The 144,179-nt window shown below is 31.6% G+C and overlaps 4 protein-coding genes across 9 annotated transcripts in view; 2 read left to right on the top strand and 2 right to left on the bottom strand.

Moving 5' to 3' along the window:
• Cbp20 (cap binding protein 20) overlaps window positions 1–25,458 on the top strand; it is a 28,760-nt gene extending 3,302 nt beyond the window's left edge. Inside the window, exons 2-5 of the mRNA XM_035359284.2 lie at window positions 1,381–1,473; window positions 14,807–14,988; window positions 19,459–19,597; window positions 23,628–25,458. Of these exons, the coding sequence (XP_035215175.1) occupies window positions 1,417–1,473; window positions 14,807–14,988; window positions 19,459–19,597; window positions 23,628–23,726 (477 nt within the window). The 5' untranslated portion in view covers window positions 1,381–1,416 and the 3' untranslated portion in view covers window positions 23,727–25,458. The remainder of the gene's footprint in view (window positions 1–1,380; window positions 1,474–14,806; window positions 14,989–19,458; window positions 19,598–23,627) is intronic.
• A 4,771-nt stretch (window positions 25,459–30,229) lies between these two features.
• MED11 (mediator complex subunit 11) lies at window positions 30,230–45,828 on the bottom strand. Its single transcript, XM_035359282.2, has 3 exons — window positions 45,611–45,828; window positions 37,754–37,894; window positions 30,230–30,537 (listed from the first exon to the last, which is right to left on the bottom strand). Exons 1-3 carry the CDS (start codon window positions 45,684–45,686, stop codon window positions 30,371–30,373), a joined length of 384 nt encoding a protein of 127 aa, XP_035215173.1. The 5' UTR covers window positions 45,687–45,828; the 3' UTR covers window positions 30,230–30,370.
• Window positions 45,829–51,100: 5,272 nt separating this feature from the next.
• MagR (Iron-sulfur cluster assembly 1 homolog MagR) lies at window positions 51,101–52,672 on the bottom strand. The gene has a single exon (XM_035359281.2). The coding sequence runs from the start codon at window positions 52,485–52,487 to the stop codon at window positions 52,098–52,100; it is 390 nt and encodes a 129-aa protein (XP_035215172.2). The 5' UTR covers window positions 52,488–52,672; the 3' UTR covers window positions 51,101–52,097.
• A 3,203-nt stretch (window positions 52,673–55,875) lies between these two features.
• LOC118188776 (AMP deaminase 2-like) lies at window positions 55,876–143,713 on the top strand. 6 transcript variants are annotated; one of them, XM_085812200.1, is made up of 19 exons: window positions 55,876–55,970; window positions 75,035–75,245; window positions 78,037–78,060; window positions 85,485–85,629; window positions 95,006–95,183; window positions 96,958–96,987; window positions 99,653–99,691; window positions 100,874–101,093; window positions 104,564–104,693; window positions 104,890–105,021; window positions 107,631–107,693; window positions 112,640–112,771; window positions 116,172–116,335; window positions 116,855–116,981; window positions 117,614–117,777; window positions 119,407–119,527; window positions 127,032–127,205; window positions 130,250–130,360; window positions 135,144–143,713. In XM_085812200.1, exons 1-19 carry the CDS (start codon window positions 55,955–55,957, stop codon window positions 135,333–135,335), a joined length of 2,373 nt encoding a protein of 790 aa, XP_085668326.1. In that variant the 5' UTR covers window positions 55,876–55,954; the 3' UTR covers window positions 135,336–143,713. The 6 variants fall into 6 exon arrangements, with proteins under 6 accessions (XP_085668326.1, XP_085668323.1, XP_085668324.1 ...); XM_085812197.1 differs by lacking the exon at window positions 55,876–55,970 and adding an exon at window positions 62,090–62,433; XM_085812198.1 differs by lacking the exons at window positions 55,876–55,970; window positions 78,037–78,060 and adding an exon at window positions 62,090–62,433.
• The last annotated feature ends 466 nt before the right edge of the window (window positions 143,714–144,179 follow it).

The raw sequence follows: 144,179 nt of genomic DNA, 5'->3' as shown, positions 1-144,179 counted from the left end.
TTTCTTTTGCTTTCTTTTTTTTTAAATATAGCATTTCACCTAGTTACAGAGAGGGTAGGAATGGACATTCCCTGAAGTTAATTTGTGCAATTTTCTGGTTTTTTGTAAAGTTAAAACAGAAGCAAAGCAGTGCCAAGTTGTTTTGCAATGTTAATTTTTTAAGTTAAAAAACATATTGCTGTACATATGGCAAAATTAATGTTATTATAGATATCTGTTGTGTTTTTAATTTAGTTAATTTATTTCTGTTTTATGTAATTTACAGTGTTTTATTATGGGCGTTTCTTGCAGAAACCATCGTACAGTTGCCAACACCTCGACAACAGGTGCTGTCTCCAAAAAACATGTGTCTTTACGTGAGCACCCTGGTCTTTTGATGAAAGTTCCCATATTCATGGTGTAAATTAAATTTCAATAAAAGTTATCTTTATATCTTGATGAGCAGTGGAAAACTTGAAAAAAGGTTCGAGCATATCCGTTCAAGTTGGCATTAAAGTTGATTTCTTTATTTTATAAACTCAACTGCATAATAATATTGCAGGCACTCCTTATGTCTTGATGAATAAGGATTAACTTGCAGGTTGCATTCTTCTTTACTGATCTTTATATGGGTGTTGCACACCTTTGTGATTAGTGTGCATTATCCATCAGAGCATCCTTGAACCTTGACAAGTAGTGGTCAGCTTTCATTGAGTTACTGGTACATCTATGTAAATCAAAATCACAATAACAACCTTGTATTTAGCGTACATATATTAAAACACTCAATCGATTTCGAGGGCAGCTAAAAGTCCCTCCTCATCAGGAGAACAAAATTACTAGAAAGGGGAAAAAGGAAGAAAAATAAAGCATCGACTGGCAAGGCTGATTTACATCTATGTAAGGCAGCCTTGCCAGTCTGACCATACCTATCTGCTCTTGTGTGTCGCGACTTCGTGGAAGGGTTGGGTGGGTTAAGTGCCATCTTGTAAAACTTCTAAAATCTGCATTTAGTACATTATACGTATTTTACCATTTTGAAAGTTTCCATTACGTTTTATTAAAATAAAGGAGGGTACAGGAGAATTGTTTTCAGTATTTTGTGAAGGTTGCATTTCATATGGTTAATGTGAATTTAGTGATTTTGTTGAAATTATGCAAACTTTTTTTAAAATTTAGTTTTCTAACATAATCATAAGATTAATAAATATTTTATTGTTTTATAAATATGTATGTAGTTTGTTCATAGTTTTTTTTATTTTATTTTATTTTATTTTATTTATTTATTTATTTATTTTATTTAAGTTGAAGGACTATTAAAAGTATATATTATGTAAAAAAATTAAAGACATTGTAGCTTCGAATTTATTTCATTCATGTATTTTTTTATGTTATTTTCAGTAAGCAGAGTGATAAAAATTCCAAAGAAATACAAACATGAGTTACAGATCCAGAGGTGCTGAACAGGGTTCTTACAGAGATCAACAATTTAAGGTATAATTTATTCAGCATAGTATCTTGAGGTATAACTATTCGTAATAAAAAATTAGAGCTTTATTTGGCATTAATATAACATTGAAAAGTTTAGACTTTGAGTTTTTTCAATTTATTTCATTTTCAAAATATGTCACTTCCAAATAAATGGTATAATCATCACAAAATATAGTTATTTATTAAAGCTGTAAAGTGGTAAACATTTTACATCCAGCATGCAATATTATTGATCGATCCTCTGTTACCAAAAACACTGATGAAAAATTCTTTATAAGTAGAAATAAAATTCCTTTTTTTTTTTTTTTTTTTTTTTTTTGTACTTACCAGTAGCTGGATACATAATGCTATAGAACAATAGTTTTTATATATCCTGATTTTGATTACCAGTGGCAGACTAGTACTTACACTATAAATATTATTGTTTTTTATTCCTTCGTATCTTATGTAAACATGAGCCAGTTAGCTATAAAATGTCTTCCACAAAATCATCATTTTCTATCTTCTAGGAAATAACACCTGGAGGTATGTGTCTAAGCTGATCAACAAAGTGTATATATATATATATATATATTTTTTTTTTTTAGCCCAAAGGTGTGTTAACCCAGAAGAACTATTACTCTCGAAATAACATTTTGATATGAATCACTAAAAGTGTTGTATCACTTTTCAGATTGTTACCAGCAAATATTATCCCCCTGTATTATATTTAAAGAAATTAAAAAATGAAGAATCTGCATGAATGTATGTATGTTTCTTGCATTGTTAAAAAACAACGATACCTAGAGCCATCACATTCTGAATAATGTAGTCCTCCACTCGAATATGAGCATTTGGAAGTCCGAATTTGGAGTTTGGAATTTGTTTTATTGTCTGTTTCATATTTTGATATTTTGTAAAACTTTAACGGATTTTTTATTAACAAATTCAATGATTTCAAAGTGAGCAATGGAAACACTGTATGGGGGGTGGAACATTTATTGCTTCAGTGTGGGAGACTATTTATTGGAAATTCTAAAGATGAGCTATTTTAAAATATTTTTAGTCTAAAGGGACATTAACCCGAATGTTTTCGGATACTGAAGAACCTTAAGTTATTCAATATATATGTAATAAATTCAGGAGCAGGAATTTTGATGACATAGAAGTGTTGATCCATAATGACTAGAAAATTTGAGGCGGAGGCAGATTAAATTTTCAGTTTTATTTTTAGCAACATGTTGCGACTACACACGAGTTGGAACATTGAATGTGACTGTTCCAAAAGGCTTACATTTTTGATAACTTTGTAGCAAGAAAGCAGCAGTCCGGCCAAGGCAAAGAGTAGAAAGAAGTGTGTAATGTTCAGGATGAAATCTTAAGTCAAACTGAGTTAGTTTTGGTTCTCGTAGCATTTTGATTGGTTAGTTAATATTTTTGTAAAATTATTATTGGATGCTTGAGTTTTAGTTCAATTTACATCACCAGAATTATGTAAGAGTCATATGACATAGATTTTTCTCGAAATAACGCAGTGCAAATAGATACTGCTCTTTTTAGAGTAGAGAAGGGAAGTTAAGTTACGCTGCTAATTTAATCTTTTACATATTCTTTGTTTTTCTTACATATATATGTCAGAATATAAAAAAAAAGCTAAAAAGTGGTCTACACTGAAAATGTTAAAAGTTTATTGTGGAAACGAAATTCCGAGAATTACTCTGTAATTTATATTTGGCACTAAAGACTTTTTGGATAGCCTGATTCTAGGAAAAAAACACTAAACTTGGCTAATTGGCTTTATCATTTATTTGTTGTAATATTGCTGAAATCTGCTAAGATTATTGTAATAAATTAAAGAACTTTTTTAAAGTATTATTATCTTAAGTGATTTAATAGGTTTATGTTTAGTGATTTTAAACAAATAAGTTAACTAATGCTCATGCAGAATCCGCCTGCTTTTTATCTAAAGAATAATGCTAATAGGCATGCACTGTAATGCAAATGATGTTTCACATTTTCAATATGTGCAAAATACCATTTGTGTTATAGCACCACCTATTAGGGAATTGGTATACTAAATTTTTTTATTTAATGAATTGTATTTTTATACTTTAATGCATAAATAGCACTTTGAACTTGGCGGGGTCAGTCCCGCATCTATAGCGTATCCGTGACAGGATTCATTATCCCCCCTTCAATAATGGAGCTATTTTTGTGAGCAGTGTCCTTTCGTTCTGCCTTTCAAAAATTTTGGTCATCCCTCTTTAAATTTATAGTGTATTATAAGTGTTCTATGGAAAAATATAAAGTTTGTTATTCCCTTCACCCAAGGCCTAGAAAAGTCTCGCACACTTACCCTGAATTAAAAATGAATTCACGTCAAATAATGGCACAATTCCTTTTGTAGGATAAATCTGAAAGGGAGAAAATAGAAAATCATGCATATTCCTCTCTGTTGTAGATATTGACAAATTCTAGTGTTTGTTATAACTTTCTAAAATATTCTTAATCAAGCATGATTTTACTTCAGAATTGGAATTTCAATTTTTTAACTACGAGGGATGTTTTTTAAGTAAGGGCTGTTTGAAAATAAAAACCAAATGAAAGAAAATTTTCAGAAACCAAATTTGTTTTCAGATTCTGCATATGTTTCTCTATTTTTTAACATAGTTGCCAAGTTTGTTTAAACACTTATCATACCTTAGAACAAGATTTTGAATACCCTCTTCTTAGAAACTTGCTGCTTGCTCCGATAACCAAGAGGTCACAGTCGTTTTCACATCCTAGTCAAGATACTTTAGGAAATTTGTTTGAAAGAGTGCTTATGGTGAAGAATCTGTTCTCAAGAATTTTCACTTCATCTGAACCCACCATATCGTCTGTGATCACAGATGGGCGACCAGAGCGGCTACTCATCATGGACTTTGTTGTGGCCAGCTTACACACTTTTTAAGTCTCCGACCCACTTACGCACTTTGCCTTCACTCATGCCAGTAGCTTTGTAAACTTCACAAATCTACCAGTGAATGTCTGCAGTAAACAAGTTTCTTGCCGACAAAATATGTATCATTGACCGTACCTCGCACGGGGCAGGTGATTCGATAATCTTGATCAATTTAAGGACACAGAACAGACCGTATAATTTACCTACACAGCTGCAACTGAGTATAGTTGTTTCCAAGGAATGCCGGGACACGATGCAAGCACTTGTTGCCAGCAGCGTGACACGTATTAATGTATACAACAAAACAGCCCGCCCTTAAAAAACATGCTACGTATTTGCATGCAGAAAAAGGTTATGTTTATAAAATTTCTTCCGCTACAATGTTATGCATAAAACTAATGTTTATTTAAGTTATAATAATATTCATTGATGAACAAAAATTATTTCATTTTCTCAGATATTAATATTTATGCGGACATGCAATTTTATTTTTGTAACTGCTGGCTGTTAAGAAAATGCGGAAGTTTAATTTGCTAACTTTGTATAGACTATTACTGTACAGTGTCCCCCTTCATTTGAGCCATATTTTTATTGGAGTTCTTTAAATTTTACTATACTTTAGTATAATGTTTGGTATGTGAAACTTTGAAATTAATATAAATAACAACCAAAAAATTTAATGTTGCTGGTTTATAATCCTTAAATTTTTAATTCTTGCATGTATAGTGAAAACTGTCTTTTGTGTTAAATGCTACTTATAGCATTTGGTGAGGTGTTAGCAGTATTTTACTTCTTTGATTGATTGAAATATTATTAAGAATTTGGTGCTTCTAATTTTTTCCAACTGTACTGTGAATTTAGATGTTTCATTTGACTCTGTGTTAAAGACAGGAAAGGAATTAGAAGATTTAACTATGTGAGTGAATGAACTTAACTGGATTTCTGTTTTAGTCTGTTGCTGATTATATCATGACAAGATTAAGCTAATGGATGGGGGAGGATTACAAATGATGTTATATGCCAAAGCATGTAACTCCTGTGAATTACCGTGTCTCCAAATATGTACCGTATATTCATGACGTGCAGGTTTTTTTTTTGATAATTTTACTCTGAAAAATCGAGGTGTGTGCCTTACGAGAAACAAAGCAATGTAGACCAGGTAAATACACGTTGGTTGGCATAAATTATTTCTTTTTGAAGCTATGGTATCTCCAGAAAATATAACATTATGTGATGCTGCTGTATCCTCTCAAATAATAAACCCTGGCCAGGGATTTGTAGAGGATATATTGGTACTTTAAATCAAACTGTTATTCTCTGAATGGTTTTTGCCAAACTTGGCTTCTTAGTTATAACATTGGCAGCTTTATCTGCCTTTGTTAGATTACCGGTAGATTTTAAAGGGTCACTCGGGACTTTTAAATCCATATTTAGTGCACTGATTGTTACCGATTGAAGCTATTGTTTAACAAGTAAAATTTTATATAACATACTTAGATTAGCAGTTTTTTTTCTTTCAGCCATAGAATTAAATTCTGCTAACGGATTTATTCTTTCCCATTAAAATGTTCTGGGCATGTGTTGCTACATACTTAGGTAGGAGCTGCAAAAGCTGCTGGTGGTAGCTCGGATTTTTTTCCTGGTAACCGTCGATCAGTATATTTCTTTATGCTCATAATTCAGAAAAAAAGATTTTTTCTGTTAATTAGTGGGCTTGATGAAAATATGCGCAGCATATTTGTTGACATTTTTTTCTTTATTAGGTGCGCATCTTATTTGGTGGTGCCATGGTATTTGTGAACATATGGTATGTAATGAAGCACACTTAGAAGTAGTAATGTTAAGATGTTGTTCCATGAAAACAGCAAACTTGGTGGCCAAGGTAGATTAAATATTCATCTTTAATTTCAGTTAAAATTGAGGCAGGGTCTTAGTGAGAACTAAGGTAGAAGCAAAGTAACTGCTATCTAGTATGAAACCTCATCAAGAGAAAAGTGTCAGTTCTCAAAATTTTGAGTTCAAAGTCCGAATTAGTTACCTCTTCAGCATTATGCAAGTCATATGGTATGGATTGATCTAGAAATGATGCAATGTAGGAATAGTTATTATTATTTTTAGAACAGAGAGGGAAAATAACCAAATTAATAATTAGGAATTAAGGGACTATTACTAATTTAAATTATAATTTTGATTTACATGTATATATTTGTGGCTGTTTTTGGCTAACTGAAAATGAAAGTGTCAAAAATATAGCTTTTTTCCCAAAGTAGGGCTGTACAATATAGAACTCCTGATTATCTGGGTTTTATTATTTGTGCCCTTTGGTGCTCCCTGAACTGAGTTCTATGTGTTAGTGTAAGTAAAAAACAGAGGTTTATATTACATGTAAAATATGTTTATATAAAAATCAGAGATTGATCTAATTGGGAAGAATTCAAAGCAATAACTGAAGCTGTGTGGCAAAAAGTTGAATATAATTTTGAATGTCACAAGAACAAAAGAGACAGAAAGTAATAAATACTGTAAATACAAGCAAAGAAGATAAGACAAAATTACATTAGTTCCAAGATAATGATTTGTGTTGAAATTCTATTGGACTTTGTCTGCCAAAGGGGATTCAAATACAATGATAAAATGCCCAATGATATGTGACATACATTTAAACTTAATGACTTATTTAAACTTAAAAACTTTAATTTATGTAAAATTAGTGATTTCTTTAAGGAATAAATGCTTACAGTATGCATGAAAACTGATAGAATGGATTACTCGTGTTTTTCAATTATCCACGACCTGCTTCTTCTGCAGTAGCCTAGTAATTTAAGAGTACACAGTACTAATTTTCATTATCAAAGAATCATTCTTGCAGCTATCATTTCCATGTAATGGAAACTGTGTGAGCAGCACATTTTTTTTTTTTTTTCCAATCTTTAATGTTCCAAATGGCATGTTGTTATGGCTTTATGTAGCCTTTCTCAAGTAGTGAGTACAAAGGATTTATCTGCTATATAGCTCCATATGCATGGAGCATATGCAGTGTCTGCTATCTTAATTCTCATTCACTGATACTTCAGATGGGCTTTACAGGCCAACTTATTTTACTTTCATCTCATTCCGAGACCTTGCATTATTGTCTGCGGTTCCGTCGACAGATACAGTTTGATAGCCATTACACCACTGTGTGAACAATAAGTACATTTGACATCCTGCAGTTAACAAAATGCTATTAGGTCCTTATTTTGACTCCAGTAATCTAATCACAGATTTGGAAGGGTAATAAATCTTTACAAGTGCTGTGTTGTTAATCTTTGCTTATTCTAAGCCCAATAATCATGGCTGCATTACTCACTAGCAGATTTTTTTAGCCCTAAGACAGGCCTCGCATCATTGATGCTCAAATTGATGTTTAAATCACTTTGTCTTTATTTCTTTAACTTGAGTAACAAAATGAAATGAAACATGTTGATAATTTTTCTAATTAAAAAAATGCTCCTACTTGCCCAAATTTCTTATTAAAATCTAGAAATGAATTTTGGTATTTAAATTCTTGTGCCGCTTGCATAGGTTACTGAAGTGCATTTAATTTTTTTTCAGACTAAAAATGCAGTGGTTATATTTCCGTAGGGTACTTTCTTGTTATTACAGCCTCTGTTATTAAAAAACACCAAGACTATTAATAATTTGCCAATGTATATCACAAACCATTATAAAGTAGCCTGAAGTCCTAACTATGATCATGTATAGTTTGCTTGTCACACGAAGAGCTCCATGTATTATTGTATTTTCTTTTTTCATATAAATTTTAACAATTCATGATCACTTTAAGTTCACTTTTCATGAGAACAACTTTGAGTATTCCATGTGTTAATTATTCTTGTTTTGCCCCCCCCTTCCGAAAAAAAGATTTACCAAGAATAAAGGAAGTTTTTATTTCTTTCTTCTGTGAAGGAGGTATTTGGCATTTTACCCTGTGTATAAATATACAAACATAGCCCCAAAATTAAAATTTATACAGTCAAAAATCTTTAATCCGTACGTCCATTATCCAGAATGATCTGTAATCCGGACCTCAAAGCTACAAACATTCTGCGCATGCGTAAACGCATTATGCGTTTAAGCATGTGCATAATATGTTTACGCATGCGTGTTTAACGTATAACGGACGGTATAAGCTTAGCTAAAATTATCTGTTTCAGGTACTGTTGCAGACTGCGTTGTTCCTTAATCTTCTAATTGGATCCGGCTTATTATTTTTTGCAGATTGTTAGGGCAATTTTATAAAAGTAAGCTTGAACTTTCGATTATGTCAAAAAGAATTTCTGCTTCTGGAGCTGCCAAAGGATCTACAAAGCAAAAGCATGTTTCGATGTCCATCAAACAAAAAGTGAAATTGCTGCAAAAAAATGGTTAAAGGCATATCCTTTGTATCTCTAACCATTCCGAAATCTGTTTATCAATTTCATGCTGCTCTGGGGGGGGGACGTCGCAGCGCGCAATGAACTGGAAGTTTATCTGTCAGCACTATCCTTATCTTCAGGGCAGATGTTTTTATTTTATTCGGCTTATAATTCCTTACTAAATGTAGTATTTCATTTCGATGTACTCCGTCTTTGATATGATTTAAATCAAATTCCTCGTCATTATAAATATCACGTATACACATCAAATAGTTTTCTGGTTGCAATTTTCTAATTCCGAGTATACGTAATGTATGCTTTACGTATGCGCGTGTTGAAAGAAATGTTTAATAAGGTAAACAAATAAATATTAAGCTCTTTTTTTTTTTTTTTTTGTTTTGTTTTGTAAATTTTGATACCCTTTAGATATCATAATAGCTCTTTATTTCATAAATTACGGTTTCATATTTTTAATTTTATAATTTCTGCATGCCATCTTACCAGATTTAAATTAATGATCTATAATCCAGAATTGCCGAAGTCCCGAAGAGTCCAGATTAAAGACTTTTGACTGTATATATAAATAAAAGCATTTGGAAGTGAAATGTGAAAAGCTGCAAATGAATGTAAAGGATGTTTTCTGACAGCTGGTTAAGTTGTATGCAGAATATGGCCTTGTAGAGAACAATTTTTTTTTAACTGTGGGACAAAACAATGATATTGATTAAAAGTGGTTTTGAGAAGCAGCTGCTTTTTTGTGGAAATTACAGTAAAAGCTGAGTTGGTAACCAGCTAACCAAGAAACCCAAGTAACCAGAATAATTTGGATTTTTAGAAATTCCTCCCCCAAAAAAGTAAGGACAGGAAAGATTAGTAAATCCATGGGTAAAGCACTGTCGCCAGACAGTGTGATATAGTATCAGTATCGGATAAGAAACTATATATAATGTGATTTAGTATGAGTAAGTAAGCCTAACTTCATTACACAAGTATAAGATCCCTGCCTTGGTTTTAATTAGGCCTTTATTGGAAATAACTGGCACATTCCACTGTTTTTAAGCTAACAATAACTAACTCCTGCTCATCTTCATTGAAGTCTTAGAAACAGATACACCTTTCTTTGACTTTTTTATTGACCATGTCTCTCGCTTAAAATATTACACGGGAAGTTCAGAGAATTAAAATTTTATATAATATGAATTTAGTACAAAAAATTATTATTATTATTATTATTAAGAACATAGCTTAATTTTTGGAAAAACTAAATTTGCAATTTCAAAATGACTAAAACATTAGATTCTAACTACACTTTCTTTAATTTCCAAACATATTTCACCTGCCAACATGCACTTCCTTTTTTGCTAGCAGAAACAGGCGGAAAAAATTTTTCTCCTTCTATAGTAATATCCGTAACACAACATAATATTCATTGCTATTTCTGTATGGCTTATAAGCTTTAAAATGGTGGCATGCACTATTATCCCCTTCTTATAAGAGGCTCAGAGTGTAATATAAATCCATTGAGTTCTTAGTAAGCAGGTTTCCTTTGCATTTAAAAAAAATTACGAAAATGTGGAATATGGAACAGCATGCAGTGGAATATTTTCAAAGTTATGGGATACTGGCATAAAGAAATGTGCATTAAATGGGCATGCTATAATTTTATTTGAAAACAGATAAACAATGTGAAAAATTATAATAAATGTTTTAAGATTTATTTTTATACATACTGTATCATTAACTTGTACCTGACGACTAATTAACTAACTAAAGAATTATTTGTTCCTTTAGACTTTTGTCTGAAGGTTTGTGGCAAGTTTGGTGGCATTTCTGAAACTCTTGTGGTTTTACTGGATTCATAGTCAGATAATATGTTTTAACCCTCATATTTTTCAAAACCCATGAAATAATCAGTTTTTATGACTGCAATGCACCTTTGTCTGAAATTTATAGAATTTTAAACATAGGCTTTTTATTTTCAAGTTGATAACAAATAAGTGTCTTTCTGTTATATTTTAGGCCAAAAATTTCTTCTTCCAGTCATTTGGCTTTTCTACCATGAATTGCACTTTTTATATGTTCAACCATCTGGAATTTTCACTTTTCTGACGTTCAGAATTTCTTTGTAGATAGCCAATCTTTTGCTGTACTATTATTGACTGAGCGCCACTTGGGATGACCACTGATTTGACTTTGTTGTAAAAGTATTACAGTGTAAAAAGTCATCCTGACAGAAGGGATTATTTCTTCCGTATAAAAATATAAATATTACATGGGCATACAAGGCCTGTGTATAAGCATAGATAGATATGTTAATTACAGGCATTGTCTTGTACAAGTTACATGTGATAATTAGATATAATCATGACAGTTATATGCACATCTAAACATTATCTGGTTTCATATTTACAATATTTTTACTGAGGTAATCTAAATAAATTTGTAATTCAGTTATACATTGATTGAATTTTCTATGCCATTTTTAACTGCTTTACAATATTTTTAATAAGTACACGCGAGGTGGGTAGTAATAAGCTTACATTAAAATAATTTTTTCTCTTACAGTCCAGTTACTATTCTACGGGGTGAGCTATTTTTCTAATGTTGATTTTCAGTTGTTGTTGTACTATCTGGCTCAAATTGAGTAGGGAGTTATGGGACTCAATTTTCTGGTACCTTAGGTGTTTGGCTTGGAATAGTTGCAACTGCTATTATAGTTGTAGTACCTATCTTTGTTATTCTATCAAGAGAATATTTTTGTTGCTCTTCAATTACTTGGGTATTACTATTGTTAGAGATAACTACACTAATCCACTAATCTGCTGCTCTGTTATCTGTGAGTCGTCAGTTCAATGTACTCTACTTGTGTAAGGCCTATCTTTACTATTTGTTTGTAGTATGAATTATCTTTAATTTTATGAGAGTGTCTAGTTAACAGTAGCATATTACTTAAAATTTTAGAAAATCATATTAAAATATATAATAATCATATTATATATAAATTTTGTTTCCTTAAGAATAATAACATGTCTTTTGAACAAAGTAAAATATAATTTTTCTAATTTTGATAGAAAAACAAAGTATATCATTTAAATAAGTTTAGACATAATTGTAGAGAAAAAAATAGAAAATTTACCAATTACATACTAGTTTTACAGATTTTAAAAAATCCAATTTATTGTACACAAAATTTAGTAATATGTTTTGTACATTTACCTTAAATGAGCACTTTGCATTTTGAACAAATATCTTGGATTTTATTTTTACATTTTGAACTGTGGCATTGGACTCGTTTAGGCTTAACTCCGTCGTTTTCAATGGTTGCTATATACCCGTATGTCACCTTTTTTTCCAAGAGAGAACAAACTTTTCTCTCAGTTCTTCAACTAATTCTTGAGGGAATTGCCGTCTATTAATAGATTTTCCAGATACAGCTTTGTGTGAAATTCAGGCACTGATAACAGCAAGGTCCAAAATATTATTAAAAAAACCTGCACCGGCCACCTATGTGAAACAGACTTGGCAGTATTTTTCCTTGCCATTTGATCAGTCACATCTACACCATATTTAGTTGCATTGTGGTAAGCAGTTGTATTAGGTAATTTTTTGGGACTGTTTATAATTTCTACAGTTAGATGCAGACTACTTAGCATCAGAACTTTTTATCTTTTTTCCCTTGATATATAGTTAGACTGATGTCTTTATGTGTTAGTACTGTAGTTGCATGCAATGCGGATTTTGCCATTTTTACAGAGACTGGCATTTCTGTTCTAGAGCATTTTACAGTTCCTCCAAGTGTGGTGTTTTGGGATTTAAGTGCCTCTGCAAGCTTCAGTGTTGTGATAATGTTATCTGTAATGACATTTCAGTATTTGTTTTCATGTGGACTTGATAGTCGCAGTACTACGTGTTCAGAAAGTGAAACATTGGATGGACTTCAGAAAGTGAAACGTTCGATTCCCATATCTTCATTTATTAGATATTTTGAGTCAACATCTGCAGCTAACCATAACTTGATTCCAAATTTATCTGGTTTGTTTGGTATGTATTGAGTAAATCTACACCTAGTTTTTGTAGGAAATAACTGTTTATCTACATTTATATTGGGACCTGGTGTATGTAGTTAGTCTGGCAATTTTCAGTGAAATTATTCCAAATATCAGAGATAAGAGCAAATTTTTGTGTCTCTAGAAGATTTGATATCATTGATTTTATATCAGAGCATAAGAATCTCAATATTTTGAAAGTTTTATCCTAAGTTTTTAACAGTTAATTTTGAGTTAAAGCTACTTTCGTATCCTTCTTAATTTCAGCTTACTATTTCCTGCCAGAGCGTGCTTACGGAATTGCGGTTAAATGTTGAAGGAAGAGCAAGTATTTAAAGTTGAAGTTCCTTTACAGAGCCAGAGATTCAGACCAGCGTGCATTCGCCTTTTAGGCTACTCTCTCTTTAAAGCTATTTCTACGCTTGGGCGTACTTTAGGCCCTCGATAGCTTCGTCATTTAGTTAGCGTTAAGGGGCCAACCCCTGTAAAGTTGTGATAGCTTCAGCTATATCTCTTTAGTTAAGTTTTATTTCGTAGCATTCTTGAGTTCAAGTCCAAGTAGAGGCTTTTTCGTACATCCTGAGAGAGGACCGACTGTGAACTTGATTTGAGCAATAAAAGATAATTGACCCTTCGTACGTTTACGTTTCTAGCTTTCTCAACTAAGCGATTATTCACTTACCAGTTCACAAGGTTCCACACATTTAGCTGTAAATTCTAGGTTGGAACATTATAATTTCATGAAATTTGTCTCTGAACATTGTATTTCGGAAAAATGGTGATCCCTAGTTTATTGACCACAAGTTATCCAGTTCAAGACGTTTTACACAATATATACCACGTGCATATAAATTTTCTGTAAAAGCATCCATTTCTTCTATTTTTATATTCCATTTATTTTCATGAATCTGTTGATAAGCTTCGTCTTCAGTGCATTTTTTTATATGCTTCAATATCCATTCCATCTATGAAGGTCTCCAGGCACTTGACAGACTGTTGTCTATAAATTGTGTTTAGCATGTGGTGTTGGACCTCCAACTTCCTTCAAAATATTTCCCTTTTATTTATTTATTTATTTTTCCTTTATCATTTGTTCCTACTTATACGCCATTCCAAACTGTCCCATCTTTGCCAGCTTCATTTTTTCCAACTTTGAATGTTACTGGTGATTTTCTTTTCAAATTTCCTTGAGTGCAAGCGTCTGTTCTTAGAATTTTTGATTTTTTTCTTTTTTATCTGATAAATTATCATTATCATTGCAATGAGAAGGTCCAGTGATTGTTAAGGCACTGCCAGAGTCATCATCACTTTCATTTTCTTCATCTGAATTGGAATGTCCATCATTAGCAAGCAGGTATTCATCCTCGCTACTCAAAATCCAAACACTGTCATCATTATCATCATCATCATCATCTGATTATTTTTCATATTATTGTTGTAAAACTTCCTGAATAGTGTTGAACAGTCCTGAACAACATCTTGACATCTTACCTATCCCTATACTAAATATAGAATAAAAACAACTTCAAAAAATCTTTCGAAGTATTCGTTGTAATTTTATTGTAATTAGTGAGGGAATGGTTCCTACTTCCATTTGAGGAATTTGAAGGTGAGGCAGATATACTCTAGATTAGTTACTTCTGAGAAAATGCATCTGTTTTTTGTCATTTAGGCATAAACATTTCTTATGCGTCAAATTCTTCTTACGCTTCGCGGTTATAGGTATAAGTATTAATAATCAGAAATTTATTTATGTTATGCATTTTCAAACTCTGCAAGTTACTGTTTACCTTAAATTATTAAAAATCATAAAATGATTTTTTTTTAGCTCTGAGGTTCTAGTGTTAATGTTTTAAATAATTGGTTGTTCTGAGCCTGTATATTTAACAAATTAATTCATTATATGTGATTTAATTTATGTTCTGTTATCGACATACGACTTTTTTTTTTTTTTTTTTTTTCCTTTAAAGGGTTCCAGAGCAGAATTAGAGAGATTGCTTCAAAAAAGCTGTACTTTATATGTTGGTAACCTTAGTTTTTATACAACAGACTTGCAAATATATGAGCTATTTTCAAAGTGTGGTGATGTTAAGAGGGTTATTGTTGGTTTAGACAGATTCAAGAAGACTCCATGTGGATTTTGTTTTGTTGAGTATCCTTTTTATTTTATGTCAGCACAGATGTTCAAGAGCTAAATAAGGTTATAGGTTTTACACCTTTAATTTTTATCTATATAAATTCTTAGTTGTCATTTGAAAAAGTCATATCAAACTAACCTAATTCTTAAAAATTTGTAATGAATAAATTTTTATTATAAAGTGTCTGAGATGTCATTAATTTAAAATGTATGCGATGGTTTCTTTTTCATATCATAAAAAAGTAATATATTGAAATATTAAAAAAGGAAATATATATTGTTTTAAACATTTGTAAATATTTGAATTCTTTTTTTTTATTATATTTTTATTTTTCTGTATCATTGTGGTGTTTTGTAATGTTTTTAAATTGATAATTTGGGAGTTTATTTTGTGTTTAATCTAATTTGCAGACATATGATTTAAGGGCTTATTTGTTATTTATAATTATAGATCTTTTAATTCTAAGTGCAGCAGCAGTAAAATTTTAAAGATAGCTCAATTAACAGGTGAGGTATAGGTAATTTTGTTCCTGATACACCTCGGCGAAAATTTTTGTTACCAAGTTGATGACTTGGTAACAAAGAAAGTGGCATGACATTTGACGATTTCGTGCCAACTTGGGGCTTTGTGGATGATTCTCAAAAACACATTTCTGAAACCATAAGACTGATTTTTCTAGAAGTTGCCAGAGTCATTGCTATAGAAAATAAATACGTGTCAGAGAGCTAAAGAGTTCAGTAGTGACATTTACCTGTAAGCTGAATCAGTGTGAGTTAGAGGTTTGAGAGTGATTTGAGGAACTTAACGTTTTATTTTCTTTTTTTGTGCTAAGGTGGAATTGTTTCATATCCAAATTCTCCTTGTGTTACTTCCAACTAGTTATTGTGCTTATTTTCGTAATAAATTGTTAACCTGCTATCTGGACATACTATTTAAAGAAATATCAATGATTGCTTTACTTGCAAAAATATATATGAATATTTTGTATCTTTTAATATATATTTTTTTACCAGGCTAATAAATTAGTTACTATAAATTGCAAAATTTCCTTAGAATAGGGTTTTAACAGTGCTTTCCTAATGAATATGTTTAAAATGGATATGACTATTATAAGTGTAAAATAGAAATGTATCAAAAGATTATTCTTGTAACTTAATGTTTCAATTCTTGAAAATTCTTAGAAGCTAGTTTAATTTTTCAAACCTTTTTTTTACACTTATCCTAAATGTTAAATTTTAATAATAATGTATCTTCTATATTATTCTCAGCATGAGCAGTCATTTGCATATGTAGTTATTTTAATGGTGCTTACATATTATCCCATAGACCCTGAAAGTTGGCAGAGATTCTGCCAAAATTGTTCCAGTTGTTCCTGCAGAATTCTGAAGCAACTGATGCTTTTTTATATAATAAACTGTCAGTAATCAATTTTTTAAAGCTTTGTTAAAAGGCTTTCATGAAATTGCACTGTTTTGTTAGGCTCTACGGTTTCATTGAAAGCTTTGTTTAGAGGCAACACGGTGAACATATGTTTCAGTCTATTACTGTTTTGTTAGCCATATTGTGTCCATTAATGGAAACTTTTTTTAATGTTAGGATTCCATAACTTTGAAAATAATCCATTATTTGCTGTTCTGTAGAAAGCAGGTACCAAAATTTAATCATCTTTTTCAAAATGGTAAGAAAAAATACAGCAATGACAGTTAATTTATACCCTTATTTATAAAAATAAAATGTACTTTACCGAGAATCAGTTATTGAGTTACATCAGATGAAAATGCAGATGTTATGAGTGTGTTCGTATGTCACACTTATTCATAACTGGCCCTAAATCATACTGCTTGCCAACAATTTTATGGTCAGTGAAATAATCTGAAAGTATTATTTTAATTATTTTATTCTGTTTGCTGATGAGTCCTCATTTTTTTTATTGGTAGTCTTAAAAGTCCTTACATACCCATTTCTTTAAATGGAAATTATCTTGTTACAGTCAGACACACTTCTATTTATTCATGGTCTAATTCAGTTTTACTGTGTGTGCATTTATGTTGATGATTATAATGGAGTCTGCAAATCTCATATATTTTTTGGTGGTTTCTGATTATCTGTGCCCAGCTAAAACATATTCACTGGCGCTGTGCTACCAAAGTAGGCAACCCATGATGTTGTCAATATGCAATTATGTGGCAACTAGGCATGCACAGCAATTTTTATTTTCAAATCTGACAGTCTTTAGCGTTTGTTTTAGTTGCATTGAGTGCATTTTTATTTTTCTTGTACTATGGCAGGGGTGCACAATATGTGGTCTAGAGGCCATATGCAGCCTACCGAGTGATTTTCTGCAGCCCGTCACTGATCTTTGATAATTTAGCTTGCACTCAGAAAAAGGAATTGATTGAAACTATAAAACATGTTTTGTTGAGTACACTTTGTTTGTTTTAAGCAGGATTTAATTTTGAAACATTGAATAGTATATTTTTTTTTACATATAAAGTTAGAAAATATTTTTTTTTTCTTTCAAAATTTTTTATGGTTTATTTATACTTATATTTCCAACTTTAATATTAAAATACTTTGTTCTCTGTTTATTTAATTAACTGTATCTTGTGTTAAATAGGAAAGCTTGAAAACTTTTTTGAAATATTTAAATTCAAATATGTAGGTGGTAGAACCTATACTTACACTTACACTCCTGCAGATTTCAGCTTATTATTTGCAAAGTTCGGCCCTCACCAATTTCAATATTTCTTATATGGACCTTTACACATTTCAGTTGTGTACTCCTGGGCTATGGAGTCATTGCTTTTTTTTACGGAACTCTTAGTGCCACATGATTTTCAAAATAGCTATTTTAGCTTAATGATTTGCCAGCTTTTCAGAGAAGAATGCAAATAATTGGATATTACCTTTCTTTCTCTTTTTTCTTAAAACTAAGTGTTTCTGGAAGAACTTCTGTTTTTGAACAATGTGATAAATGTCTATCATGGAGCAAAGGGATTCAGTAGTTCAGTTAAAAATTTGTCTGCATACTTTGTACAGAATTTCAAAAAATCAAAAATAGTTTAGTGCTGCAAAGCGGAATGAAAATTAGGTTTATAAATATATATATATATATATATATATGAAGTTTATAGAGAGATTTGTAGCATGTATAATAATGCTACAAATCTAATAATGTATTTCCTTAAGAGCGTTTAATACCCCTTTCTCATGTTGATTTTTAATAACAGATGGCGCTACGAACGTTGAGCGATAAAGACTCAAATCTGTAAGACTACCTACAGCTTGGTTACTATGGCAACGACGCTTCCCTTCCTCTGTACTCGTTTGGCGGGAAAGTGAGTAAGCCATAAAACACTTAAACACATCCCCTCAGTTGAACAAAAGACCTGCTGTCATTTCTTCCAACTGTGACTCAGACTGCAGGGTATGTTTTGAACAGGAATAGAACTTTTCCACTTTTGTGTTGAATGAAAGACATCTGTGAGATACGTGCAGCAGTCGCTATTTCTTTTCGCAAAATTTGTTCATCACGCTTTTCAATGTTGCGTAATGTTTCATAATTTGCCGTTATTCTGTGGAAGAAAACAGTTTTTAAAAATACTAGATTTTTAAGCATTTCGGTAATTTCATCGCGACATAAAAATTATATATAAATGATTTTATACTTGATGATATGTGTATACATATATAGCATGCACATAATATTCCATTTACTCATCCAATCCATAATATTATAGCATATTTATTGTAATAGCATATTTATTGTAGATAAACAACTCATTTGTTTGGAAAAACCAGGAAATGATATTTCTAACTTAAGGTGAGAAAAGGGTATAGAATTATGAAATTTGAATTATGAAAGAACAATTTTAAACTGCAAAATTTTTTATCTGAAAATTCCTATATCACCACCAAATACAGCAGCTAGAACACTGATGGTTAAATCTTCGATTCAGTTCTTGGTATGTAAATGCCTGGTAAAAATAGATGTTTTTATAATTTTCTTGTTTGCAGTGTATATGCAAAACAGTTTTGTTTAAGAAGTTTTTCATAAACTAACCACTATCTAAGCAAAAAACCCTAATTTCCTTTATCATAATTAATCAAATCATTTTTTGCTGTCTACTTGTTGGGAAAGCTACATTCCTTTTTCAGTAATTTGTGCATTTCTGTTCAGAAACTAAATTATGCAGAAATATTATAAATTGATCATGTATTTCCATATAATAGTTTCTTGCTGATGATTCTAGTTAGTCAGTGATAATTATAAATTGATTACAAGAAATTATTATGTACTGATTGTAAATACAAATATGATTGATTTGTGAATGCAAATAATTTAAGTATAGATCTCTGGTTGAAGCTCTAGATGTTTCAGTAACAGCACAAAGGTCTGTAGCTATTGTGGTTGTATATTATGTAATTGCATGTATTGCATTTTGTTAATTACTTTTTGTAGTATTCTTCCTTAAATTTTAAAGATACTATGTTCGTGAAGATGCTGAAGATGCAATGAGGTATGTAAATGGGACTAAACTTGATGATCGAATCATTAGGACTGACTGGGATGCAGGTTTTGTAGAGGGAAGACAGTATGGAAGAGGAAGAACTGGTGGACAGGTACACATTAATATACTTTAAATTTGAATTTTTTAGTTGTCAATAATTAATATATTAGTTTAATGAAAATAAATAATTCTACTCTGATTGTAAAAAATAAAATTTTTGTTTAATTTTATTTATTTTACTGTTGCAAAATTGTTCATGTGCCTCCATTTAAATTTGCTTTGAATTTAAATGAGAGAAAAACTGCAAATGATAACAAACTCACCTTATTTTTGCGATAAATATATGCTCATACTCAGCTATTACATATTATTTAGTGTAAAATTATCAGTGTTACTTAGTATTAGTGTATATTATTTAGTGTAAAATGCTCAGTAATAGTCAATGCCTTTGTGATATTTTATAAAAAAAATAACAGAGAAAAGTACTTTTATGTGAAAATGATTTAGTTATATCTTGAAATAAAATTTCAAGAAAAATATTAGATAATTGTTTAAATATTTATATTTGATATGATATATCTTGATGTAGTTTTTGCTGATTTACTGGAAAATTCTGATGGTTTACAACCAAAAGAAAGCTGGAGGTCCATCTAGCAGACCTAAATAATCTATTCCCAAATGATACTGATGGAAGCATTGAATACATGAATCTGATACTTGCATATATCTCTTAACTGCTTCCCTTACAAATTTTTTTGAAAAAAATTGCAAAAAATCATCACATTTTTTTTTATTTTATTATTAAATACAACAAAACGAATCAAATCAAAATATGTAAGTTTTAAGTTGAATTTTTAATTTTTTGAAGGTGTAAAAGCATTTATTTTTAATATTAGTTTACTATCTCGAGTTATCTCGGGCAAAAGGAAAAAAGTTAAATGTTAATCTTTGTATGATAGTTTTTGAAACAAGGGACAACACAGAGTGATGCCCGACATTCTACACTGGTATCTGGTCTCTTTTCTTACTGGCTTACCGCTGGAATCTCTTTCATGGGAGCACAGAGTACACTGTCTCGTTGGATTTGATTTTTTCCCCCCACCTCTTTCATAATTATTATCTGAAAAATCATCGCTTTCGCTATCTTGCATCATCTCCATCATTTTATTTTTTTTTCAACGCCTGCATTTTTCTTTTATACATTACTAATCCACAAGCCAACGTATACAATACAATAGGGAAACACGTGACCAATTCCTCCAAAAGAATCGTGCAACCAACAAAATTTGGCAAATTGCCAATCAAAGCTGAATATTTCCTTTCATTTCCTCCAGACCGAATAAAACTGTGATAAAAGAAACAGTACTTACAAATTCTGCTTCGCCCGAGTTTTCTCAGGATAATAATTAACTGCAATACAGTGAAACCTCCTTACAACAATATTTTAGGGACCAAATAAATATATTGTTGTAGAGAGGCATATTGTTATATCAAGGGCCCACATATTTTGAGCATTTAATAAGAGTTTTTTTTTATTATTATTAGTTTAAGGTGCATAACATACTACTTTTAAGTCTATATTTAGAAAAAATTAATTTGTAAAATACTAATAATAGTGGTTTAAATACTAAAAAAATAAATAAATAAGATAAATTCAGAAAATAAGCACAGAAATATTCACATACCTGAAAACACTTTTTATTGAAAATAATCCAATATTTTTGTTTGTTTATTGATTTTTTTAACTGTTAAGTTCACCAATACTGTATGCATTGAGTCTAGTGCACGAAAATGTTCTTCATTTGTCGACGGAAGGCTTGAAAAAAATGTCCGTAGAGAATTCACAGATTGAAGAGCTTCCTGAGATGACAATAAGGACTGCGATGGACCTGTATTATCATCATCATCTTCATCATTGTTTCCTATCTCATCAGTAATTTCAGAGAGAATATCTTCATCAGTAACTCCTGCGAAAACCATAAGATCATCATCTGCTGTTAAATGGTCTTCTATACTAATTCCAAACTTTTTACCGCTTGTTTCCTCAAGTTGGGATACGGATTTTTTTATGTGCAAAACACATTCTTGATCATCTGAGAGATCATTCATTGTCTATGGAATTTTCATCATTATCAGATTTCTTATCTTCCATAACACAAAGACCGGCCTTTTTCCAGCAATTCCGAATGGTTTTTTTATGTTACTTCCCACCAATTTCCAGCAATATTATCACACGCTTCCTTGACATTTACAGCTTTGAAAGGGTCTTCTACTTTATTTTCAAAGTTTACAAGTATGGAGTCCACCAACCGTTTTCTGTAATATTCTTTGAAGCACTTAATTATGCCCATATGAAGAGGCTGTAAAAATTGAAGTGCAATTGGCAGGGAAAAAAGCGATTTCGATATTTTGTAGCTTTGGAAATGACGTGTGAGCACCGCAGTTATCTATCAACAAAACAATTTTTTTCTTTCTCTTCTTCATTTCATTGTCTAACTTCTGTAACCATTCGGAAAAAAATTTAGACGTCATCCAAGCCTTCTTATTTGCTTTATACTCCACGGGAAGACTTTTCACTTTCTTAAAGCACCTTGGCTTCAATGATTTACCAATGACGAGAGGTTGTATTCTATGCGTTCCTGTGCTATTTGTACACAGAAGAACAGTCAGTCTCTGCTTTGATTTCTTCCCTCCATAACACTTTTCACCCTTGAATGCCAATGTTTGATCGGGTAGGAGTTGGAAAAACAGCCCAGCTTCATCTGCATTATAAATGTCTTCTGGAGCATACTTTTCTCAGATTTCTTTCATCTTGTTTTGCCGCCATTCATTTGCGTCGTTTATCGGAGCTGACTTTTTCTCTCCGTGAACTTCTTGGAAAGTTATTCCATGACGATCTCGAAAACGCATTAACCAACCATTCCTAGCTTTGAAAGTTTCGTTCCCTAGCATTGCTGCAAATTTCCATGCTTTTGCACATAATAAAGGTCCATTTATTGGGACATTTGTTGCTCTCATCTCTTGAAACCATTTTAAAACAGCAGCATCAATGTTTTCATTTGTCGCAACTTTCAGTCGTTTTCGCTCTGGGTTAATTTCATTTGAAGTTACAGCATCTTCGATTTGCTTTCTCTTCTTTAGGAACGTTGCAACTGTAGATTGCGATAATCCATGTTTCTTAGACGCATCAATCTGCTTTATTCCCTCATCAATATCATTGATAACATTCAGTTTATCTCGAAAAGATAGTTGCTTTCGCCCTGCCATCTTAGGGAACAATATCGCGTGAAAGAAAGAAAAGTTTAAACCAAATGTTTCGTGTAGAACTCAAAATCGTTAAAGGCTATAAAACAACCTTTGAACTCACTTTTCAGTACGTCACTTAACAACACCCCACCTCCATCTCCCCCTGTTCCTCTAACAAAGGGCACTTGTTCTGTGACAAGGTGACCAGACAGGTCTAGATGTCCGTAAACCTTATCAGAATTCCAAAGCTTACTGGGAAATGAGACTAGGCATACATTTACACTTCACCCCCCTCACCCACTCCAATTCCCAAAAGGGTGGTCTTCATCTGTTTTGAAATCTGAACAATAGCTATTTATTCAGGGATAAGTTGAATATCCACAATGAGTCTTAATAGACGGAAAAAATAACAAAAGAAAACGAAAAAAAAGCATTTGAAAATCAAAATATTATTCTAAAGGGAGCAAATAATACTGAAATTTAGATTGAAAAAATCGTTTTACAGAGGTTTATTGTTCTAGAGAATATAGCAATATTGAGGGGAGATTAACATTAGTTTATATGCAAAATCACCGGGACCACAAAACATTATTGTAGTAGAGGGAGTTATTGTTGTATCGGGTATCGTTGTAGCGAGAGTTTACTGTATATACGAACCCGAGATAACTCGGGATAATCAGGCAAGCGGTTAAGAATTAGATTTATCATAAATAACCCTGCCATATTTTCCTATATTAAATACATACCTAACTTAATAAACAAGCTGAATTGATTGTAATTTTTATTGTTGATACTGACTAATTTTGTTAATTATTTTGTGATTTTTCACAATTCTGTTTAAGTTACATGAAAATTTAATTTATCTAAATAATGTGCATTATTTAAAATGTTCTTAGGTCCGAGATGAATACAGAACAGATTACGATGTGGGTCGAGGAGGATACGGAAAAATAGTTCAACAAAAAATTGGTACTGTTGAACCTGTTGATATTTAATTCTGATGAAGCATATTTTTCATCTGCTGTGATATCATGAAAAAAGTCAAGTTTCATTCACATTTCACCTGAAGGAGACTGTAGAAAATATACTTCTACTGAACTTTTGAATGTAAAATGTTGCCATTTTCTATTGCATTTTAAACATGTTCTTTGTAAACTACAAGAAACTTTTTCCTTAGTTTCTCCAAGGAGTTTTAGAAATTGTAGTTTAAAAATTTTCAAAATTTAAGTATCACCACATTACTTGTTGCTAATAATAATACTTAACGTGAAAGATTTATAATTTATTGTTATAACATCCCTCCACTCCAGAAGATTAGGGACATTAAATATATATGATACTATTCTTATTCATATATATTTAATGTCCCTACATGAAACTTTGTTTATTTATCATTATTGTTCTTTGTGGTTATTGAAATAATATAAAATTGCTTAATGTGTCACCCTGGTACAGATCCAAGGCCAGAAACAGCCTAAGAATTAAAAAAAAAAAAAAAAAAAATCATTCTGCACCTACTTATGCAAAATATGAGAATGTGTAAATATTCTATTTTATTACCTCGGACATTAACAACTAAAATTAGATCATTTAATATTTAAAGATACATTACTAATGAAAAATAAATTAGGATAATTAGCAGCAACAAAAAGTAATGAGTTTAAAATAAAACATAAATTTTTACATTAATCATACTGTAATAATTAACCCTTTCGCCGTCCTCTCCTGTCCACGAAAATTTCCCCCCAGCAGCCATCTGTTTTTCGTAGCGTGTGATGTTGTTTTCTCTGTACATCATAACTTTCCATACATAACTTTCATAGTGGATGAATGTCAATGAATATTAAGGAAATAAAGCATAATGGAAAAATAATATCTCTGCTTATTTCTAACAGCAGGATAATTTGATAACATCTAATCCAGGTGGTCCACTCCTCCCATTTTGGTGTTAATTACATTAATCTTTTACAATTATTGGTTTTTTCCCCAGTTCTTTTCCGTGTTCCAACATCAATCATCAAGTTATTATGGACGGTACTCATCAAACGTATATCCTTCTTGTCTTTCCAATTCACAACCTCATTTTTTCTCTTTTTCTGCTGAGTAGACGTTGAAGCCATCTCTCACTGTCTTGTATCTTTATGTAAAATGGCACGAATATTCATAAAACCCGGGGCAAATTCAATTAGAAATAGAATGCCTGATTAGGGCTGCCCTCTGAGAGATATTAGAACAAACAAAAATAAAAACTCAAACAAGTAAACATTTAGAAAGCATTTTAAATGTTTAAAAGTTTTAAAATGTAGAAGAATGCTTGTAGCGCGTTACGGCCGCCCTGCGGAAGTTTCACTTAAACACGCTAGACGCGTCATGGACGACGAAGAGGTTAATAATAATTTTTCAATTGATGAATGTTAATTTTACTGAGGAATTGCAAATGAAAGCAAGCCGCTATAAATGTTGAAGAAATAGTTTAATGTTCACTTTGAGTATTTAGTTTATGTAAGCAAAAATTTAAAAGATATTTATTATAAATCTGGAAATGTAAGATTAAGTATGAAATTTTTAAACATTGAATTCTTTTGTCATTTTTTCAGTCATATTTTGAGATTTGTATTTTCATTCATATAAGTAATTATTTGGAATTGATTAATTAGAACTCCAACATAATAGCTGTAATACATCGTTCTCTTAATAAATAAGAATATTCTCTTTATTATAACCAAATTTGTCTAATATTTAATCACTGGTTGCATTCAATCTTGATATTGGATGTAGAGGTTTTATTTTATGAATTAGTGATTATGTGGGATGTAGAGAGATTCAATATTGGCAATTTTTTACTGATATGATATATGTAATGGCAGATTTACAGGCCATTTTCATATAAAAAAACTTCAATAATTCAATAATAATATTAAATCTAGGAACAAAAATTTGAAAATCTACTTAACACTGGACTTACACTTGTGAGGGGAATTAAATCAGTCAGAAACAGCATTTGATTTTAACTGTTGCAAAGAAACAAATATTTGATAAGAGCATTGAGTATCTGGAAGATTTCTAGCTTCATTTCTAAATTATATTTGTAGAAATTTCATTTAATATTATTAATTGCATTATTATACTATTCTTGCTCAACACATTCATAAATCATTGGTATTACAATCTAGTGTAGGGTTATTTGATGAAAATAGAAGGTCTCATCAACATGCATTATAAATGCCCAAGTTGAAGACAAATTGATTGGTGGATTCATTCACCGTGCTTTCAAGTGTGCTTGATAAGACTGTTTTCATAACTAAAGAGAGCAACTTATGTAGTAACATATTCTAATACTAATTCTTTGCTTGTATCCACCCAGGAAATGGAAATAAAAATCTAAATACCCTGCAGAAATAGCCCCTCCCTTTTATATATATATATATATATATATATTCAAAATAAAGTAATTAAAAAGCCTATGACTTGCACTAAAGCTGCAATAAACCAATAATTTATAGTAAGAAAACTTTCCATATACCATTTCAAAAAAAAAAAAAAAAAAAAAAAAAAAAATTCAATTTAAAACCATGAATGAAAAAAAAATTATGATTTTTGAATTAACTTTTAATGTTCACTTCTGTTTTTGAGTTTGAAAATGAGACTGCAAGGGAAATGTCTTCTAAAGTAAGCATCTTGTTCAGATTAATTATGTTCTTAATGAAAAACATTGATTATAAGATTATTTGCTGTTTTGTTTAACCTTCCAGCACGTGCATATGCGCAAAATTTACGACAAATAAAGTTTTTAATGCACATTTTTCGCATATCGAAGCTGAGACATCTGAATGTCATTTCTATTCCTCCTTTCTACCCTTCCCCACATCATGGAATGTGCCAACAGGAAGTCATTTGACTTTTTTTTTACTGAGCTATGTGGCAGCTTTTTCGTAAAAGTTACGACACGCACATGGCATGTTCGTGGGTGAAAATTCGGAAAATATTTTTTTCCTCAAATATTTTGTGTTATTAATTGCCGTGTATTATTTGAATTTGAATACATTTGGCTCTGTAAATTTTATATCAGTTTTCATGGCAAAAAAAAATATGTGCAACCAGCTGATTTTGCCCACATTCTTCAAGAATTATCTGATGAAGAATAGGAAGACAAAGAAACCTTTGTATGGGAGAACAATAGCAATTTCCATTCCTTATTTTCTTTTATGTCTATTTTTTATAAATAAATAAAAATATTAAAGTTAGTTTAAAGTGCGTTTTTGTAACCAGCAAGAAGTAAATTTCCTTGCAGAAGTAAGTAATGTTAAACTTATTTTTTCCTACCAAGGTGTTTTCCTTTTTTATTTGTCTATACTTGCCTTTAATGAATGTTAAAATTAGCTTCAATTTTAAAATATAATTATTAAATAATAAATTTAAAATGTTTTATAATGAAATACATCATTGCATTTCCATCTCACTAACATAAGAACTTAAAAATAATTTACTTATATTTGAATGTGATATCATTTGTATTTTAGAATAATAAGATTAATATTTTATTTCTTAACAGATTTATTATCGATATTCACCCATTTCTGTTGTTTTTCGTGCCGAAAACGGTAAAATAATGGATGTTGTGCAAAATACGACGCACGTGCGCTCATGTAAAATTGCTAAATCCAGCACGCATGCTGGAAGGTTAACAGGATTCTTTGGGCTTAAATGGACTAATGTCTTTATTTGGATTGTTTATTAATTGTGACTTATGGTTTGGATCTAGAATTTGATGCTTACTTGGAAGTAAAATGAAACACTCTTTTAATTTAGTTGTTGTTAATTGATGGTAGATTGTTTTATCCCCTTGTTAAGTCAATTAATCTGCAATCAGTGATAATAGCTACTTTTTCAATACTTAAAATTTACTTTTGGTTTTGGTATTTTTGAGATTAAAGATTTTTCTGAGTAGATTTTTTTTAAACAAGATTGAAATTACTATTTAAGATATAATTTAAATTCTGTCTAATTTTTTTTTTTCATTTATTGTTTCAAATTGAATTTGTGTTCCTTGGAGATGGTACATGGAAAGTTTTCTTATTATATGGAGACGAGGAACATAATCTTGAAACATTTCATTCCTTATTAGGAACTTAATCTGAGACCTTCCACTTTACTAGCAGGATATTGTGACCATTACACAAACCCTCAGAAGGAATCCCTATTCTCCTTGAGTAAAGGGAAAATAGAGATAAGAAGCAATACCCAGCCACGCTCATGACATACATCATATCTTAATTTAAGCACCACTGAAGATTTTCTATCCCTCCCCATATCTGGAAATCTTGCAAAATCAACAGTCATCTTGAATAGAAGCTATCTCCAATCTCCTTGCTGTACATGGTGACCACTATATGACAAAAAACAAAGGAGATTTCTTAAGTCTATTATAAATTTACAAGGGCAATGGAAATATGATAGTGATGAGAAGAGGGTTAGCTTGAAGTATAAAATCCCATACTTTTTTATTTATAGATAAAAATACAAATTACTTTGATCTGGATTATAATGCATGTATTAATGCTAATTCTGCATTTATGTTAGATGAAATCTTGATCTGATAAGAGATTTAACTTAAAAATGATAGCACTTTAGAAATGTGTATTTGAATCAATCAGATACTCTGCAAGTTCCCATTTTACTTTCTGTTGGGGTAAAACTGACCTTGGACAACTTAGTTTATTGAAAACATTTTTACTTTTAACTTCAAGATCAAAAGCAGATGTCTGCAGTGAAGCAGAAGCAATAAATTAAAACATCTTGCACATTATTTCAGTTAGTATAAAAACATACAGATGGCTTTGAGTTCGATAATGTGATAATATAATATATACATAAAGCTCGTTCTGCAGTGATACACTCTTCTGCCAAAAGTACGAAATACTCTTAAAAAATAATCCAATTATGTATGCGAATAATTAAATTTTCGAGGCCAATTAGGGTTAACTTTGGTCATAACACATGTCTCTACTTTGCAACTAGCATCATATGAAACAGTTAACAATTGCAGAATTTTATCTTTTCCTATTGTTGGTGTTACAGTTCCCTGGAGACAAAACCAATTATGACATTGTAAAAGACTTTATAGACAATTGAATGATTTCAAACATGGTCACATAGTAGGGATGCATGATGCAGGCTGGTCATACCAAGCAACAGTCTGACATCTTATGGCACTTGGCTGAGGTCGGGTTGTGCTTGCCAGCAGCCTTTAAGACATTTGACTTTAACCCCACAACATCGACTTAGTCATCTGAAGTGGTGGTGTAGCTCATCATTATAGCTACTTGTTGATTGCCATCACTCATCAAGTAAAACAGAAATTTTAAAAATGTATCCATTTTTCTATCAAATGGTATAACAGCTGAGAATTTGTATTATAGTATATCATAAAATCCATTTATGTATTTTAATTGCCATTAGCATTTTTGAAGCTTTCCTAATGCTACATGGTGCTTCCAAATTAGCACTTATGCAAGTTTTGTTATTACCTTGTATAGCTGCAAATGTAATTTCCTTGATAGAACATAGAAAAGACTATTGTAAATCTCAATAATATGGATATTGATGTTCCAGAGCTAGCAACTGAAATTTCTTCATAAAGTGCTTTTTTATATTGAAGACACAGACTATAAATTTCCTTTAATTATCTAGCCACTAACTTATAATTCAACAGCAATGGCATCTGTAAGTTTTATTTTCTTAACAGTTAATCCTAGATAAGCAATTGTGATTACAGTTATTAAAAAAATTCTGTTTGACATGCCAAAAAGAATTTTCACTGAAGTAATTTGTTTCCAAATGCTAAAAATAAATAAATGTTCTCGTGCAATTTTATTCATTGGAATAGAACTATTTTTAAATTTTGCAAATAATGCTATGAGTTACTCTGCCACTCTAGGGCAATTCTATAAAAGCCCATGAACAAGACCTTCTTTTATCTACTTGATGCTCTTCTAAATACTTGAATTTTTGCTCTTCGTAAATCCAGACACTTGGCTGCAGTGACACCATTTGTACCAGCTCTGGTCCCTGTGGGGATGGGAGTGAGTTGTTTTTCTATCTGACCTAAACAATAAGTCCCAATGTTGCCATGTTTACATTCCAATGTATTAAGTTTAAAGTCATGATCTAAAATCCTGAATTGCCGGAATTCCGACGATTCTGTATCTCAGACTTTATGCTGTATTCTAAAGTACGACTACAAGTAAAATTTTTGTTTTTTTAATTTAATTTACTAGACAGATTTAGAAGTATAGAAATAAGAGGAATGTATGTAATGTCATAAGTAAAAAGGTACTCAAAATCTTTAATGAAAGTAACTATCTCTTAAAAGAATTTAGGTTTTAAAAAATAAGTACACCTAATGCTTGATAGTCAAAATGCATTTTTAAAATATTCAAATTAATGACTTTTTTACAAAAATATTATTTAAATGTGATACATAATGAAGAATCTGCCATAAATATTGTAAGAGTTTAATCCACTTTTATACAAACTTCCTCTGAAAAATACGTTTTAATCCAATTTATTAAAAATATATCACATTAAAACTATCCAAAATGCAATACAAATATTTATTGAATGTGGCCAATATCAAAAGTTATGTTGGTGGTGACTGCTTCATATGGCTTTGCCTATTTCCTTGCTGCGAATGCTGGTTTTTTAATCTCTCCAGTTCATTTAATCTTGATTGTGAATGCTTTAGTCTATGCCATGCCATCTGCATCATTTTCTGACTTGCATAGCTAGATCCTTCATGGGCTTGCCCTTTTGGAAAGAGAATTGCATAACTTTTAATGTAACGTTTTTATAGTGCACAGTGAAATAATAAAATAAGAGTACAGTTATTTTTTCAATTTTAACATGAAATTTTCCTTAAAAACTAAATTTTAATTATTTTTATAAATATATTTTGTCAATATCCACTGTATAAAAATAAAAAAAGAAGAGCGAAAGATAAAAATACTAAAAGAAAGTGAACATTTAACATACTAATGCTGATTTTGCAATCAACCCATAATACAGAATAATCATATTGATAAATATAAGGCCTTTTTCTGAAATCATTAATTAAATGTTCTTTTGCTTAATTTTGATCTTCTGATTAAAATCATTCATTAGAACTTATCATAATCACATATAAATTTGAAAATTATAGTTATTTTGTGCCGTAAGTGATGACAAAAAGTACTAATTACGTAAAGCACTTTTTGTCATTACCTATGCATGCTGAATATTAATAAAGATTTTACTTCATAACATCATTCTTCTTAGTACAGTGCACAATACAGAGTAATAATCATATTAAAAATTTATACTTTTTCTGAAATCAGCATTTTCTCTCAGTGATTTGATCTTCTGATTAAAATCATTTATTCTTCTTCCCATAAAATCCCATAATCACATACAAATTCGAAAAATATAAAAATTAATCATTTTGCATCTTAAGTAATGGTAAAAAGTGCTTTAAATAATGATTGCAGGCTGAATATTAATACAGATGATACTTCAAGAAGTAATTCTCGGTACAGTACTTTTTGCTGAACATATTTCTGATTTAATATATATATATATAACACTGTTTTAAAAATTTATCATTTTATACATTTATGTATTGACTATGTTAACCATAAAAGTGAAGCAACAACCTCAGTTATTCGTAGATTTTTAGCAAAGAAACTGTATCGATATCGAGGACGCACCAAGCAAAGTCCCTCTTCATTAGAAGCAAAGAAATCTGCCACCAATCTGCTAACCACCATACATTGCAAATTCAAGAAATACAATTTGTTTTAGTGCTTACTCACTTTTCGATTGTCCTTTGTACACACTCTGCAAAAAAAGGTTGCTACAGGTTTTGGTTCCTTAAATATTGATCTTAAAAACGTATACAAAAGATTTCAATTTATATATTATATCACTCACCTAATTCATCAGAACACTCTTCAAGCTATAAGTAACAAAAGTACACTGCCTTCGAAAAGTTAAGAAACAACATGTTTTCAAAGCTCACCATTACAAAAATATCAGTAATGCTTAAATTCAGAGTTTATAATCGTAATGACGTTTACGAAAATATAAGCAAAAACAATAGCTACCACTTTTATTTTATAGAAATGAATACTCATATAGAGAAATAAAATGTAAAAATTGCGAGTTTTGCTCACAAGTGTTGATCTTCAATTGTTATTAGCAGTTCTGTTGACAATATCCAGGAGAGTTAATCAATGTCCAGGAAAAGTTGTTTGCCCGATTTGTTGAAGTGACAGACGATCAGATGGATAGAAATGGGGATGTCACAAGCTGATGCTACTAGACATTTCAATGTCTCACATAGTGTGGTCCACCGATTATGGAATCAGTTTGAATCCTAGGATTCTGTATCTAGAAGGCACGCTCCAAGCAGAAGAGTTATGACACCTACGGAAGACCATTATTTGCCTATTCTGGCCTGAAGGAGAAGCAACATTACAGTGCCTCAAGCTCATGGCAGATCATTTAGTGACAAAAGAAACAAAAATCTCAACTACTACAGTGAGCAGAAGCCAGCAAAATACAGGTCTGTAAGCAAGACGACCAACTTTTTGTGTCTCTTTGACCCGAGGACATACGTTGTGCGAACTGTTTAGTGAACACATCCTCTAAATTTCTTGTTTTTTTATCTTGCTTTGTTCTCAAATTAGAGGGAAAAAAAACATGCTGTTTCTTAACTTTTAAACTGCTGAACACTAGCTTCTTAAGCATCTGCTGCAAAAGGCCAAATTTATTGCTCATTTACATAATCAATGAAGGGATTGCTCAGGACGAACTACAAGGGACAGTAAATATTATACCTACGAAGGGGGAAAGGCAATTTACATACAGTCAAATCTTATACAAGAGACATACCCACATACTTCAAGAAATTTTAGCTAAAAATATCATCAGTATTACAGTTCGCCTGCTCTACTACAGCAATATGTGGAATAGCCCCCTCCCCCAAAACAGGCAGATACTTGGTTAAGCATTCACTGGAAATTATGGCTGAACTCATCAGCCATTTGGCTATCTCTTCATTAAGAATGTTGTTCATAATCACTGGGGGGGGGGTTCCTTAAGTGGCCCCCATTTTACAAAGACACGAAACATTTACAAACACCCATGTCTTCTTTAGAACTCAAACCAGGATCCAGCAGGATGAATGGTATAAAAGGTATAAAAAATGACTTCCCAAAGGAGTTTCTCTCTTGAGACTCGTGTTGAATGATTATTTCCTACACTTTGTCCACATCGCGTCTAAATAAATCAATATAATGAAAGCTTGACTATCTAGAAAATGTGAGACACCAGATAAGTGAAAATTCTGGATAGTTGAGTATATAAAAAAAAAACAATTCATATTAGAAAAGGTAAATAAATGAAAGAAAAAATTTGCACTTAAAAGTTATGAAAATGGTCATCTTATTTGTTAGCTTAAATTTAATATAATGTTAAGATTTCAAAAATATAAATGTATTTCAGATACAAAAGTACACATATTTTTTCATAGGCCTTAAACCATTGAAAGTAAAACATCTAATCCAACATGAAATCAGGTTAACCATGAAAGTTGAAGAATATCCCGCCAATCATTCCAACAGACGTTTGAAAGAAGCAATCGCTCTTTATTTAGTTAGATAATCAAGAAAGAGAAAGAAATAATGGATATAGCATATAAAAAAAATCTAGTGATAATTTTTAATATTGCATCACCATTATTTATCTGATTTCATAGCTTATCTTGCACATTTTTCTTGACCTACAATTTTGCAAATACTCCGCTGCACGCTATTCTGTTTAGGAAAGGCCCCAAATTTAAAAAAAAATTTTTAAAATGTGGGAAAAATAGATTAATGGCACTTAACCTACATCCTTCTTCACAAAAACTAAAGCAGCTTATCAAGAATTTCAATTTTACATAAAACGAAAGCAAAGACCTTACAAATACAGTGTGATATGTTTAAACTTTACTGCCTTACTTCACTAAATCACACTAGCTAAAGAAAATCTTTGTTCCTACCCCTAAGTTGCAGCCTTATATGCACTTCATTATGCCTTTATCAGCCTCTTGTCTTTATTTTTTTTTTTTTTTTTCTTTTTTTTACTATGTCAGATAATTGGGCTTTTACTCTACTTTAAATTTTCCCTTTTCGAGTTCATACATCCTTACCTCCGTAAAAATTTACAATTGGTTGCCCCTTGTTTTTTTCATAATTCTTTTTTGATGCCAAGATCCGCGCCAGAAAGACACAGTTTCAAGATGGCCACTATACAAAACCAAAATACGAAGTCTAAGAACTGCACAAACTCGCCGTCCATGTACACACCGATCGATTTTCACTTACAAAAAATATCAGAGATTTGCACAATCTCGGCATTGCGCACTGCCTTGACTTTGTCCCTGTACACATCGATCTACTTTCACTAAAAAAAATCAGGACGCTAATAAAACCAGTTAAAACTATCATGGTAACCAGAAATCGGGTTTCTTACCAAAACTGAATGAAATTTGTCACCAATCAAAGTGGCACACAATTCTACATTAGAACCCTTTCCTCTCCCATGTATATACTATATCAATTTTTATTGAGGTAAGGCTAAAGGGACCACACGTCCCGATTTTGGCATGACAGTCCCGCTTTTTGGAGGACTGTCTGTCCTCTGTACCGCCATTTTTAGAAAACATCTGCATTTCTTTTTTTTAATGTACTGTAAAAATATATTACCTATTATTTATTAAAGTGAATGCAAAGAAATAAAAAATAAATTAGGCGATGTAATGAGTTAGATTTACTCGGTGGTGTTCGATCATTGTTGCTACGTCTCGTTTAGGATTATGTATTGTTAACAGAGGAACAGCTAGCATTAGCTGAAGGGCTATTTGCTTTCCACACCATAAACCACAATCAAAGTTTCAGATCAGTTGATTGTACATCGAAAATGATCAAAACATTGTACGACAAAAAATTGCAAGTGCAAGGACAAAAACCGAAGCAATTATTTGTAATGTTTTTCACCATATTCGTTTTCACAATTGCAGAAAGAATTAGATAAATGCACATTTATATCCATATATTATGATGCTCCCAACCACAAAGATTTAAAATTATTTCCAACAATTGTTAGGCCTTTTGATCCAGAAACAGAAATTAAAATCAGAATATTAGACTTTGTTTCATTGCCAGGTGAAACATTTTTTTCCAATGGCAGATTGTGAACAGTTTCAGTTTTGTAACAGAGTCCATTAATCTATACTAAGGCCAGACGTGGTGGTCTCTTTATTATGGAGACACCTAATAGGTGGGCCACCATTGCCTCCTATGATAGTTACCACCATGCCTTCTCCGGGATTTGAACCCAGGCCTTTCGGTATCACAGAATTCCCTAACCACTATACCATCTCGGCGGCTGCTGGGTGAAGCTTCATAAATAATTTTTTATTCAATTAAGTACTATTTTAGAATTACTGAACAATAAATAACACTAACGCAAATTTTGGTGGAAAAGCTAGAAGAGGCATCAATAACACTTTTACGAAACTTAACGAACATTTGAACCAAAAAATTATTCGAGTAGGTTGTGCAGCGCACATTCTACACAATAATATTCAAACAGCATCTGACTTACTTCCACTGGATGTTGAAAATATTATTGCAAAAATTTATTCGTATTTATATATATATATTCTGCATATCGAAAGGTTGAAGGATTTTTGTGAAAGCAGAGAAATTGAATATAAAAGAATTATTGGTTACAACAAAACACGATGGCTAGCTCTTTTACCAGCTGTAGAAAATATTTTTAAAATATACGAACCATTAAAATAATACTTTTTATCACAAGATAAATGTCCAAAAATATTGCAGCTGTTTTTTGAAAATGAAACATCACAAATTTATCTTCAGTTCATCCACAACAAAGCTATATTATTTCACAATGCTGTGAAAATTATCGAAGGGGACAAAATTTCAATAATGGAAGTGTTAAATGAAATCAATAACTTAAAAACAAAATTGCGAGAAAGAATTGATAATTATATTCCTTTAGTTATCCGAAAGGACATCACAGGTTGGAAGAACAAGATGCCATATTAAACCACATGATTTTCTGAAAGAAGTCAAATTTTTATAATAACTGCTTGGAATATCTTGAAGAATGGAGAGTTCAATTTGAGGATATTAAAATCTTTCATTGGGTGACATTAAAAAAGGAGATTTTATGGAAATATGTGGAAAAATCTTTTTAATATATTAGTAACCATTTTCCGAAAAATAATATTTGCGAAAATGATCTTTTTGATGAGGTGTGATTGGTAAAAAGATACGTTACTGATAAAAAAATTAAATGCTGGTTGTCTGCAAATGTGGAAACAGACAAAAAATGGATGGAGTTATTGCTTCATTTTAAACAGAATATTCCTTATGAAAATATTTTGAAAAGTGTAGAACACACGCTCTCCCTTCTAGGAACAAATGCAGCAACAGAACGTGTTTTTTCTAGTATCAATAAAATATGTACAATTGAAAAAAACACAGTTGAGCATTAAAACTTTAAAATTTGTATTAAGCCTAAAATATAATTTGACCAATTCATATGGAGAAATTTTACAACATTTTAATAAATGATTTGAATCTATTGCAAAGTATTCACTTGGATAAAAAATATAACCATGAAAGAAGATATTTTTTTAAATAAAATATTAAATTAAATAAAAACATAATATTCGAATTATTGTTTTTTTACAAATATTTTTATAGTTGCCAATAATTAATAATAAATATATTTTTGTATAATTATAGACAAGTATATGAATGCATATAATAAATTTTTTTTGAATTATTGGTCTGCTTTCATTACTAAATTATAATTCTCATTTCATTCCATTTGTCCCACTTTGTCTCAATGAAAATGTGGTCACTTTAGGTAAGGCTAATCTAAGCACTCAAGGCCATGTACCCTAGGAAATTTAAATAAATAAAGATACCACAAAGTAGTATCTATGTTCAGTGCATTTAATTTTGTGCCTTATTATCAATAAAAAATAGTTTTGTTCAAATTTCTTGTTACAACTTATTTCAGAATAAATTTCATTAAACATAATAGTAAAACATGAAATCAATTAAAAATAAAACAGAACTAATAAACATAATACAAGATTAATTCAAAAATTTCAGACGGTTGTATTCATTTTCAGATGCTTAAAGTATATTATGAAAACATTACGTACTTTGGTATTATCGCAAACTCCTCGGTAGAAGTCACCAAACTGAGGCAACCATGTGCATAACAATTCTTCTGGTAACTGCATTGATTAATGTAAATTTGAATAAGCAATGTCACCATTTTTGTACACACTATTTTGGTTGTATTACAAGCTGTAAAGGCAAATTGCAATATTTTTTGTCTTCAGCTGAATTTTGAAATAAGTGCTTGTGAGATTCGCCTGCAAACAAAGAAATTCCTGTGAAATTTTTGCATAAATGTGCCATTTTGCCACAAAGGCAAAATAAATGTTGAAATTCGCATTTGATGATGCTGTATTTTGGAAATGCAACATGAAAAAGTGTAAAGAACATACTGGCATGCGAAGTAGTGATTGGTTTGCGAATAGCCATCTGCCATTTAGTACAGTAATCAGATGTATATACTGCTGCAGTAGGGAATTAATGAGTGTTAAATTTGCTTCAAAGAGTTAGAAATGGCTAGTAAGACTGCGGGAGATAAGCAGAACAAAAACTGAAGAAGAAACAAAAACCGATTTGTAAGTAGTTTTATAAATTGTTTTCCAGTATAAATTTCAAAATACATTTAAAATATGTACCTAATAACGTGTATGACGTAAAATAAATAACTTTCTCTGATTTGAAATTACCATTCTTTTTCTTTTTAAAAAAACATTGTCACTTTGCACAAAGGTGGTTGCGATAATAACCAAGTACCAAAATTTAATAACTAAAAGTTGTACCAGTGGATACTTGAGTAAGATAAGTTATATGCTTTGATAATCCACTTTCAACATTTTCTAATGTTTTTAGAAAAGTAGAACTGAATGTTTCAGCTTGCTTTACACTTGGTTTCTCCTTGCTTAGTTCAAGAATTGCTTGACCTAAAAAAAATTAGAATACAACACAAAATAAGAAATATATAAAAAAATGATGCATTTTCATAATGAATTTTCTGTTTTATAATTAATATTTTTAACAATACAGTAAAAGACTGAAAATTTGCAATCATGGAAATCTGTACAGTCTCTCAAATGTTAATACAGTCAAAAGTCGTTAATCCGGACTCGTCGGGACTTCGGCGATTCCGGATTATCGATTTTTCCGGATTATAGATCATCAGTTTAAATCTCGTAAGATGGCATGCAGAAATTCTAAAATTAAAAATATGAAACCGTAATTTATGAAATAAAGAACAATTACGATCTAAAGGGTATCAAAATTTGCAAAAAAAAAAAAAAGCTTAATACTTATTTGTTTACTTAAATAAACATTTCTTTCAATGTAAGTTGTTTAAGTTTTGCTTCGTTTCATGTGATAATACTTTCTCTTTAATTCTATTAAACAGACATAATTTCTTGTTCAGTTACAAAGTTCCGCTGTTCAAGTCGTATAATTGCTGTGTCGAGAACACCGACTAATTTGTCAATCGAAATTTTTTTCGTTTTCAATAACCTCTGTTACTTTTCTTCGCTATCGGAAGCGAATTATAATGACGAGGAACTTGTTTTAAGTCATATCAAAGACGGAGCACATCGAGATGAAATACTACATTTGGTAAGGAATTATAAGCCAAATAAAATAAAAACATCTGCCCTGAAGATAAGGATAGTGCTGACAGATCAACTTCCAATTCATTACGCGGTGTTCCCCCCGCCGAGCAGCGTGAAATTAATAAACAGATTTCGGATTTCAAAACATACTTTCGCTTTAGATCCTTTACATATTAACAAATATATATCGGAAATTCTTTTTGACATAATCGAAAGTTTAAGCTTACTTTTATAAAATTGCTCTTACAGTCTGCAAAAAATAATAAGCCGGATCCAATTCGAAAATTAAGGAACAACACAATCATCAACATTAACTGAAATAGATAATTAGATAATTTTAGCTTATACGTCCATTATACATAAAATGCGCACTCAAAAATGTATTCTGCACTTGCGCACACTCATATGCGCAGTTGTAAAAGGTCTTACGCGCTCGCGTAAATGCCTATGCGCATATGTCAACGCGGCGCATGTGCAGAAAGTTTTCAGTTTTGAGGTCCGGATTATAGATCATTCCGAATTATGGGTGTCCGAATTAACGACTTTTGACTGTAGTAAAATGTGTTCATCTTTGGTGCTATTTGGGAATTACAGACAACAGGTTCCTTTACAAATTCCCATATCCTACCGATATTTGTATAATTGTCGCTAAATAAATATCTTACTTAATGGTGGTAAATTTGTACCTATAACTGAAGATTGAAACAATCTGGTAAGACTGCAATAAATAGAATTTTGGTAATTTTCTGTAAATGCTGCCACAGCTAAAATGTGTGCAAACAAGATAAAGATAGCAACTTATACTGTAAACTGCACCAAACAAACATTTGAACATGTTTTAACCTAAAGGCATTTTGGTTAATCTTCAGATTCTGGTAACTTGGCGATTTTTTGGCGACCAACCCTGCTACAGCAACCTGCTAGTTTTTTTTTTCAACGCCATTTTGTTTTCATGAAGTAAACTTTTTTTTTTGTTTTTTACTCAACATTTTTTTCCAACAATCTGCTAGCCGAATTACGCTTATGCTAGAACTTTTATGGAACAAATGTGCTTAATCATGACGAATATTAGGTGCGAAATTGGCAGAAAGTGCAGAATTGCCCACTGCTTGCCACGTTTTTAAGATTTGCACATACAACACCGTATCCATGTACACATCGACCTATTTTCACTTAAAAAAACATCCCAGAACTTCACAAAAATGGCATTGCGCACACTCTTGACTTCATCCATGTACACTGGTAAAGTCCCAGCTAGTAATCTTTATCGCCTTACCAAAATGTCGCCAAACTACTTGTTACCATATTCTAAAGATTAGGCGACATTTTTCATGCTAAAACAAGAGACTTTATGATTTGATATTTACCAAACGAAGAATTTGTAACAGCTCTCTCTATATATATTATCATCTTGATTGTGGTGAAGTTTAGTTTCTCTCGATTGGCAACAAGAAATGTAAACAGAAAAGAATCCGATTTGATACTTTTTTGTTTATTATTGTGAATTAAATTATGCTCAATTCATTCCGGAATCATCATTTAAGTTACTAAATTATTCCATGCAATGACTCAGCACAGCATATGCAACATCTGGTAACCCTCTTTATTGTTATGAAATTTAGTTTCTCTAGATTGGCAACAAATCTATCATTTAGTTCTAAAAAAAAAAGTCCTGACATAATAAAATAATCCCAATTACATTTCTGAGCAGCGATGTTTCTTCAATGTATTTTTAGAGTTGCAATAATATTATTTTGATTTTAATATATTATATAAAATTATACATTTCTTGCTAACATTAACACTTAATGAGCACTACTGCTCCTTAAATAGAAAATAGAATTTTTAACTTTTATTATGACTAGCACTAAAAATATTTCATCATACTATAAAAAAGTTCTAAATAAGATTATAAACAATTTTACTGAAAATAATACTGGAAAAATTAATTGCAAACAAAATTGCTTGCTTAGGAAATAGCAACTGCATATAATTTTGAGATGTGTGGACTCATATTAGGACATCCTATAAGGTACTTTCCTGTTAAAGTAGCCACTGCATAAACCTTTGACAACACTTGAGGTTTTTTACATTATAAACAGGGTGATTTCGTCAGCCATCTTTTGTGATTATGTGCAGTGGCCATTTAAAAAAAAAGAAGGGTTGATCTTTACAATATGGTAACTGGTAGTTTGGCGACATTTTGGAGGCGATAAAGGTTACTACCTGGCACTTTGGTAATAATGTGAGCAGTACTCAGTTCCGATTACGCATTATTTTGTGTTAGGGAAATGAGAGATCATGGGATATGTCATGTGATATTAATGGACGAATTACGGTTCTTTAATCGGAAAAGGGGGGAAATCAAGAAAAAATCTGGAAATTTTGTATTTGGCTTTATTCTGTCTTGTGTGAAACAGTGTTTGTGAATTTTTGGATCCCATGGCCGTAACTAAAGTGAATTCGAAATGGGTATTTATGTATGTATTAATTTAATGTATGTGCTCATTTATATTTTAAGTAGTGTTTTTGAATTTAATTATATTTTAATTAAATGATAGTTATTTTGTGAATTTTATGTTTGTAGGAATTTGGTATACGTTTTAGTTGAAGTAAACGTGCATGGAAATAATTTAAATATCTGACACTAAGTATTTGTAATGGTTGCGGTATGAATTCGTTGGTGACGTGTATAATGTAATAGATGATTTAGAGGTTAAAAGTTTTTGGATATTTTATTTATTTTATACGTGGAAATGTTCATTACTTTTTCACGATCAGGTAATTTCATATATGTTCTTTTTACCGGGTTTAAAGATTGAGAAAATTGTCATGTATTTTCGTGAATTTTTTCTAATATATGAGAAAAAAGCAGTGTACATGGATATAGTGAAGAGTGTGCGCAATGCCATTTTTGTGCAATTCTGAGATGTTTTTTTAAGTAAAAATAAGTCGGCATGTACATGGTTTAGTGATATTTTAATTAAATGATAGTTATTTTGTGAATTTTATGTTTGTAGGAATTTGGTACACGTTTAAGTTGAAGTAAACGTGCATGGAAATAATTTAAATATTTGATACTAAGTATTTGTAATGCTTGCGGTATGAATTCGTTGGTGACGTGTATAATGTAATAGATGATTTAGAGGTAAAAGTTTTTGGATATTTTATTTATTTTATATGTGGAAATGTTCATATTTGGAAAGGGTAAATACTTTTTCGCGATCACGTAATTTCATATATGTTATTTTTACCGGGTTTAAAGATTGAGAAAATTGTCATGTATTTTCGTGAAATTTTTCTAATTTATGAGAAAAAAGCAGTGTACATGGATATAGTGAAGAGTGTGCGCAATGCCATTTTTGTGCAATTCTGAGATGTTTTTTTAAGTAAAAATAAGTCGGCGTGTACATGGTTTATGTTTATGTGTATGTGTTATTTTGAAAAACGCGTAAGGAGTATGGTATTGTGCACTTTTTCCCAATTTTGCAGTGAATATTTGTCATGATTAAGCAGTTTTGTTAGATAAAATTTCTAGCATAAGTGTAATTCGGCTAGTAGATTGTTGGAAGAAGTGTTCAGTAGATAAAAAGAAAAGAAACATGTCTTTACTTCGTGAAGACAAAATGGCGGCGGGAAAAAAAAATAGAGGGTTGCTGTAGGAGAGTTGGTTGCCAAATTTTCGCCAAAAAGACGCCAAGTTACCATAATGTAAAGATCAACCAAAAGAAGTTTTAAAACAATAGAGATTTGAAGTAATATAATTATAAATAAACATTTGAAAAATGTAAAACTCTGCCTATTGTCACCACAATAGAGATTTGAAGTAATATAATTATAAATAAACATTTGAAAAATGTAAAACTCTGCCTATTGTCACCATGCAGAAAAGTAGACTTCTTAAATCACAGAACTGTACATTATTCTAATCTGGATAGTGCACTGTTTTCTGCTTCTTTATGTATGTATGACCTTGTCATAAATAAAAAAATCTTTGGCATTTACTCTGATCATAAAACATACCTCTGAAATCATGATTACTGGAAAAAATTATTAGTCACGTTATAATAAATAACTTATAATATCATAACAATAGCTACCACTGCATATTTCATGTGGCATGGGTAGTTGTGCTCCCTCGAGGTTGGGAAGGATTGGATTTCTGAAACCGACCGTTTTATGGGAGGAGACCAGGGGTCTGATCTGGACATTTTGTGAGTGGGTATAGCTACAGGATAGCCTCTGCTATCCTAATCCGACATAAGCCTCCTCACAGCCCCGCTGATAACCAGGTTTGCCTGGGCTAACTATGTTCGAATGACCATTTCTGAGGATCAACTGGAACTGACCATTTCTAGCATACTGACTAGATCAATATCTAGACAGCCTCGACTACTGGGATAAATAAAGTGTCTTCACAGAGCTAGAGCCATTGTTTATTCGATGGTAGGTTCAGGCTAGGCAGGGACAGCACTGGTACTGTCATGCCTGCCCCTTGGTTGTGGGGGCGTTACATAGTTTGATATCGAAGGTTGTCCTTAGGGGGGTTTGGCTGCCCTTTATCAACACTAGGGAACAGTCAATGTCAAACTTAATGCTTTTTTGGAGGATGTGTAGCCGTCCACCACTGTCTTGCGATTCAAACCTAGACTTTGTGAAACAAAAATTGTTCCCCTAGGTCAGTGGTGGCGGCGAACCTATGGGACGTGAGCCCTAGTCAAAACACAGAGCCTTATCAGCTGGCATGAGACTAAAATATTACTTCTTTAATCAATAATCACAATAAAATGATACTATGTAATTTAAATAAATGATTTAGTCTGTTCTTGAATGTTTCACTTATCGTATAATGCTACTGGCATAGAGTTTAAGACTAGGGCTAATCTTTGGAATATGGTAACAGGTAGCTTGGCGACATTTTGGTAAGGTGATAAAGGTTACTAGCTAGGACTTTAGCAGTGTACATGGATAAAGTCAAGAGTGTGCGCAATGCCATTTTTGTGCCATTCTGGGATTTTTTTAAGTGAAACGACGTGTACATGGATACCATGTATCTGCAATTCTTAAAAATGCAGAAAGCAGTGGGCAATTCTGCACTTTCTCCCAATTTCGCACCTAATCTTCATTATGATTAAGCACTTTTGTTCCATAAAAGTTCTAGCATAAGCGTAATTCGGCTAGCAGATTGTTGGAAAAAATGTTGAGTAAAAGAAAAAACATGCCTTTACTTCGTGAAAACAAAATGACATCCAAACAAAAACTAGCAGGTTGCTGTAGCAGGGTTGGTCGCCAAATTTTCGCCAAAAAATCGCCAAGTTACCATAATCCGAAGATTAACCAAGCCTAGATATAAGATTTTCATATATCACCATAGAAATGATATACATATTTATTGACCCAACTTATGATGCTTCAATTATTTGAGGCAATATATTACTTGTTACATGGCAAAGAAGCTGTTTGCTAAACAAATTCAAATTTATTGCTGACTACCAGTGAGTTTCAATCCTTTCATTGTTACATAGATTCCAGTTGTTAAGATCTAAGCATTTTGCGGGTAATGTATGAATAATTCTAATTTAATATCTTAAACGGAATGACACGTGGCCATTCCATTTTGGGCATACGGTCACAAAAAGGTTCGTCACCACTGCCCTAGGTTGATCAGCAGGGTTTTCGTCTCCTCGGACAGCCTCTAGGTATTAGGGTAATTAACAGTGTAAGGCTGCCTTCAGCAAGCCAGGTCTGGGTGCTCTTTCCTCCTAGTCCACTGCATATTTCATGTATACATAAGTGATAATTAAATTACCTTCCAGAGTTCCATTACAGTATTTAAATATAGCTTATCAATGAATATTCTGTCACAGGAATTTTATAACAAACCATACTGGTGCCCTTTAACAATCAACTGAAAACCAAGCAATCCCCACATAATTTTTTTAAATAAATAATTTTCCAGCATATTATTGTACAGTACATATTACGGTTTAATCCTAGTATCCGGTGCACATGGGATTTGGCTACTTTTAATGACTTTTATGATGAGCAGTAAAAACGGGACATATATGACGAGAAGTAAATGGGTCATTCAAAGAATATATATAGTTATACATAGTATATACTATGTATATAATGATAGTATATAGTATATAGTGTATAATATATACATAGACATTCTTTAGGTCATTTTTGGTGTTGGCGATAATTTTCAAAATCGTGCCAAGGTTGCACCGTATACTAGGATTTTACCCATATTACTCTTTATAATTATATCTGATTTAGACCATATGCCAGCTTATTATATCTGTGAATGCTATTAATAATATACTGAAAATTCATCAGTATTATATGAAATTAAATTTTAATAATTACTCAATAATGTGTATTATTATTAAAAGAACTTTTATTAGGTAGAGAATACACAAAATTAAAACTATGACAGTATTCAGGAAGACTAAAAAGAATAGATCATTAATTTCTAATTTTGAAAATACAACACTATGTCTTTTCTGCTGAATATGAACAATAACATACTTCTTTATGGTATACTGAAGTTTTATATTTAACAGTCTACATTAACTTTTATGATTAATTTCAAACGTAAAATTATTTTCAAATTTAAAATCTCTTTGTTAAGGAACTAATAAAAATAAGCTAGGTACGTTAGGTACTAATTTACTAGGTACGTTATTAAGGTTAGGTAATACTATAGTAACAAAGACACACAGAACTGTAATAACAGTTATCACATCATTATATATTTCATATCATAAAAAGTTTATGACTACCATAATACTACAATATCATACTCCAACGTTTTTGACTGTTCGATAGCACATATTAAAATAATTTGCCCATCTACATCAATAAGCAACCTTTTTACGAATAATTCTTATTCATATGTTATTACAGACGGGAAGAAATTTTACGATACTAAGTCTTTAGTACCTAATAAGCACGCGAACAATTATATGCAGAAAGTTAAAATAAAGAGAAGAAAGCAATTCAACTATGAACTGATGAGAAAAAACACAAATTTTTTATTACTAGCAGCATGCAGAGCAGCAGCCAGATCTTTTTCTAGAGTTTCAAGTTGCTTGAGTTTTTCAGCTGGGGATGTCATCACTTCAATTACACCTTCACGCAAATTCAATTTGTAGCTTCGACATGAAATTACGAATGCAGACTCCAAATGCTGCAATACATACCATAAATTTAAACACACTCGTACATTTTAGCAAAGATCAACATGCATAACATTCAACCATCTATCCCAGAATTCCCCACTCTTACTGGCTCGTAAAACGTCATTTCCTATTGTGAAGGAAGAACCTGACCATACTATACATACAGCTTTAGAGAATTAAAGGGATTTATTTCGGCGCGCTTCATTCAGATTCATTTTTATCCACATAAATGTCAGTCATATAACGTTCGAATCACAAAATTCGAGACCAACGTGCAAAGAGTTATTTTAATTTGTATCTCCTTGTCTATGCTCTTCCTTTGCACATATCTAACAAAAGGTGTGTATTTTATTAAAACGATTTTACTGTTCGATATATTATTGCAAAATTAGGTACTGTGCTTTGTTCATAGATTTTTATGCAAGGAATCTAAATCAAATATGAGTTTCGGAAAGCTAAAATTTTCTATTTAATTTTTCGGAAACGAAACAAGTTAAAATATACAACTTTTTTGAAAAAGTTGAAGTATTAGACTAGCTGCCCAGAGGCATTTTTTATGATAACTGAGCATTCCAATCCAGAAATATTGTTTACCTTTGTGTTTTTCTTTTCTTTTTTGAAGACATGTAATGACCAGAAATTTATTTTGTTACTTCGTTTAATGAATAATTGCTGTCATTCTGTGATATATATATATAAACACGTACATACGGTATTAATAAACATTAGTCAATTAGTGTGAGTGTTTTATAATTTTTATTTTAACCAACGGAACAAAGTATGAAAGCCACTTATCTAGAGTAACTAATTGAATAGCTTAAAAATCAGTGTCTGTTTTACTTTCAAGATTATTTAATAAATTAAAAAATGTGTACTTGTATATGTCTTAAATGCAGAAAGCTTACAATGATAATTCTGAATGATCAAGTAAAAGCTTAAATTCTCAAATTAGGCTGAATAGTTTAGAATACTTACATATTAGCACAACTGTTTTGGCAATTCTTTACAGATGCACACACACACAAAAAAAAAAGATTTATAATTGAAAAAAAGCTATTTATTATACAAGTTCGTATAATATACACATTTATCCTGAAATTAAAGCATTATACCTACATAAAAAGCATGATTTATTTGTTTTTTATACTGGTTTGAATTTTCTGGTAATGGTTTTAAGAACAGGCTCCAAGCAGTCGTTCCTTTTAGATGATGAGATAAGATGCTATTTTGAAACTTTGTATTTCTCCATTCGGGATAGGGTTTGGAGTTTTCTTTAGTTGAGTAGTTTTCCAGGAAAATACTGTATTCTGGCATGAATTTTATGCCAGTTTCTTCTATTGCAGCTGAATCTCACAAGCATATTTAAAACTGAGGTTGAGATTTAAAAGGAGAAATGGCGATTTGTCTCTTAAAAACCCTTGAAACCTGGAATGCATACAAAAATTATGAGGTTGCTTGTAAAAATTGAAGAACTGTTATATCATTGTCAGAGTTTAGTGTATTCTGAAATTTTGCGACTTCTAATGTAGTGATTGCACTAATACATAAATACCTAGTTTAGTTTCACTTTGTAAAATCTTTTCTGACATGACTAATTTGAACTAATGATCAAAACTTAGTGTATTTTATAACATTTAGACTATATTGAAAATATGTTAATTTCAAATAGAAATTTATGTAAAATTATCTAATAAAAAAAAGCCGTGCTCACCATATTTACGGTACAGAATCCACAGGCACATGTTACCTGTGATACCTAAAGCCTGAAGTTTCCACTTTAATTTGCAATGACATTTTTTGCTTTAGATATATATAATAGTAATTATTTTTCTTGACTGTTCAGTTGCACACAAAGTGAGATACAGATTTGAAGTTGACACACTAAAACACTGGTATTCCATATCGCACAATGAGAGGATACTGATTTATCATTTATGTAAAAATAAATAAAAATATTTTGCATACTTTTGATATGAGCAGTTGGTGAATTCTGTATCATTCTTGTATTTTTCCAGGAATTTTTCACACCACCAAATTAATCATTAGGATTCTTGGATATTGAATAATATATTCGGTAAAAGTATATTTTAGAGTATCCCTTGGTGATTTTTGGCGGTACATGGATACAGAGTTTGTGCAATTCTTTGATTTGTTGTTTTGGTTTGTGTAGTGGCGATTTTTGGCACAAAAATCACGGCTACACAAAGCCAAAATAACAAATTTCTTCCATTTCAACATACAGTAATTAATTAAAGTGTACATAGACCCTTTTTTCAGAAAAAATCCAATTATCCGAATGGGGTCCGGTCCCAATTGATTCGGATAATTGGAGTTCTACCGTACCGTTTTTCCATTTTAATGCAAACAGCAGCATGATCAAGTACCAAAACGAAAGTCTGGTTTTACTATTGTTTGAACAACAGATATCCTTCTCCATGTCAGAAGGACACTAGTAGTTTGACATGGATTTGATTCCAGGTGAACAGGCTGGCTATGGGTGATTTTCCCCATGTGAAACATTAATATGAGCCAGTTTCTCTTAGAAGGTCCTGCACAAAGGTATCCTTCCTCCAGGTTCCTTAATAAAAATCACCAAATTTTCCAAATGTGCCCATATATTTTCTTGAGGCAACCCGGCTCATAGCAATTCATAGTCAAGCACTGTTGCCATTTCATTCTTTCTGTTGTATTCAAAGTTCCAACAGTGTTTATAGACAAATCATGATATTTTGTTTTTTAACTTATATATAATATATATAAGTTAAAAAACTTATATATATTATATATAAGTTATATATGTATAAAATATAATAAATAAATATGAAATATGTATAAATGTATAAAATATGTGCTTGTGGAATTTTCCAGCAATGAATGAATCTGCAACAAAATTTCCACAGGAGTACAGAATTTTGCCTCAATGTCTCTAAAGTGAATAATGAGAAGATGCATTTGGTAGATGGCCAATGTTTGCACAATGCTCAGCTTGTCCAATTCTCTGATGTTTTTTAAATGAAAACAGATTGCTGTGTTTCGGAAGAACAGCACAAAAAATTACAGAACTATGTGTTTTATTTTTTAGTGTATCATATAATGCAAGTGCTTTATTTTTTAATGTATCATATAATTTTTATTTAGTAATTAAGATCTGTATTTTAAATTCCTAAAGTATGTTTTCCTTTTGTATGCTGATAATGTTTGCTGACTTATAATAACTACTGATAGTTTAGGAAACTTTAAAGTCGGGAAAACTTCAACTTATAGCTGATCAGTTTCACCTTTTCATTTGTAAAACATCACCAAATTGCTCCCAAGTAGTTGTGTTTATATATTAGTATCCAATAATTTTACAAGAAAAAGATGATGGGGATCTCCTTTAACCACTTTACATTTTCTTTAAGAGAAACTTGTCGATTTGAAAAGTGCCTTAATAGCTTTGAATCTTAATACAACATGTAAATATTTTACACAATTTTGGGGTATTTTAGACAGCCACTGGCCTTTTGATGTTATCTGAATTATAAAAATCATTAAAAGTTACTGACATTTTTTTTCTTTTCTTTTTTTTTTTTTTTTTTTTCAAATTGATAAGAACTTCAAACATCATTAATTTAAATATCATTGTTGACTTGTAGACATAACATTGAAGCTTCCTTTATTGTTTAGATCCCTTCATAACAACTCAAGAGCCGAAAATATGATCCTGGCCAATATCAACACGTCGATCAATGCAATGCCATTAATGATAGTGGGACTCCTTTACCAGCAGGTGTTTGAAAGTGACTTAACTATAATTTCAGTGAGGAAAAAAATTCCATTTATGGCATACGTTCTTCCTTTTGCTAAGTATTATGCTCTCAATTCATAGACTTTGTAACTGGGAAGGGAAATTTTTAAATTATTATTTTTATTTTATTTGTGTGCATATACGTATATATATAATAATTACAAAACATTTTAAAAAACAAAACCAAAATATAGTCTTGCCTAAAGAGAGATTTCAATGTTCCTCCTCCTGATGAAGTGGCATTGAATACCTCTTCTACGAGGGTAAGTTGAAAAATAAGTTTCCCCTGTCGACTGTAGTCAGAGTTGTGTATGAAAGTCAAAAAATAGAATGAGACATTAAAGATATGACATACCTTTATTTTTCCACATAGGTACCAAGTACATTGAGACATTTGTCATATCGCTTGATAAGCTTCAAAAAGTCCTCCAGGAAAAAATCAGGAAGAATTGCATATGGAAGATTATTCTTTGCATATGGAAGAAGCGTTGAACGGCTTGTTTCACTTCAGTATTGCTTCCAAAGCGCCTTCCCCCGAGACTTTTCTTCAAAGCCGGAAACAGATGGAAGTCACTAGGTGCGAGATAAAGACTGTATGGCGGATGGTGTAGGCGCTCCCAACCAAGAGTTGCAATATGGTTTTGTGTTGCCGTCGCCGAATGTGGTCTGGCATTGTCATCCAACAGCAGAACGCCAGATGTGAGAAGGCCAGGCCGCTTTTTCCGAATCGCCTCTTTCAATTTCGACAGGGTGTCACAGTAGCGCGTAGCATTGATGGTTCCGACCTCCAAAACGTCCAGCAACAAAACTCCTTGGGTGTCTCAGAAAACTGTGAGGAGCACTTTACCTGCAGAGGGAGTTGTCTTGAACTTCTTTCGGACAGGTGATGACGGATGTTTCCACTCCATAGATGGGGCCTTCGATTCTGGCGTGAAATGGTGGACCCATGTTTCATCCCCCATCACAATCCGAAACAGAAAGTCATTGCCATCTTCATGGTATCTTCATGGAGATTGAAGAAAAATCTCTGGGGAAGGCGCTTTGGAAGCAATACTGAAGTGAAACAAGCGGTTCAACACTTCTTCCATATGCAAAGCCCTGATTTTTTCCTGGAGGACTTTTTGAAGCTTATCAAGCTATATGACAAATGCCTCAACGTATTCGTACGAGAATAATAAAATAAAGGTATGTCATATCTTTAATGTCTCATTCTATTTTTTGACTTTCATACACAACTCTGACCACAGTCGACAAGGGAAACTTATTTTTCAACTTACCTACGTATTATGTTCATTTTTCTTTAAATTTCATCGATTTTTTGAATTGGGGTATTGCTTGTTTGAAGAATTTTTGTTTTAACATTTTTTAAATTCTTTATTCATTTATAGGATTATTTGAAATTTATTACATATGAATTTCAATTTTTGGTCCTTGTGAAAAATTAGTTCTAAATTTCTTACTCATTAAATTTTTTTAGACCATCAGTAACATATATATATTACTAATAGTATAGAGATCTGGTCACTAGATTATTTTGGACTTTCTATATGAAAGCAACACAGCTATGGAAGCTTAATTTTTTATTTTTTCAATGCATTATTTGTTTCTAAACATACAATAGCAGAAAAACACACTATTTTTAACACTTTAAATTTAAGAAATATTATCAGGAGTATCACTAATGTCTATAGCATTCAGTTCTAACAAAGAAATAGATGAGTACCAGCAGTAGAAAAGATGTGTGAAACTGACTCATTTTCAACCTCAGATTTGAAGCATGATGTCCGCTTTATATACTTTATGCCTCCGTGCCTAGGAACCAAGTTTGTAAGTGAATGACTAAATTAAGTCAAAACTTATTAAAAGCAAGAAAAACATGTTCATATTTTCAATTAATTTATTAATGTAATGGATGTTTTTTAAATTATTTTAATATAATTTTTTAAAATAAAATATAACTAAATAATCAAACCATATTTTAATTCAAATTCATTTACGAACAAATTCTACATTCATTTACAAACAAATGACATGGTTAACATTAAGGGCTTTTAAACACTTTTGCAGACATCTGAAATTTGTACTTATATTTCAAAAGCAATTATTTTTTATGTTATTATGTAAGTAGATACAATTAAAATTTAAATTAATTAAAAAATTTAATAGTAAACAATGCTCGCCCATCATTAAAATGCAACTAAAAGCAGAGATTTTTGACAGCATTGATGTCTAGAAATACATCCATGTTTAAAAATGCGATGCAGGCATCATACAGCATTATTTGAATCATAATATAATGTTGCTTATTACATACAGATACAATTCATCAGGTTGACATCAAAGCTTTATATGAGTAACACTTTAGGTGGAGACCAACTCTTGGCAGCATGTAGTGTTAAAAAGTATACTTTTAGCTTTAATAATTTTTTAAACAAACATTCTATTCAAAACAAAGATTCAATAACAATAACTCATACAGCAACTTCCTTCATAAACTACTTAAGATTTATTATAATTTCCTAAGTTAATATTTACATATCTAAATTTATAATAGTAATCTTTAAATATTAAAGCTTTCGCCACAACCACATGTCCCTTTAATGTTTGGATTGTTAAAAACAAATTCGCTAGATAAAGTAGTCTCTTGAAAATCCATTTCAGTGCCTAAGAGAGTCAACTGTGCTTTAGCATCGATCAAAATCTTTACACCATCTTGAACAACTTCTTCATCAAATTTACCTTTCTCCTTCGCGTAATTCAGTGTATAGCTTAAGCCATTGCAACCCCGCTGAGCTACGCCAATTTTAAGACCTATGGCATTTGGTTCTTTTTCAAGCAAAGTTTTAATGCGACTTACTGCAGCAGGGGTAAGCACCAAAGCAGCCCTTGCTGATAATCGACGTGTTTTTTCAACTAATCGAACAGTAGCTGCGCCTATAACGCGAGACATATTGAACTGAAGAATGCTTTACAAACGATTCAGCATATTGGTAAAGAGGGATGGTCAAGTGATTATTATTTGAGAAAGTATTTAATGAAAAAGAATACGTTTTCACTCGGTGAATCAAAACATGAATTTCGAGCAGAACACTTTCCGATTACGATTATGATAAAATGTTAATATTCCTACCAATAGTACCTTTTCACTTCTTCCTAAGAATTTGTCAATATCTGTTTGCAAAATAACTATTATGACGCATATCTTAAGGTTTGCGACGTGGAAATGAAGTAAAAACTTTTTAAATACTATGAATATATAAAAAAAGAGCACCTATCTTTAAATATAAAACTAAAAATTCAACATCTTATTAATATTACTTCCAAAAAAGTGCGTTTGTGGAGCTTGTTACCATCGGAAATTAATTTTTTTTTCTAATTTTAGGTTTTTTTAATGAAGTAGAATATTAAAAAATAGGGATAGATGCACAATACACTAAGTAGTTTGGTTTATTTAATTATGGCACAGCCTTGGGGGCTATCTGCCTAAATCTCTTCTGAACCCATTTTAAACCCGTTTTATAATCCATTTGGGGAAAGAGTCCTTTATTCTGAGAAATGAGAAGTTAGGTCTTAAAATTTGTAACACAAGAGCAATAAAAGTTTTGAAATTAAAAGAGATATATATATTTCATTTAAAAACATTTTGAAGTTGTAAGATTCCAACCTGTGTACTTTTAAGTTATAGTTAAGTTGATGAACGACTTATAAGCGAATAATCGATTGAGTTGAGACAGAGAACAAAACGTGAGAATCGTTAAATACCTTTTATTTTTTTAAATAAAGTTTACAGAACTCCTTCTTGGAGTTTTACAATAAAGCCTCCACCCGGACTTGAACTCGGCAAACTAAAAAATAAACTTAACTAATCTAACTAAAAAGATATAAAAAATTATTAAAGCTATTAAGATTCTAATTAATGCCGAAGCTATCAAGGCTTCGTAATAATAGCTTAAGAGAGAAAGAAGCCTGAAAATGCGAAAGCGTGCTAGTCAGAATCTCTGGCTCTCTAAAGAAGTGATACTGCGATACTGCTGTGTTGTTCTGGATATCTATTGCCGTGGCAATACTTCCCAGACATTCAAAGTAGAAAGTCCTAAGCAGTGTGAAAAACTGAATTTTTTCCCTTTGATGGGAAGATATGATAAATACGAGAGAAGATGGTGCTTTATGTATGTATGCTCGAACGCTGACTGAAGCCGGTGAGAAGAAATGCTGGTCGAGGAGCAGGGGGCGTGGTCTAGTCGTTATCCAATCGGCGTTGCTGTTTGTGAAGTAGTAAAGTCCAATTTCGCTTTTTTATTTCTTTAATTGCTACATTCATTAGGCTTATTGTCCATCAAAATAATCGGAAAATTATGAGTGGTACGAGGAAAATGATGTAAAAATCATAGCATTAATTCACAAGCAGATAAAAATTCTGTAATCGTTTGCTGCTGGCTGTTGCTCGTTGATGATAGGTCGAAATCCTACGGCGTCAATATTTCCGGAGAGAGGACGTAAACATCGTGTATATGATCATGTTATTGTAAATTTAAAAAAATTATTATTCTTGCCTGATTAAATATGAAGTGTAGGGACGAATAAACAAATCTTCTAAGATGATTTCGTAATTCAGAATATGGGCAAAGTTTGCAGTCTTGTTCATCGCGGCTTTCTGGAAGAAGTTCGAGTTGAGTTTATGTAAAAAGTCTTTCATATATTCAATATTAAGATACCAGTGTAGATTTTCGGTTCTAATGAAGTAAGGGGCGTTTGTAATAGTCCTTAGAAATTTATTTTGAAGAACTTGTAACTTGTGGATGTCTCCTTTGTTTGCACTTGCGCAGGTCGGAGCAGTATATCATCGGCCTGATGATGGCTGTGTATATCCGTTTCTTGCGAGTGAGTATGAGGCCTGATTCTTTTGCGAGTAACGGATACAGTCTTTTTATTATACAGGATACAGGCTTTTCCACACACATAACTTATATGGTTAGACGAAGTAAAACTCCGGTTGAAGATAACGTCGAGATATTTGGCCTTCGTTAAGATGGGAACTGGCTTCTTAAACCTAGTGATTTTACAGCTACGCTGATCGCTGGTATTGTATTTTTGGATAACTGAAACTTGAGATTTCTCTTTACCTTCCGTCTCTTGCACCATTCTTCTGTTTCTGGAATTGCTTACTGAAATTTTTCTAGAGCGTGGTTGGGGCGTCTTGATTTGGCGACGATCGCGGTATCATCCGCGTAACATGCTAAGATGGTGTTTGTTTTATCTTTAAAGTTAGGAAATTCGTTAGCGTAGATTGTATACAATTACGGCGAAAGAATACTGTCTTGTGGGACGCTTGCGTGGATGTAATGAGGCATCGAAATGTGGTCTCCTTGTTTTACTGAGAAAGTCCTGTCTTTAAGATAGGATATGAGTATAAAAGTGATTTCCCGGGTTAGATTCATGTGCACGAGCTTGTAGATTAAACCCTTATGCCAGACACGGTCGAAGGCCTTCGCCACGTCTAGCATAAGGCTGGCCACACTGTTTTTGTTGTGGATTGCCTCTCCGATGTATTCCGTAATACTGATTAGTGGATGAGTGGTTCGTAGACCTTTACGGAAGCCATGCTGCTTGTCTGCAATGGTGTCGGTATGCTGCTTAAGTCTGTTAATTATAAGTCTCTCAAAGATCTTCCTTAAAATAAGATAGATAAGAGACTAAACGGTTCATAACTTGCAGGTTCTTCCGGGGGCTTGTCAGGTTTCTGGATAAGGAAAATGCTGGCATGTTTTTATGCTGTAGGAAAGTAGGAGCGTGAGGGACGGGCGTTGTAAATACTGGTTAATTTGGTGATCAGGCAGTGCGGTAGATATTTAAGCATTTTGTTGGTTATGTTATCTACTTCTGGAGCCTTTTTTGCGTTTGCATGCTTGATAATATCCTTAACTAGTACTGAGTTGAATAATGTTACGTGGAGAAGGTGTGTCGAGCCAACGTTGCACCTCATCATCAATTACTGACTCGTTACCAATTAAAATTTCGTTTTGCACGAACTGTTCGCTGAGATATCAGCGTCTCCTGGTAGAACGGTGCTTTGGTACACCAGGGTACCTGGGCCTTAGGCCCTACACCTTCTAGAACATTTTGAAAATTATAAGTACAAAATATCCTCTTTATAGGATGTAATTTTTAAATTTTTTTCGTTTATTTGTTTAATTTTTTTCGTTTATTATTATTAATTTTTTATTTGAATTGTTAAATTTGACTAGATATTCATATAAGGTAGAATGCTAATTAAAGATATGTGATACATATGTATATTTATAACTAAATATTGTAATTGTATTTCTAGCTGTAAAGATCAAAGCAAGGTGGTTATGTATATGAGCAAGTGCAAAGTAGGTTTGTGCCCTTAATTAGCAAAGAACAAACGAGGAGAGGATGCTGGTATTAGAAGGTAAGCAATATATACATAATTTTACATTACTATGCATAGTAAGGTAGTGCAATCATATATGAATATAAGGATATTATGCAAAACAAAAACAATAAATAAGGGAAAATTACTATGCTATGCATTACATATTATTGTGAGGTGCGAGTAGGAACAGATAGAAATTACATAGAAATTGCAAAGAAATTACATAATCCATTCATTGAGAATGGCAAGTGGCCTGTTTTTGTTGTTTAGGTCATAATAGTCGTACGTTTGCAATTTTGATGGCAGGGTTATTGATTGTAAGCTGCTTGCTGTGAAATCTCTTAGCAATTTTATAGTAGAAGGACTTAGGGGGACGAATAATCAGTTCTTCGTGGATTCTATTGTTACGTATATACCATTGTGCATTGGCTATTTGCCTGAGGGTTGAGTTTCGTGCTACTTGCAGCTTGTCTCTATATCTATTATATGAATAGGCCCCTACAGGGCATGCATAGCATAGTAATGGACGCATAGTATTAGCCCAAAGCGGCGGTAGCCTAGAAAGGCTGTTAGTTTCGAAGCGGCATTTTGCACTGTTTTACTATAAATGTACGTGTCTCCTTGCAAATTCTTGTTATCAAATATTATCTCCCTGTGTTATATATAAAGAAATTAAATAACGAAGAATCTGCATGAATACATGTATGTTTCTTGCACTGTGACAAAAACTACAGTATCTAGAGCCATCAAGTTTTGAATAATGTAATCCTCCACCCGAACATGGGCATCTGGACGGCCGAATTTCGAATTTGTTTTAATCTATTTCATATTTTGTAAAACTTTAACAAATTTTTGATTAACAAACTCAACGAGTTCAGAGCGAACACTGTATGGAAAATAACAGTTTTATCTCTAAATTAGTGCGGAAATTCTAAAGATGTGCTGTTTTCAAATGTATGTGGTTTACGGGCGAAGAACATGATATTCAATAAATATAGGTAACACACAAAACTTTAAAAAAAAAATCTTCTCTTATAAGGTCCATGGTCTCCAGTAACGGCTTTTGTGCAACTCAGGTCTAATTATGGACATACTGATAAAGATATCGCTGCGAATAACAAACAAAGGGCATATCCGGTTCATTCACTAGGTATGACATAGCAATATCCAAACAAAGCTCTTCCGAGGGTATAAGAAAAAAGGGAAGCTAAAGGGAGAGACACATTAGTGTCCGATTGTCCTATTTATTTTAACAGTAAACGTGTCTTTTAAACATCGCGTAACTTTGGTTAGGTGTCACTTTTGTTTGACTTGTTGCATTGGTTTTAAGTTTCGCAGTTCCGATTCAAGTATATTTCTCAGAAATGGGGACAGGTGAAAGAAACAAAGATTTCACAGTCTGGGTATAGAAGTTGGAAAACCACTTCATGAATAGAGAGGGTTCTTGCAGGGAAAAGTTGATTATTTTTTAACACATTAAAGGCGGGAGTCGTAGTAATACGATTTATCTCGACTCTAGCTTAAAGGCCGGAGTAGTAATACGATTTATCTCGACATTAGCTTGCGCATGGATTGCGCAATGTGGTTTGCAAACACACTGCGCAATCCATGCGCCACTTTACATTTGTATTTAGTATGTTTTGTGGTATGAAGCTGTTCGCGGGATTCGAACCCCGGACCTAACTACCCGTGTTCAACGGCTTTTCGCTCGGCCGCTGGTGGGCCTTTTAATTATATTTAGAGAATTATTTTACCTGATTATAGCTGAAAATGCATTTTTTTAATGAAGAATTTAAGGATCAGAAAAGAATTAAGTCCTTCCTGCTGTCGGCAGCAAAGCAACTGGTATTAATCGCAAACTCAACCCGATCATCAATGCATCCTCAAAATTTGATCTCGCGCGGAAAAAGTGTATTTACACATCAATACTTCGCCTTGTGCTCACGTATGCTTCACCGGCCTGGTGTACCGCATCTAAATCTGATTTCCATAAACTCCATACATTCCAAAATATGTTCCTTCCAAAAATCACGGGCGCGCCCTGGTTCATCCGTAACGAGGATTTACACGAAGATCTAAAAGTGGAAGATATCAAAACGCGCATCGGACATATTAACAATAACGTTTTCAACAAAGCGATTAGCAACGACACAGTTCATTTTGCCGATAACTTTAAGTATGAAGTCTTAGAAAATGATTTCAACCTACGCCCATATGTCACTCATCTATTAACATTTGATATCTGACTCCTGTGCAGTCTCTCAATATTATGCTAATCTGTTCTTGTGTAGATTAACATATAATTGTACTCATAGTTTTCTCCTGGCTCATTTATGGCCAAGTATGAAAACATAATGTTTGTTCTATATTGTGTATATCTGGTATGATCTTCTTTAACTCATTGTTACAATTATATGACAACTGTTAATTGTAATGGAATCAACAAACATCTGGATTGAATTTTCGGATTTTATTACTATGATTTAGTACAAATTCCAGTACCTCTGAGTTATATGACTTGAATGTTGTATGAACTGCACAATACTTTGCTTTGGACAAAACATTTAGTACTGGATTATGGAACATAAAATATGTTCATTTACACTTAAATTTGGACTCTAGAGATCAGATCTGATTTTTTCATGACTATACTACTTCTTGACTACTTCATTTGATATATTGTGCAGATTCTGAACGGGATGTTGATCCTTACTGTTCATTTACTTGTGTTTTTCTATTATATATGACTGACATTTATCTATGATCTTCTACTTTAAACGTTTTGCATTTATTCTTACCATGTTTGTTACCGTAGGAGGCTGTCAACTCCTGTCTTAACTATTCTGGAAAATCTTAATATAATAACTTCAGATGAATTTCTTCAACGTACGCAATATATACAAATAACTCTGTATATTGTACAAATGTAAAACTTTGAAATTTGACTTTGACATTTTAGTCCCCGACTGATCTGTTTTGGCCCCGACCTAAGGTTGTGGTTAGTAGCTAGTAGATGGTTTTACCTCTGAGTAACATATTCCGTTTGTTGCCTTTAGGCTAACTTTGGTCGGAAGTTGCTCAGTATAGGTCAGTGTTGTCCTTTGCACAGTCACTTTTTATTTCTCATCTTTTCATATTCACAAAGGCCCTAAGGGACAATGTTGGTTTCAAGTAGTAATTTTACAAACAAGTATCATAAATAGGACATATTATGACATCCTCACATCTCCGTGTTCTTGCAACACCATAATTACAGGCAAGGGCCTATATTTTTTTTCTCCACCTAGTTCACCCATTAGGCTGCGTTCAGACGGCGGCGTAAAGGGCGTAGACGCATAGTCATAAAGGCATAAAATACGGGAGTTCCGTTACCCTGCGAGAACGGTGTGTAAGCCGTGACCAATGCGAGAAGCTAAATTTGCGCATGCGTTGGATGTGTCTATGAGTTTCCCGCTCTGTTCTCTTGTTCGATTGATTTCCCCGCGTTCGCTCTGCTTATTTTGTGACCGCGAAATCGTCTGTAGAACGCCGCTTCGTTTTAGCTTCGCTCTGATTGGTCGACGCTTATCCCAAACTCGGCGTAAAATTGAAAACTTTGAACCCTATGTCATGAGCCCTAAACCAGATTTTATGACGTGGCACAGACGGGTTGCCTTGGCAACGGAGCTCGGCTTTAACCACTTATGCCCTTTACGCCCTCGTCTGAACGCAGCTTTAGTGGCAATCCAAAGAAGGTCCCGTACGCGTGGAATCTCTGTTAAGGGGCACCTGAGGTGCTGGTAAGAGCGCGATGAAGCTCGTGCTGAGACCAGCCTAAGTAATCACAGTATCACAGCTCGAAAATCGTCAACATGGTTAGTCCGTGATAGCGCTGCCGCGCGGGTGCTGATGTTTGCGAACTGAGTTCGCCTGATTCGACTGTGGTACGCGTGCCATAGGTTCGCCGTCACTGCACTAGATTCTTCAGTTTACTGATTTGGATCTTCCACCAGAAACTCATCATATTTGTCAACTGATGGCGGCCACATATACTTTCGCGTCATTTTTCCCATACTACTCATTTTATTTCACCGATCGTCTTCACCAGATGCAGAGCAAAAGAAGGCGCTGCTTTCTGAAACTCTAATTTACTATACGTTCTTAGTAGTAGTAGAGACTGTGCATCGGAAATTATAAAGATATGCTCATTTAAAAATTATTTTACGATATTGCTGTTCGATCCGATCCGATCATTTTATGCCGAGATATTGCATGGAATTTTTCCTTTATGGCACATAACGCGAATGCTACATGACCCTGGTATCCCAAGGGAGGACTAAGGGGGTGGAAACGTGTGTGGCCGACAGTAACGAGGCCAGTGAAGCAAATGGAGTCGTAAAACGGATAAGCAAAATAGTGCGAGGTGTGAACCTAATACTGCATGAACATGTGAAAGTACAGAGAATACACAAAATATAATGCCGAGTAAATGAAACAAAATAAAATAAAATGCTTTTAAGATAATCCTACTATAATTAAACTTAGGAGATAATATAATCAATTCATCAATATTTTTTAGTAAATAAATCACTATCAATACTATATACAGTGCAGTATATAGGTGGAGAAGTTAGAATCTCGGGTGAGGTTGGTCGCGAGGGGCCGATTATCGTGGTCTTCTTGCAAAATTTCATAATTGAAAACATTTAAAGAGCTTAGATGTATGCATTCACGTGCTTTAGCAAAGTAATCTGCAGGTAGTCATCCATATACTCAATTTTTAAATCTTTATGCAAGGTATCGTTGCTAACAAAGTAGTGGGCGTTCGTAATCCGGTATAGGTACTTATTTTGGGTGACCTGTAATTTTGCAACCTCTGAGTTGTAGGCCGCGGCCCATGCTGGTGAGGTGTAACAGAGCACCGGTCTGATAACAGCAGTGTAGATGTGCCTCTTTTTGACAAGATTGAGTTTCGAGCTTGAACTTAGCAGTGGATTTAATTGGTGAATAATATACAAAGCCTTACGTCTGACCTTGTCAATATGGGTCCGACCAGGTGAACTTATGATTGATGACAACCCCTAAATAAGTTGCCTTCTTTACAAGTGGAATCGTCTCATTAAAAAGACTGAGATTAGTATTAATAGTGTTGGAGACGGCCGCTGCAGACAGAGGATTACGTAACGGCTGTGCAAAGTCCACAGAAGGAGCGCCGCATTTGATTAGACTATTTTTTTATTATTCTTATTTTTTTCTTTAACTGCGAACTAAGCGGGGAAATTCCCTTATCACTCAGTTATGTGTATGCACTAGTTATAGCAATGTAACGTTTTCAGCTTGTGTGAGATATCCATATTAAATCTTTATATTAATAATCCCTGCTGTGATTATTTAATTTGTAACCTGCACGTTGTAGCCCTGAGAGTTGCAACAAATAGTTTTTCTTTGCCTTCTCATGATAATCACTAATTGGGACGTTTGAGCATTTATTGCGACGCGCCATTTGATGCACCAGTCTTCAATGTTTTAATCGCTAACGCAGTGTCATCTGCGTAGCATCCAAGAAAGCTGTTGTGATCATCTGTAATTTAGGGAAGACCATCACGTAGTAAACATACAAAATAGGTCCTAAATTGGACACTTGCGTTACACCGGTGCACATTCTTCTGACGCTAGAGGTGTCCTGACCCATTGAGCCATAAAATCTTTTGTTAACAATAAAAGAATTGATTAACAGAATCAGTTCACGGTCAAAATTTAGCTGGATCAGCTTATAAATGAGCCCCTCATGCCAGACGCGGTCGAAGGCTTTCTCCACGTCCAGCATGAGTAAGGCGCATGGAGTATAACTCCGTGGTAAGGCGACATTTTCCTTGTTATGTAAGGTGTTGCCAATAAACTCGGTGAGACTAACTAATTGTTTGGTTGTGAGATATTGCTGTTGAATCGAATTTTATGGTTTTAGTGCGAAGAACATGATAATTAATAAATAAAGGTAACACATAAAACGTTGATTTTATTAATTCTTTTTATTAGTTTATTTTGTCATCAGCTTGCCGAGTTGCCTCCTCACTGTTTATCAAGTATTCCTATTTTTTCACTTTGTTTATCTTACATCTGCCTTCCTGCCCATTAGTTCTAATTTTGTGCACTGCGCATCAAAATAGTGATGCAATTCACCGCTGGCTGGCAGCCAGTAGCATTGAAGTTTTTTCTGGCTTTAAATTTATGTTATACATTCGTTTTATAGTCGCATTATTTCACTTTCACGTCGCAACACTTTATAACGCGGTGCATTAAAATCTGCGGCGAAAGGATGTGAAGTATTTCCTGTCTGTAATCTTTCCGGTTGTCTTCATCAAAAATTAACGAACTGAAAGGAATTTTGGTATTCATTTCAAAACTCTATCACATTCTGTAACGGTAAATTCTGTTTTTGTGTTCTAAACTATGGAATCTATGAAAAGTTTAGAAAATCATTCTGATGTCGAATCTGAAACTGCGGATGTCGACAGTACAAGTAAGAACAAAGGATTTAGTTGCATAGTTCTTATTTTTAAATTATGTGTAGAAAATCCGGTGCATGTTCTATTATTTTAATACTTTATGTCATAATGTTCCAAATATTGTTTTGAGGTATATTTTGAAGTAACAAGTTTACGAAATCTTTTTTGCTTGGAAATAAATTAATTTTGAGCTGAAATAATACTTTGAAACCATTGAGTCTAGTGCCCATATGTTAAATCCTGCTATTAGGGTTTTCTTTGTTAGTCTGTTTATGCAAGCATATGCATAGGTGCTTTTCCTTTATAACCACCTAGTATTAATGATTAAAATTAGCTCTCTGTTCTATTTAATTTAATCATAGTCTCATTTAGATGTCAGGACATATAACTTGCCGAAAACAACATAATAATGAAATGCTAGTGAAAATTAAAGAAATCCAAAGCAAAAATAAGATTGAAATTATTATTAAAAATCTGAAAGTAACAGGGCAGAATAAAAGCTGTCAGTGACTGGATTTACAAAATATGATTTAAATTTTTGAATAATTCAAAAACCAGAAAATTTTAATTTATTTAGTATTGTACATTCTAAATTTTTTCTGTTTTTAACTTTCATTAAAAATACCCTTGTCATCTGAATTTTTGAAATTTTAGAATTTTGTCTACTCATGTATTTTTCTTTGAAGTCGTAATTTAAATTTTTAAATAATTATTAATGGCTGGTAATAATTGAAAATTGGAAATTCAGTTAAAAATATATGATTGAACAGAATTTTAATTTTAAAACTCTCTGAGAATCAAATGAATATATTAAAATTATTGGATGAGATGAAGTAAGTATGTGGAATGTTTGTTAGGGAAGCCAAAAATATTTGATATAAGTTAATTGTTTCAATAAATTTGTATTTTGTTGCATTTTTATTCAATTCATGTGAGGCAAGCAGTCGTCTCGTGTACCTCCTGCAGATGTGTGTCATAATAGTAAGATCAGTAAGATAATTGATGTGATGGGAGAGATTCGAAAACTTCTGTTGGTTTGTAAATGTATGAAGGTCTTTTCCTTTTCTGTCTGTTCTCTGTCATCATCCAGAATTTTATTGGACAGTTAGTATCAGGGCTGTGGAGTCTGAATTGGAGTCGGGCAGATCTTGGGGTAAAAGGAGTCGGAGCTGGAGTTGCTAAAAACAGGTCGACTCCAGTTTTTGTTGGACAGTTTGATTTTGAAATGAAATTAAAATGAATTGAAAAATAATTAATGGCAACCTGAGTTATTATTTTTATTTATGGACTATAAATTTTTATTTGTATTAATTATTTTCTATTTTATTAACATATTAATAAATAAATATAAGGGAGGAAGATAGATGTGATATTTGCCATTAGTGATTAAACTGATTCATTTAGTTACAGATTGCACTGGTAAATTTAGGTAAGCAGCAATAGCAGCAAGAACTTCCAAAATCGATGCCACTTTTAGGAAGCAAGCAGGAAAAGGGGTAATTATTGATCAAGGAAGTACATATTTGATGATAAAGAGGTTGTTAGAATTAAGAACCTTTTTAGAAAATGTAGATAACCTTTTTAGAAGATGTTTCACTAACAGAAAGACTGGAATAATCTTGCAGAATTAGAAACTCTTCTTTCTACACCATATATAGCTGCAAAAACCTGCAATCTGAAGAATTGACAGGAGGTGAGAATGGAAGAATGGGATGTTTGTCCTTTCTGAAATGGAGGGTTTATTACAGAAGGAATCATTTCTTCAATAAAGAAAAAGGAAACTAGTTTGCTAGACAAAGGGATTTTGCTGGGTTCAATATATGTAGATTCGAAACACTGAATTTTCTTGGATGACGAACAAATTAAAAAGGCAAAGAAAGTCATTTATGAACTTTCATTAGGAAAGAAATTTATTCTCAGAACAAGTCCAGAATTTGAATCAGGACAGTCAAACTGCAGACATTGCAACTGAGTGTCTATCATCCTCTTCTAATGATGAATTAGATTTTAAGAAATAGTTTTGGATAATATTGAAAAGGCTAAGGCAAAGCGAATGAAAATAAAGAACGAAGAGCCATTAGATATAAAAATGAAAAAAATACAAACAAGATTTCTACATGGCCTTTGAAGAAATAGTGAAATATGATTGCGCTTGCAAGACACCTCTTTTAGAACTTATAAAAATCTATTCTGAAAAGTTAAAAGAATTAGCCCTAATAGTAACAGCTATTCCTCGTATTCAAGTTAGCTTGGAAAGATTCTTCTCAGCTCTGAAGTTTATCAAATCGGATCTACGGCCCTCCAACAAAGAAGATCTTGCTGAAACTATACTGTTTCTTAGAAATAACTAATCATAATTTTTCCATTTCATAATAAATGCTTATTAATATAAGTAATTTGCTATGCAATAAAATTTTTCCCCTGTAGCATCTATTACTTCTTTTATAGTAAAACAAATAAATTGTAACCCATGTGTTTATGTTTACATTATATATATATATATATATGAGGGAGTCTGAGTCGGTGTCTAAAATTCCAAGAGTCGGAATCGGTCATTTTTCCTACTGACTCCACAGCCCTGGTTACTAAATTATCATTGATGTCCTCATGCAATTCAATATCCACCTTGCATGAAATACCATTTTTCATCATTTACTAGTTTTTCATTGATGGCAGATGAACTTTTTGAAGAAAAAGCGGGTACTTCTTGTTAAAGTAGCCACTGTGCTTTGTCACCAGAATTGACAAACTTGATTTTTTTTTAATTTTTTATCTGCAATGAACAAATTTCATTTGTAGTGATAAACATATACCGTGGCCATTTTAACAAAGAAGTACTGAAAAGAAGTTTGTTTCTAAAAACATCAAGTGCAAGTTCTTAGGGAATCTTTCCGTGATGAATAAATGGATACATTAGATTGCATGTTTCTTCCATAAAACAGTAAGAATTATTCTAAGAGGCAAAGCTTTCTTATTCAGTTAATGGGGAAAATTGCTGTTTTAGTACTGCTAAATATCAGAGGTCAGGAGACCAAGTAATAATTTTGAAGTAAAATCACTTGTGGTTAGACTAAAGAGAAGGGTACCCCTTGTACAGTCAAAAGTCGATAATCCGGACTCGTCTGCGATTCTGGATTATAGATCATCAATTTAAATCTGGTAAGATGGCATGCAGAAATTATAAAATTAAAAATATGAAACTATAATTTATGAAAAAAGAGCAATTATGATCTAAAGGGTATCAAAATTTACAAAAAAAAAAAGCTTAATATTTATTTGTTTACTTTATTAAACATTTCTTTCAATGTAAGTTGTTTAAGTTGCTTAGTTTTATGGAATAATACTTTCTCTTTAATTCTATAAACAGACATAATTTCTTCTTCAGTTACAAAGTTCCTCTGTTCAAGTCCTATAATTGCTGTGTCGAGAATACCAACTAATTTGTCAATCGAAATTTTTTCGTTTTCAATAACCTGTGTGTCACTTTCTTCACTATCAGAAGTGAATTATAATGACGAGGAATTTGATTTAAATCATATCAAAGACGGAGTACATTGAGATGAAATACTACATTTAGTAAGGAATTATAAGCCAAATAAAATAAAAACATCTGCCCTGAAGATAAGGATAGTGCAGACAGATCAACTTCCAATTCATTGCGCACCGCGGCGTCACCCCCTTCCCCGCCGCAGAGCAGCGTGAAATTGATAAACAGATTTCAGAATGGTTAGAGATATGCCTTTATCCATTTTTTGCAGCAATTCCACTTTTTGTTTAATGGACTTCGAAACATACCTTTGCTTTGTAGATCCTTTACGTATTAGTCAATATATATCGGAAATTCTATTTGACATAATCGAAAGTTCAAGCTTACTTTTATAAAATTGCTTTAACAGTTTGCAAAAAATAATAAGCCGGTTCCAATTCGAAGATTAAGGAACAACATTAACTTATCTGCAACATTAACTGAATTAGATCATTTTAACTTAGCTTATACCATCCGTTATACATTAAACGTGCATGCGTAAATGTATTTTGCGCATGCACACTTGCATATTCGCAGCCGTAAAGGTCTTACACGCACGCGTAAATACCTATGCGCAGAAAGTTTGTAACTTTGAGGTCTGAATTATAGATCATTCTGGATTATGGGTGACCGAATTAACGACTTTTGACTGTATTATCATGAAGTTGTTGTTTCATTTATTGCCAAGTTGTTGTTTCATTTATGGTAGCCTGAGCAGTTGAATGTTATGGAAACCCTATTATGATGTAATCGGTTGCATGATCGCGGTAAATTCATAAGGGTTTGTGTGTGTTGGTTAGGAAGTTTATTGCTTATTTTGTGGTTTAGATGGTAAAATGGCTGAATGAGGTAAGATTATTTTAAGTTTCTGTACGATTTGGAAAGAAAGGGGAAAAGAGCATTACTTGACTGGTATGTAAATGAAGGCTTACTTTTTACTTAGTAGCCATTATTAAGTGTTCCGTTTGTAGGAAGGAAATGCGTATGGTCGAACGATGCTATGGAGGATATTTTTTACTCTTATTTTGTGAATTTATGTGGCAACATCGGTATACAGATTCTAGTTCAGATAATTTTAGGAAGTTTTTCGATGCTGTTAAGGAATTTTGTTTGACTGAAGACGTGTTAATTCGTAAATAAAGTAGGTGAATATTTCCTTTGTGTAGTGCAAAGGCGAATTTCCTTTTTTATGTTATTTCATTGTTTGATTTAAAATGTAGTTTATTGAAATTATATATGTATTGTTTTGTTGGCTGCTCCTGTGACTTTTTAAGTAAATATAGTTTGATGTGTACACAGACGAAGTCGAGAGAGTGCGCAATGCCTAGATTATGCAATTCTCTGATGACTTTTTTTAAGTGAAAATAGGTTGACGTGTACATGGAGAAAGTCAAGGGAGTGTGCAATGCCAAATTTGTGCAATTCTCTGATGTTTTTTTAAGTGAAAATAGGTTGATGTGTACATGGATACAAAGTTTATGGATCTTTATCTTGTTATTTTGGCTTTGTGTACTAGCAATTTTTGCTATACAAGCCAAAATATCAAATCAAAGAATTTCCACAAACTCGGTATCCATGTACTGCCAAAAACTGCCAAGGGGTATCCATAAATATATTTTTACCTCACTTGTATTTTTGTTTTGATTTTTCTGTCAGTTTTCTGGAGAAATTTCAAAAACATGCATAAAGTTATTTAGCTTTCTTGTGCAAGAAGGAATTTTACAGAACTATTGAAATTATACCTAGAATTATCTATCTTTATATATTAGCTTTACACATCTTTATTATCTGTCCTTATCTTTGTTAAATCTGTCCTTACATTTTTGGAAAAAAACAAACGAAAAAACAAAAAAAAAAGAAAAAAAAAAAAAAAAAAGAAAAAACCTTCACAGTTTCATCACTGTAGAAGATGTCTTTTACGTGTGTAAACTTTGATTAAATTTGTCATATTGGTCAACCATTATTTAATCTGTCTTTTTCAGTGCTTACATATATGATATACGAGGGCTATCCAGAAAGTAGATTACGTTTTGGAATAAAAAAATAAACAAAGTATAGGAAACAAATTTTATTATATACAGATGAAAGCCACACTCAAATACTACTTTTCTACATAGTCACCATACAAATTAAGGCATTTATCGTAGCGATGTACGAGCTTGGAAATTCCTTCGTCGAAAAATTCGGCCGCCTGCGCCTTCAACCACTTCGTTACCTCTTCTTGCCTTCCATCTTGCACAAAACTTGTGGTAACCAAGCTTTTCGCTGATGATTTCGTGCAACAAACTTCGCGAAATTTGTGGAAAACTCAAAGAAAGTTCCGTTATTGTGAAATTTCGATTTTCACGGACTTTAGCATCGACTTTTTCGAGAAGTTCGGCGGTCACTATGCTGGGTCTCCCACTTCGATCTTCGTCGTGAACATTGGTTCGGCCATTTTGAAATCTTATGACCCACTGACGCACTCCACCTTCAGTGATAATGTTGTCCCCATACACTTCACGAAGCTGCCGATAGATTTCTATCGGTTTACAGTTTTTTGCAGTCAGAAACCTTATTACTGAGCGCACCTCGCAGGATTTTCAATTAACGCAGACATTTCAAACCGTCACAGTATCTGAACGGAGCACAGCACGAACCTCTCACTAGCACGGCTAGATGCAGACTGAGCTGCGCAACGCTCTGACCCCAAGATGGCCGCGCTAGCCCCGCCCCTAGCGGACACAGACGGAAACGTAATCTACTTCCTGGATGGCCCTCGTAAATAGCAATTCTGTGTCACTTTTAACCATTTCAAGTCATCTTTATTATACAGGGGTGAATCAGAACTATTTTAACAGAATTAATTGCCTCTGGGCTTTTGAAGTGTGTGGAGGCTTTTACTTATACCTCGAGAATAATAAAAAATTACTAAAATAGGACCTCTAATGTATGGGAGGCCACATGGCTATTCTGATATGCTAAAACAGCCATTGAAATAAATTCTTTATTCTGTAAGTTTGCAACAAGACCATTGCATTTTCTCTGAGTAACTTGTAGCTGAAAGGTACATTTGAAGCACAAACCTCTTTAAATTAGGCATATATTCAGCCCATATTTTATTTTGTTTCAAAGGTTAACTAAGAATCGGGATTCTTTATATGTTTTATTATGAAAAAATATCAAATGTGCATGTGTGACACATGCAAAAAAATCCGATGTAGACACCATGACTTCTTGTATGGCTTATTAAATTATATACATATTTTGCCTACACTTCATTTCAATTGACTTCCTTGAATTATTATAACTTAATTAACCTATTGCTCAAGGCAAGTTGAAAATGACATAAAAAATTGTAAAATTTGAAATTAAATATCCCCGTCAATTTTTGGCATATGGGGGTGAAACTTCTTATAACTTTATTTTTTCATACCAAGTATAAAATTTTCTCAGGTATGAGTATAGGAACTTGGGGACCGTATTAAAAATTAGATTTAGTTATTTGTCCAAAATTAAGAATCAAATGGTGTGTCTCTTATCTCATCACATTATTTCTGATGAACAATGTTTTTCTTTCATTCTATCTTATCAGGTTTCCATCATCGGGAATTCCACAGCTTATGTTGCTTTGATAGCGTAATATTTTATGTCTTATATATATTTATAATTATATGTTAGTGCTTCCTTTTTTTTTTAAATAAATTGCTCTTGTTGGTGGGAAAAGCTTATGACATTTGTATAACTTGTCGATTATTCAGCATGATTGCTACTTAGGGGAAGGCATTTAAAATGTGTAATAGGAATATTTTGAGTAGATAACTGTGGGGTGTTTTCCTTAATCCAACTAATCTAATACAGTCAAAAGTCGTTAATTCGGACACCCATAATCCAGAATGATCTATAATCCGGACCTCAAAGCTAAAAACTTTCTATGCATGCGCTGCTTTGACACATGCGCATAGGCATTTATGCGTGTGCGTAAGACCTTTACGACTGCGCTTATGCGTCTGCGCAAGCGCAGAATACGTTCTCGCGTGTGCATTTAATGTATAACGGACGGTATAAGCTAATCTATTTCAGTTAATGTTGATGATTGCGTTGTTCCTTAATCTTCGAATTGGATGTGGCTTATTATTTTTTGGAGACTGTAAGAGCAATTTTATAAAAGTAAACTTGAACTTTCGATTATGTCAAATAGAATTTCCGATGCTGGAGCTCCCAAAGGATCTACAAAACGAAAGTATGTTTCGATGTCCATGAAACAAAAAGTGGAATTGCTGAAAAAACGGATAAAGACATGAAGAATGTGACAGAGAGGTTAGTGAAAACGAAAAAATTTCGATTGACAAGTTAGTCGGTATTCTCAGCACAGCAATTAACATGACTTGAACAGCGGAACTTTGTAACTGAACAAGAAATTATGTCTGTTTATAGAATTAAAGAGAAAGTATTATCACATAAAACGAAGCAACTTAAAACAACTTACATTGAAAGAAATGTTTAATAAAGTAAACAAACAAATATTAAGCTTTTTTTTTGTAAATTTTGATACCCTTTAGATCATAATTGTTCTTTATTTCATAAATTACGGTTTCATATTTTTAATTTTAGAATTTCTGCATGCCATCTTACGAGATTTAAACTGATGATCTATAATCCGGAAAAATCGATAATCCGGAATCGCCGAAGTCCCGACGAGTCCGGATTAACGACTTTTGACTGTATTTTTAAATTAGGCAAAATTCACCTTAGTTTGAGTTTTATAGAAAGTTATATGAATTTAAAATGTGATCAATATCTTAAAAGGTGGAAAGTTTTTTTTTATCAGTCTGTAATTAATCAGTTACCTAATGAAAAATTTCTAAATTGTATAGTTTTAAATATAAAGTTTGGGTGCTTACAGATTATCCTGTTAACTTGAAACTACTGCCAAACAGTGCAATTTGGCACCAATTATGGATAAACATGATATAACATTTTCATAACATCTCTTCTTTCATTAGATGGAACCCCAATTGATTCTTGATAAGTCACTTTTTTTATGAAGGAGGATATATATTAACTGTTATTGCTGTTAGGAGGGATGATTCATTCTTAGGAGTGGATTCTTTTCAAAGTTATCGAATCGTCCCATAAAAAAATTATGTATTAATCCCCATAAAATTATGGACTTATATAAAAATATATTTCAGGGTGCCCCTTTTGCAAAAATTGGCAATTTTTGGTGATTGATAGCAAGGCACAATTTCAAGATGGCAGCTACAGGAAACCAAAATAGCAAGTAAAAGAATTGTGCAAACACATCGATCTATTTACTTAAAAAATTTCACTTAAAAAAAAATCAGAGAATTGCACATTCCCTTCACTTCCTCCATCTACTCATGGATCTATTTTCACTTTAAGAAAATTAAGAAAATGATGAAGTCATATAATGTTAAAGTTACTCATTGTCAAAATTGAACAAAATTAAGCAACAAAAATCAAATTAAAATTTGTAGCCATTCAAAGATCAGTAAAGTGCATTTTAAATCACACAATGAAATAACATACAACCAGGTCACTTAGAATGACTGCTAAGTAAACCTTCATTTACACAGCAGTCAATTAATGCTTTTTCCTCTTTCATTCCAAATTGTACAGAAACTTCACATTAATCTCATCATATATAGCCATTTTATGGTGTACAGCACAAAAAGAGCAAACGACTTCCTAACTGGCATCCAATGCAGAAATAAGCCCTGAATTCGCATCGTTCAAATTCGCCGCAATCATGCAAGCGATCACGTCATAACATGGTTTCCATAACATTCAACTACTCAGGTTACCATAAATGAAACAACAACTTGGCGATAATCCAAAAGCCACCCTAAAACTATAGATTAACTGGACTTGATATGGCCAGTTGCTTATGGCCGACAAAACTGTAATAGATCAGACTTTTTTGTATTCTGAGCATGAGGGAAGCACCTTTAGCATGAGGGAGTTTTGTACGTTTAGTATTCTAAGTAGAGCTTCCGGTAGAATCGTTGTGCCTAAAATAATAGCAGAAATTGATGATATCCTTTTCATGGAGCACATAATCAAAGCAGATTGAATACTGATTGTTTATCAAATAAAGAGCTTTCAGTTGCTTCAGAATTTTTAGGAATGATTGGTGCAACTTTGGCGGGATCTTCACTAGCTTTCATAACTTGATGATAGCCAGCTCTCATTGTCGATAGGACAATACGTAAATACCAAAATTTGCATCTTTCTGCTTTCTATTATAAATGGTAAATGAGTATTTTAATGGAATTGTATAATTTTCTTGCTAAATTGTTTTTTCTGGTATATATATATATATATTTTATAAAATTATCTCTAAAATTTCTAATATTTATACTCCTGCTGCACTTAATCACATTTATACTTAATCAAACATATATTAGTAACATATACTGTTTCAGTACTTTCTGACTATATGCATCCCCCATCCATAAAAGAAGTTGCAAACTCATTGCTGACTTTAGAAAGCATTCACAGATTATTGGCAATAAATTTTTTGCCATGCTGATAAAGGCAATGATCATTCTCAAAATAGTAGCACACTAAGAATTCCATATAAAAGAAATCAAACTATAAAATTTAAAAAGCAAGAAATATTGGTAATACATGTACCTTTTTCAAAAAATTCTTTTTTTGTTTCCCATTGTTGTTCTTCCCATGTACATAATAATCTATTTTTAATCTCGATTAAAAATCAGGGAATAACCCAGACTCAACATGGACATTGCACTGAAGCCAAGAGAAGTGAGCTATGCACGTATGTGGTTTGTCACATAAATACTTTTTTGTAACATACTGCTTTGCCTAATGAAATTGTTTTGTGACTTTTTGGCAGGTGTGCACAGGGTTCGTAGCGGTCCTTATAAGTGCTTATAAGTCCTTATATTTGAAAATAAAATATAAAGGCCCTTATAGGTGCTTACTTTTTCTTTAAAGGCCCTTATTTTTTTTTTTTTTTTTTTTTTTTTTTTTTTTTTTTTTTTTTAGTGCTTATTTTTTGCTTTTAGTGCTTTTTTTTTTTTTTTTTTTTAATGAACGCGCTATTTTTCCCCGTACCAAAGCCGAAACTAAATAAACAACTTTTCTTCCTAATATGGAATGTCAGATGGTGAGTCATACTCCCGGAAATAGCTTTTCCCCCTTTCTCTGCATTAACATAACATTTGGTGTGCACGAAGATTAGAGAGGTGCCCGTCGTTCTATTGGTCAAAGAATTGCGAAAGCAGTAGAAAATTCCGCTACATTCGGCATTCTCTTCCTCCCACCCAAATACTACACACGTTTGAATTTCTATCAAGATCTTAAAACGATTTGCCTTCTCGTTCTGCTTGGTCAGTTCATATTCGTGTTTATTATGATCGTTATGCTTATATTATGAGCATATGTATGAATGTTTATAATAACATAGTTGCAGTAACTGAAGTATAGTAAACTTCCAAAAATGGTTGTGTTTTAACACAGATTAGCTTTCTAAGGAATAATATTCGGAATGGCTTAAATAAAGGGAAAGTAATCGAATAGTCAAAATAGTTTCATTTTTTTAGCCAATACATTATACAGTATGAAGGTTGGGAGGTCTCCCCTTTCTCCGCAAAATCTTGAATATTGAAACTGTTACAGTTCACTGCAAAACAAAGTTTTTTTTTTGGTCACTTTCCAATCTGGATTGAATAGGACTAAAAGTTCTACGGTCTACCAACCCAAGCGAAGAATGATTTTATTCCTGAAATTTAACGCCGCCTGTTGAAAATTTTCTTTATTCTCCCAATACCGGCAGTTGTTGATTCCGATTGCGTAATATCACGTAGGGAAGAATTACGGCGCACGTATTGCGCAATAACGTTTGCAATATTTTGCAGAGATAATTAATTTTGATGTTCGGTCCGAGATTTGTTTATGAACACTTAAAAGAGTTTTAATGTGCTTGCTAAGCAGAATATTTTTTAGTTCCGTTGGTTTATTTTTATATGATGCACATATTGAAATGTCAAAAGCATTATTTATTCAGCGGAAAAATCTAGCGGAAATACTTGGCGGAATATATCTAGCGGAAATAAATATTTAGCGGAATATAAATATTTAGCGGAAAAATCTAAAGAGCGGCTACAGTCTACCACCCCCTCCCCTCCGCTCCTTCAAGTTACGCTCGACTGTCCGAATATTTTCAAGTATGCCAGTTAGTTAAGCTTTTAACTGTTAAAGATGATTGCATGAAGCAAATTTCTATCTTCTGATTTCAGAAATGTTCCTCTTTTTTACTTAAATTACTTTGTTTGCAATATCTCTTAAGAAAAAACTGATATACAATGAAAATTTAGAAAATGTTCAGAATTTAGAATTAAATTATTTAAATATCAATATGAGTAGAAAAATAAATTGTATTTATTATTAGGTTCCAAGCGAATACAATAAGTATATGCCTTATTATTATTTATTTTCTCTATTTTGAACTGAAATTTCATCATTAAATCTTGTAATATAGTTTAGTTCTTCATAGATTTTTTTCTCTCATTGTAAACTAGTTCTGTAAATTGAACTATTATTGAAAATTAAAAACAAAAAAAGTAATTATTTTCCATGGTTGAGGTAATGCTTATTCTCTCTTAATAAGTACTTCATTTCTCATATTTTAAATTAAAGTATAATTTTTAAGGTTATGCAGTTATATATGATGTAGTTAGACAGGTGCTTATTTTTTTCTTAAAATATGCTTGAAAAATGCTTATAGGTGCTTATTTTTTTAACTAAAATGTGGCTATGAACCCTGTGTTCAGATAATCAGAAAGTATTTAGTGTTCAGAAGCAACAAATGTTATTTAGTAGTAAATTTCATATATTGAACCAAAGTAGCTTTTGTCTTTATAGTTAATCACCTTTTCGATGCATATATGAAAAGGAACAAATATGTACATACTCGAAAACAAAACCCCAGATTTTCATAACAATATCTTTCTTTATGTTGTTCATTTTATACTGGCATGAGACTTCTAATTTCTTCTTTTAATGTTTCCACTTTTTAATTATTTATTTTTTCAGTATAATGGATATTGTCTTTTTTCTAGGAAGTGATTCTCCAGTTTTCGTTTATGAAGTTCCCAGTGTTTTACAGTCCACTGAAGCTGATGAAAGCTATATAAAGGTAGCAGAAACTATTATTCATCATTCTATGGAGGCTGCAAAAGGAAAAGAAATTTCAGCACCCTATGAAGTACCACATTTTCCTATTGAAAAGGATCAGTCACGCCGTGCTATACAAAGACAGCTTTCTACGAGGTAGTAATTTTTAAGCAGTATGAACGTTTTAACTCATTTTTTTACTATCACTTGATCTGTTTCAAAAATAGTGTGTGTGTATTTAAAATATATATTATTCAAAATGTGTTGACTTTTGATTACCTCTACTTTTATGCTAAATGTGCTGTTTTTTAATTGTCTGTAATCTGTATTATTAAAAAGGAAGAATTTGCAACATTTTTTTAATTAAGATTCTTTATTTGCATTTATATATTTAATAGTAGTTTTATCAGGAATCAGGTTCCTTCTAATTGCCTTGGGAAACATCAGTGTAATCCTGAGTAGGAAAAGGGAGTTCATGTGTGCGTGGAATAGACAACACAAGTGAAGTTATCTTAACCCTTTATTTCTCGCAGTGTACAAGCACTTCTGCACTTCGGGATACAGAGACCAACACTTTTGGTCTAAAACGTAGAAAATAAAGAAATATTCACTTAATAACTAACTTAACTAAATAAGAACTAAACTTAAATGCTTTACAGAATCTATTAAAGTGAAGATTGGCTTGTGACACTATGTATGTAGTGAGCCCAGTGCAAATTCTACAATACATCTAGTATATCAGCAGGAACTAAGTTCTGGCCTTAAAGGCAGACACAAATTGACTGAAAAGCACACACGTAGCAGGGCAACAGGAAGGCTTTCTCTCTTTTGGCTAAAAGCCGTATCTTAAGTACTTTTTCCAGTTTGCAAACTCATTAGCATAAAAATCCTTCTCATGCTTATTCTGGCCGGAAATGGAAAATAAGATAGGATAGCAAAGTTTAAAGTAAAATAAACATTAGTAAAACTTAAAATCTTTCTAGTTCAAAAAAATGTCAGAGAAAATACAGTGCAAAGTCTGTAATCCAGACTTGTCGGGACTTCGGCGATTCCGGATTAGGGGTTTTTCTGGATTATAGATCATCAATTTAAATCTCGTAAGATGGCATGCAGAAATTATACAATTAAAAATATGAAACCATAATTTATGAAAAAAGAGCACTTATGATCTAAAGCGTATCAAAATTTATTAAAAAAAAAAGCTTAATATTTATTTGTTTACTTTATTACACATTTCTTTCAATGTAAGTTATTTAAGTTGCTTCGTTTTTTGTGCTAATACTTTCTCTTTAATTCTATAAACAGACATAATTTCTTATTTAGTTACAAAGTTCCACTGTTCAATTCCTGTAATTGCTGTGTCGAGAATACCGATTGACTTGTCAATCGAAACTTTTTCGTTTTCAATAACCTCTCTGTCACTTTCTTCGCTATCGGAAGCGGTAGTCATATGCTTTTGACTTTCCAATGTGATACTTCTCGCATAATTTTGAGACAGGTATGCCTTTATCAATTTTTTACAGCAATTCCACTTTTTGTTTGATAGACATCGAAACATGCTTTCACTTTGTAAATCCTTTGGCAGCTCCAGAATCAGAAACTCTTTTTGACATAATCGAAAGTTCAAGTTTAATTTTTATAAAATTGCTTTAACAGTCTGCAAAAAAAATAATAAGTCGGATCCAGTTAGAAGATTAAGGAACAGGGAAATCTGCAACATTAACTGAAATGCCTTAGAATCAGTAAAGATAATTTTAGCCTAGCTTATACCATCCATTATACATTAAACGGGCATGTGTAAACGCATTGCGCGCATGTGTAAAGCATACAAAAAAAAAAGTTTGAGGTCCGGAATATAGATTATTCTGGATAATGGACGTCCAGATTACAGACTTTGTACTGTAGTATCTATGTCTTCATAAGATGTGATAGCTGCACCCATGGAGCTGTAGAAATGAGATGAGATACTGACTTCACAAGCTTTTTGTGGAGTTTGAATACAGTAAACACTATGTCTCCTGAAGAATAATCCACAATTTGGCAATATTCATAGCTGATGAATCCATGCTTTTAACAGAATTTTGCAAGAAATCTTAAATCTAGCAAGTCAGAATTTAATTAACAAGAAGGCTTATCTTTACACCAAACTTGGATAAATCTTCTTTAGAACATTGTTAAGAAGCTGTGGATGTGTATGATTGCTATTTTTCTTGAGGTAAGTGTCTAGATTAATCAGAATGAATACATCTGAAAGGTTATTTATATAATGTTCATTGATAAAAATGTACGAGAGATTTTTATTTGTGCTAGGTAAACACATTACATGTTATCACCAAGCTATTTCCAACCTGTGCTGTCACTTGCTAAATACTGGATTGGGGAAGTTTTTTTACTTCGTTCGATTATTTTACTTACCAGAGTCAGATGAGAAAGATGACTTGTCAGACTGTACTTCTAATTCACATTCTTCCAGTATCTAGCAGCAATTTTTCCAAGATGAGAGAAGATGTGAACTACAGTATCTTACATAGCAGTAGTAGTAATAATAGTGTGACAAGTCACTGTAACAAGACAAATGAAGATAAATTGTTACTGAATTAAAAATGAATGAGTCTGTACATATTTTTAGATTGCAAAATATATTTTCTGGAAAATATTTTCAATTTGAATTAAGTTTTATTGATTAAAAACATGATAAATATTTATCTATTTTATGATGAAAATTTATCTTAAGTTTTTGACTTCTTTTGATGCCATAATTCTGCATCTAGATTATGTATGTTGCTTTACTGTTTTAAAATATAAGTTTTTAAAATACTTACATTTATCATGAATCAAATTTAAAGAACAATGTTCAGTACTTTGATTTTTCCCCCTTTAAACACATGTATCAGTACTTGCAATAAAAATGTGAGTTTTATAAGATTTTTCTTTTACATACATGCAGCCATGCAATCAGTGATGAAGAAAAGTGAGTTGTCTGCAAATATTTATATATTATAATTTGAGCCTAAGATAATAAAGTAACTTATCATTGTGCATATACAGTGAAAATCGTTTAACACGAAACTGAGGGGACTGATATATTTTTTCATGTTAAAGGATATTGCCCCCCCCAAAAAAAACATATATTCAACAAAATTATGTTTATTAGAGTACATTTTATTTACATAGATATGTATATATGCATGTATATAATAAAAATCAATGAAAAAAATATCCACAAGAACTTTATGAAATTTAATACAAAATTTTCAGGTTTTTTGAAAAACAAAACATTTATTGAGTCTTTGGAAAATAATCTGATATTTTACTTTACATTGTCTTTTTTTAGCATCAAATTGTTAACAAATTGATGATATCATTCATTTTGTTATTCATTTCACATTGGAATGTACATCTAAATAAATGTGCATACTTTTCATGATGTTCCTCATATTGGATGACATGGGAACAGGAGCTGCATTATTCATTTCGTTTTCGTCATCGGAATCTGCATCAATGGTATTTTTTGATTTTTGAAGAAACTTCAAAATGCTTTTGTCTGCCATAATTAGGACTGTATACACATTATCATCAACTACTGCAATGAATTCTTCGAATAATACAGTAGGACAGTCCAATAATACAAATTTTCTCAAACACTTCATTAAGTGTCGACTCGACACTCTTCTCCATTTCTTTTGGCGCCAAAGAATCTGATCCTTTTGAAAATCGTGCATGACAAAAACAATTTTCAATCATCTTTGGAGTCATTGAATTCCATGCAGAGTGCAATAAATGAAGAGACAGAGACATGCAAAGTGCGACATATGAACCAAACTCGCAGATTTTTACTCCCACTGTGATGTTCTCGTCACCGAATTCCAAAGCCAACTGATGAGAGATGAAAAGTTTGTATAGCATTTGTAGAGGTGTGGATGATGAAAGTAGTTTAGATAAACAAAACTGGCTTGTGTCGCAGGCTATTCCGAGGGTATTTCAAAGCCAAGTTAGCCTCCTTTCTATGAAACATGTGAAACCACGTCTCTTTCATTTCACACCCTTCTTAAATCTTGTTTTAGGCCGGTGTTTTCCCTGTTTTGTTTTCCGTGTTTTTGTTTTGTGTTAAGAGAAACAAAATGCATGAAAATACATAGTAGTTTTTCGGGACCATTGTATTGTTTCATTTTAACCGATATTTCATCTTAAGCGTTTTCGCGTTAAACACATTTCACTGTATATACTATACATAAAAATATTAACAAATAATTAAATGTAATAAGGACTATTAAGAATCCTGCGGCGAGGCTGCAATAATTTAATTTAATGTAATTATAATTAAAGGGAATTACTCCTATTAAAATTCTATTGTTTAAAATTAAATTAAGAGAATTACAATTTGAAGTTTAAATTCCAATTTACAAATTCATTATTTTTAAATATTAAATTTTTCAAAAATATTAAATAGTAAATGTCAAAGTGGTATGGAAAAATTTAGAAGCAATGGCCAATAGTAGCGGATATGCATAAAATTGTGATAAAAATTTGTTATTGATAATTAAAAAGCAATAACTGATAGGATAATGAAATAATACCGACTTTTCAGGGAGAATTAGCTTATTTCACACTCCCCTCAATCGTTCAAACATCATGTTTTATCCTTGTTACATTTACATTATAATGTTTTATTTTCCCATTTTTACATGTTTGCTCATCTCATTGGTTTGATACTTATGTTTTGTTCTAAAAGTACATTTGCATTTAAGTAAGGTTTTTCATTCCAAATAATTTGAATTAATTTACATCGTGTAGGGGAATTCTTGATATGCATATGACTGTGCTAAATGTGGGGAATTAAATACTTACATTTAATTTCATTTTTACTTTCGATTTGCACATGCATAGCAAGAACGAAACATGATGTTTGAATGATTAAGGGGAGTGTGAAATAAGCTAATTCCCCCTGACGAGTCGGTATTATTTCACTCTCCTATTGGTTTTTCATTTTTAATTATCATTAACAGATTTTTATCACAATTTTAGGCAAATCCACTAATATTGGCTGTTGCTAGTAAAGCAATTTTTCCATACCAATTTGACTTTACTATTTAAAATTACTTTAAAAATAACGAATTTGTAAATTTGAATTTAAACTTCAAATTGTAATTCTCTTAATTTAATTTTAAACAACAGAATTTTAATAGGAGTATTCCCTTTAATTATAACTATTTATATTATACAGATGTATTTGCATAAGTGCTGTGTTTTCAAGGCTCATGAATAATTTTCTTAATACAGTGCAGTCTCAGTTATCTGGGAGAATGGCAGGTTATGAATAACTGAAAAATACAAGTAATCCAAACAATCAATTTCATGCATATTATATGTGTTTATTTCTTTAAAAAAATTTTATTATTATTCTTTATTCATATTTTAGGTCTAAAATTTTTTAATTAGCTTTTAAAAGAATAAGAAGATAATATGCCCAAATATGCATATGAAACAAAAAGATGCCAGTGATGTCCAGTGGCACATGCAGAGCGAATTGTACAAAAGTTATCATTGAAACTAAAAGATGAAATTTAGTGGTGTTTTAGAGCGTGTTGGGATTTATGTGTGTTTGTTTTTTACACAGTCTTACATAGAGGGGCGAAAGTGCGTGCTTGCATGTTTTTTAATAACGGATAATTTGCAAACCATATATAATTTTTATTAGCAGCAAAAATTTTCAAATAGACGTATAATTTCTTCATAATTGTCTTAAACAGGAAAATGAAAGTATTTCATATTTTATTCATATTTTAAACAGACTGTATATTAAATGAGAAAATTTTTAATATAAGAGGGAAAAAGAGGAAATTTGCCTTAAAATATTCTTGATAAGACTTTAGTTAATTATCTGGTACTTATATATTTTCCTGTTGATAATTTTTGAGTGTGATTTAGAACCTGTAATGGATTAGCGTAAAATTAGAACACACTCGTAAGATCTTTGCCTAGGTATTTATACAACCCCAACTAGTTTTTAGTATGTAGTTTTATAGTTTATTTGTAATTTATATTTGTTAATTATCTTACTAAATAAAGAGCTGTCTGTTTATTCCAGACTTCTTTTGGAATGACTGGCACAAATTTGAGCTTATATGTATTTAAGGTTTTATATGTTATGTATGTAACTTGTTCTTTGTCTAAAGTGTGATATGTATCTTCAAACTTCCACTGGAGTGATTGGCATAAATTTGGCAGGATAAGTACCAAATATTTTAAATGAAAGCAAAACATTAAATTTTATAAATAAAAGTATTCATTGACTGTACCTAATAGTTTTGTATTTTGAGAGCTTTAATAAAATCATGTTAACTCTGATAATATTTAATTTAATCAAATCTATTATATACACTGAAGCACCATTATATTATGATCACTTGTTTAATATGAAGAAAGGCCACCGTTCGCCCTCAAAACTGTCAACAACGGGTGAGACATTCACTTGACCAAGTCATGATAGGTATTCTGAGGTATCTGGTACTAGGCATTCACTAACTGATCCTGCAATTCCTACACATTGCAAGGTGGTAGTGTGGCAGCCTGAATTTAGTTTTCCAGGTGGATCCATAAATGTTTGATTGGCTTCATGTCAGGTGAATTCGAAGGTTTTTCTTGCAATTCACCAGAATGTTTCTCAAACCACTCCCTGACGGACTTTTATGGCATGGTGCATTATTTTGTTTAAATGGCATCACCTGCCAGGAGCACTGTTGTCAAGAAGGGGTACAATTGGTCTGCAATGATGTTCACATGGAGTGGGGGTTCTTAACCTTATTCCCCATCTGGTCACATCTGACAAACGGGAAATCGCTGGCGGGCGCAGTCAAAAAAAAGTATAACGATTCTTAATATTTCTTTATTTTATTGCAGTCATAAGCATCATAAACAATATCCTACACTAAAAAGGTAACAAAAAATTCAAAATAGTTATATTTAATGCGATTTTTGGCATTGTATATTATCCATTAATTTTTCAAAGTCGGCATATAAGATGATATTCCCAATCCTATAGCATCTTCGAGATTGCTATCGTTAAGTTGAGATCTGATTGTTGATTTAATTGTGTTCATTGTTGAAAACAATGATTCACATAAATATGTGGAACCGAAACAGGATTTTAATTTGTAAGCTCCTTTTTTCAAAAGGGGATATTTTTTATTTTTAGCTAGATTCCAGATATTTTCATTAAGTCCACACGATTTTAATACAATATCAGTGTGAATATTTAAAATCTCATCTTCAGTTGAAGATTCTTCTTCCTCAATAATTTTCCCTATGGAATTTGCAACTTCAGAAATACTAATTTGAGGACTGAATGGGTTTATAAAAAATGAAGCCACTGGCTCAATAATATAAAATTGCTGGAATCTATTTTTGAATTGTTCCAAAATCTTCTGAAGATGACCAATAAATAAATTTAGGTCAAACGAATTTTCACCAATGACTTTTTTCATTTGTGGAAAAGGATCAAGAGACCCTTTTGATAAATTTTCTTTCTAGAATTATAATTTTTATTTAAAACTATTAATTGCAGAAACCATTTCCACTGTATCTTTATTTGCCCCCTGAAATTGAAGGCTTAAAATATTAAATTTTTCTCAAAAGTCCATCAACCAGAGAAGGTCATCCAGTTGTTCGAAACATTCACCTTTTGAAATGAAATATCTTTTAATCAATTCTAGATGTTCAAAAAATTGGACGAGAGCTTTACCGCTACCTAACCATCTTATGTCTGTGTGTAAAATAAGGTCAGATTTTTAAGAATTGCCCTCTTCTACAATGATAACTATGTGAGCTCATGTGCACATCCATTCTTATGTTTTGATTTGAAAATATTGCATCAGTCATATATTCTCTGGTCATATAGTGTTTTGGATTCACAAATCAATGACTTTACATTGATTTTAAAATCTTAAAATTTTGAAATCTTGTAAAATTAATCTTAAAATTTTGAAAAGCAGCTTTCTTTATAATTCCCAATAGGGTCTTAAGTGTTCCCATACATCTTTTTATATTTGCTATATTAATCCTTTAAAAATAATAGATAGTGACAGAATTTGATGGCAGCATCCTTTTATCTGAAAAGTGGTATGGGACAAAAGTGACATGAACACGAAATTGAGAATTAAATCTAAATTGAGATCAACACTAATTGCTTCATAATTAGTGTTGATCTACATAATGAGCTTATTGTAATTGAAAATAGTATAACTCTTAGAATACGAGTATTTTCAATGCTTATAAATGTAATGTATTGTTTTTAATGACAAACTCATTTTAAAAAACAAATTTTAGAAAATTTGTATTGCATCATTATTTTTTTTATATATATATGTAAGAAAATCTTTTCATAAATTCAGGTAAAGTGTCACTTCTGTTTTATCAAATTTAGCCAAAATCTAATATGTTGTTCTCACTGAAGTCTTAAATACTAAAACTGAAAAGTTTTGGAGTATATTTTAATATAGTTTTTCCATTAAGAAATGTTATAGGCTTTCTATAAAGTAACACTTCCAATTCTCCAATTATATCTAATCAAGTTTTTATGTGAATGTAGAAAGCTTAAATACAGAAAACAGGAATTTGTGAAAATTTTATAAGAGTTATAATGAGTAAAAAAATTGTTATATGCATACACACAGGTAGACAGAAATCATTGTAAAAAATGTGTTGCAGGGATCTAATTCAAGCTTACACTAGGTATAAAACTCTATTGAATTTTTGGACTGAAAACATTACTTCTCTTACCAATGTGTACAGTTTGGCAGGAGGAGAGAGTGCTCTTTTTAATTTCTTGTACAAAGTAAAGGAAGTATTGTAATCACAAAAAATTTGGTTATCAGATTTCAATGGAAATAAGCATTTTGACCACCCCATAATCCATTTGGATTATAACGATTAGCTGTAGAATGTTGAAATTTTGTATATGCGTTTGCTGTAACATCTAGTTGTGCACGTCTTTTTTTTTATTGCAATTTGCCATACCAAAAGTAATTTTTTCTGGCTCAGTGAGGTCTGCTTTTTTATTCTTTGATGTTGGTAAATTATGCATTTTTCGCTTTAAAAGTGATTGAATTAAGTTGTGCTTATGTTCCAGTTAAGGTTTTATGCCTTTAGTTAATCTTCATGCAATAGTAGCAAAATTATTAGCTTATCTAAAAGTGTAAGGAGAGATAAGCCTAACAAGGCAGAACTTCTTTACATATGAAATTCTTAGTAGTATAGAGAATTAAGAAATTTGGTGCACCATCTTCAGTAACTTTCTGTCAAGTGGAACCAAAAGTTAACTCTAAATTGCCCCTAAAATTTTGTCTTCCTGCATGTTGGTCGAATTCTTCATATTTGCATAGGAAGTCTAATTTTAATAGTAAAAATTGATTTTTTTAACTGTATTTCATGTTTTAGGGGCTTCTTTTATCTTACAATTTTTAATGAAGATGTCTTTGGTTTTTATGTATGTTTGCTTTGCTACAAAGTGAGAACTTAATTTATTGAATATAAAATATAATCTCTAATGTAATTTGAGGAAATGAGTTTAAATGAAATACAGCAAAAAAGAAATGTATAATTTAATACGCCATACAAAGAAGTCGTATGGGGTCCACATAAGATGTTTTCTTTTTATTGGAGTCCTTAAGGTCCTTATCGACTTCAAGTAAAATACCATTTCTGGTTGTCCAATTCAGCCCTGATCAACTGAATATCAATGCGTTTGACCTAAACACAGAAAATGGGAATTTTTTAAAGTTTGATAGAAGAGTTATCATAAATGGAAAAATCATCACATACATTCACTGCCATTATCGTAAAAATACTGACAGATGTTATTCTGAAAATTATAAAAATGTGTTGTGATGACCCTAATTCATGCTTATTCTATGAAAACTCACTATCTTTGTAAAAGAAATCAGACGAGCTTCTAGGGTTGTTGAATGGTAACAAAAATAAAAATCAGGGATTGTATTTTCGGGAATATTTGGTGAGTGCAGAATAATTAAGTACCTCTTTTCAATAACAATTATAGCTAAGTTTTGTGACAAATCTCTTGTAATTATTGTAATTAGGGAAATACATTATACTGTATACAGTTGCTCTAAAATACAGTTTACTTTTCTCCAAATACAGTTTATTTTTCTCCAAAAGCTGAGCCAAAGTAGAGATTTAGTTGAAGTTTTGCAAAAAATAAAATGGAGGGTTTTCTTGTTTAATACTTATCATGCTTAATAGTTTTTTAATTGTCATTTAACTACCTTTGTTTGTTAAAAGTACTTTTAAGGTATATTTAAATGCATGATAAATATCTTGAAAACATATTAAAATTTCATTTAGACTGTACTTTGTCATTGTTATTTTTATCATTTTCAGAGCACAGAAAGAACTACAAGAGAAAATGACGTATGATTTTAATTTATCTCCAAATGACGTGGTGGATAATCGTGTTCCACTTTACGACAGACTTTTTGTGCCTCATTTCCAAAGAGTGTCTGTTGGTGGAGAGCATTGTTCAGGGGTAGGTGATGGCACTGTTTTAATTCAGTAAACAAAAGTTTTATGTGCTTTTATTGATAGATGTACACTGGTGTCCAAAAGTTAAGCATAATTGATAATTATGTGAATAAAGAAGGAACTGTAAATCAGAGTGGTGGGAAACGTGATATGTGAGTGTAAAATGTTTATAAAATAAGGAAGCAAACCAAAGGAATGATAATAATTAATTTTATTATCCAAAGTAGCAATTTGAAAGAAAACGGAGAATAGCAAGGGTTCACATTTTAAAGAAAAAAGAAAGAAAACATTAAATAAATTACTGATGCTGCAGTTTAATAAGGCGTGTGGTCACCTCTGACAGCCAGGCACACTGCACAGCGATTTACCATACTTGCTATGAAATGATGAATGAGTTGTGGGCTCAAATGGTTCTAAGCTTCTTGGAGAGTTCTCTTCAGTTCTGTAACAGAGCTTGGTGGGTGCAAAAGGGCTGCAATTTGTCTCCCGAACATATCCCATACATGCTCGATAGGATTTAAATCAGGGGAGTTCGCAGGCCACGACATGTGCTGGATGTTTTTCGTTTCAAGGAAGTCATCAACCAGCACCGCTCGGTGACATGGTGCATTATCATCCATGAATAAGAAGTCGGGACTGACAGAACCTCTAAACGAGCGAACATAAAGCTCAAGAACTTTGTCTCTGTATCTTTGACCAGTCACAGACCTCATGTCAAAGAAATGGAGGTCTGTGCGGCCGTCCATCATGATGCCTGCCCATACCATTACTCCCCTTGATGGAAAATGATGTCTTTACGATATGTTTCTTGGTTCAAAACGTGTTCCACGTTCTCTCCATATCGTTACCCAACAAGAATCAGAACTCAGACTAAACCGGGACTCGTCACTGAACATCACATTGGCCCACTCTCCCACACTCCAATGTTGATGTTTCAAACTCCAGTTCAAACGAGCGCGTTTCTGCGCAGACGTGAGGGGAATGCAAGCTGCTGGTCTTTTGGCATACAGGCTAGCATGATTGAGTCTCCTGTAAACAGTTTGTCTCGAAATTCATATTCCTGTGGTGACTGTGAACGCTGAACCCAGTGTTCTGGCAGTACTGCCCCTCTGACATTGCGCACTTATTACCAGATATCGGTCTTGGCGAGGGGTTGTAACTCTTGGTCGACCTGATACTGGTCACCGGGTAACATCTCCTGCTCTTTGAAACCTCTGCCACAGTCTTGAGATCACAGACTGGTTCACATTCAGAACTTGAGACACTTTGGTTTGTGATCGTCCAGATTCCAACGATTCTTCCTTTCGCAAACATCTCCAATTGGCGTCTTTGTGCCATCATTCACCTTGTTTGATGGTTAACAACGTTCTTTCGCACAGCAGTTGCCCGAAACTTGTCTCAATTGCCTATGCTGCGTGAATTGGTTTCTCTGTGTTCTGACATGCGCAGGTTTTTCACGTAGGACGTAGTTGACTGAAAAGCTTTGCATAAACCCAATGTTTCTTCTTCACCCAATTACTATCCGTAAGAAATTTGGAATAATTTTACGAATATTTACTCCATGTTTTTCGCATTTTACAATTAATGCTTAACTTTTGGACACCAGTGTAGTTTGATTGCATATGAGATTAATATCATATACCTTTTTAACATTCATATGTGTATGGCGTAGTATTATGCATTGTTAATACAATAGATTGCACTTCTCTGAAGAATTTCAGTTGAGCTCTAGAATATATAGAAGCAAGCTTATCTTCATTCTCTTTAAGTCACAAATACAGCGGTTAAAAATTTCAAAAAATTTATTTTGGATTAAATATTTAATTTTAAATATTTGGATCTGGTTGATTTGATGATGGCAGAACATATTAGTGTTATCTGCATAAGGCGAACGATGCCTTCATGAAAGTCATTCTGCGAGAAAATTTGCTTCTATTCCTGTTACTTATAAGGAAAACCATTGAACTCTTGTGCAGCTAACCCATTTATAGAATCTGAACTTAGATTGAATTATCAGCCCTTGGAGCTCTTACCTACTCCCAGGGTTTAACTACCCTTAAATATTTGGAAGAATAAAATCCTTGCTTGCGATAAATCAAAAATATATTTTACTGAGAACTACTGGCTGGTTCTTGTGTAGAATAAATCAGTGGTGTGTCTAGGAAGGGACAAGGGGGAACATCTGCCCCGGGCGCAGCCTGCAAGCACTAAATTTACGTTACCAAATTTTAGAATGAAATGTTTTCCATTCTTTACAAACAGTAGGGGGTGCAAAATCTTCAGCTGTCCCTGGGTGCCGAAAACCCTAGGTTTGGTTCTGGAATAAATATGAGATATCTAAAATTTTAAGTAAATTTTATACTTTCTTTGGTTAGTATTATGAAAATACATTATGACTGTATGTGTATTATATAAAAACTATATATGTATTATATCAAAATATTGACTTATTTAACTTGCACAAATGTGCATTGTCTTCAGCCTCTTTGGAATGTTTGTCTTCCAAATGATGAGAACAAAAGTTATATTCTGTATAAAATATTCTAATAATATAATATGATATTTATGGTCATTTTAATTGTCAATAAAATTTTGAGTTTTATTTTCATTATTTTTATTTGGCTAATCTTGCCAAATAGGGACTTGCATATTCACATTTTTTTTCAACCTGCAAGTAAAAAATATTGTAACTGGTAATAATGCTAGAGTTAATAATATTAAAGGGAAAAAGTGTAAATAATAATTAGTTAGCCTTTTAGTGTTAGAATGTTGAAAATATATTTAACTGAATTTCTAATTGACCCTAGAAACAATTTAATTTCCAAATGGAATATATGGGAAATGGTGCCTGTAGCAGTTAATTTACTGATGAAAATGCATATTATTAGTTTAGCCACTTGTTATGCAATATTTGATACTGGCTAGAAAAGAAATGCAGTATAAACTTTGATCATGAACTCCTCACTTCACTAATAAATTATCCAAACAATAAAAGATGAAATGAAAGATGTATTTGAAGGAAAAACCCTTACAAGAGCATTTAATATTTTCTTCTTAATTTCTTTCTCTTTCCCTCCTTTCCTTTTTCTTTTTTCTCTTAAAAAAATAAAATTATCAATAGAGATTTTCTGTAGAATCTTTGTCATTGCATATTGAATATGAGGATTAGGAAATGCTTTAATGCCTTATTTTACATGATCCTATGATTCAAAATCCTTTTCTATCATCCCTCCATTTTTGTAATCTGCACCATTAATATAGGAATAATGAACTGATGTATTTTTATTTATGGCTAAGCATACTAAGGAAGTTTATGTCTGTATGAGGAATGGATACTCTTTTGGAAAATGTTCTAAAGGAAACCATCTATATTTACATGATAGATGAAGGAAACTGCAAAATCCCATGTAGCATGTCCATTCAACCATACTGTAGAGTTAAATTAGATTCCCACTGTTATATGGTTTAAACTGTACAGCTGTTGGTTAGCTTGAAATTGTCTCCATTTGGTAGTACATTAAGAATGAGTCGTACATTGGTTGAATCTTTTTATTTTATAGCAAAGCTGTTATGAATACTTAATATTTCTAATTGTTTTTTTTTTTTTTTTTTTTTTTTTTTAATTTTTTAAATTGTTCTGTTGTTTTTTGAATCATAAATATGAATGCTAAAGGAAAATTTAAGTCTGAAAAAATTAATATTTATGTATCAATTGAACAGAAAATTTACTTTATAATAAAAACAGAAAATCAGTTTAATGTATATTTTATAGAAAACGGAAATAGTACCCAGTAGTAAATTTTGAAAGGTTAGTTTTGAGCTCCCTCTCTTCTTAATTCAGTTTAAGTATGTTAAATGAACCTGTTCTCTCTCTCTTTTTTTTTAAACAAAGAAGCCTAATGGAAAGCAAAAAGAAATTTATTAGTTGTATCTGTGTAGCTGAACTCTGTTCAGTTGCCCACTACCTAGATTGAATTTAGGAGTGGAGTTATTTTTGGACAAAGTGGAGAGGTAAAAAGAAATGAACTTTTGGCAAGCTGGAGTGGCTCTGTTTTTTCATGAGCTTTTATGTTGTTAATAACACAGCAATAAAAATTTACGTACAGAAAGGATAATGGGTGATAGCAATTAGTACTTTTTTATTTCTTTAGATCTTTAAAATTTTACCTTAAATTCAAAAGGTAAATGTTGCATAGTTATGTTTAAAAAAATTCAGTTTACTTGTGAAAAACTGGATTTTTTTTAATTGCTGAATTATTAGGTTTGTAAAGCAATTATTAATTAATACTCATGATCAGTAGCTTCAGAATTTCTTAGGCCTTTGACTGTATCTGTTTCCATAAGCTGATTTCATTTTCATTTTTGTAATAAGAGCTGAGATATGTTTTCATTGTGGACATAAAAAATATTTTAGCTGAGAGATGTTTTGATTATGTAAATAAAAAATACATTTAGCAAAACAGTTTTATTTATTGCGACATCACACATTTGTTTTGTATTTTCCAGGATGCTGTTTTCTACTTAAGTAATAAAACATGCGTTTTCCATAATTAATTTAAGTGCACAAGTAACATACATAAACTCCATTTAGTGCAGAGAAACAGCATATGAAATATGCTATAAAAACATGTGTTTTATTGTCTACTAGCCGCTATGCAGCTAGCCTTCTTCTGGTTTTTAAAAATGTACCAGAAAAATGCCTAAAGGAAACAGCAGACATTAAATTTAAAAACTGAACAGAATTTTACTCTTTCAGTAAAAATATGTTGTATATAAAAAAAACTACAATGAAATAAGCAATATCCCTTAACACAAATATTAATTATCCTAATAAATAAATTAACCAACTTCCCATTCCAAAATCTTAAGAATTCAAATTAAGTTAAGAACATTGTTTCCTCAAAAAAAAAAATTCACGCAAATTTTTTATATAGTTAAAATTATATATAATTAAAATATAATACAGTACAAAGTCTTAAATTCGAACGTCCATAATCCGGACCTCAAAGCTACAAACTTTCTGCGCACGCTTTTTAGCTTTTACGCATGCGCAGAAAGTGCGTAATACCTTTACGTGCATGCGCATATGTGTTTACACATGCGTGTTTAATGTATAATGGACAGTGTAAGGTAGGCTAAAATTATCTAATTATCCATTTCAGTTAATGTTGCTGATTGCGTTGTTCCTTAATCTTATCTTCTAATTGGATCCGGCTTATTATTTTTTGCAGACTGTTAGAGAAATTTGATAAAAATTAAGCTTGAACTTTCGATTATGTCAAAAAGAGTTTCCAATTCTGGAGCTGCTAAAGGATATACAAAGCGAAAGCATGTTTCGATGTCCATCAAACAAAAAGTGGAATTGTTGCAAAAAATGGATAAAGGCATATCCTTTGTTTCTCTAACCATTCCGAAATCTGTTTATCAATTTCATGCTGCTCTGCATGGGGGGGGGGGGACATCGTGGCACGCAATGAACTGGAAGTTGATCTGTCAGCACTGTAGAGGTTGGTGAAAACGAAAAAATTTCGATTGACCAGTTAGTCTGTATTCTTGGTACAGCAATTGCAGGACTTGAACAGCGGAACTTTGTAACTGAACAAGAAATTATGTCTGTTTATAGAGAATTAAACAGAAAGTATTAGCATATAAAATGAAGCAACTTAAACAATTTACATTGAAAGAAATGTTTAATAAAGTAAACAAATAAATATTATGCTTTTTTTTTTTTTTTTTTTTTTTTTTTTGTAAATTTTGATACCCTTTAGATCATAATTGCTCTTTATTTCATAAATTACAGTTTCATATTTTTAATTTTATAATTTCTGCATGCCATCTTACCAGATTTAAATTGATGATCTATAATCCGGAAAAACCCCTAATCAGGAATCGCCGAAGTCCCGACGAGTCTGGATTAAAGACTTTGTACTGTATAAAAAAATTAGAATGAAATAAGCAAAAAATCATATATTTTCAAGAGAAAACAGTCAGCAGTCCAGTATCCAAAGCAACGAATGAAAAACTGTTGCCAAAACCACATTTCTAAAAGAAGGAAACTATCATCAGAAAGCAATAACCAATCAAAATTGGGCTTTGTGGATGACATAATTCAAAATATACAAACCACTTTGCCATTAGCTAATAAAGAGAGAAAGGGGGAAAAAAGAAATTCTTTCTGTTTTGCCTCACAATGCACATCTGCATCAGAGTAAGAAGATTGCGATGTGCATGTTGGGTGTATAATTAATAATATTTTATCTCTTATTGTCAGCAGTCTAGTATACAAAGCATTAAATGAAAAACTGTTACCAAAACCACATTTCTAAAAGAATGAAACTGTTCAAAATGATGCAATTTCATCAAAAATAAATAAATAAATAAATAAAATTTAAAAAAAAAAAAATCTGATTCGAATTTTGAAAGAATCGCTCCGAGGTGCCCTTGCTGTTGTCTAGATGCACAGAGCTACAAAATTTGGTACATAGGTACCAAATTTCGTAGCCCTGTGTCTATTAGCTTACCGGCAGCACAAATGAAAGACACATAGACATACTCTTTCTTTTATTATATGTAGAGATTTACCATTACTTATAATGTAGTAAGAGGTGCTCCTGATACCACACATTAAATGTGCATTAACTATAGAATTATCATGGCTTCGTGGTAGTTTATGCGAAACTCAATTTTGGTGGGTAAACAAAATTTCTGAATGTAACCTAACTCAAGACTGGTATGTTGGCTGGCAGCTGGGAGATGCTGTTGCTTTTATGGGTAATTGGTCTTAGCAGACTACTTTGACTAAGCTCCCAAGTGGGCACCTGAAATGCCTGAAATTTTCCCTGGGAAAAGATATCTACTGCATCTGTAGAAAATGTGATATTGATCGTTTCATTTCTGAACATCTTGTCACCTGTTTGGGACTTGTAAAAGAAGAGCATTTGAAAAGACCTACTTTCATTTTGGATTTATTGGCAGTTCTTGGACTCATGGATCTGGTCGAGCCTAATGGCTAACCAGTTAGGATCAGTAACAACGCATGTGTAATTGTCACGTTGTTTCAAAATGTTTTTCATAGTTGATACTATCACTCCATGTTAAGATCCTGGAAAAAAAGATTAATCCCTGAAACTGTGGATTGAAGCAATTGCATATCACACTGTAAGTCATACTAATGTTTCGACTCCATTTTACAAAACATCCAACTACTTCATGCACTGAATTGCGAGATTCATAAGTGTGGCCACCAGCTCTTGCATCACATTAATTATAAAACATATTCCAAAAAATTTTCATAGCACTACATATTTATAGCTGTAGATTCAAGTGAATAATTTTATCACGAAGGAAATACTTTAATACTCCAAATGGACCTTTTTGAACATGAAATTCTTATTTATCAAATATCTGGCCATTGACCATCAGGTCATTAGGCAGCGAGCTCTCCGATACTTCTTTACAATACAGTCCAAACTCTTAAGTGCTGATCACACGTCCAGATGAACAGCATCCATGACTTGTCCAAAATCACACAAAGCACATAAAGGCGAGGCAGTCAGATTAAAACGAAACAAATGAGCACCAAGGCAGTCATGTCAAATCAATGAAATTCTTTGAGGTATTAATTTGAGTGTATCAGGATGTATATATCACAATTAATACCAATTCTTAAAATGTAATAAGTATCTCTGCCAATTTTTACAGCATTTTACGGTTTGGATGTATCATTTATCAAGTATCGTATTTACTCAAATGTTATTCCTCCTTACTTTTCTCCCCATTTTTTTAGCAAATGATTTGGGGTAACAATGTAAAATGAATAGAAAAGTATTTTATGCAAGTAAAAAGAATATTGGTACTTTTCTGTTTTGCCGGCGCAGGCGATAAAGTTGCCAATAATGGTACAACTCATGCCAAACAGAATATCCTCACTGGTAACCTTTTACGCCTCATTTACAAACCAAGTAACAGCCATTTCTTATCAGATTGATTGTTTCTATCAGTACTGGCATACAATTACATAGAATTTTTACCCAGATAGTTCAATTTTATGCCCTAAGGCCATTCGTGGTAATTAAGTCAATTAGGATGCAATCACACTGCTCACCCGAAGGCAGTCAAGGGTTAAACTCATCAATTCTAATGAGAATGCACTAGCGAAGTAAAGCACTGTAGTTTTACATAATTTCTGAATAAGCTATTTGTACGAATTGAAATAATTCTTGCATTTAAACATGTGTTCCAAATTAAGATTTAACTTGAAATTAATGTAGATAATTACTGAGAGAATTAGATTTTTGTTTATGTGAGGTGAGATTACTTGGGATCACATGATATGAACTGGCGAATCAGCATGCTGAACCATGAAAGCATAATAAATTCTTAAACATTCTTAAATTTTACAAATTTATTGTGTTTATTTATTGGCTTTTTACAAAATTTTAAACGATATTAAAATGTTTATGCCTTTGAAAGAAAAAATTCTTAGAACTAACATTTGTTAACATTTTTTATGTAGATACTGTATGTTGTCGCAAATAAAGTCTGCTTGAGATTTGCGCCATCAAAATGGAAAAATACCAGAATATTATTTGAATTGATAAGGTCTTTGAAATATGTAATGTAATAATATTAGTGTGTCTTCATATGTGCATTTTTAATATGCTGTGTTTAAAATTCAAGTCATCTCTTCAGAAATAGTTTTGTACGTTAATGTATGTCTTTCCATAGTAGATTAAATATGTATAAAACTTTCTGTGCTATAATAAAAATTCTCTGGAAATATATTATTTGGTTTTTTTATTGGTGCTTAAAATTACAATCACTGAAGATTTAAAAATAGGTTTTAATGAGATCTTTTATAACAAGTTTCATCTTTTGTGTATAAGAGATTTTCAATCCAACTTTTATTCACTTGGGAAGATAAATATAATTTTTTAAATGCAATTTTATGAAAAGGAAAAAGGAACATTTATTTATATATTATTAAGATCAGAATAATATTTTGGATAATGAAATATTTTTAAATTTATATACGAGTTTCAGATTTACATTCAAAATTTATGTATATACTTTTAAAAAAATTACACGTTTTATACAAATGTCCCTGTATGTTCTAAAATAAATGTGCTTAAACATGTATTAATTTCAAGTGGGATGTTTCTGTTGTTAATTGTGCTACCATTGATTTTATGTTAGTTTTTCTCTCATATTGCCTTTTTAAATTTTCTGCTGGTATAAAAAGATTCTGAATGCTAACTTATCTGTTCTGTAGGCTATAATCAATCATTAATTAGGTATCATTGGGGTTGGTGATGCATTTTTTTTTTTTTTTTTCTGTGAATTTTTATTTTTATTGGCATTTTTCCCCTTGTTCTTATAAGGTACCCTTAGAAGATCTTCAACAAGCATCTTCTCTATTATTGCAAGCTTTGAAGTTAAGACAGAAGTACATGTCGTACTCGGGGCAATCGTTTGCAGCCATTACAGCACGTTTTCTGAAACCTAGAGATGAACACTGGATTTTAAATGGCCAAAATGTAAAATTGGATGATTCTGATGGTCAGTATTTATTTATTCAGTTATATCTTAAAGAAGTGTCTTTATTTGAACAGTATTCAAATAATATTTATGCTACACACAGATATTAAGTTTGCTGTTAGTGCTAATTTTCTATTTGAATATGAGCTCTTTCAATATATCAAGGTTTTAAACTATTCTAGATATGTGTAATTTTTAAAGTTTACACAAGTACTGCCCTTTTTTTTGTATGTAGCATTTTTATAGTTCCACACTTAAAAAAACAATTTTTTCACCTGTTCTTATTTAGTAGAGATGAATAATCATAGTGAATTAATAATTTTATTCTGAAGATAATTTAATAAAGCTTCCTATTAAGAAATGAAAGCATGTGAAAGAAGTTTCATAATCCAATTCCGTATGCATTTTCAGCAGCTTTTGAATAATTTTCTGCATATTATATATTTTTTATAACTTTCTCGTCTTTTTAAAAATGCTTTGACTGATATTAATTGATGCAAATAACATGGAAATCATCTTATGTTCTGAAGTGTAATCACATTTGAATTGTTAATAGAAATATTTTTGATTTGAATGATAAATGTGTATTCTTTTGTAGTTTATTTTGAAATGTATGTTTATTTGATAAATTGTTCTGCATATTCTTCTATATACTGTTCTATAGCTTAAAATTCAAGCTATAAAACTGAAATAAATATTTTTGGTACTATTCGGTTTTGAGGGCTGTAAAAAAAATTGCAGCAAAAATGTATGCGCAAAAGCACCAAATCTAGAAAACGCGGCCATTTAACAGCTCGCCATATCTAGCATACGCGTTGATTTCAGATTGCATAAGTTTATATAGTTCTATATTTCTTAAGACGCCATTGACATACTAGTTTAATTTTTAAATCCTTTTTTGATATCCTATGGATTTAACAACTTGGAAATTGCCCACGTCGAAAAGTCGGCAATAGAATTTTGGGTAAAGTGCAGAATCACCCACTGCTTGATGCGTTTTCAAGAATTGTACATACTCTGTATCCATGTGCACATCGACCTATTTTCACTTAAAAAAAATCCTAGATTTGCACAAAAATGGCACTGCGCACACCCTTGACTTTATATGTACACATCGACTATTTTCACTTAAAAAGTAAAAGAAAATTGACAAGAGTTCAATTGTTTTACCCTTGTAAAAAGCGGCAAATAAATAAGTGAGCAATTCTGCACTTTACTGAGAATATTTTCAAAGAAAACGCATCATTCATTGTAGAAAATTACGTTTGAACAACCAACAAGATGAAATTATGCTTTAGCGATAAGTCGCTAGCAAAATAGCGATGCAGGCATCCATTCAGTTATATTTAGCAATTTTTATATAAATTATAATAATGATCTGAAATATTTATTTACTCTTATGCTTCCATTCAGTTATGTTTAGCCTTTTTCATATAAATTAGAATCATAAAAAAGTATTATATGAAGTTAACATTTTATCTAAATTAAAACATCAATCTTAGATAATTATTTACTATTATACTTCCTTTCTTGCCACAATTATTAGGGTTGCCGCAATTATTTTTGGCAGCATTGACATTGTTGTTGATAGTTTGGCGATTTTTTACAGCCCTCGAAACCGAATAATACCATATTTTTAAAAAAATTTATAATGATTTCAGGCAAAAATACCTGCTGGTATTGTATCACTTTTACAATTATTTATATGTAAAACAGTTTCTAAGATATTTTTATGTATTATGTATTTTTTTATATTTTAATATAATGATATTATTTTGTATATCCATGCCATCAGGTTATTCCGATTACTTTTTTAATAATACAAGTGAGTATGTCTTAGATTAAAAACAACTCTTTTCTGTTTAGTTACATTGATTCAAGTTTGTTTCATGCTTAGAGAAATTTTAATGTAAATTTATACATTTTCTCATTTAAATAATTTTTTATATTTTAATCTATATAATTTGGCTGATATACAGTGTGGTCATAAAAATTCTTCTGCAGTATATAAACCTGCTTCAAGCACTCTAAATGAAATTTCAGATATTGTTTGAGATCTTGTTCAGTATGCTCTCGAGATTGTGATGATTTAAAACAATAAAGTTCTCACAGTTACAGTGAAAAATTCCAAAAATTTCAAATGGCAACACTGACTTTCTTCTTGCGCAAATTGATTAGTGCATTAAAAAATCCATAAATGGTGTTGCATTGATACATGTATCACAAAAATTGTTGGTGTAAAACATTTGCAAAGGAAAATATTGTAAAGGACCAATGATAGCAAAATTACAATAATGTTTTTTTCCCTCTTCTCCCTTTACAATGCTTTTCTTTGCAAATATTTTATGCCAGCGATATCTTTCATTTGTGTATTATCACAAAGCCGCTGATGGTTTTTCAGTGCATTGATCACTTTATGCAGGAAAAAAGTGAGTGTTTTCGTTAGAAAATTTCAAAATTTTTTCACGGTAACCATAACCATAAGACTTTTACACTTTATGTCATATCTGCCAACTCTCTTGTTTGTACTGAGAGAATTGGCAGCTATAATATATATATATACAGTTTTTTCATTATATCTTCCAGTGTCCTTGGCAACATTCTTCAATATTTTAACTCCTGGAGATTTTCAGAAAAATGCATCTCTGAAGTCCCTAGGACCATTTTCTTCTGATATACCATATAAATAGGACTTTAAGTTTTGGCACAAGTCAGTTGTTATTCAGGTGTGAGAGAATTCGTTGCAAAAAGAGAACTGAACTCTCCTTTAGGGATATTACATGAATAATTTCAGGAATTTACAGTATTTCTTGTATGCTAAGGAAGGTTATATGTTTGCATTCTTCTTGAGCTGTTTACAGCTATTAATTTTGTTCTGTATCATCTTTAACTATACATAGAATTTTAGCTTGCACGAATATTATATTGGAAGCTGCTTATTCATAACTGAAGATGCTCTTAAAAAAATAGAATGGGAATTAAGAGTATATTACATATGACGGAAAATTAATTGTGTCAAAAGTACAGGGTATAAAATTAACATTAAAATATTGTCTTTTTGTTAGACATTTCATTTTTATTACATATTTATCTCTTTAACAAGTAGTTTTGCTTTGAGGAAAGAAAGGTTAGGTAGATTCCTACATGCCCTGAAATTAACTGTAATTTTTTAATGACTTAATATCTAAGATAACAAGTATAAGTTATTGGAGCAATTTGTTCTTTTTTTAGCTTTAGTTTTTCATTTTAATGTACTCAATTAAAAAATAAGAACATCTAATGATATTAGAATTTATATTGTTTTCTTGTCTAAAATAAGAAACACCCAAGAAGTGTTTTAGATTCATAAATCGCCGAATAGCGATGTTACCTTTGAGGCTGTGGCTTTAAAGAGTTTGCAGTACAAAGTAAAAATTTTGCAAATGACTGACAGATAATTGTGTAACTTCAGTGTTAAATTTAAAATATTTATACAAGTTTTTTTTTTTTTTTTTTTTTGTTTTGTTTTGTTTTGTTTTGTTTTTTTTAAGTTGAAGCATTTATTGTGTTATCTTAGTTACATAATCTTTTCAGTTGAAAGCAGTAAGGTAAATGGTAAATTAAAAGGTAAAAGGCTATAAAAAATCACACTTCATTATTATTATTTTAACTTTAAATGTGTACCTTTTTAGCCCAGAAGGGCTATTAATTTCGTTTTGGCATTTTGAATTGTAAACTTTAAATGTGAGTTCACTTTTCAAACTGTTGCCACCAAATATTACAGCCCTGTATTATATTTAAAGAAATTAAATAACAAAGAATCTGCATAAATGTAAGCATGTTTTTGCATTGTGATAAAAGAAAAAATAGAACTTAGAGCCATCAAAATTTTGAATAATGTAATTCTCCAACGAATATGGGCATCTGGAAGCCCTGATTTGGAATTGGTTTTATTATCTATTTCATATTTTGTTACATTTTAACGAATTTTTGATTAACAAACTCAATGATTTAAAAGCGAGCAATGGCAACATTGTACGAAAAAAAAACACTTTTATCTCTAGGAACTGTATATCCAAAATTATAAAGATATGCTCAGTTAAAAATTATTTTGTGATACTGCTGTTGAACTGAATTTTATGGTTCAAGTGTGAAGAACATGATATTTAATAAATAAAGGTAACCCACGAAATGTTTAAAAAATGTCCCTTTGGAGGTAATGTAAAATCTGAAAGCTTTCAATTTTTTTTTTTTTTTTTTTAACTTCCAATTTATGTTGGCATATATGGCTGAGCATTAATATACTTGCTTTCACTATTAAAATTTCATGAGATGGAGCTTATTTGTATTTTCTGACTATTCATAACTTACTGCTTAAAAGCTTTTCAAATATTACCTTTATATTCATTTTTGACTATAAGAATGTATTTTCCATGTAACATTAAAATGTTTTGGCAATTTTTTTCTTTTTCTTTTTTTTTTTTGTCAAATAAAAACTTTACTCCTTAAAGGTTTCAAGAAAATTTTTACAAAAGGCCCAGTGCTGAAAGGTACTTAACATGCTTTTCTTATATTTAAAATATATAACCCAAACTAACTAATTTTCTTTGAAATTATGTGTGATTTTTGCAGCATGATTTTCTAACATCTAATTATCAAACTGCGTAGCTTAAAATCTTTAAGGCACTGTTTTTAAATCTGGGTTTTTCCAATGTAAAAGTAGAGGCCATCTAAATGTAACAAATTTAAATAGCATTTTTAATGAAGAAATGATATTTTGTATCAATTATTAAATTAATTGTATCATTGAGTGAATAATATTATGAGTATATATTCTCCTTCTCAGTGCTTATACATTCAGTGCTTCTCAATGCTTATTCACAAGTCTGAGCTTATACATTTTTCTAGGATCAAATTCAGGTAGTAAAGTACAAGAATCTGCAATTCTGTACTTTACATGTAATGACATTGATGCAATGAAATTTTGAATTATAATTTATAAGGTATTTCTCCCACCTTCTTGATGTGCCTTCGTGGTGTAGTAGTTCTGCATGCTGGGCCAGTATTCCAGAGGTCCTTGGTTCAATTCCCGCTGAAGGCAGTTGCTAATTTTTCATCTCTCCGGCTTTTCCAATTAACCTAATGTCTCTACAGTGGCACCCGAACTAAAAGGGTGGCAGTTGATGATTTCTCCCCACCCAGGATTTGGGCGATTGGGTCCCCTAAAAACTTCAGTCACCCTTTAAAAGGGGGAGTATATAAGGTATTTTTGCCACCTTCTTGGCATGCCTTCGTAGTGTAGTCGTTCTGCACGCTGGGCCGGTATCCCAGAGGTCCGTGGTTCGATCCCCTGCGAAGGCGGTTGCTAATTTTCCATCTCTCCGGCTTTTCCAATTAACCTAATGTCTCTACAAATTATCTTCAAATTATTTCATGAAGTTACAGCTTTTATTATAAATCTAATATATAATACCAAGGTATGAAAATACATTGTGAACATTTCACTATAATGTAGGGCTGTGTGTGCATAACTTTTCTGTTGTATTGCCTAATTTGCTAAATTCATATAAGATTGCATGCTTAACATTTTGTTCTTATTTTATCATTTAAAGCCACTTTTTAATTAATGAGAGCTTGCTTTTTATGTTGTTTACTTTTTAATTGTGAAAAAACATTGTTATTAATTCATTTTTATATAAGATATTTACAATATGTTATCAATATTTGTGTAGAATTGCCTATAACAGAACCTCCGACTGTTAAAGAACCATGGAAAGCAGAATATATTGAAGATTGGGATTGTCATTTTGTGATAGAAAAAGGGATTTTTGAAGTATTCCGAGCTCCAAAAGGAACCGAAGCTGCTAAGAAATGTGATTTTCATTTCCCTCCACTCTCTGAATTTGTTGCAGATAAACAACTGATGTGTGCTATGATAGCAGATGGCCCACTGTAAGAAACATGAATTATTGAATTTCATTGTCTTTTTTATATTGCTTTATTCTTATTTCTATAATATATGTGACCTGGAAAAATGGCATATAATTTTAGTACACAATAGCCTATTGATGACACACAATTAGTTTACTACACAACTCACCATCGAGATGACTTCATTCAAAGGAACAGCCGCCAACCGGAAGGTTAAGCAGGATAAGAATAAACAGGATATGTAATTTTATTTGAAAATGGATAAATACTGGTGATGGAATGTGAAAATTATGTTAAAAAATGTTAGTTTTAGATACATTATATCTGTAACTTGCATTTTTTAATTATCTGATTAATTAAAGAGTGATGTGTTCTTTTGAACTTTTGTTGGAATGATTTATCTCCAATTTGGTGGGATCTCCACTAACATTCATGGCCTGTATGATTTTATAATCGGATGAGATGTTTTTACTTTCATGTGAATGTGTCGACTTGTGTCTGAAATGCACCCCCCTTCCCCGAGATCTGACATAAATTTAAGTTTTTGGTGTTCAAGTTGATAACAAATAAGATGACTGTTCTTATGATTTTAGACCAGAGATTTGTTTTTCTATTTATTTGGCTTTTCTTCCATAATTTTCACGTAAGCAGCATTTGTCAATTTCCTAAGCTGTCCACCAAGTTCAGCTTTAACTGTATTAAGGAAAAAATAAGAATTTATGCAACTTGCATGTTCATCTGATTTTGTGGTGGGAATAAAAAAAAAACTATAAAAAAATCAATGTATGAAGACTTTACAGGCTTTGGAGTGGTAGCCAGAAATGAGTGCAGGAGAACCTTGCAAAGAGAATCATTTGTGCTAAAGAATGGGGGAAAAAAATTTATTTCAACAGTTAGGTTTTGCAGGCATGTTCAGCACACCATAAGCAGGTTTTACTCTGTTTAAAAAAGGGCCATGACATTTGGGAACTGGAAGCACATGATGAACTTCCAAGTTCAGCTGAATGGTAGTCAGCTGAACAGATAGCGCAAATAAATAGATAGTGCAAATAAAATTTTTTGTAATAAGTTAATTAAGGCTGAAATATTGCTTGCAAGGCAAATATGTAATGCCATTGAATTTTGCCTATTATGGAAATGCTTGTCAATGAGAACTGTAGCATTCAAAACGGAAAAATAATACTTCCAGTTACAAAACTAGTAAATTATGTGTAATGGTTATGACATGCTCTAACACACCAGGAAATTATAAATTGAAATTGGTTGTTATCAGAAGGGCAAAATATTCAAGGTCTTTTTAAGGGATGGAAGCAAACTACCCATTCACTATTTCAATCAGAAAAAAAGGTAGATGAAGCAAATTATATTTTAATGGTGCTTTGAAAAAAATTCTGCCTGTCATTGAAGAAGGTAGAATATTTGAGTGTGATACAAACATTCAGGAATTGTAACCCATAGATCATACCTGAATTACAAGCAGAATACCTGGCGGTGAAAAAGTGTGAAAAGCAAATATTTCAAAATGGAGTAGGATAGTGATTTGCCGAGATTTGGATTCAGAATTCTCACAAACACTCAAATTGTGAACTGTGTTAGCATGTGATAGTGAGGGGAGGAAGAAGGGAAGAGCAAACATTTGACAATAACTCACATGTGCTGCACTTGACCATGTTGAGTCCTTTTTTAATTATTTGGAAGAGCAAGATGACAGTTTGCATAAAGATAAGATAATGCTTCACAAGAAAAAATAATCATTAAGAAAGAAAGAAACAAAATTCTACCAAAAAAGTTCTGATTTTGTTGTTTGTTCTGATTTTGTTTATTTAAGTTTTTTTTTTGTAAATATTGCTCTTTATTGCCATTTAGAACTCAGTTTCTAGTGAATTTATACTCTAAGTTAAACTGTTTACAAAGAGGTAAAGTCTGTGCAGTATTCTTTTCTATTAATGGCAATACTGGTTATTCCTCTTTCATGTTCTTCCCCCCTCCCAACTACATTCAGATTAACCATAATTTTGCATTACCACACACATCATCCGCAGTATTGTCTCGCTTAATCAAAAGTTTGCTGTATATACATTTGAATTAGAAGCGTTTTTATACAATTGCATATTCAGACTGATGTATAAATTGATCTTCAAGTATATCAATGTGTCTCTCTTTGAAAAGATTGATAACCCTTCAGAGTTCAAGAAAGACCTTATTTTTCTAGCAGTTAGTTGTTCTAAATATGAAATCAATAAAAATGTAATCCCTATTACATCTAAGAAACCTAATTATGACCATAAATTTATCCTTCAGATAGAATTCCAGGTCCATTAGATAGATAGTTTGTCAGTAGATGTTGCATAGAAAAATAGAGTTCCGTTTTGCAGTAGTTAAATTTGCATTTAATTAAACCCACTTGTGATCCACATCTGAGTAAATTTTACATTTAAAATTGAAGGAAGCTGACATCAGCATTAAAGTAGTTTTAGAAATCCCTCCTCGTTTCTTAACTGTCTGTATCCTTATTGACTTTCTTTTATGAATATTGAAGCTTTTTTTTTCCCTTACATTGTTTTCAAAAAAGTTGACTGGTCATTTGAAAGTGTAGGGAGGTTATTTGTCTTGCAAATTTTACTATTTGTTCTGTATCATTCGCAAGCATATATGAAAGCTGTTCATGAAATAACGGACTCATCTTACACTACTTGAAAGTCAGAAGTAATGTTATGTGTATGGATATCAGAGGTAACGTTGGGTGTATTCTTTGAGTACATGCTGAGTGTGCTAATAATGAAAGAAAATCAAGTGTTTGCTTAAAGCAACAGTCCTGTTTGCCATGCCATAATTATTCTACAATTTTTAAATGAATATGATAGGCTTTTCCCCCTTTATTTTCCATTTGCTACAATTATTATATGTGAGTTTAATAAAAAATATTTGAGCCATGCTAGAAAAATGCATTTAGTAATAGTTGTCTTCCTTCAAATCTTAGCCAGGTAAACGACTGCAAAATGAATGTGTTATATTTTTTTACATCTAGGGGCTAAGAGTTATTTCAGCTGACTGAACTAGGGATTATTTTCACATATGCTGGATAAAATACGTGGTATTTTCTCATATAAAGTCATTTTTAAAGACATCCCTCCTTACTCATGCCATAATTAATTAGCCAATAAGCAGTAACTTGTATTAAATACAGAGCTTGCTTATTTTATAATTCACATTGAATAAAATTCTTAAGTACAGAGCTTGCTTACTGTATAATTCACACTGAATACAATTCAACTTTACTAGATAATTAGAGAATGGTTAGAATTCATTGGTAAAAATATAAATTCACTTCATAATTACTGAATTGGTATTAAACAATGTTTCAGATTCTTTGTTTATAAAGTCATTGGCAAAAATATAAATTCTCATCACATTTGCATATGATGTATGTTTATATTTTTGGTTATTTGCTTATTAAAGATTTTAAGTTACTGTTATTATTTTCTTGACAGGAAATCATTTTGCTACAGAAGATTGACGTATCTCTCAGCTAAATATCAGCTTCATGTTCTACTAAATGAGCTTCGAGAGCTGGCAGCTCAAAAAGCAGTGCCTCACAGAGATTTTTATAATACTAGAAAGGTATTCTTTACTTTCTTATATTATTTATAGTATAATTTTTAAAGTTTGACTAGCACAGTTGCTTTTTGTTTTCAATAGATTTAGTATTTTTATGTTAATGATAAAGCATTGAGAATTTTTACTGTAATAAAAGCTGCTTACAGTTATTTTATGAGTGTGTTCTTAATAAGGAACAGGAATTCTTTCTTGAATCTAGGTTGATACTCATGTTCATGCTGCTTCTTGCATGAATCAGAAACATCTTTTACGTTTTATCAAAAAGTCAATGAAAGTACATGCAGATGATGTTGTACGAATATCTGATGGCAAGCCTATGACTCTAAAACAGGTAGTTTTATTATTGTTGGCTGTTTCTTGACTATACCTTGTGTTCTTATTACTACCAAATGATTATATATATGTCTTTTAATTTTTAGTCTGATTTGTGTATGCAGTGTAAATAATTTATATATTGATTCTTTGTTAAGCATTGTATATTTATATTTTCAGTTGATATCAGTTAAATTGTTAGTCTTGATAAATATTTGGACATTTGATTTTAATGCATTTGGAAAAAAAAATTAATAATCATTAATTTCACACAAAATTCTGTGAAATTAACTAAATAATTTAATGGGGGCTACCTATTTTCAAAATACAGGGTGTCCCACTCAAAAGGTGCCATTTGAAAAGTATGATAAAAATCGTAGAACAAGAGGAAATGAAACCAAATTTTTACATGAGATGTCTTTCTGTTCAAAAAATGGAAGTGCATTGCAAGAGATGTTGGAAGTGGCTTCAACACAGTTCAACACAATATTGTATTTTTAAGTATTTTACTGCTAGAGTACACGTGGTATAGTGATGAAGCATGGTTCCACTTGTCAGGTTACATGAACTAACAAAACACACATTTATGGAGTAGTAATAACCAGCGTGCAGTCATTGAGGAGACCCTTCATTCACAAAAGATGGGCGTGTTCTGTGCATTATAACAGCTGCACGTTTTCGGGCCAATTTTTCCAACACTACTGTCACCAGTGAAGTGTACCAGGCACTGTTTCGTGAATTTGTGAACCAGTTGGATGATAAGGAGCTGACACTTGGCTAGTACCAGCAAGGTATGCCACACGTCTATAGTAAGTATGATTGTGGTGGAATCATTTTTCCAGACTTGACCTCCTTAACTTCTTTCTGTGGGGTCATCTTAAAAGTACTGTGTACAAGCACAAATCACACACCACTGATGAGTTATGTCAGAACATCCATTGTAAAATTCAGGCAGTTATGCCCAATTCTCTAGCAGCAACACACGCGAACATGTCGTGCTGTGTTGAACTGTGTGTACAGATCACATATTTGTACTGTGTGTACAGGTGAGAGAGATCACTTCCAGCACCCCTTGTAATGCATTTTCATTTCTCAACATAAAGGTGTGTCATGTAAAAATTTTATTTCTTTCCTCTTCTTATAAGACTTTTACCACACTTTTCCCAGGCTCCCTTGCGAGTGGGAGACCCTGTATATAATTAGGTTTCACTAGTGTGCATGTGAATCGATGAAAAAAAAATATTTACCTATTCTTAAAGCATTTGCTTTTGTGCTTTTGCTATAAAACATTCAATTTTAATATATCAGATCTTTCAAGAACAATTTTTGAATACATTTTAGTTTTTCGTAACTTAACACAGGATTGTTAAGATGTGTTCTGATTAAATTAATTTACCCCTCATCCCCACTAATTAGATTTGACTTGAAAGAACCTGAAAGAAAGCTGTTTTATCTTGAGGTTTGAAAGTGTGGCAAAAAATACATTATTATTTTGTTACATGACATAATCCATTTGAAGGATTTTAAAATGTTCAGGAAAGAAAAAAGATAGCATTATTTGTGCTTTTAAATTTACTTTGGAACCTCAAGTCATGAATGGATATCATCATGAATGAATTTTCTGGTAAAAAAATTCTTGGGTAATGAATAGTTTTTCAAGCAATGAACACACAAGCTATATTGAATAATGCAATGAAACGGTGGAGGTGATCACATAATGGGATCAGGCAACATGGAAGGAACAATAAAAGGTGACTGTAGATATCATTAGAGGAGGCAGTTGGAAGATATATTCCTAGCTCTTCGTGAAACTGTGTATAGTAAGTTGAAGTCCAAAGTTTTCTATAATGATATCACCTGATAGAGTTGTAGGGATTTATATTTATTTTGACTAACCAGTTAAGTTTGTGCTTTCTTTCCTATAAGCTTTCATTCCCTTAATTGTCAATGTCAGAATATGTAAAATTGGTTGTGTGCATGAATAAATGCAAATTCTACCATTAGGAGGAAAGGTTTAAATACGGATCTCTAGAAGGGAAAGTTGGAAAGAGTGGACAAGTACTGTAATTAATTTGCGTAACTGCTATTAATTTGCTGCCACACTTCAATGCAGTTTTAGGTAACAGGATTATTTGAGCCCAGGGGAAAATTATACTTTTTTGTAATATCATTGAATTTTAAGTTTAGTTCTTGTTAGTTGAGTTACCACCTGAGCAAGGCGTAGTTAGTGTCAAGTCGATGCCTTGTAAATTTTAAAAAAATTAATAAATTGTTCTTTTAACACCCTTCCTGTCTGGTTCCTGCACTTCAGCAGTCACACTGAAAGTTTCAGCAACTAGTTACTACAGAGTAATTGCCACACCATATAGAAGCAATTGAATTGATGCTACATAGTTCTCAGACAAGTGAGAATTCTGTTCATACAGCTTCATTTACTGCAAGAAAAACAAACTTTTTTTTTTTACATCAGAAGAGAGATGTCACGAGAGCAGCTGTACTTACTGTGAAAATTATTCAAATTTTGTCTTATTAAATTATGTGTAAATTGTGTATACAGTGAAAAAAATTGCATTTAGTATTGGCATACGTTTAGTATTAGAATTTTTATCATTATTTTAATTCTAATAGGTGTTTGAAGCTTTGAATCTGACTACATATGATTTAAGTGTTGACATGCTGGATGTTCATGCTGTAAGTGACAAAAAAATTTCATCTTTATAAAATTTTTTAAGTTAAACTGTTTTATTGTGCATTTTTAAATGTGTGCTATGTTTTGTTTAATTTATTGGATGTGCAAAAAAGCAGAACATGTTTGTTAAACAGTTTTTTTTAGCCTAAAGGGTCACTTTGCCAGAAGGGATATTAATTTCGTTTTGGCATTTTTCTTTGATTCACTATAAACGAGAAATCATTTTTTAAATTGTTGCCACCAAATATTAGAGTCCTGCATTATATTTAAAGAAATTAAATAATGAAGAATATACACAAATGTGTGTATGTTTCTTGCACTATGATAAAACAATGGTACCTAAAGCCATCCAGTTTTGAATAGTGTATGTCTCCACCCGAATATGAGCATGTGGAAGCTGAATTTGGAATTTGTTTTATTACCCATTTCATATTTTGTAAAGCATTTATGAGTTTTTGATTAAGAAACTCAACAATTTCAAAGTGAGCAATGGCAACAAAGTACGGGGAAAAAAAATAATCTTCAGCATGCGAGACTGTGTATAAAAAATGTTAAACATATGCTCTTTTAAATATTTTGTGATATTGCTGTTGAATTAGATTTTAATTTTAAGTGTGCATCTTTGGGCATAATATAAAATCTGGAAGCTTTCGTTTCCCCCCCCCCAAATATTTGAAGTTTTGTATCAGCACTAATATGTACTATATGCAAAAAAATTAATTAATAAATAAATGCCTTTAATACTTAAAGGAGTTGAATTTATATTAAAAGGTGTTCATTCATATTAAGAATATATGTATTTGATCTTTACTTCAAATTGTGCAGTTTTTATTTAAAAAAATTAATTTCTGTAATAGATTTAAAATTAATATAATAATTTCTTTATTATTCTGACTTAAAGTAAGACATTAAAATTTTTTATGTAAGACATTAAAATTTTTGAAAAATATTTAAAAGCTGAAGTATGGTCTTTAAAGAGCATCTCTTTTACCTTAAGCAGTTATTTTAAAATAATTTATAGTATGCAAAATTTGTCTGTAATAAAAGTACAACATCTATTAAGAATAGTATGCACATTCATATAAGAAAACATTTGTAAATTATAAATTGCAAATTAAAGTTTTCTTGATTTATGAATGTCAGCGAACATGTAACCTTTTTTTTTTTTTTTTTTTTTTTTTTTTTATGTGGAAGCTTTCCAAATACATTTGAAACAGTATTTTGCTGTAACAAGTGTAAGTTGAAGCAAAGGCAGCATCTGTGCATCTAACTAGGCATGTTATGTATCATTGGACCTTCCATATTGCTGAGGTTCCACTCCAAATGGGAAGAAAGAACACCTCTGGGTGCATTTTGAGGGTCTCCCAACTCTCTTATTCTTGCATCAACCTCTTTAGAGGATTTCAGTTCACTGTGTATTTTGTTGTAACAATAAAATTTGCTTAAATTATTTGTTAGTATAAATGTTTAGAAAAGAATGTTTAGAAGGATTTTTATCAGGGCATAATGAATTTGTTAATAACATAATAAAAAACTTGTTAATAACTAACTGCATAAAAGATTTTTTATGAAAAATATGAAATTTTATTTTAAAGAGAAAAAACATTTGCTGTCATCTATTGCATCTGTAACTTACAAGGTGCGACACACACACACACAAAAGCGACTACTCCAATAAATCATTGTACTTACAGCATCAGTTCTCCTTGACATTATCACCTTCAAAGTAGTTCCATTCAGTATTCACACTCTTCTGCATTTGGTGCTACCATTGCTGGTAACAGTTCCAGAATGAGGTTTTTGGAAGGCCTTTCAGGAGATTCTCCATTTTTGCTTGAACCTCTTCAGCTGAGGCTAAATGTAAACCCTTTAAGTAAGTTTTAATTTTAGGAAATAAAAACAAAAAGTCACATGGAGCCAAATCAGGTGAATAACGAGGATGCTCCATCACAGTAATGTTTTTGCTGGTCAGAAACTGCTTGACAGATAGGGCCGTGTGAATGGGTGCATTGTCTTGGTGCAACAGCCATTCATCATTCCGCAACTATGGCCTTTTTTCACAAAGTAACTTCAGTGTTGATTAACCTTTTCGCGATGGTGCACCTTTGTTTAAGACGCTCGCGCGGGACGGAAGGGAATCGAAGACAGTCACCGTACATGACGGAGGTTTTGCGCCTCTAGGCCTAATTTTATAACAAAAATTAGAAAAAAAAAAAAAAGTTTCTCATCTTGCATTGTAATTTTTTGTATTATTTTAGATTATTACTTGAACTCTTATATATGTTAAAATTAGCACTTAAAAATGTTTTTTTCTCTATTTTACATGAAAATATACTTAAAAATTTCCTTATCTTGTAAAATAATTTTTGGAAGCGCTATTCAAATTATTCTAAAGTTTTAATTGATAAAATCCATCAATAAAGTTTTAAATTAATAAAACAACACATTAAGTGTGTTACAAATTATTTACAGTAAGAAGTAACAAATTTTAGAATGAAGACTGTGATAAATCTCAAATTATGGAGAAGTGTCACTTTTTAATAACTCTTAGAAAAAGTATCACTTTCTAACTCTTTAGAAAATGAATCATCACTTTCATCTGCATTAATAAATGGTTCATTGACCATACGAGGGTATTCTTCCTCTGATAAATAGTGCCTTTCCGCTATAAAAGACTGGAGGTGAGGCTGTTCGAAATAAAAAAAGAAGAAAAGGAAATATATCTGAAGGGCAATGCAAAACGTAACAGTACTCCACATACTAACCCTAAAAGAGCGTACATAGTAAAGGAAAAAAAATAAAATAAAAAAAGGAATTGGATATAAATCAGACACGCGAATGTTTTCATTGGCACACAGTGATTTAAATAGCTCACCTCTGTTTACGCTTCCCCCCCCTTGCAAGAGCTGAGGAGTAAAATACCAAAGTCAAGCAGATATATCAAACTCAAGGTCAGGAACTTAAAACTGTGTTCATTTCAAAAGTAATGGGACACCCGACTGTAAGAGACATTCTTAGGGAATGCGTATATGGGACGCCCGTCCTGAAAGGGTTAACAGTTTGACCATTGGGAACACATTCAGTCATGATGAACGTGCTGTGCTCCTAGCATGTTCATCAACTTCCATACTGTCCCTTCCCCCTAAAAAGCACTTATTCAATTTAAACACACATACATGAGACAAAGTTTCATGACCATAAACCTCGGTTAACATTTGATTTGTTTCCTCCGTGGCTGATTTCTTAAGTTTCACTAGAAACTTGATGCTGATTCGCTGTTCGGTTTTTACATTAGGAATTTTTCTGGCAGAATGCAGTTGCACATGTTCACTCAATGACACAGCACTCCCCACTGCCGTGGTCGGTTAAGTCAAAACTGGCCACATGGATAGAGGAGGTGTGTGGCATGACGTCACCAAAACAGTTGCCAACTCTCTCTGTTTTCAAGCTATATACCTAGTCTCTCTCTTTTTTTTTTTTTTTTTTTTTTTTGTCACACCTCATGAGTGGGTTCTCTTTGATTATCCATTCACCCCTGAGTAGTAGGCAACCCACGACATCGCCAAATTCTATTTATCTGGCAACTCAGGTACACTTGCAGCAGATGGGAGCTGATTATCGCCTTCAAATTTGGTGGTCTTTTTCTAATTAGTATTTGTTTTTATTGCATTCAAGTGCATTTTTTTCCCCTTATAAAGAATCGTAATGGGATTGTGGGGTTTTCTGGCTGGTTGCAAGAAAGCATTTCATTTCTTCATATGTGTTTTATTCAAAGATAAGAAATGAAAGAATTCCCATTCCACGATTATGTACTTCATAAGTGATCAAATTTAATGGATCACAATTTGTGCATGATGCCAAATTTCTGAAAATCTTTTTTTTTTTTTTTAATAGCCCAGAAGGGCTATTCATTTCATTTTGCATCAAATCGCTATAAACGGCATATCACTTTTCAGATTGTCACCACCAGATATTACTGCGCTGTATTATATTTAAAGAAATTAAATAACGAAGAATCTTCATGAATATATATATATGTTTCTCATATTGTGATAAAACAACGCTACCTAGACCCATCAAATTTTGAATAATGTAATTCTCCACCCGAGAATGGACATCTGGAACCCCAAATTTGGAATTTGTTGTATTATCTATTTCATATTTTGTAAAACTTTAATGAATTTTTGATTAACAAGCTCAACAATTTCAAAGCGAGAAATGGCAACACTGTATGGGAAAAAAAAATTATCTCCAGCGCATGAAACTGTGTATTGGAAATTCTAAATCTATGCTCTCTTGAAATTATTTTGTGATATTGCTGTTGAATTGAATTTTATGGTTTACGTGAGAAGAACTTGCCCACAAAATGTTAAAAAAAAGCCCCATTGGGCATAATGTGATGTCTGAATTTTTTTTAAGAGCAAAAAGAGATTACTCTGTACATGGAGAAAATAACTGTATGTGCAGCAGCACATGATGCTGTGGTTATGCAGGACTCTGATTTTTTTTTAAAACTTAAACAGATCACTAGATCACTGTGCATATGCAAAGAAGTGTGCAAAAAATAATAAATATTTTCTTATGGATTTGACTTACATTTTTTATTTTGTGAATTGGATTTTGTCTTATGTAATTCTTAGTGCACTGCCATTTTTGAAAATGGCTATTGTCTTTTGTCTCGTAAGCTGGCAAAAATTAATTCCTAACAGCCAGCAGCATTAATTTAGGTGTGGATAAATCAGAGTATAATCAAGGGGATGTGGATAATCAGAAAGTACCCTTAGATATTTAGCTGTACTGATTGCATTCTTTAAAAATTAGAATCCAAATAAAACAAAATTTTATTACAGCTTTCAGGCAGTCTAAAGTATTTAACAAAAGTTGGTTAAAGAGATTATTCATTTCTTTTAGTATTTCTTAGAGTAAAACATTTCATTTCTCTTTACAGGATAGGAATACTTTTCATCGATTTGATAAATTTAATGCAAAATATAATCCAATAGGTGAGAGCTCTCTCAGAGAAATATACTTAAAGACAGACAATTATGTTGAAGGAAAATATTTTGCTGCAATACTAAAGGTAATCTTTATTTTTTATTTATAGATTTGTCTAAAGTTTGCTTTTAAAATGCTTGTGAGATTTATAAGCAGGTTAAAAAAATTAATTCTCAAATTTCCATGATTATATTTAATATATGTTTAGAATGCAGTTAAATCCTAACCTTTAATGTTCTGCCACAATAAAGACACATTCTTTTAATTGTGCTAAAAAATATGATTCATATATATTGAATATGAGGGTCATTCTGAAACTTTTGAGATACAAATAGGTTTTTAAAGTCATGAAATCTTAAGAGTGTTCAAAGTAGTCTTCTCCAGATCAGTGCACTTCTTCGGGCGAATTTTCCAAAGATAAATACCTCAAGCCATTCAGTTCTTGAAATCAGTGGAAAAAATACATTTATATCCTCATCAATCTCATCTTCTAAATGAAAACAATGTGCATGTGAGTTCTTTTTTAGATTAAAAAGTACCCAAAAATCACATATAGCTAGGTCAGACGAATAAGGTGGATGTTCCGTCACTTTGATGTGTTTTTGTTCAAGAAATTCAGTTGTCGATCTTGCTGAGTAAAACATGCTTTATCATGGTGGAGTATGAATCCTTTAACATTAACTTCTTGAAGAATTTCTGGAAGATACATAGTGGTTTACTATTTAGCTGTGTCTATCTTCTGTCCTTCCAGCCTAATGGTTTTGTCCAATTCTGTACTTCTGAAGAAAATGACAAATATTACTTTTTTCATGGCACATTATCTTTTCCACCAGTGTGGGCATGGGGTCATCTTCCATACTTTACTGTCTTGATGTATTGAAATGTCAAAAAATGGTATGTAGATTTCACCACCGGTTACAATTTTAGAAATACAGTGGAATGTCAAGATATGAGTTTAATTCTTTTCAGCGCAGAGCTTACATAGCGAATTTCTCATATCCAGAAACAAATTTCCCCATTGAAAATAATGGACATCCACTTAATCTGTTCTGCATCCCCTAAAATAACAACAAAAATAAATTTTTCTAATAAATAACACTGGTAAATAATGCAACCGTAGTTTATCTTTATGATAGCTTCTGACACTGACCTTAACAGCTTCTCGTTAATCCACACCAACAACAGCTTCTAGGAGTTTTGCACATTGCTTGGAGGTAACGGTAACTCCTTTGTCTACATCAAGCTTCTTAATTTCTTCCTTTTTCTTCAGAATAGTACAGATCTTTGATGTCGAGGCCGTTAAGTCTTCGCCAATTCCGCATTCTTATACTACGCTTATGTTTATCTATGATTTCTTTCTTAATTTCAACAGCCATGGCTTCCTTCCCTTTCTTTGCAGCACTATCTGAGGCAACAATCTTCTTGGGAGGCATCATGAAATAATTACTTTCGCTTTAAATGTAATAAACAATTAACTCACAAATGCCAAACAAGTAGATCACTGATTCTTAGAGGCTCTGATAAATTATGGGAAACCCAATGGCAAACTAGTTTTCCATATGCAATTCTTCATGAATAATTTTATGTATGGTGGTGGGTGCAATGTTAAGTTCCTTCAGTATCATTTGGTAGGTGCAGTGATCAGCATTGATTAACATTTTCTGTATAGTAGACACATTACCCGGGATTACTGCTGACTATGGACGTCCTGCGTGTTCTTCATCCTGAAGAGGGTTGCGATTTTTGTGAAGTTCTGTAAACCATCTGAATACAGTAACACGAGATGGACCTTCATTTCCGAATGCTAATTGTATGTATTTAACAGATTCTTCTTGATTTTATTCTACCTTAAAATCACAGTGTAATAATTTTCTCATGTCAGCTCCATTTTTCCATCTGCATAATTTGTTTTTTCCGCTGAATAAAAAATCTTCTGCTAGGCTGAAATACTTCATATTTTCAAATCTAACCATTAATTTTTTTCCTGCCACTTATCGTCTGCATGCATCTAAAAAAATTTCAAAGTGACCTGTGTATAAGAAGAGAAAATTAAATATTACCATTTGTTGCCATATTTGTCAACATTCGTTGTAGTTGACAATTACAAATTATGCAGCGGAGTTAACAGATAACTGCCAAGTATATGCTAAGAATACTTGTAATTTTTTAAACATGACTGCTTTTTTTTTTAAATAATACCTGCATGCTTTATTATGCAGTCACCTAATCTTCTCTTTTTATGATGTGAGTATGCATACATATTTGTAGGAGAGATGGACAGTTTTATATATATTTGAACTGTATTGTATGTAAATAAATTCCTAAAAAGTTGGGTTTAGCCTAGTATTTTATTTCTGATATTTAACAAGCTACATTTGCATATTTGTGAAGTTTTTATTCTTTTGCTTAAAGACAATTATCTATTAATTCCCTTCTGCACTGAAATAAAGGAAAGGCGAATGATTATCTGTCTAGATTGTCAAATTCTGTCATGTTATTACAACAAACAATCTTAATTATTTTTGTTGATTTTTTGCATAATTGTTCATTAGGTACTTGTTAAAGCGGTCAATGGATAAACCCTGAGCCACATTTGAAATTTTAATATTACTAGTAAATTATTTAGTTTGACAAACAAACACTGTAGCCACTTAAACAAGGAAGTGCCCGTTTTTTACATTACAGTCAAAGCACACGTACTTGAAATTTACTTGTAGATGATTAGATAAATTATTCTCATTGATAAATGTTTTAAAGTGCTCTAAATGTTAGCACTGTACAATTTATAAGTATAGAAAATGCAGCTATAGGTATAAAAGAAATGAAAAATTAAAAAGGTGAATTTTTCAGATTTAAAATGGCAATAGTGTAATATTCACAATGAAAAATGTATAAAAATTATTTTCATAGGTTGTAAAAAAAATCTAATTATGCATCATTTTCAGTTGAGTTATATTTATTTTCATGATTTTTTATAGAAATTATGCTCCAAAACTTAGCAAATGTTTTGAAGTTATAGTATGACAGATGCTATAAAAGAGTTTTCTTTTTGACTGTTTTAATTTTTGAGTGTAAGAATTTACAGCAGAATGTTATGTTTTATGCAAGATTGGTCTGTCTTCATTTATTTAGTTCCATTTATTATATATAAATATAATGATACATAAACTCCTATAAATGATACAATTAAAAAATATTTCAAGAATATTCGTTATCATTTAGTCATGGTACACAGATCTTTTGCATTATAAAGTCATTTTTCATATTTCTTAGCATTTTTCTCCCTCCCCCCCAATTTCTTCCACACATTTTATTGCAGCATTTCATACTTATTGCTGATGAAGAAAGGCTTGGAAAATATGTTAAGCCATATGTATTAAAATAAATATCACAAATATTTTTCAATTATTTTGAAAATGTGTTTTTACTCTTTATATGATATTTGTTCTTCACAGTTTAATAATTATGTCATATTCTTCATTTAGGAAGTGATTAGTGATTTAGAAGAGAGTAAGTATCAAAATGCTGAATTTCGCCTTTCCATATATGGACGCAAGATGGAGGAATGGGATCGTTTATCCAAATGGGCATATAAACATAATGTATATTCAGATAATGTAAGGTGGCTCATTCAAATCCCTCGTTTATAGTAAGTATTATAAATATGTACATTTTATGTTGGAAGTTAATGGGAGAGCAAGATGTTTTATTAACTAAACATTACATTATATTTTACAATTCAGATTTTTGTCTCTTAATAGGTTTTTGGTTTTATAGTTAAATGTAAGCAAAATATATATTTTTATTGCTTGTGGTAGATTTAATTATTTAAAAAAGGTAAAATGTCTCGATTATTATAGGTTACTTAAATTAATAAGTATCACTACTTCAGTTGGTGTGGCATCCATATGATTTTATGTGTAAATTTTGTAATCCAAAATAATTGAAAAAATAAGTAATTATAAGATGTCAAATAAATGAACTGAAATCGTTAATTGAAATAAAAGTATGCAGTGATAATAGCATTTTATTTATTTTTTATTTCAGGAAAATTAAATTTTTATTTTAGTTAGATTTTCAAAAGATTTTTGATTTATTGTATGATATTTGTTGTTTGTTTTATATTCTTGTTTATAATTCTTAAAACTGTCATGTTTCTTTATTCCAGCGATATTTTTAAATCTAATAAATTAGTTAATAATTTTCAACAAATTTTGGAAAATATATTTCTGCCACTTTTTGAAGTTTCTGCAAAACCATCAAGTCATCCAGAATTACATTTATTTCTGGAACATGTAAGTACCATTAATATCCATTAAATATCTTGCAATTTACCTTTAAATTTTATTCTTTTATCTGGGCAAAAATATACAAATATAATATATTAACAAGTTTTTCCATTTTGAAAAATCACTTTTGAGATAAAAATCTTCAAAAAAAAAAAAAAAATGAAATGCAATCTAAAATTACTTAATAGGAATGTTCCCTGCACATTCCACTTTTTTAACACTTTATGTTTTGTTAAGAATCTTTATGTGAATACTTGGAATTACTAAGGATTCTGAGAGTTTGAGCCTCATACAGATAAGGGCTGGCTGCATTTTATAGTATTTTAAGGCGGATTATACCCAGCGAACTAAATTAAAAAGTCAAAGTAAGCTATTTTAGCTCTTTTTCATTTTCTTTTAGATTTAAGAAATAAATTGCACATTGCTCTATTTTCCAGTGTTATAAACATTTTTTTTAACTTCTTAGACAATCCGAAACAGTATTTCATAACCTGTAAAATATATTTTGCAAATCTGGACAAATATGTAGCAATTTTTATGCGAATTTTTTTCTGAGGGAGCGGGATCAAAGTTAACATTTTTATAACTTTGTTGTTCTTTGTTGATTAAATTCATATGTTTTGTGTTTGGGATTATAGGTTACAGGTTTTGATTCTGTTGATGATGAATCAAAGCCAGAAAATCCTGTTTTTGATAAGGATGTTCCTGTACCTCAAGACTGGACTGACCCTGAAAATCCACCATATTCATACTATTTATATTATATGTATGCCAATATATGTGTCTTGAATCACTTCAGAAGGTAAGAAATTCACAATTTATGCTTATTCAGTTTGATTTATAGTTTTAGTTTTATATACTTGTTTCTGCATATATTTTTATTAGGACTTTCTGGAGAACATGCTATTTGAGATGAAATGCAATAATAGTTCAACTATTTCATTGTAGAGCAGATAAATATTTTAATTTCAGATCATATTAATAGAGAAATTTTGTATGAAGACAATTAAACATTTCAAGTGGTCTTTGGTAATATATAGAAACGAGGAAATAAAACCGTCTCTAAAATGCATCCAAATAAGCTACATATTACTTACAGATTACGAGCTTATTTTTTGAAAAATTACACCATTTTTGAAATTGTGATAAACTGTGGCACATATAGTTAACCCACACTGATTTTAAGACAGGCTTAAAACAATGCATTAATATAAAATTAATGTTGCTAGCATGTCTGGAAGTTGACATGCATGTACCTCCATAGGTCCTCGTCAGTGGCCTTGACCTCATCAACAATAGTTTGTATAACTTCTTGAATGCAAGGAAAGTGATAAAAGTATGTCTTTATAGCACATGAACTCTTACAGAAAACAGTCTGGTACACATTGGGGGTGGGACAGTTCTGTATCTCTCGTTCTACTGGACCAATTGCCAAAATTTAACTTGCGTTTTCCATGTCTCAAAGCACGACTTAGCATGTATGTTAGATTTATATATAGCATTGTTCTAACATAGATATTTTGACACAAAAGTGGTCTTTTTCGGAAATAACATACCAATTTTTTCTCTATTTTGATTCTATGACTCAAATGGGACCAAATTGCCAAGTTTTGTAAAAGTCGCAAGAGTAGTTTTTGGAAAATTAGCTGTCAAAATTTTAGCTCCTCCATGTTAATTTAATTGAATTCTGTATTTATTTATTAATATCTCATTTTTATTAAACTTATTTGATTCTTCCTTTCACATTTTGAAATTTAGGTTCAATCCAAAATAAATTTCCCCCATTTTTTGATTTATATTTAAATTAGGTATTTTAAAATAATTTTTATAAATTTTTCAAAAAAAATTTTGAATCATATGTGAATCATATGGAGGCTCATGAAGAGTAAGGTTTTGGTTTGAGTTAGAAAGTTTTCAGTTCTCAGAGTTTAGGTTTCCGATTATCTATCAGGATTAAGCAAACTTCATGACATAGATTAATCTAAAAATGTTATTATTTTTAGAATGAAGAAGGGATTTAAAAGTATTCCATTACTATTAATTGAATACCTTTAATAGTAATTATTATTAATTTATTATTTGAAAGACAAATATTTTATATTTTACATGTATATATATAAATTACAGCCAATGTACTTAATAAGTTATATTTTACTTATTTCATCCAAGAATTTTTTTTTTGTCTGCTTAATATATCTTTATTATATAATAATCGTTCCCTTATATAGGTTTTGGTGTCATCTGATTTTGAAATATTAAACCTGGATGTAATAATTTTATATTTAAAATAAAACTCATTTGTTGTATCTTTTTTTTTTATTATTATCTCTGCACAATTATATTATTTTCTGAGATTGTGAATGATTTTAATTTACCAGGTGTAAAAGAAAGTATACTAAAATGTATCTCAATGTATGCATATAAATTATAGGCTTAGGGGACTGAATACATTTGTCCTTCGGCCTCATTGCGGTGAAGCTGGTCCTATCCAACATTTAATCACAGGTTATCTTCTTAGTGAGAACATTTCGCATGGCTTGTTACTGAGGAAGGTATTAAAACTTTTAATGTATTTTTTCACTTTTTAGTGTATTAATTAATGTTCAATGAATTGGGAGTGCTTGCTGAATATTTGATAGAGGATTTATATGTAAAATATAAGAAACATGATTGCCTTGCTCTATATGCGAACAAGCAATCTCAGGATCTTCCCCCTAGACCAGTACTTTCGAGAACATTCGAGCCTATTACATAACCGATCCTATAAATAGAGAACTCGCGCCATTTTGCGAGTGAGATCGCTTTCTGCCTCTACTGCTGTTAGGATCAGTGCTGCTTCTCTCATCTGCCTTCCTTTGTCAGAATACTATGATGCAGTGAATTTAATCTTATTTAGTAAAGAATGATAATATGCCTTTTGAATTGAATAAAGATGTGGAATCAAAACAATTAACTTCTTTTGTGTTAGCATTTCTGCCAAGCTTCATTCATGTGCCTGACTGCCAAAATATTACATATATATATAATATGAATATATGATAGGAGGGAGTCTGGAAATTAATTAATGTTGCTTTTTGCTAATTAAAACTTTTTTTTATGCAATCATATTAGGGAAACTGATCAAAAATTAGTTGTTGCATTATTGGTGATCACAAATTGACCTAGTTGATGCATTCATAGTCATTGCGATACGTCTGTGGCGTGTGCATAGTCCTGGTTTCTGATTGTATATTTTGTGTAAATAGTTCTTAAAAGAATTATCAACGAAGACAGCCAAATGTTAAGCACAGACTTGTTTTCCTACTAGAATGTAATGGAAAAGTTATCGACCGCGTGTTGCCTGTAGCTTGACTTCACTGCCAGCTTACAGTGATCGCAAGAAAACTACTTTCACAGGTTATAACAGAATGAAGAACTATTGGGTTTGGAAAGTAATTTTTAGACCAAAGGGACTTTATCCCTGAAGGACTATTGTTTTCGTTTCGCGATTTTGCGTTGAAAACTTTAAAAGGCTGTATCACTTTTCAAATCTTTGCCGTCAAATACTGTCACCCTATATTATATTTGAAGAAATTAAATAATGCAGAATCTGCATTAATGTATATATGTATGTTTCTCACATTGTGATAAACAACGGTACCTAAAGCTATCCAATTTTGAATGACGTCATCCTACTGCAAATATGGGCATCTGAAAGCCCAAATTTTGAATTTGTTTTATTATCGTTTTTATATTTTGTAAAACTTTAACGAATTTTTGATTAACAAACACAAGGATTTCAAAGTGAGCGATGGCAACACTGTGCAGGGTGAAAAAAAACCTTTTTATTTCCAGCGGGTGGAACTGTATATCGTAAATTCTAAAGGTATGCTCATTTTAAAATTATTTTGCGACATTTTATTTGTAAATTTTAAAATTATTTTGAACTGAATTTTATGGTTTAAGTGCAAAGAGTAAAATTTGATAAATAAAGGTAACACACGAAACGTTAAAAAAAAAAAGCCCCCTTAGACGTAATTTAAAATCCGAAACCTTTCAGATTTTAATTTTTTATAATAATTTTTTTAATGCAAAGGAAAGAAGATTTTCTTATGGTGAATAAATATTTTATTGAATTATATGTTGTTCATTCTGGTCCAATACCTTTTTGCCATCTTTTTGGTAGTAGCATGATTCCATGCCTATAATTTTTTTTTCTTTGCTGGCAAAAAATTGAACCATGTGATTTTTGACTTCCTCATTTGAAGTAAAGATTTTACTATCTAAAAAATATTGTAGAGAACGGAACAAATAATAATCAGAAGATTTTGGATCTGAAAAATATGGTTGGTGTGTGTGGCAGTATATACAAACCGAGCTTTAAAAGCTTTTGGCGAGTTACCAAACTTGGATGAGGTCGCGCATTACCTTAGTGGAACACTACACCTTTTCTATTGATCAATTCTGTCCGTTTCTGCTTAAGTAATTCATTCAGTTTGTCTAGCTGATGACAGTACACTTCAGAGTTGATCTTTGTGCTGTCCAATTGAAGCTAACAAAAAAAGATTCCTTTGATTCCTTTTTACCTTCCATCAAACAAGTAGCATCATCTTTTTTGATGAATGTCAGCTTTCGAAGTGCTTTGGGCCGGTTCATCTTTTTTGCTCCATGATGTCTTAAGCTTAACATTGTTCATTGTTGCAGATAACCCACTTCTCATCCCAGTGATGATATGCTTCAAAAATGGATAATTTTCTTGACGTTTGAGAAGCCAATCATAAACGTCAATACGATGGCATAAATTTCTTTCTGCGAGAACATGAGAAACACATAATTCAAGCTTTGAGATTAAACCTATGCATTTCAAATGATAATGAATGGTCGAATTAGATAAATTTAATCTCTTCGCGATCTCACCAGTTTGTCATTCGCCGGTTTGCATCAGTTAATGCCTTTACTGTGTCTTCATAAGTGTTCTGTCAATAAATCTCCATACACATCAAATATTTTTTTTTCTTGCTTGAGTAGCATTTTTATCTTTTCAATAGTAAAAGAGTAAAATATGCCGAAAATGCTGCTTTTCACTTTCCATATTTGGAAGGGCATGAACCAAAAACTACTGCTTAGACTCAATTGAACTTTTAACGAAGCCTTGTTATATATTAGCTGTTAAAATATATAATGATTATATGACTAAAGTGTAAAGTTGGCTGTAAAAAAATACAATTAAGCCCTCTGTTGGGGGGGGGAATTACTTTTCGAACAACCCAACGTTTGAAAACAGGAATGCTAAAATGTAGAATTTAGGTTTGTAAAATTTTAAAGATAGAATAAAGTTTAAATTGAGTTTTTTTTAAGGAGATTAATATTAGAATTAAATAGAAAACGGAGGTTAATGAATAAAATTTGAAAGTAAAAGAAAATTTGGAATTATTTTGAAAAACAGTAAATAAGCTGGGATGAAAGTAGATAAATATAAGGCTTTAAAAGGAGAATTAAGAGCTGAAAATTCATTAAGAGAGAGCTGCAATGTAATTGTGTAAAATTTTACTTTTATTTAGCCCAGTTATCTTATAATTTTTGCTTTTCTATATTTCCCACTTATGTCACCACCAGAATGCATATTAGTTTAATATAGATATATAAGCTTCTGGTTGTGAGATTTTTTAGAGAGGTTTTAGAGCAAAAGCTGGCTGTTGTATTAATTCATATTTTCTATTGTTGCCATTTAGGTTGCCATTCGAATTAAGGTTGCGCAAACAATTTAGCCTTGAAGTTAGAACTTCAAGGCTAAATTGTTTGTGCAACTTCTGCTAATCACAGCTTAATTTGTTCAGGTACTTTGTAGAGTCATTAGGATATTTTTAGACGAGATGAAAAATATGCAGCCGCCTTCGCCAGGAATCGAACCACGAACTTCTGGAATACTGGCCCAGCGTGCAGAACCACTATGCCATGAAGGACGCTAGGAAGATGGGAGAAATACCGTATATACTCCCCTTTTTAAAGGGCGACTGGTGCTTTTAGGGGACCCAATAGCCAAATCCTGGGTGTGGAAATTCCTCATCCATGATCCTTTTTAGTTCGGGCGCCACTGTAGAGACATTAGGGTTTTTTTTTTTTGGAAGCAAGAGAATTGAAAAATTAGCAACCGCCTTCGTCGGGAATCGAACCACAGACCTCTGGAATATCGGACCAGCATTCAGAACCACTGCACCACAAAGGACGCTAGGAAGGCGGGAGAAATACCTTATAACTTTTCAATTTCTGAGGTAAATTTTAATTTTAGCCGGAGCCCACGGCATTTCTTTTATGTAAGTGAAACACATTTTATCAAACAAATTTTATTTTTAAAATAAATATGCCTTAAAAATCGATTATAACTTCTGAAGCCATGCCTTTGTCTGGAGAACAAACACTTTAACAGAGATTAAGACTTTTAAGGAAAGAGAAGTCCCCATCATCACATTAAAGGATTATTCTCCTTGTAGTGCAATGAATTGAGAGTAGGTAAAATATTTTATTTCTAAAAGTACTAAAAGTGATTATCTTGGTTATGCAGGTCCAGCACTGATTACCTCTCACTGCAGAGTTCTTGCAGATTTGAACTAGGCAACCAAATGCTGAGGATAAAAATTGTAGCTTGTGTACATTTTACGTAGAGGCTTTGTCCCTGAGGGACTATTTTCATTTTGCGATTTTGCGTCGAATCACTCTGAATGTCCGTTTCACTTTTCAAACTATTGCCACCAAATAAGAGCCCTGCATTATAGTTGAAGAAATTCAATAAGGAAGAATCTGCGTAAATGCATGTGTGTTTCTCACGGTATGATAAAACAAAGGTACCTAGAGATATCCAATTTTGAATGACGTAATCGTTCTGCGAATGTGGGCATCTGGAAGCCCAAATTTGAAATTTGGAATTAGTTTTATTATTGGTTTCATATTTTGTAAAACTTTAACGAATTTTTGATTAACAAACTCAAGGATTTCAAAGCGAGCCATGGCGACGTTGTACAGAAAAAACATTTTTATCACCAGCGCGCAAGACTCTGTATCGGAAATTCTAAAGATATCCTCAATTTAAAACTGTTTTGCGATAATTTTATGGTTTAAGTGTGAGGAACGTGATTTTTAATAAATAAAGGTAACGGATAAAATGTTAAAAAAAAAAAAATGCCTCTTTGGACCTGATTTAAAATCTGAAACCTTTCAGATTTTCTTTTTATTTTATTTTTACCCCTTCTTCCTGACAGCCTGCTATAGAGCTGCAGCACTTCTGATTTTATTTTAAAAATTAAGCCTTGCTGCTAGTCTGTAGTTTCTCTAGTCACTAACACATCATCTGGAGTGAGCCAAGGTTTAGGCTAAACAACTTAATTTTGCAAGTTATTGGAATTCTCTTCTTGCTAACTTATTTCAGTTTGTGTAGCGATCAGTTTGACAAGTAATTTTATGTAACATTTTACTTTAGTTATGATTACTTTTAGTTAGTAGTTAAATGAATCAAAAAGTAATTTGGCAGCCTATTATGATTAGCTTTACACTACAAAATCACACAAATCACTTTGTGTGATATGGTAGTTTAAAGCAAATAGTGTAACTGTATAAGAGTGCCCAGAACATTATTGGACATCACACATTCAGAGGTTTCTGCATTGTGGTTTAGACTAGAATTTAAAAGGGATATCACATCTATCTACATATTGGCTACAGTCATGTGCAGTTTGATGTTAATCAAAGCGTTAGTAGTTAAATGAATCAAAAAGTAATTTGGCAGCCTATTATGATTAGCTTTAAACTACAAAATCACACAAATCACTTTGTGTGATATGGTAGTTTAGAGCAAATAGTGTAACTGTATAAGAGTGCCCAGAACATTATTGGACATCACACATTCAGAGGTTTCTGCATTGTGGTTTAGACTAGAATTTAAAAGGGATATCACATCTATCTACATATTGGCTACAGTCTTGTGCAGTTTGATGTTAATCAAAGCTTTGCTTTTCCATTTTTGTTGTTCTTCTAAGGTATTTCTCCTGCCTTCTTAGCATGCCTTCGTAGTGTGGTGGTCTGCACGCTGGGCGCGTATTCCAGAGGTCCGTGTTTTGATTGCCACGGAAGGCGTTGCTCATTTTTCATTTTCCTCGCTTCGAAATAGTCTTATGTTTCTACAGTGGCGCCCGAACTAAAAGGGTAGTGGATGATGATATATTCCCCCTTTTAGAGGACGATTGGTGTTTTAGGGGACATGATCGCCAAATTAAGTACTTTTAAGGACCATTAATGAAAAAATTAAGGACCTATGAGCAAATGGGAACTGAATAAAAAAAATTCAATTAATATTATCCATGCCTTAATTTCACTTTTGTAATACCATCCTAAAAATGAAACAGATCCCTAAGTAGTATGCATTATTAATAAACATGAATTAATTAACATAATTATTAATAGGTTTGAATAAAATAAACTTCATGCAATTTATCAAGTAGCATTAAATTTTTTTAACTTATAATAGTTGACATATTTGAAACAAGATAAGTGACATTTACATTTTACTAACCGTTAGCTTTATGTTGATTTTTTTATGTCTCATTTTGTCACATACTTGGTCAGTCTAGAGGTTTAGTAAATAGCAGGTAGATTTTTATGTCAAACGGCATAGGTTGAAATGAGAAGTAAGATCATAATCAGCATGATTCTTAACAAAAGACTGAATGTTGTCACCACTGCTGCTTGTCTAGAGAGAGACCTGCTGATTAGAGCAAAACTGAAAGGACTGACCTAGGCATGGTTTACAAGTGTTGAAAGTTATTCAGGCTCTGTTTGATGCCATTAGTGTCGTAGCTTCATGTAGAGTTCCAGGGATTGTAACCCAGTTGATATACTTTAAGGTTCCAATAAGCCATGAAAGCACCAGAGGGGGAATATATAAGGTATGTCTCCCGCCTTCTTAGCATGCCTTCATAGTGTGGTGCTCTGCACTCTGGGCGCGTATTTCAGAGGTCCGTGGTTCGATTCCCGGCGAAGGCGTTGCTCATTTTTCATCTTTCCTGCTTTGAAATAGCCTAATGTCTCTACAATATTACCATCATGTGCTCGATTTATATATAAGCCAAAGTGCTTAAAGTCTCTTAGATAGTTATCACTTATTGTAAAATTAAACTACAAAATCACACAAATAATATTATCCATGCCTTAATTTCACTTTTGTAATACCATCCTAAAAATGAAACAGATCCCTAAGTAGTATGCATTATTAATAAACATGAATTAATTAAAGCTTATTACTAAAATCTTCATAAAACAGAATATTGAGAATCTTTGTTATCTTTTATTACATTAAAAAATATCATGTATAATCTAAGAAAAAGGAGGAAAGGTTGCTTTTGAACTTAGTTATAAAATATCATTTTCAGCATCTCGTTTATTAATGAAAAATATGAACATACATTTTGGACATCCATGATGTTGATTTTTTTTTAAAGAATGCAATGATTAAAAATGTTATTACTGAGCTATTACAAATGCTCTTATTTAAAATGGAATTTTTAGTTAAAAAACTAAAAATAGGCCTTACATAATTCTTTTTTGTATTGTGTGTGATACTGTTAATTAATGAAAACTGGAAAATTGCTATATTAATGTATTACAGTTTGACTTTAAATCTTTAAAACAAAATAACATATTAAAGATTTCGTTTATGTAAACTTATATAACAGAAGGAAAGAGAGATGAATATGATTACACTTCTATCTATCTATGCTTAGTGCGCATTTAGGGATTACAGTAGTTGTTCAGATAAACTTGCCCTAAAAGTGCAATTAAGAAAATGTGAATGGGAATAAAAATACAGCTCTATAAAGAAAATGAAATATGAATATATATTTAAATACAATGATGGTAACGATAAACAAGAATTACCTTTGCTTTTCAAAACTCTGTCAAATTTGAATATGATTTAAGCATATTTTTTTTAATGTAATTTTCGTTTTTACGTAAATTAATGTTTTTAATCATTTTACCTTTGGAAATTTTTTTATCTCTACTAATGATTATATTAATTATGTTTTTCAGGTGCCTGTCTTGCAATATTTGTATTATCTTGCGCAGATAGGCATTGCAATGTCACCTTTGAGTAATAATTCTTTATTTCTGAATTATCATCGAAATCCTCTCCCAGAATATCTAAGTCGAGGTTTGGTTGTTTCTCTGTCAACAGATGATCCTTTACAGTTTCACTTTACTAAGGTAGGTTATTTGTAGTTTTGTCTGATGCCGATTAAACCTTTAGCTGACCATAATTTAAGGCTTTTATTGTTGGTCAGATGTATTTAAACATTTTCTAAAAAGAACAGATAAAAATTTCCTATGCCACTTAAAAAGGGGGAGGCAAATATGTAATTTCACTTGGGGGGAGCTTTTTTGTAGTAAATTTAAAAAACTTATTTCTATAGTCATACATTTCTGACTTAAGTTTTTAATAATGTTATATTTGATTTCCTTGATCTGCTATATTATCTTAAGCCCACTGTAAATCATATTTTTTGATGCAGTTACAGTGACATGTTGGTATGCGTTTCAATCCTGTTGTTTGCATGTGAAAATTTTTGGTCGGTATATGATATTTGAAGTGCAACTCAAGTTTGATAAGTTATAATTGAGTGCTCTATCCTGGTTCACCTTTTTGGAGACAATACTACAACTGTCTATGAGTATCAGTAGGCCTGTGTCTACAGTACAAAGTCTTTAATATGGACGTCTGTAATCCGGATCTAAAAGCTTCAAACTTTCTACGCATGCGTAACCGCATTATGCGTTTATGCATGCGCATATACGTTTACGCATGTGCATAATACATTTATGCATACGATTTTACTGTATAACAGACGATATAAGCTAGGCTAAAATTATCTAATTATCTACTTCAGTTAATGTTGCAGATTGCGTTATTCCTTAATCTTCTAATTGGATCCGGCTTATTATTTTTTGCAGACTGTTAGAGCACTTTTATAAAAAGTAAGCTTGAACTTTCGGTTATGTCAAAAAGAGTTTCCGATTCTGGAGCTGCCAAAAGATTTACAAAGTGAAAGCATGTTTCAATGTACTGCTTCCGATAGTGAAGAAAGTGACAGAGAGGTTATTGAAAACGAAAAAATTTCAATTGACAAGTTAGTCGGTATTCTCGACACAGCAATTACAGGGCTTGAACAGTGGAAGTAAACAAAATATTATGTCTGTTTATAGAATTAAAGAGAAAGTATTAGCACAAAAATATGAAGCAGCTTAAACAACTTACATTGAAAGAAATGTTTAATAAAGTAAACAAATAAATATTAAGCTTTTTTTTTTTTTTTTGTAAATTTTGATACCTTTTAGATCATAATTGCTCTTTTTTTCATAAATTACGGTTTCATATTTTTAATTTTATAATTTCTGCATGCCATCTTACCAGATTTAAATTGATGATCTATAATCCGGAAAAAACCCTAATCCGGAATCGCCGAAGTCCCGACGAGTCCAGATTAAAGACTTTGTACTGTACTGTTCAGCAAACAACCAAGTTATAACTATGAATTTTCATGTGATTTTGTATTTTCTCATGTAAATATTTTTGTAAATCTTTTAATCTCTTGAGGAGCAGTGTGCAGAGAACGAAACGCAGTCACTGGATTGACTGACCCACCCTTGAAATAGAACATCGGCACTTTAGCAGTTAAGCATAGTTTTACAAAAAAATTCATATAAAATCAGCATTTTAATATAATGACCTCAATTTTTGAAGAAAAGATATTTATTTAATATACTAATTCTTAATATGTATTAATGTAAAAAATATCACATTAATAGAAATAAGTGAAATATGCAAAATGCTAAAATTGTAATATACTCATGAAAACAAAATTACAAATACAAAATTTAAAAGAAAATTAAGCAACAATTATCGGAGGTAATAAAATTCCATTGGGAAAGCTGATGTCTGGCTCCTTCTGTAATAATTAATTTACCAAGAATTTAATTAACCGTTTTAGTTAACCAAGAATGCCTAAGTTAATTTTTAAAAGAAATATGAAAAAGGACAACTGGTCTGAGTTTTTCCATCACGGAAGTTTGGCAACATTACGCCTGCTATAGTCAGCTAGATGAGTGTGTGCTAAAAGAATGTGGGAGATGCTATAGTCAACTCCCACATTCTTTTAGCAAAAAAAGCAAATAACATAAATGAAAACCTTGAGCTGGATGCATTTCCCCATATTCTAATAATGAAAAAAGCAAACAACAAAAATGCCTGTGTTCCTTTAACTGTGATTCCACCAATAAGTCTGTCAAAACCAGATGCACAGAACAGAAACTGATGCCCACACATGAATGTCAAAAGCCATATTATTCAACCGATGTGGAAACAGTTACCATTTAGCATCATTTAATGGCATATAAAAATTCAAATAAATCGTTCCATTTTCAAGTTACGCATACGTGAAGCTGGGCTGAAAAGATTGGTCAGAGCATTTCGTGTAGAAGAGACGCTAGGCTGATAAGTCACATTGCTGCATCGTGCCTACATGACATTGGACATGAACGGGGTTAAGCAATAAAGATAATGGGTAGTATCACCATGGTGCTGGGGGGAACAAAGATTGTTAACAAATATGAAGATGACATGTGTATCCAGAACTTAGCTATTGCATATCGTATGATGAGAATGACAGTGTCTTTCAATTATGAAAAACAGACTCTATTGAATAAGCTAACTTTGCAAAATCGATTACCAAACAAAGCTTTGGTCTGGATCAATACTGCCTTGGATAACAGAATTGGATTTCGATTTGAATAACAGAGAAGCTTTAACAACATTATATACAATATTTCATTCATGTCAAGTATATATTTCACACTCTGAATTTGTATTTTAGTGTTGAAGAGTGTTGTAATAACAACAATAGGATTTTTTTATTAATTATTTTCCCTGTATTTCTTCTTGGAAAAATTGTTTGGTGTATGTCCTGTGTGGTATAATTCCAAGGATCTGGAATAGAATAATGGCATACACCAAGGTATTTGTGTAAAAGAATTTGAAATGATTTTATGCCAACAAAAGCAGACTATAAAACAATAATGGCTTTCACTTATAATAGATCAGTAATCACAGTATACTAATGAGCTAATTTATATTATGGTTGTTTTACAAATAACAATGTACATTTTTTTATAAATTCAAAGGAAAATAATTGCAATAATTGATTTGTATACAAATTTCCATTGGTGTGCTATTAATCCTGTATTTTCATTTTAAGGAGCCACTCATTGAGGAATACAGTATTGCAGCTCAAGTACTCAAGCTTAGCAGTTGCGATATGTGTGAATTAACTCGTAACAGTGTATTAATGAGTGGTTTCCCAGATAAGGTAACTATGTTTCTTTACATTTGTGTAAAACAATAATTTATTTTATAAAGAAAACACACATTCATAGAAATACTAAATTCTTATTGAAAAATGAGAGGGCTGCAGCCGAAGCAAAATTTTTATGTTCTATGTACCCCCGAAAAACAAATGTATGAAAACATTTCAGAATGAATGAAATTAGTTTGTTCTTTCCAAGCAACAACCAATTTGTAAATAATTTTTTTATTGCCGAACCAGGGAATAAATAATTTTGACACTTCAGGTTAACACGTATGACGTCATGATTTAAATTGAATGTAATATAACAACATTTTCTCAATATTAATAAAAGAATTAACATGGTGAATCAACGTTAATAATATATCATGTCACTTATACTTACCTGAAACAAAAAAAGTTGCCAACAGCAGCTGTTCCTTTAAAATGCTAACATTAATGAACAATGTTCGACATACAGTAACGTCACGTGCAATCGCGTGCTTTCTTCAACGTCAGACTATGACCTTGTATGATAATATGTTTTATGTTTGGCAATGTTATTTTTATTTCATATTTCAGAAAATTTACAAATTTTTTATTAGCAAACTCGATTAACTGCTCAAAACTTTTCTAAATAAAGCATTTTTATCTCCAATGCACGAGACTGTTGCCACTCAGAGAAATGTTTGCGAAAGTTAGTGTTTTCAAAGTTTTTAATTAATATCTCGGCTGATTAAAGTCGTACGAAAGTGGGAACTGCCAAGAAATGGCTTCCCACGAATTTTTCAAATTGGGAATATTATATTTAATGTTTAGCAATGCTATTTTTATTTCATATTTTGTAAAATTTAGAAAATTTTTATTAATAAACTCTATTACTTGAAAGCGAGCAGTGGTAACACTTCTAAAAATAAAGAAGATTTTTATCTCCAACATGTGAGATTGTTGCCACTTGGAAAAATGAGTGCAAAAATTAGTGTTTTAAATAATGTCTCCACTAATTCATACAAAGATGAGAATGGTCGAAATGGCCTCCCACATAATTTTGGAATCCGGGGCTATCTCTCTCAAAATTCAAGTCCATGCCAATCCGGAGGAGATAATACCACAAATAAACAGATGCACACAGATTTTTAATAGCATAAATGTTTAAAAATAGCAGCATAAAAGTTTGTATATTTACTCTTTGTTATGACTTGCCAAATGTGCTATATGCACATATACAACAGAGAGTCACTGAATTTTGAGCTTAGTGACTTAAAAAAAAAAAAAAAAAAAAAAAAAAGGTTATAAGACTGTATTTCAGAGGGTTATCAAGCCTACCAGTTGTTAAGAAGTTTACTGAATGGTTTGTCTAAATTTGTGTAATGTAGTGTAATTGATAGTAGCTGATCCCAGACTTTTAAGAGTATGCTTATTGATTGGCACTTTAGTGATTTTCACCATATGTAACCTGAATACAGATTAGCTCCTCAAAGATATCTCTCCTGAGTAATTTCATCTGCTTTGCCATACATAAATAAACCTAATAACAAAACCACATAGGCATTAGTTACTTAAGTAACCAGAATTGCAATTCGATAAAAGGAGCGATATCCAAAATTATAGCTATCAATAAAAAAAAAGTAAAATAAGTTTAATTTAAGAAACTAGGAAGAGAAATGGAAATTGTCGAACTGTGCTGAACGCTCCAAAAGCATTTCAGCATAATAGAGGAAGATAGCATTTGAGATGATTTTAAAAGGAATAATTTTTTAGAGCTTCATAAATTAAATGTAAAATTATTTTAATCTGCACATTTTTGGACCAAAGAATTGCATGGGTTAGAGAATTTTGTGGGTTACAGATGATGTTTCTCTGACTTTTCATTTACATAATCCCCTTTCTAATTTGTCTGCTATGTTTGGATTATTGCATACTAGCAGCTTCGCTGCCAGCCTTCATCTGGCTTTTAAATGTACCGGAAACATGGCTGAAGGAAACACCAAACGTTAAATTTAAAAACTGCGTAGAATTTTACTCTGCAGAACAACTTCATAAGAAAAAAGTTATTATGTATAACAAAATTACAATGAAATAAGCAATATCCCTTAGTACAAATATTAATTATCCTAATAAATAAATTAATCAATTTCCCTTTGCAAAATCTTAAGAACTCAAATGGTATAAAGGAGGTTAAGAAATCTGTTTCCTAAAAAAATCACTCAAATTTTTTCAATATCTTAAAAACAGTGAAATGAGCAATAAATAGCATAAAAGAATGCATGCAAAAAACAGAAAATTCTCAAAAGCAAAGTGTAATGAATGATATTTTATCTTATATTTTCAAGAGAAAAATTTACAATGAAATAAGCTATATCCCTTAATACAAATATTAATTACCCTAATAAAAAATTAACCAACTATCTGTTGAAGAAAAAAAATCATGCAAAACTTTTCAATATCTTTCAAACTGTGAAATTAGCAAAAAATAACATGAAAGCAACTCAAAAAACATAAAATTCCGCACAGAATTTTACTCTACAGGACAACTTTATCAAAAAAAAATCAATAAAAATGTATTATATATATATATATAAATGGCAATGAAATATGCCAATCTCTTAAAAACAGTGACATAAGAAATACGATGAAAAATTGTTGCCAAACCCATATTTCTAAAAGAATGAAACTATTCAAAATGATGCAATTTCATTAAAAATCTATGAACAACAATAAGACAGGAAAATTATTGCCAAAATCACATTTTTAAAGATGTGAGATGTGAGAAGTGTACTCGGAAGTTTCATTTAAAAAAATTTTTAAAAATACAAAATATTATCATTTTTCCAAAATTCTTTTTGTAAAAGCAGTTGCAAGTATAAAAGTTTAACGTGTCCAAAAATCAAAGAAAAATAAATTGTACATTTTTAAAAATAAACTTGTTTAGAAAAAATCCTGTTGAAAAGGTGTTAAGCTCCCTTTGTTAAATAAATTCGTATTGAATCGATTTATTGAAACACGAAATTTATTTTAAGTTTGTAAAAAAGCTAAGTACCTATTTTAAGTTTGTAAAAAAGCTAAGTACCTACGTTTCATGATGATGTGAAAATGGAATGTGTAGAGTAAAATCTCACTTTCCTATAGCCCATTATGTCTCAAAATGACGAGATTTCGTCACAAAACATAAAATTTAAAAAAATTCTAAATCGAATTTCGAAAAAATCGCTTCAAGGTGCACTGGCTCTTGTCTAGAATCACCTATGCACCAAATTTCGTAGCCATGGGTCTATTAGCTTACGCGCAGCACGAACGAAAGACACACATACAGACTCTTTCTATTATTATATGTAGAGATAAGTAACTAAAACAAACCTGTTTATTAAGAATTCTTTAATTCAAAACCATATATATTCAAAACTAATTTTAAATGATAGTGGATTATCTACTGAGTATGGATTTTTCTAAAATGAAAACTTTTAGGAATTCACGACACCTTCAGTATGTTACATTAATAGCAACAATAATAAAAGGTGTAATATTGCAAGTAAAAAAAAAAAAAAAAAAAGAGTTAAGTAACTTCATTGATAAAAGAAGTTAACTTTTTCAATCAAAATATATTATTAGTATAGTGTACTTGTATCAAAATTTTATTTGCACATTTGTATTCTGTTTCCAGACTTGTTATGAAACTGAAACCGGTCATTATTAATGCCTGTGTTAAAACTATGCAGTGTTGCTGAGAGCACAAGAATTTTGCCTCGATTTTCGTAAACTTTGTTTTTCCTCGCAGAATAGTCATTTACTTTTGTTTTCCACTGTAGAAAATGTTTACATATAAAGATATATATGTATGTATATATATATATAAAGAAGCCATTATTATATGAATGAAATAAAAAAAAATTTGATTGCAGCTGTTCATAGGATCTTGTTCTTCAGGAGCAAAATCATTTTTGCAAACATTTATGTTATCAGCTTGCTAAGGTTCTTCAAGGAAATTCTATGATAATTTCAATCTCTGGTGAAATTAATAAATAAATTTCTGATAATAAGTTCCATGTTAAAACAGTTATAATTTGACAATTATATAAATTGTTTATTTTTATTTACAATAATTTGAAATATTATTTTTTAAAAAACTACATTTCTTCTTGTCAAATGACGTATTTAATCACAGTGTATCTGCAAAATGTGAGGATGCAAATTATCTGCTAGTTATGGGAAAACTATTGTTGTTACAAAGTATATAAGGAAGTCTTGAAAGTACTCCTAAGTTTGTGGCATTCTTTTCCCCCTTCATGTTTTAATAGTTTCTTTTTTATTCTGTTTTTAGTTTTCATAATTTTGTATCAGTTATTTTAAGATTACATCTTCCCCTTCCTAAGAATGTTTTTTACCATGTTTCTGTCAAGAAATCCTCTCATCCATTTTCATGATGTTTATTCAAGTCCATTCCATTTGATAGCAGTATTATTCAACCTACAATTTACAAGTTAGAATAATTTGTACTTATAATTGGAAAACTATATAGCTTATTTTTATCTTAACAACTTTCATACTGAGCACAAGACCATGCAAGTTTATAATTGCAGTAGAATATTAAAATCTCAAATATTATGAAACCCCATGATTTCTATTGAATACTGGCTGATAGAAAGTACAGAACCTTTTTTCTTTGCATTTTTTCATTCTAAAAAAATTTCCTTGTGTTAAATATTACTGAAACTTAATCCAAGAAAAGTAGTTAAGATTTTTAGTTTTAATTGTGACATTTTTAATTTACAGTATACTAATTTTACCAAAATCAAATTTTTACCAACAGTGGAAACGATACTGGTTAGGTCCAAATTACATGAAAGAAGGTGTTGCTGGAAATGACATTAGTCGGACCAATGTGCCTGACATCAGAGTGTCTTATCGATATGAAACTCTTGTGGAAGAATTGTCTACTATATCATATTCAACATTACTTCAGTCTCAGGGTACTCAATTTGTTTCTACCAACAAAACTTAAAATGTTTATATTTTTTAATATATAAAAGTAAGTAAAATGTAAAATATCTTATGATGGGAGATATTTTAGGTTCCGTGTATTTGTAGTCATTGTATAATGATTTTAAAGTTCATTCTTAGATGAACTGAAAATTATATAGAATATTTTTATCTTATGTGTATAATTTTCATATTTTATTTAAAAAGTAAATTTTGTATTTATGGCATTGGACTGTTATTTACTGTTGTATTTTTAATATAGAACTTTTCTCATGAGATTAATTTTAAAAATCATTAATGTTACTTAAAGTGTGGTGACTTAAAAATAATATATATTTCTATATTTATATTGCTTAAGATATTTCTATTTAAATAAGAAATATATTCGTGTTAAATTTTTGCTTATACAGTTTAATTGGATCAAATTTATATGTTATAGCCAAAAGAATAACAAGTGATACGTACTGTGATACAGTTTGTTTGTAAATCATATATTTATAGAATTGTTGAAATTATGAAATGATGAATTATAAATATCTCTGTTTTAACTACATAAGCTTAAAAATCATGAATTTATATTTTATGTTTTTTTTTTTAAAAATGTACTTGAATTCTTAATGCTGGTTGTCCTAAATGCATAATATATTTCTTTTAGGCAATAAATATATTATATAGAGAGAAAATTAATCTGATTATATTCAAATTAGTTTGTGGTAATAATGTTGTCTCTCGGTGTTGTATTTTATACTCTAATTTTTAGCTCATTTAATTTAAACTGAGTGTAAATCTGTGATGTTTCTTATACCTTGTGCAGTATTATAAGTAAGCTATACAATTTTTTACTGCAAACTGAATGTTATAGATGATATGTTCAGTGTATGAGATCTGTATGAGACAATGAGTGTGTCAGTGAAGGACTATTTACATTGTATAACATGTCAGTGCCATTCAAAAGTTTCCAACCTGTAATCTGAAGGATCACACCTTTACTTTACCTTTGAATTATTTTAGGTAGGGAATATTAACTTTACAAAAAAAAACTATCCTTTTTTAGAAGATGCTGGAAATTTGTACCATATTCTTCAGTGTACAAATCCACATGATAACATACATTTTTTTTCACTTCTTTCTAAATATTGGTCATTGAAAGTTGATGCTGTTCCACAGATCTTTCTATTTCTAAATAGAGAAAAGCTCTTTTCATGCTGCTTTTTTATGCACTGAGAGTCCTCTCCTCCTTCCACTCACTATGAGTTCACCAGCAGCTGGGTAGTAAAGTCGTTGAACACTGGTAGTTCGGTCCGAGGCTCGAATCCCACGAACGGGCTGCCTGCATGATCATTTTTGTGGTTTTCCCTATGTGTAATGTTTATACGAGCCAGTTTCCCTTCGAAAGTCCTCCACGAAGGTATTCTCCCCCTTAGGCAGGCAGCATTCAAGGCTTTGCCGTAATCACATTAACCAAACCAAACCATACTCTCACTATATTTGGTTTTCCATTTTATAAAGCACTTGAGTACTTTACCAAAGTTCAAACACCTTTTGAAACAACAGTACTCTTTTCTGCTTTTAGAAAAATATTTATAAAGAGAATTTGGTGTCTTCTGAATTGCACTGTATTATATAATTTTATAACAGTTTGTCCAAAATGGTTTGAAAATGACATTTTATAACATTTTATAAATATTAAATTAGAAAATATATATGAATAAAGACTCTAAGTATTAAAATGTTGATTGCTTCCGTGTAAAGTAAAATTAAGTTTTCCATTAATTTTGATGTTTCTAGAGCTTAGCAAAGTAATTTACTACATATAGTGCATTCAAAATCAGAACTGTATATTTTATATACAGTACAAAGTCCGAAATCCAGATATCCTTTATCCTGAATGATCTAAAATCCGGACCTCAAAACCACCAACAACGTTTTTCTGGTAGGCTTTACACATGCACATTTGATTCCCCCCCCCTCCGTGCATAATGAAACATCTGGAGAGTTCTGATTCTTAATTTTACTTTGACACTAAATTAAATATCTTCTTATTGAAGAAACAATCATTTTAGCATAAATTTGTACGATCAATAGTTTGACTCTGTTGCTGCATATCTGCTTGGCACCCATCTCAAACCGAAACATTCCACATAGATACATCGTTGATCTGACGCCAACCTGGCAAATCATTATTTTTATTATACTTTCCTTTGATCACCACATGTTTATCAAAACAAGACAACTTGATTAATGGCTCATGTAGCGATGCCTAGACAATTTTTTATGTTAGTAATTGAATAATAAAGGAGTGTGGTAACCTTTTATGGCTACATTACGCTTGGCGATAATTACAGATTTAAGTTAAATGCGCTAAAAAATGTTGATGAGGAAAAATTTACCAAAAGTTTCTTTCCATATGGTAAAAATATATTTTGTTGATGATACTCATAGACCCAAAGATTACATTTAGGACTATTTGAATTAAGAATAACTGATTTGTTTTTCACATAAATCCAGAACCAGCACCAGGGCTCGTATGGCCGCGCCGAGTAACAGAATTTAGGACCCACAGAGACCGCATCAGGAGGTAAGATATCTAACGCCAGCCCTAAAAAAGGCTTAAGTATATGAGGGAATTTATTAATTCAGAACTCTGATAAGCCTTAAGGATGTGCAAGAAATAGACATACGTATAATAAATAACTAATACAATTCAGGCTTAATTGTCTCAGTGCGCGATAGAAGCAAGATAAAATGTAACGGAACAACTTGTTGTTAGTCGCCAAGCTCATGATGCATAGCCAAGTATGTATAGTGAAGGATAGCTAATTTTAAAGATTTTCGGATATCGCAAAACAAAGGTGAAATTTATGTAAATGATTTTGTAAAGAAATTTAGAGAAGCGGTAATAAATGAAGATGATATAAAAGAAGTTTTTCATTGTAAAGACAGTGTTTCTCGATCATCAATCAATTAATGAATGATGAAATCTGTAGTATGGTTCTAGATCAGAAATACCGCTGCGATAGTGAAGAAACTGACAGAAAAGTTCCTGAAGACGAGAAAATTTCGATTGACAAGTTAGTCGGAATTCTCGAAACAGCAGCTACAGGACTTCAACAATGTAACTAAACAAGAGATTATGTCTGTCTACAAAATTAAAGAGAAAGTATTAGAACAAAAAACGAAGCAACTTAAACAACATACATTGAAAGAAATGTTTAATAAGGTAAACAAATAAATATTGAGCCTTTTTTGTAAATTTTGATACCCTTTCGATTATAAATACTTCATTTTTTCATAAAGCGCGATTTCATATTTTTAATTTTATATTTCTACATGCTATCTTACTAGATTTAAACTGATTATCTAATATCCGGAAAAATCCCAAATCCAGAATCGCCGAAGTCCCGACGAGTCCCGATTTCGGACTTTATACTGTATTACTAAATTCATTGTATTGAATCTGTATTTTGATGTTTGATTTATTATATTATTGTTAATGTATGTGCATCAGATGTTAATAAAAATTTCCCATTTATGCATGTTTTAGGCTAGGAAAACATTAGTAGAACTGGAAAAAAAGTTTCCCCCATTAAAATTAGAAATGCTGACTTGCTGTAAAATGTTTTTACTTCAATGACAATTTCTTGTAATGTAAAAGAAAATTCATACATATATGGGATTATCAGAAAAGAATCACCTGACTACAAAATTTAATATTTCCTATAATTACAAACAGGAAATTATAAATAGATTAACTTAAGAGCTCAAAAATGAATTGCAGCCTATAAAAAAAATATTTTAATTTAATCCCAGTTGCTTCACAACTTTCTGGTCTTAGCTAAATGCTTAACCTCACAGTAATCGTAAATAATTCTGTCTTCCTGTATTTCAAATACTTTGTTTTTAAGGATGTATTAATTTAGTACTTAAAATAGACAGTTAAATGCCAATTACAAAGAATACCGTGATCGAAGAAATTTTGATCGAAATGGGTAGTTTGAAATGTATAACAAATTGTGAGAGAAAATCTATTTTTCTTTACTAGTGGTTCCCAGAGTGGTTCCTACGACCTCCAGGAATACTTTTGATCACTGAGGGATCTGTAGCAAATTTAGATTAATTTGGGGGGGGTTGCAGATAATAATAGGTGATCCATGAATGGTTTAATGTAAAATAAAATAATTGTGATTCATTTTCGTTATTATGAAAGTTAAAATAAATTGGAAGCAATTTTTATATCCTGAGAAAATTAAAAAAATTGTGCCCTTTTGTTAAAGATAGCAATATGAGGAGTGAGAAAAAAAAAATGCAGACAATATAGTGTTAAGTATTTATGGCTTTGTTCCATTGCCATGATATAGTACCCTACCGACATACCTTCTATTCAATAAAACTCTGTCAAATGAATTAATGAAAGCTGAAGGACAAAAGCTCATAGCAACAAAATATGTATATATTTAACACTTTTTAAAACAGTCAGTGAAAAATATTTGAAAACTCCATTATTAAAATATGAGCAAGATGATGATGGATTAGTGTTTCTTGTAACATTTCTTTACTGATTGTAAAATCGGAAAGCCATACACCATTGGTGAAGAACTTATTCTACAAACTGTAAATGAAGTAATACGTACCATATTGCATGAACCAGCTTTCAATATTCTAGGGCTGCTATCAATGGAGGCATTCATTGGCTATCAAGGAGAATGTGGCACCGGTAGTGGATACTGTGTTCTACTTGGAAACCAGATCTTAAAGACCTGGGAAAGAAAGCTTAAGCACCACAACTCAGTTTTTCAGGCTGAACTGATTGCATTAAAAGCTGCACTTGTCTACGCACTGGAAAATAACTATTCCAGTATATATTCAGACTCAGCCTCTAGCCTCCAGGCAATCCAAGGCACGTGTAGTAAAAATCCACTCGTCAGGACCATACAAAAGCTCTTACTAAGAACACCTAAATACTATAGGCCTAAACTCCAGTGGGTACCTGCCCACACTGGAATGCTGGGTAATGAAATTGAAGATGCAATAGCCAAAAGAGCAGCAACTGACCCCCACGTTCGCACACTTGACGTGCCTTTCCCAGGTTCGTTTTTAAAAGCTAAGCTTGAGAGAGAATTACTCAAACATTGGCAACATCTGTGGGAGACAGAGACCACCGGCAGAAGAGTTTACGGATTTTTTCCAAAAGTCTGCCGGCTTCTAAAATCTGGCTCATCTCACTTCACTTAGTATTTAACAAGACATGGTCCCTTCATGACCACCTGCATCGCTTCAGACGACGCAAAAACGAGCATTGCTCATGTGGGATGATAGGAGATCCGGACCACTATCTGTTCGCTTGCAGAGAAACTGCCAAATATCATCTTAGGCTACCAGTAGCAAACCACATCCTTGGATGGGCCGAAGCTACTTCAAAACATTGCAGTGCATTGAAACGCATATGCGATTGCATAAATATTGCATGCAAAATCTCAGACAGGCTGGAGTAATTCTCAGCTACCATACTCGTCACCAGTACAGCCCCTGTATGCTCTGTACCTGTAGTGAACTTAATTTTATCTTAAGTTAGCTTATTCGGCTTTTCTTATTCCCTGTATATATTTATCTCCTTGATATATAAACCTTGAATTATGTATTTTGCCTTATTTTATGTATTGTTTCCACTATTTTGCCTTTTTTTTTAATTTTATGTATTATTTCACTTTCTAGTATTTTACTTCTTATTACTTTTAGTATTTGTAACCACCTATCCATAACTCTGTAAATATGTAACTGAAATTGTTCTTCTCACCTGCAATGCAACCTTCTTCCATCACTGCACTATCGTCTTCCTCCAGCATTTGTTTGCACTGCCCCCAGCAGTCGTCTTGAGCGCAATATGTATTTATAAGTGTGTTATTTTGATCAAGTTATTTCCGTCAGCGGTGCTACCTGGCCGATATGCTAACTACCCAGTGGAACGGCTGCCTCGCTGTCGGTGGAAAGAAAGAAAGAAAGGACTGCTATCACAGATCCATTTGTTTCGGGCAAACAAGTGTTTCGAAGAGTTTTATTACCTGTTTTACCGTATAAGAAAGATGCGTTTTTTTTTTCCTTCCTTTTCCAAAAGTGTAAAGTGTTCATTTCCAACAACCAATCAGCTTTCAGTGTTGACCCCCTTCCATCATCAACCATCATATATATATAACTGTAAACTAGTTTCTTCTGAAGATGATATCTCCAAAATGATCCATGGCAATAGGCTTTTTATATCACATGACAGAACGGATAAATTGCACTAAGAAATGTTTTGAATGTGTGATACGATCGATTGGAAGTTGGACTCTTTTGCAAGTAGACCCATAAACTTAGATGAATCCATACAAATACAGGAGCAATTTATTGAATTATCCATAAGTATGGAGCTGAAACCAATGTTTAAACAAGGATAACAAATTCTGGTTACAAAAGTAGATACAAATTTGATGTCCTGCGTTATGAGTCATTGTAGCAAAGATATCGATTGCTTTCCCATAACTTCCTATCTAGTAGAACTTGGATTTGATACAGTTTTGAGCTTCATTACGGGAAAGAGAAACCGACTGAAAAGTCCTGCTTGTTGAGGCATGCAAATGTTACAAACTTTTTTTTTTTTTTTTTTTTTTGTTTGTTTTCATTGTTGGTAACTAGCCATTACTAAGACCGGAAGCAGTGGTTATTTTATTATGGAAGCATGTAGTAGGTGGGCCACAATTACCTCCAATGAAGGGACAGACAATTTACATCCATGTTTTCTCCAGGATTCGAACCCTGGCCTTTCAGTATTGCAGTCAGAGTCACCCACATGGATTTGAATTTCCCACAGTTTCCCACATGGATTGCAATGTTTGACTTTTTGTTACAAATGTAGAGCCAGCTATAGATATATATGTAATCTGATATCATCCCATCAGGGTCACCCATCTTCATTGGGAAAAATAATATTTTTTATTTTTGTCTTTTTAAATAAAAGTTATAAATAAATAAATTCTAATTTAAATATCAAAATCTTGTATTTATATTTTATTTCATGTCACCATTTATCTCTCAAGTCATTAAAATTAAATTTTGTAATTTTCTATCATGCAGTTACATAGAGTTATTTCACGTGGAGGTTCGTGGTTAGGTTTCTACTATAAGAAGGGGTCCATGAGCATAGCAAACCAATCAGGGAACCACCTGACCATACCATTGGCAGTATAGGGTTTAGTTATATGTTCAGCAGTATGAGATTTGAAAAAGTCTTAAGCCAAAAGTAATTTCCGTATCAGAGTGACCTATTAAGGATTTAAACATAATAAATTTTTTAACTCTAGTTTGTGTTGTTCTCAAGAGTACAAAACAAAAGTATTAAGAAGAAAAGAATTATTATCATAAATATAAGTAGATGTAAGATGATGTTTTATATCTGTTTATCTGCCTTATTTATAAAAAATATTTCATTTTAAAATAAGCCTTGTATATTTTGAAATGTTATTACGTATAAAATTGTAGTTTTCATGGAATTATTTTTTTTTAATATATGTTGATAATAAGGCATATGTTTATGTGTTTTCGATTGTAATACATGTAAAAAAAAATCAGAATTGATTTGCCATTAAAATGCTATTGGAAGAATTTAAAGTAAACTTGAACAATTATATATAGCTCTGTTATGTAAATGAAATAATTTGAGAAATACAGGTATTAGATTAAAATAAGGCTTGCAATTATGTGTTTCTTGATTGTAATGTGCATAATATAAATTAGGATTGATTTGCATTCTCATTAATCTGTTAAAATGTTTTTAGAAAAGTGTAAATAAATTTCAACTATAATATATAGCTGTTTTATGTAAATAAAATAATTTGAGAAGTATTGGAATTACAGCATAAAATTTAAAAGTTAGAGATGCTGTCATAATAAGTTAAAAATTAACTGATTACTTAAAAATTTAAATGTATTTATATTCTTCATAAAAAGTTAACGAGGAAGATAGTTAATCGTTCTTTTCCTCCAGGATTTGTTAGATATGTTGAGTAGTGATGAACATGATTAATTTTGTTTGAAATATTAGAATTTGAAATGAAAATTTGTTTGTAGTTCTAATGTTTTTTATATGAAGTCTATTATATTATTATATCTCTTTAAATGTAACGATCTTTTTTTATTGTTTTTTCTGACACTTGTATAACATCAGAAAGGAAAACTTTTGCATTTGCCTAGACAGTTACTTGAAAATAATATTTGAATTGTGATATATTTTTTCATTCTCTTTATATACCTCAAAAAGTGCTCATTGTTCCATTAAACAGATTTCGTGTCTTGGCAAAAGTATTGTTGTTTGAGGGAATTTGCTAGTGATTCAGTGAAATAAATGCATAGTTATTGCTTGAATAATCAAGTCTTTTCTTTATTAAGTAAGCACATATGATAATTTACTATACAAAATATCATCTCATGCCCCCTCTATCATTTGATATTGCTATTTTAATAACTTTTAAATACAGTGGAATTCCCATAATCGATATATTTGGGGACCAAGGGCTCTATGAATTAGAGAATTTTGTTATGGATTCTGTTTTCTAGAGTTTTATTAATATGTTTCTGATTTTTACAGTATAATTGAGATTGTTTGAACACTCATGCACAAATAACTGCCGAGAGATGTTCATCCCTTAAATGTTACTTAATCAAGAATGATTGAATACAAAACTGTCATATTTTAATACACACATATAAAAATATACGTAAAGAAGAAAGGAAGTTTGAAACTTAGTAACAGTCATAAAAAACACTTGCAGTTTCCTATCAAAATTCCAGAAATATTCTGTAATATAAGTTATAAAGTAAATTTTAAATTATT

The sequence above is a fragment of the Stegodyphus dumicola genome, chromosome 2, assembly GCF_044657685.1.
Source record: "Stegodyphus dumicola isolate Sdum_Otavi_A_Nest chromosome 2, ASM4465768v1".
Taxonomy (NCBI): Eukaryota; Metazoa; Arthropoda; class Arachnida; order Araneae; family Eresidae; genus Stegodyphus; species Stegodyphus dumicola.
Note: the sequence above shows the minus strand (reverse complement) of the source record. Positions and strands in the feature narration are given on the sequence as shown.

What these genes read in the sequence shown, in the direction of transcription:
- MED11 (XM_035359282.2), bottom strand. Translation starts at nt 45,686, where the DNA reads ATGACATCCCCAGCTGAAAAACTCAAGCAACTTGAAACTCTAGAAAAA. An exon ending in TGCTGCTCTGCATGCTGCTA is followed by an intron (nt 37,895 to 45,610) that starts GTAATAAAAAAT and finishes AATTTTTTTTAG; the next exon opens with GTCAAGCAATTCTTGAACTA. An exon ending in TCTTACTCAAGTATCCACTG is followed by an intron (nt 30,538 to 37,753) that starts GTACAACTTTTA and finishes TCTTTCCAAAAG; the next exon opens with GGCAAGCCCATGAAGGATCT.
- MagR (XM_035359281.2), bottom strand. Translation starts at nt 52,487, where the DNA reads ATGTCTCGCGTTATAGGCGCAGCTACTGTTCGATTAGTTGAAAAAACA.
- LOC118188776 (XM_085812197.1), top strand. Translation starts at nt 62,364, where the DNA reads ATGGAATCTATGAAAAGTTTAGAAAATCATTCTGATGTCGAATCTGAA. An exon ending in ATTTTTATAATACTAGAAAG is followed by an intron (nt 104,694 to 104,889) that starts GTATTCTTTACT and finishes TCTTGAATCTAG; the next exon opens with GTTGATACTCATGTTCATGC. An exon ending in ATTCAAATCCCTCGTTTATA is followed by an intron (nt 116,336 to 116,854) that starts GTAAGTATTATA and finishes TCTTTATTCCAG; the next exon opens with CGATATTTTTAAATCTAATA.